The 144179-nt window shown below is 40.2% G+C and overlaps 3 protein-coding genes and 2 long non-coding RNA genes across 5 annotated transcripts; 1 reads left to right on the plus strand and 4 right to left on the minus strand.

Moving 5' to 3' along the window:
* Positions 1–4107: 4107 nt before the first annotated feature.
* LOC116328467 (neoverrucotoxin subunit alpha-like) lies at positions 4108–14142 on the minus strand. The gene is made up of 4 exons (XM_039616091.1): positions 14024–14142; positions 9917–10006; positions 6092–7534; positions 4108–5350 (listed from the first exon to the last, which is right to left on the minus strand). The coding sequence occupies exons 2-4, from the start codon at positions 9990–9992 to the stop codon at positions 4803–4805; spliced, it is 2067 nt and encodes a 688-aa protein (XP_039472025.1). The 5' UTR covers positions 9993–10006; positions 14024–14142; the 3' UTR covers positions 4108–4802.
* A 16155-nt stretch (positions 14143–30297) lies between these two features.
* LOC116328468 (microfibril-associated glycoprotein 4-like) lies at positions 30298–31640 on the minus strand. The gene is made up of 4 exons (XM_039616761.1): positions 31615–31640; positions 31088–31215; positions 30797–30964; positions 30298–30573 (listed from the first exon to the last, which is right to left on the minus strand). Exons 1-4 carry the CDS (start codon positions 31638–31640, stop codon positions 30320–30322), a joined length of 576 nt encoding a protein of 191 aa, XP_039472695.1. The 3' UTR covers positions 30298–30319.
* Positions 31641–44353: 12713 nt separating this feature from the next.
* On the minus strand, positions 44354–76854 carry LOC116315967 (neoverrucotoxin subunit alpha-like). The gene is made up of 3 exons (XM_039616054.1): positions 76764–76854; positions 56255–57730; positions 44354–44940 (listed from the first exon to the last, which is right to left on the minus strand). The coding sequence occupies exons 1-3, from the start codon at positions 76852–76854 to the stop codon at positions 44393–44395; spliced, it is 2115 nt and encodes a 704-aa protein (XP_039471988.1). The 3' UTR covers positions 44354–44392.
* Positions 69637–71744, plus strand: LOC120441372. Its single transcript, XR_005614027.1, has 3 exons — positions 69637–69696; positions 70953–71054; positions 71666–71744. It is a non-coding gene; the product is annotated as an uncharacterized LOC120441372 (long non-coding RNA).
* Positions 76855–92972: 16118 nt separating the features above from the next.
* LOC120441521 lies at positions 92973–98801 on the minus strand. Its single transcript, XR_005614145.1, has 3 exons — positions 98788–98801; positions 93713–93889; positions 92973–93041 (listed from the first exon to the last, which is right to left on the minus strand). It is a non-coding gene; the product is annotated as an uncharacterized LOC120441521 (long non-coding RNA).
* Positions 98802–144179: the final 45378 nt, after the last annotated feature.

Consider the following 144179-nt stretch of genomic DNA (forward strand, 5'->3'; position numbering starts at 1 on the left):
ATTTCCTTCAATGTCGCCTGCTCTGGCCCCTGGAAGACAATTGACTATGGTTGCCGGTGTCTCTAGCTTCACATGTCTGAGAACAGAATCACCAATTACCAGAGTTTGACCCCCGGCGGGGTGTGTCGCCGAGTGGGAAAAAACAGTTGAGACACATGAACAGGTTGGTGGTGTACCTGGGGCTTCTGTTTAAGACTATGCTTCCTCCTCACCGTCACCCAGCCGCCCTCTTTCCCCAGCTGCTTGGGTTCTGCCGGGGAACAGCTAGCGGGGCCTACGCTATCTTCGGCTGCACCAGCTACAGGGGCCTGGCTAGCTACGGGTGAATGAAGCTGAAGCTGCCTTCTCCAAGCTTAAAGAACTGTTCATGTCTGTGCCAGCATTGCTCCATCACGATCTCAGCATACCTGTGTTGTCTCAGTCTGTGGCCCAGCTGGAAAAGCTTCAACCTGCGCATTTTTTCCCGTCGCCTCTCCCCAACGGAGAGAATTTATGATATGGGGGATAGGGAATTGCTTGCAGTTAAGCTGGCGCTAGAGGAGTGGCGGCATTTTCTCAAGGGGGCAGAGCATCCATTCTTCATTTGGTCTGATCATAAAAACCCCACCTACCCAAAAGGCTGAACTCACATCAAGCCCGTTGGTCCATGTTCTTCAATCGATTTAACCTTTTGATTTCCTATCGACCAGGATCCCGCGATGTCAAACCGGAAGCCCTGTCCTGTCAGTTTGATCTGGCGAATGAGCCGCCTGATGCTCACAACATCCTGCCGCCCGGAGTCAGAGTTGGCCCAATCACCTGGGAGGTGGAGGAGGACATCCGCCATGCACTGGAGACGGAACTGGACCCTGGTACGGGTCCTTCTAACCGGCGCTTTGTTCCAACAGCGGCTCGTTCTAAGGTGATTGATTGGGTCCACAAAGGCAGAGTCGCCTGTCACCCAGGAGGCGGGAGGACCAGCTCATTCATTAAAAGGTATTTTTGGTGGGAATCTCTGGATAAAGATGTCAAGAAATATGTAGCCGCCTGCCCTATCTGCGCTCGTAATAAAGCAGACTCACGCCGCCCAGCTGGGTTCTTACAACCCCTCTCGATACCTTGTCACTCCTGGTCCCACATCTCCTTGGATTTCGTTACTTGTCTCCCTGTGTCTTCCCTTGACACAAGGGATTCCTGACTCTTCTTATTTGTCAAGGTCCAGTTTCAAAATATGCTGGAGTCAGTGCATTCATGTAACTCCAGGTGGAGTGGAGTGGGGCTGCTTTGACCTGTTTGTACTTGTTTGATATTCTATTTGTAATTATTATTAAATTATTTTTTTCAAATTATTAAAAAAGTACATGTGGAGGCTGTTTGTTCCCCTTTATGATTATTTTCAATTATAGTTTTGTTTTGCTCCTGTCGTTTGGAGTTTATCATGTATGAAAACATTTAGTTTCGCTTTACTTTTGAATCATTTCAATAATTAACCTAATTAACCTTTGATTTAATCCTGGTTAACTGCTCACCTTGTTAAAGGAGAAATGTACCTGAAGGTTGCTGAGTCACAGTGAAAGAATGAAACCAAGACATTTCCTGTTTATTCTTTCAAGATTTTAGTTTGGGTCAATGACAGTAATAACTAATAATAATTAATCATAACAGCTGTACAAACAATATATAAAATAATAATTATGTGGGAAGTTAAGGTTTCTATGAAATCTGAATACAATCTGAATCTGTCAGAAAAACAAAGAATTGTTTGGTAAGTTTGGACAGTTGACATTTACCTGGGATCAGTTTGTCTCTCCGAGCATCATAGAGCATCCCTAAGGTGAAAGGTCGTCCCAGAGCAGCCACTTACATGATATCTAAGGCCATCGCGCCTAAACCCAAAAACATGGGTTAAAGATGAGAATCAACTTTTTTTTTCTATTCTATTCTGAAATGGCAAAAATAGAAAAGTAGTTCTTTTTACTGCCGTCTGTTACTTTAATGACAGTACAAATGTATGTATTAGTCCTGATCTCTGTATCAGTTAATTCCTGTTTTATTTTGATAGATCATTGTCTCATGACACCATGTTTAGTTTTGCTAAACATGCTACAGCCAACAGTGTGGATTTGAGTCCAGGACCTTCATACTGTGATGCAATATCACTAGTCCCCTAATCCAAACTGTGCTGCAGTTTGGATTAGGTAATATTTTGATGCCCACACTAAGCATCCACTTTGCTGTTCTAGGGAATTATGGATACTTGCCAACCAGTGTAGCCAGCAATTTTATTAAAAGTGAATAATTAAATGACCAAAAACATCAAACCCAACCTTTCTCTATAGTAGTTCATATAAAAACCCTCACAGTTGTTGCTTTCCTGGCAAGGTGTGACACACAAGTCTGGGATTTATCAATATTATTATTCCTGAATTACACAAGGTTGTTGATTTCGGTAGTGATTACACTCTTTTGTGAAAATGGAAACTATATGGCCAAGCAGTCATTTCCACTAAACGTCTATGAAGTCCCTCATGTGTAGTTGGTGTACTGTAATGTAAATTCTCCGTAGAGGATCACAAAAAAGAAAAGGGACGTTTGAGTATAACCAAGACCACAAAATAACTGACTGTAATTCACTAACATATGCACAGTGCTGGAAAGAAAACTGGCCTGTATGCAAGTTTCAGGAATTTAACTTTTTAATAAGGCATTTTGAGCGCACATTTTAACTTTTTTCTCAAAATGATCCATAATATATATTTTTTTCTTAATGTGTCCCCAATAGTAGTATACTGAGTGCCTCTTCCTACCTACCCAGTACCCTAATTCTACCAGGAACATGATTGCAGCTTGTGATTTTTCTTTGCCCATATAAGTAAGCTTTCAGATAAATGTAGTGTTGCAAGATATAAATCGATATCAGATAGAAATTATTGCACCTTTAATGTTTACTCAAGCTCAGTATTTGAAACTGACTTAAATTTTACTTCTGCAATTTTTATTAAATTCATTTAATTTATTAATACAATGAACGTAATGTTAGACATGTTACATTTAATATGTCCAACCAAAGTGTAGATATTTCTATCATTTCTCTAATTTCACTGCAGGTGCAAACTTTGCATGTGACAAATAAAGGTTTGATTGATTTGTCTTATTTTGTTTATTAGTTTTATTAAAGTATTCTATCATTCTGCAGTGTAGAATATAGGAGTGGTACATGTCCCAAGGCAGGTTTTCAGTTCAGCATTGAATTGAGGTAACTGGGGTTTTGTATTAGACCACTTACACTTAGGAATGTAACATTTTCCAAATAAAATTTCAAAATATCAAAATAAAGGAATAAGTATTCTGGTTATTTTTACCTTTAAAAAAAAAAAAACCCTCCTTATATTGTAACTTCATTCTCATGCCACAGTATAGTTGAAATACATGTTGATTGATAAGTGGTGATAAAATACTTTTCATTGTAAGTCCATATCAGTGACCAATTAAAATTGGTGAAGTTACTGTTCCAAAAAACTCACAATATACTAATGCCATTTATGGGAACATCTTTTTTTCACAGGTACCTGTATGTTTAGTCCATTTCTGTCTTGTAGCAGCCTCACAAAACCAAAAACTGAAAACTGTTTATAAGGTAGCAAACCTGCAGTCAGCTGACACTGAAGAAGTCAACTGGATGATGATGAAATGTTTCTCCCACTGAAAACGCCCCGTCCAGATGAACAGAATCAAGTGTATTGAAGTTTATTGAAAAATCAGCTATAATTTCATATCTTGTGACAAAACATACATCTCCTGTACTGCACGAGTGTATAGCCATCAATATCCTTGCATCCATCCATTGACAGCCATTTCATTTCATACAGTCTGTCAGTCAGTCTGTCCCAAAGTACAGATTCTGATTCATCATGATGGTGAGAAAGGCCAGTGAAAATTTCAAGCTTTTGTCTCTGTAAATTTAGAACGTGTAAAACATGTAAACTGAATATTTTGGGATTTTTCCCTTTGGTGAAACAAAATGAAACACTAAGTTGCAGTGGACTCCAAGTTACTTTTCTATAAATGAGGTAAAATTTATCTAAAAAATGAGGGTATATGAAATAAATGCATTCATATGATTTGTTTAGTTTTTTTTAACTTTATTGAAATGAAATAGATTTACATGAGAATTCACCGTGCAAGTCAAATGTCTGAATATCAATCAAATTATCAATCAGACCATTTATTATGTGAAGAAATATGAAGTCAGCCACAACAATAAAAAATGGTTCAGATATAACAATGGAATAAATGTCTTCTAATTAATCAGCTGATCAAATGCAACAAGTTAAAATTAAAACATCAGACAAATTATTTTAACTTCCACTCATTCTAATCTCAGGAAGAAAATAATACAAAGAAAAAGCAGAATCCATCAAACCATCACAAAGAAAAAAAAGCTTGGATTAACAAATCATGAAATATTTAAAGGCTTTAATCAGGATTAAACTGCAGGATCAATGAAAGCATAAAGCACAAAAAAAAGAGAAAAAGATCACTTCAATCAATCTGAGGGTCAAACAACACAAATGCAGGAAACCATGGAAATGTGCAGGTGGATAAAAAAAACCCATTTCTATCTCTTAATGTGAGGCCCCATTTATGTGAACACAACTCTTTTAATTTCAGGAAAAGATGCTCTAAGTGTCCTTTAGCTGTGATCATTCAGGCTGATTGGCTGTCATATATTAAATAAACTAAATATGACTGACATGATGGGACTCTACACATTTAACACAGCTCTGGTGTAAAAAGCTGAACTGAATTATGTGGCATCAAGTTTACAGACAGAGCAACACGGAGCTGTTTTTAGTCCAGACCTTGAAGGCTGGAAAAACAGACTCAGAGAAATTGGTCCTGAAGGTGTGAATGTGACTCAGTTTATTAAATGAGACTGTGTAGTAGGACAGAGTCCCTGCAGGCCAATCCAGAAACACTCCCAGTCGGGGGCAGCCAGAAGGTGGAAGTGGGTGATTAGTGGTCTTCCCATCATGCTCTGCATAGAAAGTTGGGTCTGGTATCCATTTAAAGCCCAAAGACCAGGAGATGTTATTCCACCCGAACCCAGTCAATCTACCTTCTCCCTTTCTCTCTAATTTTCTGTAGCAAACAGCAGCAGCAGCATCTGCATCTTTGTTCATATTCAGCTCCACCTCCCAGTAATGGCGCCCAGTCAGAGCCTCTCTGCACAGAATGTGAGGCCAAACATCAAATCTCTCAGGATGGTCGGGATACGACTGCGACTCTCCGTTTGTCACCTTCTTGTTCCCTTCAGACAGGATGAGGTTGTTGTTTGCTGTGTTTGGATCCAGGGTGAGACCACAGGCATCTGATGGAAATAACGAGACCTGATCAAATTAATTATTCGTGATGATGTCACTGACTTAATCTGTCCACTGCAGATCTACAGTCTGTTTTTAACACGTCAGATCTCTGTCCTCAAACCTCAGCTTGTCTGAGTTTGATTATGATGATGGATTTTATCTGCATGTTTCTCTGATTCTGTGTTTCACACTGTGCTGCCTTTGAGACCTGATCAGAATCACAGTTCAGCCTAAACATTAAAAGACTTTATTAACAGAAAGTTACTGTTGTTAAAAAAATGCAACAACATGTTTAAGAACCTAAACCAATCGGACTGATCCACTGACAGCACTGCTTTAATAGCTTCTGTTCATACTGCTGAATCAGACATTAATAAAGTGATTTCAGTGACATGGATACAATCTGCAATTCATTGTTCTTCACCAAGATTATTTTTCTGCATTTAAAGAATTTTGTTTCTGAATGAAACATGCTGGACCCATATTTTTTATTCAAAGACAAATTTAACCTGAATAAGAGAAACCTGAAACATTTTAATTATTTTTGATGTGCACATCTTTATGGCCAGTTTTAAGAGGAAGAACAATTACAGCACCCAGTATGACTTAATGAAGGAAGTCATCCTGGTATCGATTCTACAGTGTTAAATTAAAATAAATGGGAATAATTTCACTTTAAACTGTTCAGATAATTTTAAGATGAAAGAGTATTTTATTATTATTATTATTATTTTGTTAGTACTTACACCACATTAGATCTCTTCTGTTTGTTACGTTTTCCACATCAGTGACATCAGGTCCTGAGAAACCATCAGTGACCAGGTTTGTGTTCCTGTAGTGGTAGATAGTTGCTCCTTTGTATTTGTCATTTTCTATGGCTGTTATAAACAGTCTGCTGCAGTTCTTCACAGCTTCTGCCTTTTCTTTCATTTTGGCTCTAACTTCATCTGAGCGATACCATTGGTCCTGGGCAGGTGGAGTGTTACCATCAGTACCTTCCAGCTTCTTTTTCTCCAAGTAGTCAGACATGTTCTGCAGATATGGGTCAGTGGATTTCAGGGAGGTGAAAACAAAGCAGAGAACTTCCTCTACTCCTGGATTAAACACCTCTCTGTCCAGCTCAGACTGATCTGAGATGATCTTTGTTCCCTCCATCATGTCTACAAAGTACCTGATGATGGTGACTTCTCTCTCTTCATCTTCCATCCACTTGGTTAATCTCTCCTGACTGAACGGTGACTTGTCTCTGTCATCAAACACTTTCACTAATTCCTGCTCATCTTCCTCACCTGCCCTGATGGAGGGAAGTTTCTTGGCCATTTGCTGCTGGATTGAAGATCTGTAATACTCACAGAGCTTCTTGAATCTGCTCAACTTTTCTTGTATCTGTGGAAAGCTTCTCACCACTCTGTCCTCCAGCAGATCATTGCAGCGTATGTCCAGGTTATCAAGCTCCTGTAAGGTATCTTCAGCCTTACTAATAATTCCACTGCTTATCATGTAAGCAGCTTTTGGATGTAATTTCTTCAGAGGCATCAGTGTGACCTTCAGTGGAACACAGTTTTCTTTGTTTTCTCTCAGTAGTTTTGGAAGTTGGATGTATGTCTTCACTGCATCTTCAAATGTTCCAGGGTTGCTTTCAAGAATGAAGTCTCCATAGAATTTGCAGGTGAATTTATCAGTCACAGTCTTTTCTTCATCACTCAGCTTGATGTCAACTTTCCCGTCAACATTAAATGAGGGGATCTTCTTTATCACTGCTTGCATGCTGCCCTCGATGACTTGAATGCTGCTATCATCTAACTTCTCACTGTCAAACACAAAGAAAGCATTTGCTCCATAAAGGATTCCTGTGACTACATGTGTCGCCAAACGTTTCACATCTTTTGCTTCTTGAGTGTTTTTGGTTTCATCAGGAGTCAACATCAGCTGTTTGAATTTGGTGGTAGCTTTGTACTGAAGGGTGACTCGACACTGATGATATGATTTCTTCTTATCATTCAGATACTTGGCTGATCCTTCAACTTCAATGAGTCCACCCAGGAAACTGGCCTTCAGTGAACCATCAACATCCAGCAGTGACGACTTTTTTTCAATGGAATCCATTGCATTGATGTGAAACTCACTGCTGTACTGATTATTCTCCACTGACTTCTTCTGCAGAGTTTTATTATTCCACAGTGTGACACCTTTAAGACATGACAGCCACAAAATGGAAAAAAAGTCTTTAGAAAGTTCAGAAACGAAATAGATTGAAATTGTATTTGAAATGTACCACAAAATGTAAAACTCAATTTCAAAACAGTTTTAGTGAAACTGTAACACTCATAAAGCTCTAGAGCAGGGGTCGGCAACCTTTCTGGTGATGAGTGCCATTTAAAATTTCCTCAGAAGTCAGTGTGCCATATGATTGCATTAGCAATAACTTTAATAACGCTCTATATTAACAGTTACACATTATATAGAACAACTTTATAGAATTATATTTGTTCGCAGATGTTGGCAGCTATCAGCGAATAGTTATCAGCTATTTTGAAACAAAAAAAGACTTTTTATCCATAACAGCAAATGAACTGTACAACAGAAAATACAAACGCTATTTATGGTCTCCTCACAACAATGATAAGAAAAATAAACTGGGCCAATATGGCATGTTTGTTAATACAGAGACACACATGTTAATGTGATCTCTGGTCTCCGAGTGTCCAGCATTCAGACAGCTACCTGAGGACACTCATGTGAGAGAAAATCTGCTCACACAGATATGTAGAGCCAAATACTGTCAATAAGGCCTCTGCAATGTTCTGAAGCTCCATGAACAGGTACAGCTATGGATTCCAGCTACTTCGATGTTATATGTATGATTTCTATACATTTTATGTCAGATAAAAAGTTTGGTTGTAAGCTTCAGATAATTATTTAATAACAGCCAGACATTTTAAATGAGAATAAGAAAGTATTTCTTTGTGCCCCCCCTTTCCCTGTTAATGCCCTACCTGGCCCCCCTGACAAAACTTTGCTAGACCCGCCCCTGCACAGTTACCAGCTGTCAGCTACGTAGAAAAGGATCCTGGTGTTATTTGTCTCTCAGAAACAGCTCATAACTTCCCTTCAACTCATTCATGTCACCTAAAAGGTAAACCTGTTTCTCCATCACCTGTTCAGCTCTGATGATTCAGTAAGGACATCTCCTGGTTTCATCTTCATGCTTCCCTCTCACCACATATCCAAACCGACATCATGACCAGCAGCTTTACAGCTGTGGCTCCAGCAAACATCAGCTGATACTAGAAATTAATATTAAATAAATTCTAACAACAGCTGATCAAGCTTAAACGTGCTGCTGTTGTTTAGCGCGACATCTGCTGGTTTCCTCTTTCTGGCGCAAAGTGGGCGATAAATAAACAAGAGAGAAAAGCCGATCAGCTGATCATTGATCAGTTTCATGATTGAAGTAGCAACAGGAGAGGGAGGGGAGAGAATGAGAGGAGAAGAAGAGGCAGCTGCAGCGTAAAGACAGAATAACTCCAGCTTTGTGTCTTTTTTTCATTGTAGCTAAAGTTCGGGACAAACTGTGTTCCTTTTCAGCTCAATACGAAACGCGTAATATTTTCTCTGAATACGAGACGATTCCGTCTTTTTACAGGCAACTCTACTAACTAACCTTATGAATAAAATACAGTTCACTATGGTATCACTAACATCACAGCACCCACCCAGCTGTATAGAAACTCCGTCATGCTAGCTAGCACGCAGTACGAGTTATTGTAACTGACGGTAAAAAGTCAGCATACCGAAAATAAACTCCACCTAAACTTGGTTTATATCTGACCCAGATAGACTGCAGGTCATAACTTCTTATCTGAAGTTCAGTTCACCTGACACTCGGCCGCCTCGGGTCTCTCCGACTCCTGCCTCCCCTTTCTCTCATCCACCTGCTGGCCTCCACCACTTGCTAATTTTACTGAATCTGAGGAAGTGCCGCCATAGCCACCACCACACAACTGAGTTATTTTCACACACCGACCAGCATCTGGACAAACCACCACCTTTCACTGTTTATACCGTTACAAAGAAAAAAAAAGTCACCGGGGCACCGAGCAAATGCCTGATGGCCAGTCCAGCATTGGTTATGCCATCAGTTAACCCTTCGCATGCCAACTGTGGCACGTGTGCCGAGGGTTGCCGACCCCTGCTCTAGAGAGTTAGAAATCTCATGGATTTTACTCAGCAAAAAACATGCTTCAAAGTTCTGATTCTGTTAATGTTTTTTTTTTGAGACAAAATCTATTCTGTTCTTTCAGACATTTCCAAATGAATTAATCTTAAGGTTTTCTGTTCTTTAAAGGGTTTTTTTTTGCTCCTTTTTTACTCACCCTTTTCATTTAAACTATTATTTTCTTCATACAGTATTTTCAGTAAATGGTCATCAGTATTTCTTTGCTGATATGATAAATATTTCTTTCATGCATCTACTTACCCTATAAGTAGATAGGTCATTTTAGAAACAAATTAGTGTGGGTTTTTGCTGGCCATACAGCTGACTGCTTGAACAACAAATCACATTTTACCTGGAATGAGTTTCCCTCTCCGGGCATCATAGAGCATCCCTAAACTGAAAGGTCGACCCAGAGCAGCCACCTCCATAACAGATGATGCACCTACATGAATAAAAACATGTGGTCATAAATACAATGTGACTCAGCTTCTTTCATGTGATCAAACATGTGATCAAACCCACTTTGAACACAGTCTGTATATAAAATGTGGATGTGAAATTATGTTGTTTGTAGGCTTTAACCCTCTAAAGCCTAACCTATCACTGCTGTCAGACAGCTGTTTTGTGATGTTCGCTGGGTGCCCTGGGGGGACTGTGTTGTCCTACTGGGAGACTTCAGTGTTCAAGTGGGCAATGACCATGAGACCTGGATGGGTATAATGGGGAGGAACGGCCTCCCGGATCTGAACCGAGCGATGTTTGAAGAGGTGCTCCATCACCCCACACAGTTGGTCTGCGCAGGACCTGAAGACCCTCGAGCTGATGCCATCTGGACCTGCTGCCGTCTTGGCTTTAATCCTCAGTTCCCTCCTAACCTGGGTGGTTGAGAGAGACAGGCTGGAGCCTTGTGTTGAGTGTGTATTGGATGCTGTTGTTGGGGGTGGGGAGGAGTGAGCAGGGTGAATAGAGGAGATGTGAAACGTATGAGGTGTCAGAGGTGGAACAGCAGCAGTGGGGGTGGTTGAGTCTGCAGCCGATGTTGGAGACTGCCTCATGGATGAATCAAATCTATTGAAGAAATGATTCAGTTCATTTGCCCACCTCACATCCCTCCCAGGCAGAGAGTTCTGATGTTTGTGGCCTGAGATGGTTCTGAGGCCTCTCCAGACTTCACCAACGTTATTTTGCTGAAGCTGGTTCTCCATCTTCTGCCTGTAGCTGTCCTTCCCATTCCTTATCAGTCCTCTCAGCTCTCTCTGCACCCTTTTCAACTCCTCTTTGTCTCTGGATTTGAAGGCCCTCCTCTTCTGCTTGAGGACAGCTTTAATTTCTGGGGTAATCCAGGGTTTGTTGTTGGAGAAACACCGTACAGTCCTGGTAGGTACGGTGTTATCCACACAGAAATTAATATAGTCAGTAATGCATGTAGTAAGGCTGTCGATGTCCTCTCCGTGGTCGTCACAGATCACCTCCCACACAGTCGACTCAAAACAATCCTTAAGAGCCTCCTCGCTCTCCTCCGACCATCTCTGCACTGTGCGGGTGGCTGGTGGCTCCCTGCGCACTAAGGGCTCATACACAGGGACAAGGTGCACCAGGTTATGATCAGATCTGCCCAGGGGAGGGAGAGGTGGTGAACTGTATGCCTCTTCTGTGTTGGTGTACAGGACACAGGACACAGAACAGAAACATACACAATTTTTCTTACATATTTACATTAAGGACAAAATTACTATAAACAGGTATTTTGAAGGTCTGTGTCCTATGTCAGTGTAGTCAGCTTTGCTTCCTTTGTCTCGTTCTGTTAGACTTGTGTCAGCTGTTTCCCCATGTGTTTTTACTTCTCCTAATCACCCTTGTGTGTATTTAGTCTGTGTGTTTCTGTTCATTCCTTGTCAGGTCGTCTGTTGTTCACGCCATGTTCTTTACACCATGTTTCTAGGTTTCATGTCCAGGTTTTTTCATATTGTTTGTTTAGATTTCCCAGTTTAGGTTTGTGTTAATTTTGCTTCAGTTTGCCTTGCCTTTTGTTTGTACCTTTTACCAGCCTCATTAAACGGCTCGCTTTTTGTTAACATTCAAGTTTTGTTCCCTGTTCCTTGGAGTCTGTGTTTTGGGTCCTTCTCATCAATTCATACAGTCTGCCCTCGCCAGACTGTGACAGTGGAATGTTGGTCCACTCCTCTTCAATAGCTGTGTGAAATCGCTGAATATTGGCAGGAACTGGAACACGCTGTCTTATACACTGATCGAGAGCATCCCAAACATGCTCAATGGGTGACATGTCTGGTGAGTATGCTGGCCATGCAAGAACTGGGATGTTTTCAGCTTCCAGGAATTGTCTACAGATCCTTGCAATATGGGGCTGTGCGTTATCATGCTGCAGCATGAGGTGATGGTCGTGCATGAATGGCTTAACAATGGGCCTCAGGATCTTGTCACGGTACCTCTGTGCATTCAAAATGCCATCAATAAAATACACCTGTGTTCGTTGTCCATAGCATACGCCTGCTCATACCAGAACCCCACCGCCACCATGTGCCACTCGATCCACAACGCTGACATCAGCAAACCACTCACGCACACGACGCCACACAGGCTGTCTGCCATCTGCCCTAAACAGTGAAAACCGGGACTCATCTGTGAACAGAACGCCTCTCCAACGTGCCAAACGCCATCGATGTGAGTGTTTGCCCGCTCAAGTCGGTTACGATGACAACCCTGATGAGGACGACGAGCATGCAGATGAGCTTCCCTGAGACGGTTTCTGACAGTTTGTGCAGAAATTCTTTGGTTATGCAAACCGATTGTTGCTGCAGCTGTCCGGGTGGCTGATACATATCTCCATTCTGAATTTTCACAACAGGCTCATTACTTTTGGTTTAATGCATTTGAGGGAAATTGTTAGTCACTAAACATATTCATATTCATATTCTAGACATCAAATCAATTTAAACCTAAATGGCAGGAAAAATAAAACATAAAACAAAATCCTGATTGTCTATCCATTTCCAGGGTTTATAACACACAGCAAAACAAAAAAAACAATGTATACAGCATTTATAGTGCAATAATCAGGGATTAAATGCAAATCCTGCAAAACTGTAATTTTTGAGCAGATGCCCATAACTTGTACAATATTTCAGCATAAAGCTAGTGGTACAGAAGAGAAGCAAGCATAAAGGAAGTAACTTTTTTAAAGTTACAGATAATTTGAAATTCAACAAATATTTCAAAACCTTTCTCAACAAATATCAGCAAACAAACAATCTGTTCAAAACAAAACAATTTGTGTTCAGATTGCTGCTGCTAGCTAAACGAACAGCTAGTGTGTTTTACAGGGAGAGAAAAGAATGAGAGAGAACTTCACTCAGAGATGGAGAAAGATAAGAAAGACAGAACAGAGAAATGTTATATTTTAAAGTTAAGGACTGCTCAGTGACATTTGATAAACCCCAAATTTAAAGCTTAAATATTAGGTCCTCATTCTTTTTAGAGTTTGTCAAACACTGGATCTGTACAAGATCTGAAGTTATTTTTTTCATATTGTGATACATCCTACAAAATAGATTGAACTATATTAACTTGCATGTTCTTCAAACGTTGTATAAAAAGGGAGCTTGGGGCATGTTGCACCAGTAAGTTTGGAGTACTGGACTGGTGCAGAGCAGCTGTGGTGCTCATGGTCAGTGTTAGGTTACATAAAGGGTATAAGACATGGAAATGAACCATGATAGCCAATGATAATTAGGTTTGGAGGCAGTTAGTGGCCTACAATGGACGCAATTTTTCTTTTAAAAAAAAGTGTTTTTCTCTCCTTGTTTTACAAATAAGATGTTTAAGTTGTGTCAATTCATTCAGTTTTTAAAAATGATGTTTATATTTCATTGTATTATTATTTTATTATAAATATAACATGAGGATTACTTAGCTTTTCAAAAAAAATAGCTGGTGGAAATGTCCCTGAAAAAACTTCCTTTAACTTTGAGTACATTTCAGAGTCTGTATTTCTTTTACCATTACTTGAGTAAAAATGATAAATCAGTACTAAAACTTTTAACATAATATTTTTTAAATGTCTGTACTTTCGGAACTTGGGAGAATTTCATCTTCCACAATTGGCACTTACAGTAGGTCAGGGCAATTTATCTCATAAAAATCAGTGTCGTATATATATCATAATTAATATTTTAATATTTGTCATCTGTCATATTTTAAAGAGACAATGTGATTAAGTAATCTTTTAAATGTAATGAGAGTGGAATATATTCACTTTTTTGTAACCCAATTATGCATGTCTTGGTTACATTAAATATATTACGATCAACCAGCCCTACATTTAAATTCAGTTTCAGCTACAGTTTATATTTATTTAGGACTCTGTCACATTTATCAAAAAGCACTTTATATTGTAAAGTAAAGTTTTAATAAAACTTAAATTATTAAGTTTTAGACTCACCTTTTCCTCTGCTTAGATTCTGTGTCTCACCTATGTCTGACAGGAGATCCTGGTTTGGGTCCCATTTGAACCTCTCACTTGTTACTTTTTCTTTCACTTACTGGTTTTGTTTACGTACAAAAAAACCTCAGCTTAGGAAAGATCATGGGTTCTGAGTAACCCTGCACAATGTAAAAGTTGGGAATGCCTGACTCACCTCCCCAATACAATATAACCTTCCCCCAAATCACATCTTCTGTCACTGAGCCTCCCCAATGGGAATAAAAATGGCCTGCTCTAAAGCTTTAGCTCATTACTGCAGTGCATGAGCCATTCATTTCTTTGTGTAATCACAAGTGTAGCTGAAACACTTGTACTTGAAAAGCTTTGTAGCCTTGAACAAGTCATTTTGGACTATGGTGACTGGAGGTCTTAACCACGTTAAAGTTTCATGTTGAAGTGATGCAAACTGGCTTCCACTTTTGAGTAAGCTGCCAACGTGGTAGAAACTGAAATTCAGGAAAACACAGACATGATTCATTTCCCTGTTTGCCAGCCATTGTGAAAGGTTGTGGCACATATCCTGTTAACAGATTAATTGTTCCAATTTAAAACTGAAGCATTAATTAATGGTACAATGTTTTTAACAGTCTTATAGGAATGGGATCTAATTGATGAAAGACTGAAGAAATTATTATATATGGTATGGTTTAATTTTAGGTCAGCTCTCTTAATACTACACTTCAGACTACTCTAGCTTTGTTAAAGTAGTGAGTTTGCTGAGAGAAATTACTTTAAATTGGGTTTAGGCAGTTCTGGCAAAAAAATTAAGCTGTAACCCATGCTTGTTTTCTCAAAGAGTTTAGGAGGTTTTTTGGCCAGCCCACAATTTCAGGATTTTTCACTTTGACTTTTGACACTAAAAAAAATGATCAGCAATGCTGCTTTACCAGGTGTAACAATTAAGTTAAGTAACATCCAGGCATCCATGAAAACACAATTTATTACATTTAAGGGAGTTAGAAGTTAGCAGGAAGTTAGCTCACTAGTTTCTACCTAAAGATAATATACCATATATATTGATATAATATAATATATAGCATGTTCTGTCCGAGAGGTTTCTGAAAGAATTCAAACGTACAGCTCTGCAATCACTTCCATCATAAATGAAGATAGAAAACTAAACAGCAGTGATGTTTGTAGGGTTACTGTAGTTGGGTTATGTTAGCATAGCATAAACACAGTGAAGCTGGAGGATGAACGCTAACTTTTTTCCACTCGATAAAAGTTAACGTGAGGGTTCCTGATGATTAGGGACAAATGCAATTGCATGGCAGGATGCTGTAAACGGACCAAACTTCAGTCAGGAGAACAACTGAGATAATCCATCCACAATACAAAGATAGTCATTAATATACTGCAACAACATGGGAATAGAGCAGCTGCAAGACGCTTTCAGCATTGATGAATCAATGGTACAGAAGTGGAGGAAGCAAGAAGAATGAGTTGAGTAAAGTTTGACTTATCTGACTGTTTTGTTTTGCATAATGTGCCTTGTAAACCAAAAAATACGGTATATGAGGAGAACAAAAACTCTCTCAACTCGGATCTTTGAGAGAAAACTATTTAAACAAAGTAACACTCTACAATACTGAGTAAAAGACAAAAAAGTAAGAAAAAAGTTTAAAGTATGGTTGATGCAAGTGCACGCTTTCCCACCAATGTTATTCCTGTTTGTGCTTTAAATGGAAGAGTAGTAGAGTGAGTAGTCAATCAATCTTAAGGCTGGTCGATTGATCCTTGGTTCCTCCATACTGCATGCCAAACTGAGCCCTGAGTTTCCCTCAATGCATCCATTGAAGTCTGGATGTTAGAAAGCGCTTAGGCATGGTTTAAAGTGCTGTACAAATGTGTGTTTGATTCGATGAATGAGACATGAGAAAGTGCTTTGATTCCTCAACACCAGTCCAGTCTCTAGGAACAGCCAAGCTTGTCATACAGCAAACCACATATGGAAAGCTTTCTGATATGCTTTAGGAGCTGAAGTGAGTCTGTCGTATGGCTGCCATCCTCAGATAACAGACAAACAGACTACTGGCCTTTAAACTTCAAACGAATCCTCTTTCAATTATCAGCCACCACTGATTCCTGTTTTCAAGGAATCAGTGGTGGCTGAATCCCTATGGAACGCCAGGACTGCCATAATGAATTAATTAAATACACCATTAAATAATTAATTAAATGTGTCAATAATTAATTAAAATTGGAATTAATTAATTAAATAGTTATGACACATGTAATTAATTAATTATTGACACATTTAATTAATTAATTATTGACACATTTAATTAATTATTTATGTATTTCACATTTTAATTAATTATTGACACATTTAATTAATTATTTAATGATATATTTATTTATTTCATTTTGGCAGTCCTGGCGCCTGGCTCTCACCATGAATTAATTTTATCTGTCAGCCTCACCCATCAAGGGGGCGGGGTTAACGCTGCCCATGCAGCTTCTCTAACATTTGATTGGTTGCCGTGCAAAGTAAGTCAAAACAGGTCGATCCTAGATAATCGATTGCTTCTGTAGACTTGAGGCAGCCAGGTATCCCAGAATACATCTCAAATCACAGGCAGCAATGGTGGTGGTGGTGTAGTTTTAAAATACCTCGTTTTTCTGTCACCAGCTACACTTTTAACAGTGTTTTAGCCGCGAATGTAGTGGCGTAATCTTCACGTCTGGTCAGGTTGTCAGCATAGAACATGTTTACAAAAGTGCTCAGATCTTTTCAGAGATTTCACTGCTCTGCTAACAGTCAGCATGCAGAGTGTACCAAGGGGGTTACGTTAACCGGTTTGTTTACATATTCCACATGTTGCATTCGCATATTCTCATTTTCACCGAACGATCGTCTCTTTCCGCCTGGTCTTGTGTCTCTGTGCTTCTGTAACATAAAGAACGAGCTGACATTTTTCTCACGAAACCAGCGATCAGCTCAACAGGTCCTCAGTTTACCTGCATGCATCCTCCTCCTCACCTGTCAGCCGTTTAACACCTGCTGCTAATTCAAGAAACACGCCCACGTTACCTGGTGATAGTCACAGTTTAACTGGGCAGCCGGTGCTCGATATAACGCAATGTCGGCGCATTTTTCTGCACAAGATAAGTAAATATAGTATTTTCCCCGAGCGCAGAGCTGCTGGAGCTTGTTTCCTTACAGAGCACTTTATAGGCGAACCAGCTTTATCAGCGGCCAACACAGCTTTGAAACCTCACCTGAGTTTTAGCTCTCAGTGGTTAAATGCTGGACTTAATTCACTCAGGTTCTGTCTGTCGGGTCACGTTTACTTCACTGTTTTATTTACAACTGAGCAAATCGGTTTGGCAGAGGTTAAAGTTACGTTTCATAACTGCATAGTTTTACTGACGTTTAATGGTTCACTGGCACATGTGTTAGACTGAACCATTCGCTTCTCTTTATCTGGTGTGTTTTGGATTTAACAGTTAATTTTGAGATTAAACTGACTTTTAAAATGTTTTATACAAAGAGGAAAGAGAAGGCGCATTTCCACCGAGAGGAGCAGAGTTTGCATCATGAAGACTGCAACCTGGACAGAAATATTATATCATCTGTTTTTTTTAATAGTTATTCAACTGTATTCTAAGCACCAGCTGTCTGTTAGAACTTTTAGAGTTTACTTAACTAAAAATAAATGAGGTTAACATATAATTTGTGTGATTTCTCTCTCTCTCTCTCTCTCTTTTTTTTGCTTTTTCGGTCATGTTATGTTTAACTGTCAAAGGTTTGTTACAAACTATGAAACACATTGTGCAGACTTCTGGATGTTAGAAGAAAACTAATACAGCTCATGAATGAGACTAAAGGCAGGAAGGTGTCCTTTAAAACTAAACATGTTAATAGGACCTCCCTATTTGTATCATAGTTTATGATATAGCACGTGTATTTCAGTAATAGCCTACTGATTTCAGTGTAGTGGTGAACAGTCACACAGCTCACGTGGGCGTTATCTGTGATACTCCTTAACTATAATTTATCCAAGTTAACGTCAGTTAACCATTCAGACAGTTCTTTTGCAATGAAAAACATAAACACCCATGCTGCGTATTGTTTACATTACAGCTGATTATGCAGTAACCATGGTAACCACGGACTCTGAGCGGCTGGATCGACGCAGGTCAGACAACAATTTTACATATATGATCTTAAAACAGGACACAGCCACTATCCGTGCTGGCCTCATATCAAATGTGACCGCAGACTGAGTCTGTTTGATGTTTGCTTTATATCTAATCTTCCTCTCAAACATTTAAACAGCAGCGAGTCTGCAGCTGAGGGAACACAAACTCAAATTGTCGGAACAGGTTCGATCGTGGATTCATTTGGTAATTTATTAAATGTATAACTGTTAGTCTAATCTGCTGCTGAGTCTCTTACACTGATGAAAATGCAGATAACACAGATCACGAACACCTGTTCAACCAATCACTTTCATTCCACTTTGATCTGCGACAAACTGACGGTTCATCTCTGTTACAGTGTTGCGTTAGACTGCTATATTTTTGTGTTCTTTATGCTGTAGATTTCCTCGTCTCTGGAATAGTTGGCAGTATTAAGGATGCTTTTCTGTAAAATCATATTGATATGACCCGTGACATATTCGTAGATGACAGTTAGTCAGCTGGGAAACTCAGTGTTAACTCAGAGAGCTGAAGATATCGTGGAGATGCTGACCTCGCTCCGTGGTGTACAGGGCTGTTTACCCTCATGATTAATATTCACAATAAAAATATTAGCCGAACATCATGAAGTCTGTATGTGTTTCATAGTGTCGAACAACCTTTGTACAGTTAAAGCCAGCAGTTACTACATGACGGAAACACCAACGTTTTCTCTTTTATGCGTTTATACGCAGGTCACGCTGATTACTGAACAAAAACCCAAAGATCAGCTGTTAATCGAATTTATTTGCTCTCTCTCCTCCTTAAACATGTTTTTAATGTTAGTTATAATTCAGAATTGGTAACTGAAACACGTAGGACACATAAGAACATCAGGAAATAAACCCCCGATATATATAACCTCAGTAAAATAAGTCAGTGTCAGCGGGGGTTATTACAGCTGTGTAACGGGGCCTGCGCTTTGTCGGCGGTAATAACAGCTCGATTGCTTGCGAGGCGAGCGGGTCTATCCCACGCTTTGTGAGACTGGGCAGACATCTCCGAAATCATCGAAGCACTTTTGCAAAGAGGCTGTATCTTGACAAACCGACCACACATATGAAGATTAAACCACTACATTCTCGGCTAAAAAATATTAAAACGGTATTTGGTGACACACAAACAGGGTTTTTTCAAAGTTCAGTTCTGTTAGTTTCCACATGCCGGTTGTTGTGTGCTAAAAACAATGGCCACCAGGCCAAAGCAATGGTTTTGACTCGATCAGCGTTAACCCCGCCCCCTGAGTTTGATGGGTGAGTCTGACAGATAAAATTAATTCATGGTGAGAGCCAGGCGCCAGGACTGCCAAAATGAAATAAATAAATATATCATTAAATAATTAATTAAATGTGTCAATAATTAATTAATTATATGTGTCATAACTATTTATTTAATTAATTAATTCCAATTTTAATTAATTATTGACACATTTAATTAATTATTTAATGGTGTATTTAATTAATTCATTATGGCAGTCCTGGCGTTCCATAGAATCCTGCCTTATCTTTATATTTTTACATACTTTAGTGCTATTTTTGGGAGCATTTCAAGTTGCTATCCATCAATACAACTGTTATAACCCAAATTTTAATAATACGTATGCATTAAGTCCATAGTAACTATATAAATTGCAAAAAAGTGCAATAAACTACAAAAAAAAAAGAAAAGAAAATTGTTGTAGTTTTTTATACATATACTTCTAGTTAGAGAAATTTAAGAGGTTTAACCCCTTAAAACTGTAAATACAAAAAAGTTGCACAAAATAGTTTCCCACCACAGGAAATTTATTTTGAGTGTCTTCGTAGTTTTATTTTTGAGATACACCAATTTTTATATACTGCAGGAAAAACGAAAATAAATATTTAAATGCAAATTTGGAAAAAAAAACAAAAAAACAAAAACAGCATGTGGATCAAAATAAACTATTTCCAGCAGTGCAATTTGAGTTCTAAGCATCCCAGAATCTATACAGAAAAGCCTAAAGTCAAACATGACTTTTAAAAACAGCAGTATAGGCTTATAAGGCCCTAAAAAAACCCTACATTTTCCGTGAAAATGGCGTCACTTTCGGTTTCGTGCAGGTAATGGGGTACATGCGATAGTTTGTCCTGACGTCTATTCCAACGTAGGAAGTGTTATGAACAGCTAATCTTAGGTTAAGAGTGGTTGAAGTATCTAGTTGTGTAATCTCACCATTCTTTTCCATTGTGTGCTGTGTTTGAGTCCTCAGTGTAAACATTGACAACATTAGATTGAATTCGTAACTACAGTACACCATGTATAAACAAACTGAATTCTGTGATTAGGTCTGTTCATTTCACTGCACATTCTGATTGTTAATATAAGTAAAGCATAAGATCAGAATTGATTTAATCTGATGTCCTCATCAGATTAAAAGTATTTTTCTTGGTAAGAGTTGTTCTGGGAACTTCCTTAAATCACTCTTAAACTGTGAGTCATTTTTTAGGTTGAGTCACAAGCTTCTTCTAACAAGGGCCCTGAGGTCTTGGTACGTCACTGACATTTTACTCAAAGTCACCACAGTTTCGTGTTTCTCTCTTTCCTCTAACATCATGGTATGTGGTTCGAGATTTTGCTGCAGTCAGCTGACCGTTGGTCATTTTACCAACTAAAAGAGGAACTAAGACAACAGAGTAACCCTAACCCTACTCAACATGTAACACGGATCTATAAACTTGGGCAAAAAGATGCAGGACGTGCAATAAGTATGATTTAAAACCTGAAAAGAAATGGGAACCTAAAAATCGTGGTTCATGTTGTGAAAAACTCACCAGTTGGTTCTGTCCAAACGTGTACTTTAGAATAGAAGAAATTTGCGATCCCCTCTACCATTTTTATAAGCCTTTTTTATAGCCACATTAAATATGAACTCTAAATATCAAGGATAACATTTAAATGTTTCAGTTAATGTTTTTACTGCTGTCTAATTTTTGTATATTAACCAATGTTGTCTAAGGAGCTTTGCAAGAAAGCGACTGGACTTCATTAAGTTTCTTGAAGACGGTTCACGTCTCATCCAAGAAGCTTCTTCAGTCCTAAACCACATTAATTAATGTTGTTTTATAAGGCACTGGCTGAACAGACAAAACAGAAACTCTGAAAGTTTTCATTTTAAAAGGTGCTTTACATAACTTTTCTCAACAACTATACTTAATAAATACAGTGTTGTGCTTGACTGATGGAGCTTATTCATCTGTGGCAAATAGAGAAAGGATTCATGTTTGTAAAATTCCCTGGATTGTGTGTTTTCTTGAATTTCTTGAGTTTCTTCTGGCAACATGTTCAAAATAAAGATTCAATCAAGATCAAGATCAATTCCACGTAGGCAGTTTAACCAAATATGAAAGCCAGTTTGTATAATTTCAATCCAACATGAAGCCATATTGTGGTTAAGACACCTTGTCATCATACACCAAAAAAATTGTTCAAAGCTACAAGATTATTTTCAAGTACAAACGTTCAATCTGAATGTTATTACACCAAGAAATGAAGGTCATAAACACTGGTGACAATGAATTAAAACTGCAGAGCAGTCTTACAGAGGGTTTTTTGCAGGCCAATCTCATGAGCCCCCGCATCCTCAGGACCTTCTATCGCTGTGCCATTGAGAGCATCCTCACTGGATGCATCACCACCTGGTACGGCAACAGCACCGCTTACAACCGCAAAGCTCTCCAGAGAGTGGTGCGGTGCTCTGAACGGATAATTGGAGGTGAGCTTCCCTCCCTCCAAGACATCTACAGGAAGCGGTGCCTGAGGAAAGCGGGGAGGATCATCAAGGACTCCAGTCACCCCAGCCATAAACTGTCCAGACTACTTCCATCAGGCAGGAGGTTCTGCAGCATCCGGTCCCGAACCAGCAGACAGAGCTTTTGCCATCAGGCCATCAGACTGCTGACCACTTCATAGACACCTCACCTTCACTTACCGGAACTTCAACATTATGCACTCCACACTGTACATAACTGCCACTTGTTTTGCACAATATCCAACTGCTGACCTCTGTATATTTTATATATTTATTTTATTTTTACTCTATTTAATTTGTAAAACATGTATATATACACACACACACACACACACACACGTAGATATACAGATTTAGTATGCACATTCAGTAACATGCATACACTCTTATATTGTACATATATTTATTCATATAATTCTCAGGTTTAGCCATTCTTATATTTTGCTTGTTCTTATGTTTTTGTATTTTGCACACCTCTGTTGCTTGTGAAGCTTGCACACAAGAATTTCACTCACATGTACTGTACCAGTGTACCTGCACATGTGATGTGACAATAAAAGTGATTTGATTTGATTTGATGGTGTGACTCAGTGACATACAAGTCCATTAGTACCTACTCGAATCATCTTGCGACGGTTACAAGGTTTTCCATTAGGTCATAATACCTGGTACCAGGTGATCGCTCCAAATGTTCCGAGATTGGCTGGTCAGTGGCGTCAACGATGAGTCATGAAAGTGCCTCATTCATGGAAATCAAAACCAAACTTTTTTAAACCAAGCAACGTGGGAAATCGCTAAAAAAACAAAGCTGTGGTCCCCGAGTCTGATTAAAAGCCACGGCAGGTTTATCATCGTGCTATGACGAGTCAATCAGAGTAGGTGCTAATGGAAAAGCGGCTAAGGTGTTATTTGGGGGCAGGTTATGGCATTGGTGATGTATGTGAGTGAGTGCTAAATGAAAGTAAAAAGAAACTGAATTTGATTGTAATGAGCACAGAACTGGATAGCAACATGTTTAATGTAATCACAATTGCATTACTAGATTACAAAAGTAAATATATTCCATTCTCTTTACAAATTAAAATATTAATTGATCACACCTGATTACTTATTTAACCCAGCTACAGCGGGGACACAAGCCTCGATAAATGAGGATTGGGATTGGGTCAGAAAGGGCGTCCAGTGTAAACATGCAGATCAGCACAAATGAGATCTCCATACTGGCGTGGTCGGGGCCTGGATTATCAACGACTGCATCCAGTGCTGTTTGCGAACAAGGTGCCAAAAGAAACTGAGAGGAATTATGAAGTAACTTGGATGAAGTGGTAGAGACAGTCCTTAGGCAGGAGAGAGTGGTGACTGACACAGACTTCAATGGACATATACTTGAAGGAACAGAGCTGATGAGGTGGTGTTGGGTAGGTCTGGTGTTAAGGAGAGAAATGCAGAAGGACGCATGGTAGTGGATTTTGTCATTGAAATGGCTGTGGTGAAGAGGGAGGACAGCCTGTGACTCAAAGATTGAATAATGCGACTCTTTTATGTCACATAATATTCAGTTGTACTCATCATTTCATTTAAATGAAATGTCTAAACTCCACAGTTTGTTAAAGTTTGTTAAAGTGACTAGACAGTGTTAAATGGTGGTTCGGAGGCAGTTTCCTTCAATTAAATCAAGACAAAACTGAAATAATGATCATTGCAAATGCATGTCTGGGAAAAAGGAGACACTTGGACCTCTTGGTTCTTTGGGAAAATCCTCTGTTAGGAATCTTGGCATAAATTGCGGGCAAGATGGCGCTTGTGTTTGACTGTACCTCTGCCTTTGTTCATGTGTTTGTTTACTTTACATGTTGTGTAAGTGTTTTTGCTACAATTTTGTTCAGCATCATCACCCTTCAGCTTTATGACTGTCATGCGTCTTTGGCGAACAAATCTGCCCTGGATAATTTTCAGAGTCAACAAAATGAGGCTGTTTCCCCACCACTGCTTGAGCGCGGCGCAGCAACCAGTATACCTTCATTCTTGCAGATCAGCTAATTTTTGCTTCAGAGGCCTCATCAGAGGAAGTGGGGGAAGAGAGCCAGCTTTCTTGTGCTGCTTCGTTGGATTCAAAGAGAAGTGGATCTTCAGGAGTTTCATTCCTGGGCTGCTGCCGGTAAGATTCACCTGAGACTTGGAGCTGGATTAATCCCCACCACCCCCATGTTTACCACCCAGGCTGTCATCTGAAAGCATGAAAAGCCACGGCTCATTGTGGCAGGAATCCTGATTTGCTGCTTACTCCATATTGGCTACTCTACACCTGTTTCTGTGGGTCGCCACATTAAAATGATGTTAATTAATGCCTGCTCAATTGCCAACAAGTCCTATATCTTAAATGTCTTGTTCTGTGCAGAAAAGCTTGACTTTATGTTTATGTCTGACACATGGCAGCGTAAAAATGAAGTCACACATCTTTTAGAGCTGTGTCCCGCAGACTGTTCATTTCTCGGAGCACCTCGGATATCTGGACGAGGAGGTGGAACAGCTGTAATTTTAAAAAAGACATTTTTATGATCTCTTTGAGCTGTTACAATTATTTTGAGATGATTATGATACAAAATAAAAATAAAATAAATAAAAATAAAAATATATCATACACAACATGATATAGAAAAACAAATGTGGATTTTGTTATAAGGGTTAATGAACATCTTGGTTCCAAAAAAATCGGAATTTTCTGGCTGTTTTTTTGATAGGTTCAGTCTTACATGCTGCTACTCACACTGCTGGGCATACTCTAGACTTGATCTTCACTTATGGTGTTTCCCTCGACCACTTGACCTTAAATTACGTTGTTTTTAGTGACCATAGGTCCGTCTCTTTACATGTGTCCATCAACTCAGAGTCTCTTCCCACTTAATATTTCTAAGTTTTCTTCTCATTTTAATTTCAAAACTTCTGATGATGTTGACCTCCTTATTAATTCTTTTATTGAACATTGTCTTGCCATTCTCAATCAGGTTGCTCCTTTCAAAACTAGGCATTGCTCTGTTAGCTCTCACACACCCTGGTTAAATAATTAAACTCATGGACTTCGACATTCCTGTCAAAAAGCAGAGCGTCTGTGGAAGTCCACTGGTCTGGGTGTCCATCGTGAACACTTCAGAGAACTTCTTCACTTATGTAATGAGTCAGTGAAACAGGCGAGATCCTCTTACTTCAATAATCTTTTAAATGATCATGAGAATCATCCAAGGGTATTAATTTCACGTCTGCGATGGCAGACGTGTAGTGGTGAGACAAAGGACCCAAGTGAGGTGACTGACTTACAAGTGAGAGCTTTATTTACAGTAGGTGGTGAAATACAAACAAAACTAAGAAAGACTGACATGGAGCTAACAGAACCTAAACTGGGTAAAGCTAGGAATAAAAAAAATAACCTGAAGATGGCAAGCAGAGGTGACACAGGGAATAGGCAGGAGAAACACAGAGGTAACACCAGTGTTGGGTAAGTTACTTTAAATTAGTAAGTTACATTACTAGTTACTTCTCTAAAAAAGTAACTCAGTTACTTCAAGTTACTCGTTACTTTCAAAGTAACTAGTTACTAGGGAAAGTAACTTTGGTTTTACTCAGAATTCTCTTGTTAATGTGTTGCTTCCGTAACTGGATACCCAGCCAGACTGCCAGTCTTCTAGCTTGCTTACTTGCCACATGTGCACTGTGCCACCTACCAATAGAAAGGAAAAATAATGTGCACATTTCCACGAGAGAAATCACGCCTGGACCGTCGTTGACCGCCGCCATGATTCTAGCCTGCTTTTACATCCAACACAAAAACTGCAGTCGTGGTGCTTTTGATTGTACTCAGAACTTGGAAATTCTGCCTTCTGAATAGGAAGATGTAGGTAACACCAGACTGCAGATGAGCTGCATACAGAGCTGGACTGGGACAAAAAAATCGTCCCGGGCATTTTGACTAGAGACCGGCCCACCATTATAGGAAAAATCATAAAGCCTTTGAATGAAAATAAACACTGTTGTGACAGTGATGTACACTGTTCTGATGGTATATATGTATCAATCTATCAATTGTTTGTTGTAAGACTCAGATAATTATTTTTTTAAAAGTTAGACATTTTAAATGAGAATAATAAAGAAAAGTATTTCCTTGTCCCCCCCCTTTCCCTGTTAATGCCCTATCGGCCCCCCTGGCAACACTTTGCTAGACCCGCCCCTGCACAGTTACCAGCTGTCAGCTACGTAGAAAAGGATCCTGGTGTTATTTGTCTCTCAGAAACAGTTCATAACTTCCTTCAACTCATTCATGTCACCTAAAAGGTAAACCTGTTTCTCCATCAGCTGTTCAGCTCTGATGATTCAGTAAGGACATCTCCTGGTTTCATCTGCATGTTCCCTCTCACCAGATAACCAAACCGATATCATGACCAGCAGCTTTACAGCTGTGGCTCCAGCAAACATCAGCTGATACTAGAAATTAATATTAAATACATTCTAACAACAGCTGATCAAGCTTAAACGTGCTGCTGTTGTTTAGTGCGACATCCGCTGGTTTCCTCTTTCTGGCGCAAAGTGGGCGATAAATAAACAAGAGAGAAAAGCCGATCAGCTGATCATTGATCAGTTTCATGATTTAAGTAGAAACAGGAGAGAATGAGAGAAGAAGAGGCAGCTGTGCAGCTTCAGCTTTGTGTCTTTTTCATTGTAGCTGAAGTCCGGGACAAACTGTGTTCCTTTTCACCTCAGTACGAAACACATAATATTTTCTCTGAATACCAGACGATTCTGTTTTTTACGGGACGGTTGGAAACTCTAATAATTAACCGTATGAACAAAATAAAGTTCAACATCAGTAACATAGCACCCACCCAGCTGTATAGAAACTCCGTCATGCTAGCTAGCACGCAGTACGAAAATGTCAGCATACCGAAAATAAACTCCACTTAAACTTCGTTTATATCTGACTCCGATAGACTGCAGGTCATAACTTCTTACCTGAAGTTCAGTTCACCTGACACGCGGACCGGCGGCCGCTTCGGGTCTCTCCTCTTGCCTCCACTTTCCCTCATCCACCTGCTGGCTTCCACCACTTGCTAATGTTATTGAATCTGTGGAAGCTCGCGATATCCACCCACGAAGTAATCTAGTAACGAGCCTATCTAAATCCCAGTAACGAGTAACGCGTTCCTGGTTTTGGCATAATAACTAGTTACCGTGCTCGTTACCACAATAATAACGTAGTTACTGTAACGCGTTACTTAATAACGCGTTAGTCCCAACACTGGGTAACACAGGGGATGACAAGCAGACGGTCGAAAGGGGACAGAGAGAAGCACACTATAAATACACAGAGGGAAACAAGGGAATGGCACACAGGAGGGAGACACAGCTGAACCTCATTAAACATGAAGAGACAGGAAGGAAGCAAAACAGAATACATTGACATAAGACACAGACCTTCAAAGTACAACAGGAAGCACCACAATTCACAAAGACAAGACTAGACAAGGGGACACAGCTGACAGGGGAGGCATAAAAGCAGTGCTCCACAAGATATAACAGGAATTTAACCAAAACAAAAGACATTAATAATCAAAACATAAACAATGAATTATGCGACTCAGAACCACAACACTATTTGAAACTATCAACAGCATTGTTTCTCCAACATTTCAATATGCTGTTTGTAAATATGGTGATGAACGTGCGATCCAAAATCTCCTCAAGTGCTTCCCCTTATGAAGATGTCCCCGTGTTTCTTGGGTCATTTACTTCTTTTTCTCCAATCACACTCAATGACTTAACTACAGTAATAAGTCAAATGAAATCCTCATCATGCTTTTTACTGCCTCCCTCTGTCCTGTCTGGGACTCTCACCGGTATTGGTCCCACATTGCTATCCATCATCAACAGTTCAGATACAAGGCTTTTTTTCTGTCCCATTTTACACATGCAGAGGTAACTCCTCTATTGAAAAAACAGAATCTAGATCTTAGCTGTACTAGTGATTATCGGCCTATTTCAAAATGGCCATTTATAAGCAAATTATAAATTGTAGAAAATCAGTTCAGGTCCTTACTCTGCAGATTACAGATTTTTGACCCTTTTCAATCTGGCTTTCAAAAGCAGGACTCCACTGAGACCGCTCTCTTAAGGCTCTATAATGATTTATTAATGGCTTCTGATGCAGGAAATTGTTCTGTGATCATTCATCATCAAATCCTACTCAACAGGTTGAAGGTTTTGGCAGGTATATCTGGTGCTGCCTTAGACTGGTTTTCTTCGTACTTATCAGACAGGACAGACAGGTTCACCTCTAACATTGCCTGTGTGGGGTTCCACAGGGCTCAGTTTTGCGTCTATTATTGTTTGCATTTACATGCTTCCTTTAGCTGGCATTCAATCCTTGAGTGACATTTCTATCATTTCTATGCAGATGATATTTAGCTGCATATGTCCTTTAAGCCTCATCAGCTGGATAGGCTGTCCACCCTAGTCCAGTGCTTAACTCTGATTGGTTTCCTAGCAACTACCTTGTTTTAAACACAAACAAAACTAGGACCATGATCATGGCTCCTCCTGGACTACGTTCTAAAATCAGTCAGGTTCTTGCCTCTTTCTGTCCTTCTGCTAAGTCAAACATTCAAAATCTTGGAGTAGTATTTGATTCTTCTCTGGCTCTGGACTCAAATGTAAAATCTTTGTCAGATTCTTGTTTCTTTCATTAAAAGAACATTTCTAAACTGCGACATATGGTCTCCTCAGCTGAACTGGAAAAATTGTTCATGCATTTGTGTCATCGTGGTTAGATTATTGTAATGCTGTTTACCAGCTTGGATAAATCATCTCTTTCTCACCTCCAAGCTATACAAAATGCAGCAGCCAGACTACTAACACATTCTAGCAAGCATGCTCACATTACTCCTATTTTATATTCTTCACATTGGCTCCCGATAGATTTTAGAATTCATTTTAAAATTCTTGTTTTAACATACAGAGCCCTAAATGACCAGGCCCCAGATTATTTATCCCAGCTTCTTATTTAATATACCGGTGCTTGTTGTCTCTGCTCACAGAGAGAGGCTGACAGAGCCTTTCAGTCTGTGGCACCAAACTTTTCTGTTTAAACAAGTCTTCTGTGATTAACGCTTTAAAAAGAAATATTTACAATTAACCTTTCGTATTGTCCATATTGTCTGTTTTGTTACTTAACTGTTTGTTAAGTTTATTTTAACCTTTGTGTACAGCGCTTTGTGATTGCCTGTCTATGAAGAGCGCTTCATAAATAAACTTACTTACTCACCTGGAGATGCACCTTGGCAGAATCTAATTGATGAGACAGGGGAAACAAAATTAAATATTACACACACGAGATGAGGGACTGTCAAAGTAAAACAGGAAGTCACCACCACTGAACCAAAATTCAAAATAAATAGTTTTTCTCAAAAATGACTTCCGGCAAGAAAGTGTCAGTACTGATAAATGATCATAATTATAATGTTTCAGACTGTCTGAGCCAAAACTGAATCGAATCGGAATCCAGTCGATTATATAAATCAGTGACGAGACCCAGCCCTAGTGCCGAGGTAGGTCTCCCCAACAGAATTTGTTTCCCCTGCCTCAGGAGCAGCGCTGGGCTCTCCAAATCACGGGCAAACAGTATCCCACATTCTTAATTTGTGGTTCACAAACACTTCTTATGACTAAATGCACCTGAAATTTTGGAGATGTTAGCTCTTTATACAGTAAAGTTACAGTGGGATACAAATAATATCAGGCTGATCCTGCCACGATTTGTTCCCCTGGTTCAAGTCATGGACAAACAGCATCCCACAGTTGTTTATGTTTTTGAACCCATTTTGCACAGAGAGGCATTTTTTTTGAAAAATGTATTGACAGCAATGTTGAATATTATGACACAGGAGAAAAAAACAACAACTACATATAAAATAATTACATAATAAAGATGGTTTGTTTTTCTGTTATTTCAGAGATGTAGTAGTGTTTTTATTGCAACCTGTAATTTATTGCAGTTTACTTTTACTTTTAAAAGGCTTGAGGTGTGAAATAACCTGCAATGAAGTTGGAAAACAAAATATGGGTGTGCTGACCTCATCAACATGTCCTGAAGTTCTCCAGAGGCTGGTAATGAACTAATCATGTGATTCAGGTGTGCTGACTCAGGGTGCGATCTAAAACCTGCAGGGCACCAGCACTCAAGGACTGGAGTTGTCTACCTCTGCCTTAGACCTTGTTGTAAATATTCATGTCACAGATTTGTTTGTTCTGCAGATTTACTGCAGAGGGCGGATCTTCATGCTGATGGTCTTCAGAGAGTAATCATGACCCTTCCACTGGTGCCAGGCCACACCAACAGCAAAGATAGTACCATCAGCCCCCCAACGATAAACCCCGTTAGGATTTGCATGGTGACAGCTGCTGTACCAGAACGGCCCCAGATATGTTTTTGCACAGTTCACTGACGAGCTGTCCTGGTCTCTGTCAAACGTAGAGAACTTTTGTCGATTGTGAGAATTCAGGGCATCTCCTGCAGAGACACAGATGAACAATCCCAACATTACCTTTAATCCCAGTCAGACTGATCAGCAGGTGTACTGGGAGTGTTCTCAGTGGACTACTTTTGGACCAGCCTCCTGTATTTGAGCTCCTTTCCCCAGGCACTGATTCATGACCTGCTGTTCCTACAGACTCTCCACAAGAATCCAGCACAAAATGTCACTTTAAACTTAGTTAAATATGTATTCACCCACCTGCCCCTCCATCAGTGAATCCAGACACATTCAGCCTGTAGCCGTCAGACTCTCCGTTGATGGAGAACGAGGAGTAACGAGCAAACACTTTGTTTCCATCAAAATCTTCCATGTTGACCATCAGCTCGTACCTTTTTCTCTGCGTCAGGTAGAAAACATTTTCCAAACCTGGAGAGAATCATAAACATTTTAAACTCGTTGATCAAGTCTTTATGCTTATACCACTACCCCTGAAGGTTCTACTTTATGAAGAGAGAACTTAATGACTGATAAACAGCACCCAGTCCTCACCGAGCCAGTACTCTCCAGCAGCGTTACCAAAGCCCGTCTTGTACTGATCCCAGGGTCTGTAGAAGTTCACCGAGCCGTCCAACCTCCTCTGGAACACCTGGGGAGGAGGCAGGAAGGTGGTTAGTAAACTCTAAAGAATGATCCATGAGGTTAGTAAGGAAAATATTAAGTGTGTTTTTAACATTAAAACTGTGGTTTTCTACAGGTTTTAAATTGGTGGATGTTGATGTTTAAGCCAAAGGGCGAGTTCACTTTGAGGATACAATTGCTTAACTAATCAAAGGTAATTCTGTAGAGGTGGGCGGATCGATCCAAATACCGACAGTATTGATACCAATACAGGTGTTAGTATCGGATTGATACCAGTGCAACAGAACCGATGGTTTGTTTCTATTCTCTTAGTTCAGTTTGTAGCCCAGTGCACTCTGTTAAATTAATAATTTCTTTTGGGGGGGGGGAGAAAATATTTGTCAAACATGGGCTATGAAAATTGTCACGCACAGCACATGTAAACATCAGCTGTTTACCCAAAGTTCTTCAGAGACGGGCACATCCTGGGTCTGTGTTTGGGTTTAGACGGTTGGGCCATCTGAAAACAATTTAGCTGCAGTTCTAACAACTGCTTATTTATGCGCATGCTTACTTATTTATTTCTTGTTTGCTTGCTTGTTTTTTTTTTTAAACACCATAGTTAAAAAGGTTTGAAATTTTCTTTCAGTGTTGTTTGCCTTAAAATTTGGCATTGTGAAAAAAGAAAAACAAAAGAAAAAGCCACGACTGTGCAGTTTTTCTGGTAGCATTTATTTTCTTACACATAATAAAAAAACCAAGTCCTGTCTTTTAAATGTCCATGTTGCTCTTTACATAAACAAATCTCCACAGGAGCAAAATAATTTGAGCACATTGTCATTAAATACAAACAAACAAACAAGGAACTGTGTTGTTTTTTAAAACTGTCTTTTAAAATATAATATTTATGGGACATGTGCCTCTCACAAATGATCAGTTTATTATTTGGTTAAAGATGTGAACGTACTAGAATACATGAAGCCATCAGTGTGCTTTTGCTTAACAGCAGCTTTTCAGAGTGTGAACTTCTTTCTGTCCTCTGCATTAATAATGTTTTAGTTTCTGGCTCAAGGACAACTTGTTGGTAAAAGCCTGCAAGTATTTGTGTCACGGTCCTGGGTCGGTGACCCAGTGTTTTTGGTTTTGTACTTTTTCTGTTGATTTTATTATGAAGTATGGCTGTCTGTTTTGGTTCTGTCCTAGTATTTCAGCTTCCTAGTTTGGCAGTGCTTCCTGAGTTCTTGTTTTTAGGTTGTGTTATTTGGTTTCCCGGTGTTTATTCTGTGCTCCCTCTTCTCTGTGTTCCTTCTGTCTGTCCGTGGTGTTATTTTGTCTGCTCATGAGTCTGCGTCTGTTTGTTCCGTGTCTCGTCTGGATCTCTCTGTCTGTCGCGTACTTGTTTTGCTTTGTAGGTCTGTGCCTTATGTCTGTGCGTTCAGCTTTGTGCTCTCCCTGTCTCATCAGTGTAATCAGCGTCAGCCGTGTCTCCCAGCTGTTTCCTCTTAGCTCTGTTCACCTCTTGTATTGAGTGTCTGCGTCTTCCCCTGCTCGTTGTCGCGTCATACCCTCACTTCTGCTGTGTGTTCTGTTTGCCAGCCTGGCAACCTGTTTAGTTTGTTCCATTCTCCTAGTTTATTGAACATTGCTTTTGCAAGAAACAATATTAATATAAAAATGGAATTGCTATGTGTAATTTATTGTAACTACATTTTAAAAAGTTACTAACAATAATATTTATGTAACAATGTGCATGGACAGTTTTTAGTAGGAAAAAATATTAGAAACATTAGAATAACTTAAATTTAAATAATTTAATCACTTAATATCACTAAAAACTTTTCACTGAACTTACGTTATTTGGCCTTAATTAAGCTTTTAGAGGAAAAAGTAAATCATGTTGTTTGCAGCAGAGTAATTGAGTTGGGCTAATTATAAAAATGTCTCATTGGATTTACTCAGTCGTGGCTGAGTTGGAATTACTGAAAAACATCAATGCAAACTGTTACCTTTGTTTTTTGATGAAGTTTAGCCGATGTATATTTATAGTGTAGTGGGGTTAGGGTTAAAAACATCAATTAAAAAGACTGAATCAGTAAATATTTAGTATGAAATGAGAGACTGAAGGCGTGATGGAGTGGTCATTAGGACTGTCGCCTCACAGCAAGACGGTCCTGGTTTTAATCCATGTTCTTCACTTTCTCTCCAGCTACTCCGGCTTCATCCCAGACTCCAAACACTGTGCACAGGTAAGTAGTAGAGAGGGCATGATACCACTTTTTTATGTCCGATACCGATATCTTAAATTTGGATATCTGCTGATACCGATATGAATTCAATATAATCTATGTTATAATCAATAAAACAGTTTTTTAATATCTCGCTGCATTCTGTATACGCTCACACTCCAGGGCTCGCAAAATCGCTAGCCCGACGTCCCGGGGCTAGCGAATTTTCCAGTCGGGCTACCAAAATCTATCTCAGCCCTGCCCGTCGGGCTATCACAGGAAGGGAAAATATATGTCAATGCTTTTGCATTCTTTTGAAAATGTAGCTGAGTAATTATGTCATTGGCATCGATGAGCCACTGCCAATATGTGACACATTGAAATCGCGTTTGAATTTGTGCTTGTTTTTCGCTTTCACTTTCACTTTGCGATCGCACGAACGGTGTGTAGAGAGCGGCAGTACTGATTGGTGAGTGACGATTAATTGCGCACCAATTCCTCTGACATCGTCTTATCACTCATTAGCTACTATTCAAACGTGACAAGTGAAATCTCCCACAGCAAGCTTAAACATGTGAGAGGTTGATTGCGCAGAGAATCGCTGACCGTTATGTGAGTACGTGTGTAAAAGCAGCAGGATTTACGCCGGTATTTTAGTTCTGCTGAGCCAAATAAGACAGGTCAGGGTGACGAAGGGGCAGCCAAATAAAAGCCTACCACAAAACGGAAAACTTATGACAAATCAGACTGAGGCAAAAAGAAAGCTCAGCTTTTTTGGTTTCATGGACAAAAGAATTTCTGTGGCTGGAATATGACGAGCTAAATAACATGATGTTCTGCCGGGTGTGTTGTGAGTTTCATTTCATTTGAGTCGACAAGCGCCTTTGTAACTGGGACCAGTAATTTTAAGAAAGACCCCATCAGAACCCATGAGAAATGCAAGAAATGCATTATTGCTCAGTCTGCAATATCTTTCCCAGAACAAACAGCAATTGCAACAAACATACTAAAAATAAACCAAGCAGAAGTCCTGAAAAATCTTTCAAAAGCGTACTATGTTGCAAAGAGTGAACTACCATTGTCAAAATTTAGCAGTCTTTGCAAACTTCAAAAAGCAAATGGCCTCGATCTTGGTTCCCCTTGCCTCTTACCCGTGACTTCAGTGGAAATTTCAGATTCAGGATCTGACACAGATTCATGTTCTACACAGTTCTTACAAGTTCATAGAAATTTCTGTTCAATTAGAATCAAGTATTTGAGTTGATGACTGTGATTTTTATACAGTTGTTGTGATTTGTATTTTAACAACTTTCTGATTAATTTTTGTTTCCGTTACAATATTATACTTTAATGTATAATATTGTAAAGGAAGCAAAACATTAAAAAATTGCTCTCTTTTTTATTCGGGCTACTTAAATTTATTTTGGGCTACCAAAAACTGAAGAGTGCCTGCCCGAAGGGCTACCAGGGATTTTGAAATTTTGCGAGCCCTGCACTCAAATTTAGAAAACAAAACACCAAAGCTTTTCTATTATACTTGTATGCAAAAAATACAATAAATCCAAAATATTTTGCAGTTCAGCAATACTGATGTTTTTATTTAAACTTTAAGCGGAAATCTAAGTTTGTAAGTAATATTCAAAAAGTAAATTAAAATGCAGTTTTATGCAGATTTCAAAAACTCTTTGGTTCTGAAAAAAGGAAATGCAGTATCAGCACAAAATAATGTTTATATTCAACAACTTAAAAAAACAGGTTGCAACATGGACCCTTTTATACTTAAAGCTTGACATAAACAGACATCCAGAGTGGAAAGCAGTGCAAATTAATGCAAACACGGCTTCACGACACTTACCTTTTATCAAGATGGATGTCAGTGTGAGCTGTTTCTGTCACATTTAACCTGACAACCGGGCAACTGACTGCACTCAGACCAAAGGGGGCTGAACAATTATGCACACCCCACTTTGCAGTTATTTATTTGTAAAAAATGTTTGGAATCATGTATGATTTTCGTTCCACTTCTCACGTGTACACCACTTTGTATTGGTCTTTCACCTGGAATTCCAATAAAATTGATTCATGTTTGTGGCTGTAATGTGACAAAATGTGGAAAAGTTCAAGGGGGCCGAATACTTTTGCAAGCCACTGTATATGATTATAGAGGTAGATCAGACAGGCACGGACACCATCATAAAGACAGTACTCCATAACTCAAAGGCCCAGGTGCAGCCCGTAGCAAATAGTACACCAAATGACAAAACTACTACGCCGCCATTGGTCACATTGTCAAGACAGTTGGTTACATATATATATATATATATATATATATATATATCCTCCCCAGAGGATGTCATGCAGATAGAAACCGGTTATACAGATAAAAACACATGGCTGGATTGGATAGCTTACACAGCCAAGTCTAATAACATGTCAGAGTGTGTGGCCTGCTCTGCAGCATGACCCACACTGTTCACAGTGCCTGCCCCTTAATTGCTCTGGGAGGAGAGGCTGTGTTTTGACTGCATGTTACGGCTCCACTTGAAGGAACAGGTAAATCACCACTGCACCACTTTGAATACATCCATCCCATTAGTTAGGGGGGTGTTACTCCTCCCGTGTTTTCCCCAAGGGATGGCAACTACACCAGCTTAACCAAGGTAAGTGCAACTCTAATAAGAACTCCAGATGATTCATGGTGCAGTAAAATGGTAAATGTCACAGAATGGACAAACATGAGCAGCATTAGTGTTGCTCGCACTGACCTGTTCTGGTGGTGTGGTGATAAAATCCAGAGAAATACCCTGCCTAGTGGCTGCTCAGGAACTTACGCCATTGTTAAATTAGCACTCCCTACAGTGTTATTGTGATCTCATGCTACCGCAGAGACCTGTGCTAGTAGAACCTGTAAGGCCACTTCATAGGACTAAAAACTCCCCAACCTACATAGATGCTATAGATGTCCCTAGAGGTGTTCCTGATGAGTCTAAATTAGTTAACCAAGTCACGGGAGGGTTTGAATCCATTTTCGTATGGATAACCTCTAATACGAACTAGAGATGGCACGATACCACTTTTTTATGTCCGATACCGATATCATAAATTTGGATATCTGCCAATACCGATATGAATCCGATATAGTGTGTTTTTTAATCAATAAAACTTTTTTAAAAATATCTTGCTGCATTTTGTATAAGTTCATAATCAAATTTAAAAACAAACAAACACTAAAGCTATTCTGTTACACCTGTATGCAAAAAATACTCTCAACCCAAAATATTTCATAGTTCACCAATACTGACAAAAGAATTTCCCTCGGGATAAATAAAGTTCTTCTTATCTTATCTTACTGCTCAATCTAATAAAGTTAAACCTGCACCATCCTCCCTATTCTGGTATTTTAAAGAGTACTTAGCAGAAATATTAAGCAACCTAACTGATAGGGTTGTCAACTCCCAGCAAAAAGAAATAGGGAACCACCCCCCACCCTCTGCCTCGCGATGCTTAATCGACGTAATCAACTTTAATTTAATGTACATGTAAAAAAAAAAATGCACAGAAATCAGTTATTTCTCTACAATAATTAAATAGATTCAACATCCTTCTTCAACAGAATTGCAGACTGCACAGATGGTACCTTCCCAAAGGAAAAAATACTATAGCTTACTAGGGTATATTAGACTTAATAGTTACTATATACAGTAATGGAGTTCTATACATTTTACATCAGATTAAAACTTTGGGTGTAAGATTCACAAGTTTTGTGAGGTGCTTTTTTGATATTTAATGGATCGGATTACATTTGTTATTTCTCTCCGATATCCGAGCCAGTAATTTAGGTCAGTATCGGACCGATACCGAAACGTAATATTGGATCGGTCCATCTCTAATACGTGAATGTGCTGCACTTTCATTCCGAACAATACAGCTCAGATGGCTGTGTAACCAGGGCCTAGGAAGGACACTGTCCTCCCAAATGGCAGAGGACTCTGGCATAAATAATCCCCTAAAGCAGGGGTCGGCAACCTTTCTGATGACGAGTGCCATTTAAAATTTCCTCAGAAGTCAATGTGCCATATAATTGCATTAGCAATAAATTTAATAACACTATATTAACAGCTACACACTATATAGAACAACTTTATAGAATTATATTTGTTCGCAGATGTTGGCAGCTATCAGCGAATAGTTATCAGATATTTTGAAAGAAAAAAGACTTTTTATCCATAACAGCAAATGAACTGTACAACAGAAAATGCAAATGCTCTTTATGGTCTCCTCACAACAGTGATAAGAAAAATAAACTGGGCCAATATGACATGTTTGTTAATACAGAGACACACATGTTAATGTGATCTCTGGTCTCCGAGTGTCCAGCATTCAGACGGCTACCTGAGGACACTCATGTGAGAGAAAATCTGCTCACACAGATATGTAGAGCCAAATACTGTCAATAAGGCCTCTGCAATGTTCTGAAGACAGTTAAACTTGTCAGGTAGTGATGTCCAGCAGGTGAAAATGCAGCTCCATGAACACGCACAGCTGTAGATTCCAGCTTCTTCGATGTTATATGTATGATTTCTATTCATTTTACGTCAGATAAAAACTTTGGTTGTAAGCTTCAGATAATTATTTAATAACAGCGAGACATTTTAAATGAGAATTAAAGCTGCAAGCAGCGTTATGAGGGCCCTCGCACCCCATCGCGTCGTGCCACGCCCAACACCTACAACCAGCACCTCCAATCAAATGTCACATTGATGGAATTCATGCATTTAACCACCAGCTAAAATTTCATCTCATTCAATGATGATTATAGTCGTCCCACTAGGTGGCGCTCTAACCATTACTGACAAATGGCATAACAAACATTTCCAAGCTCGAGTCTCATCATAACTGCGACCTCTGGGAGAGATTGGACATTGTGTTTTTGAGTGACAGCAGATTACTGCTTTTTGGTGAGGGATTGAAACTCCACGTGCCGCCATGGCCACCCCGTTTCCCTGAACATAAAAAGCTTCGCAATTTAACATCACAAAGGTCTTTGGATTCCATGCACTGGAGATCGCGTCAATCTGATGAAATCCCTTGGAGGAGTTCGTCAAAGTATGAGGCCTGAAAAGAGGCGAAAAAGTGGCTAAAATTACACCTTAATTTTAAAATGGCTGACTTCTGTAGAATTATAGGAATTTTTTTTGGGTTACTGTTCATAACCATCATCTTTATCATTGCATTAATTATCATTTCATCCAAGCATTTATTGAAGTGCTGGCATTAGGTTATAATTTGTATTACAGGGGTTATCATAATCAAATATTAACATGTTTATTACAGGTTGTTCTAAAATTTAAAGGTTTTCGAATGTTTTATATTCTTATACTACTGAAGTCTTCAGTGGGGAGAAGCTGACTGCAGGGACAGGAAGTTACATGCTTTTGCAGAAGTGAAACCGAAAGCAGAGTGAGTGCAAGCGAAGAGCAGGGTGTTTATTATGCATACTGCGGATTAAGCCTTAAGTAGTTGTGGTAGACTGAAACAGTTGTTATATATTTTACATATAAGTCAAGATCATTACACACAGGATGGCCTGAGCCTGGTTGGTTGCTTAAGTTGAGGTCAACTAAGGTTCAGAAAGCAGATGCAAACTCTGCACGCACAGACAGACAAATAGTGAGAGGTCATGACACGTCACGCAGCACACAGCATGCAGCGCCCCCTCCGCACGTGTACGCACAGACACACACACACACACACTGTTGGGGTGTAGGTGAAAGTTGACTGATGAAGCAGTAGATGCACGATGCGAGAGCTGAGCTGGCTTACGGAAACCACCGGGAGAAGATGGAAGCCAGTGTACTTTTTAATTGTGCCTTAAGTTGCACTAAATTAGAGCCAAAATGTCACCTTCACTTCCAAACACTCTGTTGGACCAATCCACAGATTTTTTGTTGTCTTGTCAAATAGAACATTTGTGGTTTTGAAGCTGATGTATGTGATGACGCAATGAGGGGCGTCACTAAATATACTCTGATGCATATAAAACTGTATTTTGATGTTAGGAGGATGAGATTGTGGGGCTGTCTGCTTACAGGGTCCGCTCATTCTCCCACGCTTTCAATGAAAAAATGTCATTTCATTAAAATCATCGTCTTTACCCTTTGGACCAGTGTGGTTACTTGCATTCCTCCTGTGTTTCCTTCCCGATATTTTTGAACCTTAACACTTCCTGTTGGATTTGGGATATTGCTCCAAGAGACTTTTTTGTACATCTTGATATCCTCCATAAGCTTACCAGGTTTCAGACTTATAAATAAAACACAGAGCAGGGGCTGATGTTTTGAAATTTTGTAGGGGGCGCTGTGGAGCCATTTTGCACTATTCAAGGAAAATGATCACATAACAAGAAAGCCCTCATCACATTGGAGGTTTGGGCCAAATTCCAAGACTTTTTAAAATTTCCAAGCCCCTGAAACCACTTTCGTCTTTCATGGTGAACGCGTTGCCACCAGGGTGCGCCGTTCAGTTTAAAGTCACAATTTTCGCACAGAAGCATCATGAAGGACTGATGGTGATACTCACCGCTTTTGAGGTGGCCACGATGAACCTGTGAAAATCAGTACAACAAAATGAAAGACATGACATTTCCTGTTCCCACTAGGTGGCGCTCTACGTATTCCTGACAATGGGCATATCAATCTGTTCAGGGCGGGTCTGACATCATCCCTGTAAAATCTGGTACTGATCAGACTGGATTTCATTGAGTTATACTAATTTGTTTCTTCATGGCGAGACCTCAATGTTCGCCATGCTGCTGGGGTCACACCCTTCAGCGAAAACTCACAGTTTTCACTGTAACCCAAGACAAACTCCTTAAGGCTTTCCTGGAGAAATTTGAGGCTGCAGATGTCACCCATTACAATACTGTACCCCAAAGTGTAAAACATGACATTTCCTGTTGCCACTAGGCAAACATGACACACTAAGATATGGCATGGCGCTGTCCCTGATGTCAAATATGGCACTTGAAATATGTTCAGGGTGGAGCCTTATCATATGTGTCCACTTTGGTTAAGGTGGGACAATGTATGACAGAACGAGAGGCAATAAGATTTTCATGGCGAGTCATCGAAATTCGCCGTGGCGCCACAGCCTCACCGTATCCCGAAAACTCAAAAGCTCCGCAATTTAACATGGCCCAGGTGTGTAGTTGACACTGACCAAATATGAAGCTTGTAACGATGAAATTCCAAGGAGGAGTTCGCAAAAGTTCGAGGCATGGAAATGGCAAAATTAGAGCCAAAATGTCACCTTCACTTCCAAATGGCGGACTTCCTGTTGGGTTTGCGTCAATGGGCCCACAGACTTTTTGTTCGTCTTGGCATAATACACATGTGTGCCAAATTTCATACATGTAGCTAAAATGATGTGTTCAGTAGGGCTGCATTTAACAAGGCATAGGTGGCGCTACAGAGCCATTTCCCAGTGCTCATATGTAAAACCATTAAAATACAAAATTTTCACCAGACCTGGCATGTGTGCAAAATTTCATGAGTTTTGAGCATGTTAAAGCCCTCAAAAAGGCAATTCATTTCAATAATAATAATAATAATAATAATAATAATAATAATAATAATAATAATAATAATAATAATAATAATAATAAACAGAGCACTTTTGTGCTCGGCTCCCTAATAATAATAATAATAATAATAATAGATATAATAGACTTCAAATGGCACTCTCGGTGCTCGGGCCCTAATAAGAAAGTATTTCTTTGTCCCCCCCTTTCCCTGTTAATGCCCTACCTGCCCCCTGGCAACACTTTTTGCTAGACCCGCCCCTGCACAGTTACCAGCTGTCAGCTACGTAGAAAAGGATCCTGGTGTTATTTGTCTCTCAGAAACAGTTCATAACTTCCCTTCAACTCATTCATGTCACCTAAAAGGTAAACCTGTTTCTCCATCACCTGTTCAGCTCTGATGATTCAGTAAGGACATCTCCTGGTTTCATCTGCATGTTTCCCTCTCACCAGATATACAAACCATCATGACCAGCAGCTTTACAGCTGTGGCTCCAGCAAACATCAGCTGATACTAGAAAGTAATATTAAATAAATTCTAACAACAGCTGATCAAGCTTAAACGTGCTGCTGTTGTTTAGCGCGACATCCGCTGGTTTCCTCTTTCTGGCACAAAGTGGGCGATAAATAAACAAGAGAGAAAAGCCGATCAGCTGATCATTGATCAGTTTCATGATTGAAGTACCAACAGGAGAGGGAGGGGAAAGAATGAGAGGAGAAGAGGCAGCTGTGCAGCGTAACGACAGAATAAATCCAGCTTTATGTCTTTTTCCATTGTAGCTGAAGTTCGGGACAAACTGTTCCTTTTCACCTCAACACGAAACGCGTAATATTTTCTCTCAATGAGGGACGATTCTGTCTTTTTATGGGACGGTTGGCAACTCTACAAACTAACCTTATGAATAAAATAAAGTTCAACATCAGTAACATCACAGCACCCACCCAGCTGTATAGAAACTCCGTCATGCTAGCTAGTACGCAGTGCAAGTTATTGTAACTGACTGTAAAAAGTCAGCACAACGAAAATAAACTCCACCTAAACTTGGTTTATATCTGACCCAGATAGACTGCAGGTCATAACTTACCTGAAGTTCAGCTCACCTGACACTCGGACCGGCGGCCGCCTCGGGTCTCTCCTCCTCCTGCCTCCCCTTCCCTCATCCACCTGCTGGCCTCTGTGGAAGCTCCGCCTTAGCCACCACCAAACAACTGAGTTATTTTTACACATCGGCCAGCATCTGGCCAATCCACCGCCTTTCATTGTTTATACCGTTACAAAGAAAAAAAGAAAGTCACCGGCCCACCGAGCAAATGCCCGGTATGTCTGATGGCCAGCTATGGTCGTGGCATCAGTTAACCCACAGCTGGCACGCGTGCTTAGGGTTGCCGACCCCTGCCCTAGAGGAATGGTTTAGCAGTAATTTTGGTAAGTATAAAGCCATAATAGTGTCTCTGTTGATGTCCATGGCCATCAACAGAGTTGATGTCTGTTGCCATACTCAGATGCTGTGGTTGATTTATCCCATTCCTCCACACCTTAGTGAGTAAGTTAATCACAACCATGCTGACAAAAGAAGATGAATCCCCTAATCTGCAGTTACGCTTATTACAGGCTGAGGATGATACTGATGATAGGGATGGTGATGAGAACAGTGATGGTGAAAGTGGTAACGGTGCATAAAGACCTACAAATGTTGACTGTGTTGTTTAGGTTGGCACCTCAGAATGACGCACATTGTGAACTCTCTGAGGATGCAATGTTGTTGATGTTGTTAGAAAATAATTTTTTGTATTTGATGTTTTGATTTGATTTACAGGCAAATTGTCATGTTCCTGGGTCGGTGACCAAGTGCTTTGAGTTTCTTGTGTCTCAGGGTTTTTGTTTTATGATCTTAGTTGTCTTTGTTGCCCCAGTTTATTCTATAGTCTAGTGTCTTAGTTTGGGTTTCTTGTATTCTATTTAGTTTTCTGAGTATTTAGTAGCTGCCCTCTGTGTCTCCTTTTTGTTGGTCTCTGTGTTTCTTAGTTGCGCTGTCTCCCCTAGTCAAGTCCGCATCTGTGTTACATTTCCTGTTTTACTTTGAAGGTCTGTGTCCTACGTGAATGTGCTGAGTTTCGCTTCCCTTGGGTCTCGTTATGTCCGATTTCTCCCAGCTGTGCTCCCCTGCTGTGTCCCATTCCCCTCATTATTTCCCAGTGTATTTAAGCCCTGTGTTTCTCTGAGTGAGTGCTGTGATGTCCCTCATGCTGTGTTTCTCCCTGTGTTTGTTTTGTTGGATTCTTCCCAGTTTAGGTTTTGTAGTGTTTTCTGTTCAGCAATAAAAGCTGACGTTTTGAGTTCAGTCCTGTTTCCAGTTAGTTTGTGTTTGGGTCCAATTCCTGCCTGCACACAGCCGAAACATGACACAAATGGGTGGAAATGTGATGGAAATTTCTTTATTTTATGTATTGATCACATGTTTTAATAATATCACTTTTGTGTCCCTTAGTGATATGCACATAGGATAGTATCACATATGTGTTTCACACTTTAATCACACACAGTTACGTATTGTAGGTTAGACTGGTACTCCCAGGCACCTAATAAAGTTTAAAAAAAAAAATAGGATTACCGAGTGGACAGTTATACTGATTGCCATAGTGTTCCACTATCAAAGTAAATCAGTTTGCATGTTTTGGCTTTTAGACAATAATACTGACTGCTACACAGTTGGACAGTATAGGGAAAAAAAGTAAAATAAAAAAATAACATGTTTTTATCATAACAGATTACCCCATTATTAACACTTTACATGTACAAATAATTATGGGTGCTTCACACCATCTGTGCAGGAATAAAATGTAAATAGTAAGACACATCAGTAATCAATTTCTGACAGGTCAGATTAACTGAATTTTGATTTCCCGTCGTCTGGAAGAATATAACAAAGCAAAAGTGAAATCTCATGAAATCATCAAGAGGTTTAACAGGATTAAACTGCACGATAAATGAGGGCACAAATGGCAAAAAGAGGCAGAAAGGTTTCGACAAACCAGCAGAGGCAAAAAAAAAAGTACTATAATGTTCTACAGCATTATTATATGGAAAAAACATTAATACTTTTGGAACTTTGCATGTATATGCTGCTTATAAAATTCTGTTTTTATATTGATCCATTACTGTCAAGCTATTAAACAGCAGTTTAAGCTACACACATCTAAATATCAAAACTTGTCTTCATTTGTAAAGTCAGCCGCTCTGCTGCAGTACACCTGTGCATGTTTGTGATTGGTCAGATGTTGCTAATACTCCTTGTGTCATGTGAACACACTTAGGCTAAATTGATAAACCCTGAATCACTTATAGTATTGATAGTGTTAGGGTAAGTTCAAGCGGAAAAAAGAAAGATATCCTAGATATGTTGACCCTGCTTCATAAAGCACAGCCTGGGATTACAGACACAGTGATATGTGGCAATTTTTATTTAAGTAGAATCCTGGGTAAACAGGCTCAGAGAATTTGGTTTTGAAGGTGTGAATGTGTCTCAGTTTGTCAGCTGACACTTCATAGTAGGACAGAGTGCCTGCGGGCCAGTCCAGAAACACTCCCAGTCGAGAGCAGCCAGGAATTGGACTAGGAATTGGGTTTCTGTAATGACGCTGATCTTGTGTATAGTAAGTAGGGTTTGAATCCCACAGGAATCCGAAGCACCAGGACATGTCATTCCATCCAAACCCACAGTTATCACCTTGCCCGATTCGCTCTAATCTTTTGTAGCAAACAGCAGAAGCAGGATTTAGACCTTTCTTTATGCTCCACTCCATCTCCCAGTAGCAGCGCCCATATAGAGCCTCTTTACACAGAACCTGAGGCAAAGTATCAAATCTCTCAGGATGGTCAGGATATGACTGCGCCCATCCGTACGTTGCCTTCTTGTTTCCTTCAGACAGAACGACATTGTAGTGCACTGTGTTTGGATCCAGGGTGAGATCGCAGGCATCTGATGGAGAGAACAAGACCTGATCATAATTACAATTCATGATGATGTCACTGATTCCTTCTTAATCTGTCCACTGCAGATCTACAGTCTGTGTTTAACACATTTCAGATCTAAATCACAATCTTATTTTATGGATTTTGCCTTTGAATCCCGATTCATGCATAGTGGTCACTACAGTGGGTGGCTGTAGCTCAGGAGGTAGAGCAGGTCACCTACTGATCGGAAGGTTGGTGGTTCGATCCCTGGCTCCTCCAGTCTGCATGTCAAGTATCCTTGGGCAAGATACTAACCCCAACTTGCTCTCCGATGCGTCCATCGGAGTATGAATGTGTGCGAATGTACTTAGTAAGCACTACGTATAGATAAAGTGCTTGTGAGAATGGGTGTGATTGGGTGAATGAGGCATGTTGTATACAGCGCTTTGAGTACTCCGTGAGAGTAGAAAAGTGCTATATAAGAATCAGTCCATTTACCATTTACAGTGGACAGCTATTCAAAGGCTGTTTTCTTGTATTTGTGGCAGTGTTGATGGTATACTTGCAAATAAACCACTACATTGGACACTGGTGTGTCTTTCCATGCCCTGCCACCCACTGGTCAGCCAGTGAGTGGCAAGGTTATATTTGTTGCATTTATGACATATTCTAAACAGCTTTGAAAGAGAAGCACCTGGACTTCTTTAAGTGTCTTGAAGACGTTTCACCTCTCATTCAAGAAGCTTCTTCAGTTCTAAGGTCAAATGGTGGAGAGTCCCAGATTTAAGTCGTAGGGAAGTGTCCCCCAAGGGGGTCATGAACCCCCTGTTGATTCTCTACCTAATCACATGGGCCAAGGTGTGAAAGTGGGTGTAGGTCACAATCAGCCAGGGTTTCGGGTGAGCTCATTGTGAAACCTGGCCCCACCCTATCATGTGATTTCCTGAGGTCAGATGGCCCAGGATGTGAGTGGGCGTTAAGGCGTCTGGGGAGGGAACTCAAAACTGGATTATAGATGGCAGACAGTTGGTGTCGTAAACCACCGCCTCTGTTCAAAGATGGTCGCTCACAGTGGACATAGATGGCTTCTTTCACTCCTCTTTCAAACCATCTGTCCTCTCTGTCCAAAATGTGAACATTGGCATCCTCGAAAGAGTGACCTTTGACCTTTAGATGCAGATGGACTGCTGAGTCTTGTCCTGTGGAGGTGGCTCTTCTATGTTGTGCCATACGCTTGTGAAGTGGCTGTTTGGTCTCTCCAATGTAGAGGTCCGGGCATTCCTCGCTGCACTGTACAGCATACACCACGTTGTTCAGTCTGTGTTTAGGAGTTTTGTCTTTGGGATGAACCAGTTTCTGTCTGAGTGTGTTGCTGGGTCTGAAGTACACTGGGATGCCGTGCTTGGAGAAAACTCTCCTGAGTTTCTCTGATACACCGGCTACATAGGGGATGACAACGTTGTTGCGTCTGTCTTTCTAATCCTCCCTCGCTGGTGTCTGATCTTCTTTTCTGTGCCTCTTTGCTGACTTTATGAACGCCCAGTTAGGATAACCACATGTTTTGAGGGCTTCCTTTACGTGTGTGTGTTCCTTCTTTTTTCCCTTCAGGCTTAGAGGGAACATGTTCTGCCCGGTGGTGTAGGGTCCTGATTACTCCAAGTTTGTGTTCCAGAGGGTGATGGGAGTCAAAGAGGAGGTACTGGTCCGTGTGTGTGGGCTTCCGGTAAACTTCAATGTTGAGGTTTTGTGGAATAAGGAATATTTTACTGCTACTTATACTTATTATTGGCATTATCATTGTATTAATTAACATTGCATTAAACCACATAACAAGCATTTGTAATAATACATATAATCAAGAAGCAGGCTTGAGTGAAGGCCTGAATGTATTCAGCTTCTTGTTGCATTTGAGTTTGCCTAGCAACAGGTGACGCAAAGAGGAGGACAAGTCCATGGGGACCTCAAAGGCCTGAGATCATCACCATATTTGGATGGATGCCAGAAAGGGGAACTTCTGTGTCTGCATTTATCTCTTAAAATTGCTCATTGTCTGTAAAATATGCAAATTATGTGTTTGTAAACGCATGAGGGCGCGTCATAATACCCTGATGTTATAAAAGCAATCTGAAGTGTATTTTTGGGTGGGGATTTACAACTGATGGTTTCCAGTGTACGTCTCCCCACGCTGCGTGTATTCATTAAAATCAATTGTTTGATCGACCTCTTCTGGACCATCATTGTTTTACTCTCGTCCTCAATTTCGAACCCGTAACATTTGGTGCATTGGCCGAGGGTTGAGGAGAGAGAGTTGGAGATTGAGACCGAGAGGGTCCGAGGCGCTCGAACGGACAGACACGAGTCAGTGGTCGAAGTGAGTGGACATAAGCCGGCTTATTCAAAGGTAAGGCACTACCTGTTGAATTATTTCCAAAATGTGCCAATTGGATATTACAAAATTAAAAGTTTACTCACTGAAATTACTGGTAAATGTCTGTTTTGATTTTGGTGAAAATCTCATGAGAATTGAAGTTGAAGTAATGATAATGAAACGTTGAAAATAAGTAAAGAGTAAAGAGAATAAGAGAAAATAAGTAAAGAGTAAAGAGAATAAGTGTATTTAAAGCAGTTGGACTGCAGAGTGAATTTAGAGTTATAGGTTATTGGCGAAGAGTTTGTGACAGTTAAGTCCTAATTGAATATAAAGCCAGGCTTGGACATCAATAACATTGCTTGTGTAATTTTATGGGGTGTCTTCAAAAGTAATTAAATTTTTGTAGTACGGGATTCTGGGAATTCTGAGAAGTGCATTGTTCGGAGGTGACGCTCCAAACTTCCTGGCGACGGTCAGGATTTTCCTTGGGAAGGGATAGTCCGATTGGCAATCGTGGGCAACTGGGGACGGCCCAAAATAGCTACTGACTAGGTCAGTTTACCGTCCGGGGCGGTGGTTTGCACTTTTTTGGTCAGTAGAAACCGGGTTTCGGGCGTGTAACTTTAACTTAAAACTTCGGGGAAGCCTGGGATGTGAAATGCCCCAAAATAGAGCTTCTCGGCAGGGGTTGAGTTGGTTGACGCTTTTAAATTGTGTTAGGGCATTAGATATGTGACCACGGCCCGGGGCCGAGACTGGTTAATTGATGACAAAAAACTCAGGGAGTTTATCGGTTGGACCGTTAATTTAAATTTGTCGAAATTGTGTAGGTTTTGAAATGTCAGGCCTAATACTGCAGTTGTAATTATAAAGACGTCTGGGTAAAATTGTGTGTCAGAGGAGTCTGTGAGTCAGGCTGGTATTATTTTTAGACTGTGTGTGTGTGTGTGAAAATGCAAATAAGGCAGCTGCAAGGTCCCTAGAGTTTGAGGAAGTTCATAGAGACTGTTACACATTGCTGAACGCCTGTATTTAAGACGCTGGTTTTGTTTATTACAATACTGTAAGTAAAGTTTTATTTCTTGCCATGACTGTATGACTTTTTGCTGGGTTTTGAGATAGGGTACATAAACTGTTGATACTTAGGACCGTTATTTGGGGTCTGAAAACTGAAATTGACTTTGAAATAATTTCATTAATAAATATGTCTGTAAGTGATGTCTCTTTTGGGGTGTCCAAGTAAGATGTTTTAGGATTTTTAGATGGGTTTTGTTTCAGTTTGAGATAATATATACAGTTACATTTGGTGTTTCTCAGGTATAGACGTAGACTTTGAGTGATAGATATAGGTGTAAGTTGTTTGATGTTTGCTGGGCTAAGGAGGGGTTTAGCACATTGTAAGTGGTTTTTCTTCCAGTTCCATCATAGATAAGTAGTTAGATTTGACAGACTTGTTTACATTTTGGCTTTATGTTAAGATAGGTTGCAACGGGCACAGAGGAAATACAGCACAACATCTTAAGGGTTTAAAATAATAATAAATAAATGAATGAAGTTAAATGAATGAAGTTTCTTATGGGTTTTTGTGTGTGTTTTTAGGGGGAGTGTGTGTTTGTGGTGTTTGTGTGTGTCAAACGGAGATAACATGAAAACAGAGGAATTAGAGACTAGAATGTCCTAGAAGTCAATAAAATGCAAATTAAGAAGCTGTGAACTGCTTAAACCACAGTTGGTTTCACAAGTACTGCTGCAAACATTGTTGAATGCGTGTGTTTAAGACGCCATTTATGTTTATTAGAGGGTTATAAATAAAGTTTTGAGTTGCTGTAGTGGAGGTATAGTAATTGACTGAGTTTTGAGTTATATATATATATATATATACGGAGTGCATTGTATATACTTAAGACTAACATAGTACTTTCAGTAGTAACCTCTCTTCAGAAATAAAGGCTGTAGTGTTTCATTTTTCCAGTTATGCGTGTGCTGTGGGAAGGATTTGAGGTTTCAATTGTTCTTATTTCATTTGCTCTTTCTGAGTTTGAAAAGCATGCCTGTAAAATACTCTTAGGAAAGCGTATTTTGAGTGATTTTAACTGTGTGAATGATGTCACAAAAACTGACAAATGCAAAAACTTAGTATATTTAAAAGTGTGTGTGTGAGAAAAGGGTGTATTGTTTTTAGACCAAGACTTAGTAAAACTAAAGAGGGTTTATAGACTGTAAATATGAAAAAAACAAGGGTTTGATTAATTTGTAGAAACAGGAAAGAGAAACAGGAAATACTGTGCTGCTGTGTGTGTGACTGATGATGTCAGGGGAGCACCCAGAGAAATAGGCAGACGAGTTAAATTCTAAGAAGATGAAGCGAATGCATGTTTTAAGAAAAGTAATAAAGTAATAAAATTATATTAATTACAGGGTTTAGAAAAGAGACAGACCGAGAGAAATAAATACATGAACTAACAATTACATTAATGAATTGAAAACGCACGTACACAAACTGTTACATGTGAAATTATTGTTGGAAAGTTTAATACACACATGAAATAAAGAAAGCAGTTTACACTCCTTTAATTTCCAGAACCAGTGTGTCCCTAGACCTGATAACACCCTTGCCCAGTTGGCCCCGTAACAGGAGAGCATGGAAGGCTGGACAGCCCATGACGGTAAGATCCCACCTCGAAACCCTGGGACAACCTAAGGCAAGGCGCAGTCACGATTGCTTGAACCTAAGTCCCGGAGTGACCTTGGAGTCACTGGAGGAGACGGGACTTCAAGGGTACAGCCGCTGGGCACAGGCGAAGGGGAAATGCCACTAACAATGACCAGTGATGAGCCAGAGAGAGAAAACACACCTTGTCAAAAGGAGTCTGAAACACTGCAAAAGAAACATTTACAAGATCACAAAGATCATAAAGAAACATTTATAAAAATCACACATACAAACAGAAAATGCACTAACCTTACAGAGATAAGCTCATGAAGATTAATGCATAAGATAGTGATTAAAACCTGGCTAAGAACACAAACATACGTAATTAAATCAGCCTGCTAATTTCATGAGTGTCAAAATGGTGTGAATATTGAAGAAAATACACTTAAAACACACTTGGATAAGAGTTGTTGTGGAATAACTCAAACGAAGCTGTATGACAAGGGAGTGAGTTATGGAAAAACAAAAAACAAAAGAGAAGTGATTAAAGTAGTTTAAAAGGGTGACTTAGGAGTGCTCTTGAACTGATTGACCAAAGCAAGTGATTAGTATAGAAAGAAAATAAAAATAATTGAATAATGTGATAAGGTTTAAACATGTATTTCTCTTCCCAAGTTTACTTGTGGAGATATGAGTCAGTATGCAAATTAGCTCGAGTGAGTGAAGACAGAGGAGCTTGCTGTGTGTGTGATTGAGGCCTTGAGGAAAGGAAGCAAAGTAGACAGTTCAGAGGTGCAGATTTGGACAAATTTATAATTTAGTGTTGACACATTGTTATAACGTGTTTATATTTTAGGCTGAATCTAAGTATGGTGAAGTGTCAAAGGAGACATGGTTGTGTGTAAAACGGCGCAGCTTTGACGAGGTGTTCAGTGCGTTGAATGGGTGAAATTTAAGATTGTTTAAGATTTTTTGGGGCTGTTGTTTTTCATTTTAATAGGGGGAGTTTTGATAAACATGGACATGTCTAAAAGGGCCCATAGTTTTTGTAACAGTGCACTTAAAAGAACCTGTCAGGTGATTTTGTTTTGTACTTTGATGAGCTAATAATCAGCTCTCTCTTTTTCTCATTTTTGTTCTAAGCAGGCCTGGAAGAAAGTGAACTAACAGCGCTGACAAAATTTCCGGACAAACAAATATGAGGTGACTTTTCCAGATTTCAATGGGTGGAGGAAAGGCTACCGGTGGGGACCTGATCAGATTGAAAGTCCCTGTCTAAAAGATTGCCGCGAGCCAATCCAGACAAAACCATAAAGAACTATTTTCTAAAAAAGAGAAAACAAAATAAAACAAATGAATGAGCTCATGTTGCTGAGAGTGAAGACTCTGATTATTTGCGAGGGAGTCCACACTATCAGCAAGACCTGATGTTAATGCATGTGAGTGAGTGTGTGACTGGACCAAGGTGGGGATGAATAAAATGTTGACAAACAGGAGGAGTGGAAGACTTAATTCTGGGGATGCTGATGTTTGCTTGGAGGGAATTTTTGTTTTATTTACTGGGGTTGGATTATGTTATTACATTATAAAATGCTAAATGCTAAAAGGGAAACATTTTTTGATATAACTCATGTTACCATTAACTGAAGAAACACATGATTGATAACTGCTCTGTTTTAAGTTTAGTCTTTGTTGTAACACAGATTGGATCATAAAGGGGGAGAGTTGAGTATGAAATGTAAAGTATAGGTGTTGTTTCCAGGAAATTCCAAGGATCCAGACTTTTGCATGGAGCAAGGAGTTTGAGAAGATTTGACATGATGATTAAATTGATTTTATTCCTTAAACACAGGCTTACAGGGCTGGAGCAGATCTACCGGAGAGGAGGATTGCTGAGGTGTTTGGAGAGATGATATGACTAACCGTTTTCCTTTAATTTCTTAAGCCCGGGTGATGCATTTTGAGTTTTTTGAGTTTTTATTTATTTGGACACATTTGGTGTGTAATTTGAAATGAGTTCTAGGATCATGTTATGACTTTTGGGGTTGTTGATAATTTAGATATGGTAAAACTGAGGCAGAAATTGTCATTTTTAAATAGAGTTATTTTTAAAGTAAAATGAAACTCCCTTGCTTTATTTAAAATAGGCGAGGCCAAAGGCCTGTAGCTTTTAACTGTATAGCTCTTAACTTGCAGGGATGGCGTGGAGTGTAATGAATGAATGCAAAACATGCTTACAGACACAAACATGACATAGATTTATTTTATAGGGCAAAGGTGGAACACATGGTGCTTTGTTTCTGCTTAGCAACTAGTGAGGCAGACGGTGTTAAAGATAAGTATGTAATAAGTGAACAGGAAACATGTGAGGCTGAGACGGGTGAAACAAAATGTTGTAAATAATGGAAACTTGTCTAACTGGCATTAACAGTAATTTTTGCATGTTAGGTATATGCTTGAAGCAAAAAGAGGCGTAAATCCTGATAGAAAGTTTGAAGTGTGCTTTCCAGCGCAGATTTAGGCTGACATGGGGATGGTGTATATTTTACCCGGGGTGTGTTTAATAGAACTAAAAGCGTTGCTCACACACATAAAGAGCATTGAGATTAAGTAAAGTTAATAAAAAGGATAAAGCCCAGAACATGATATTGTGAACCAAGTTTGAATAATTAAAGGAACATTGGATGAACACAGTAGATTAGTGAGGTGTAGCAGAGAGAGGCTGTTTGTTTTCTATCTTTTACAGGAGAAGATTTCAGGACCACAGCGAACGGAATCAACCAGAGAAAGGAGAAAAACAGAGCACAAATACACCTAGTTGTTTATATTACAAAGAAGATCAAAAGCTTGTTAGACACAGGTTATAATGGAAGCATAAAAGGGATGAGAGGAACTTTACATAACATAGAAATCCTGCAACAATTAAGTAAATTGCCCAAACACAGTGTTCAGACCGGATATGCGCTACCCGTTAAAGGCGAAGAAATCAGGCCTAAGTTTGAAAAATGAAATGGGTTAACTCGATAGAGGATGTTTCCAAAGGTTGAGAAAATAATGTAGGACCTTTTACCAGGAGAAAGCTAATTGTATCTTTTACACTTTATAGTGTGCACTGAGGGAGGTGTCAGGTAAAGGTGATGAGTGTCTCAGCATGAATAATGGCATAGAGTTGAATTATGGTAAAGGGTCTACCAGCTCATTCACATTTGATTTGTGTGACGTCATTAAGTGTACAGGAGCTAGTAGTAGCTGGAGAGCGTATGATGTACGGGTCTGCAATCACCCCATGATATGCTTAGGGTAAATTTAGTTGATGCAAAGTCTAAGCCGCTCGCAGAAAGCTTAATCACCATTCTGACTGATCAGATGGTAACTTCGGGAACAGTAGCTCAAAAGGAACAGGAACCAAAAGGGAGAGTACTTCTGACAACAGATTACTTTAGACTGAAGCCTAAGGAGTTGATAAAGCGCGCCACGGGTTTCAAGGACAGTAACCTCTGGCTTGATTGGGTGGCTCAAGATGCTAGAGAACAACATGTATCTGACTGTGTTGCCTGTGCTTCAGCTAGGTCACGGTTGTTTACAGAGCCCGCACCATTGCATTAGAGGATGAGTGGGGCTATGATTGTATGTTACAGTTAACTAGAAGTGCAGTGACTACTGGCAACTGTACTTTGTTGTCCAGACTTTTCCCTAGCATTTCAAAGCAGACAGCAGTGGGACCATTTATGCTAAAATAAGATAATTACATGTTTCAAGTTTTCTACAGATAATGAAAAGTACAAGGTGGGAGAGATCGACCCAACTAGGTGTGCTGTCACACTCACGGGACGAGCCACCAACAATGTAAGTGACCCTACCACGGTAATTGGAACATGGGCAAGAAGTGGGCTCTATTATTACTGTGGGGAAAATACTCGTGTTCCTATGGGAAGCGTAGGGACATGTGCGATGGTGCGATTGGGAGCTCCGCTCATGCTTATTGGAAACCAGGTAAAGGCTATTCCACAACATAACACGTGAACTTTAGCTGCCATACGTAAGAGATACATTTTGGCCAAAAGAGGGACCCAGACTACCCATGCATATGATCCTCGTTTGAACTCGCCGACCTGGATAGACTCCATAGGAGTGCCCAGGGGAGTTCCTAATGAGTACAAGCTGGTAAGTCAGGTAGTTGCAGGATTGGAGAGTATATTTCTTTGGGTAACGCCTAAGAAAAATGTTGGCCGCATTATGTTCATTACAACCTGCTGAGACTCTCTAACCAAACCAGGGACGCCATGATGGGGTTCGCAGAACAATTGGGTCCGAGTTCACTGACGGGAGAGCAAAATCGAATTATCTAAAACCATGCATGAGCACTCAGGTATCGAAAATCTGCTGGCGTCCTGGATGACATCTGTGTTTGGACAATGGAAAGGTGTGGCTATGTCAGTGATGTTTTCTTTGACTGTACTTTTGGGAATACGGGTCATCGCTAGTTGTTGTATCATTCCTTGTGTCAGAGGATTGTTGGTAAAGATAATGGCAAGGGTTACGAACCCTGGCTGGGTTGAGGGCATCTATTAGATGAACTTAGAACTGTGGGGATTCAGAAATTCTTTTATATAATCTGCATTATTATGATTGCATTAAGAACATGTTTTACAGCATTGTTTATCAGTAATATTGTTTACAGGGTTCATATTGCATTGAATATGTTTGTCATCACATTCATTCTATTCACAGGTTTAGTTCATTTTATACACATTGCATAACTGTGCTTGTTTAGAGTTGATGTTCTATCCAAGAGGGTTTTAAGCTTCACTGGTGAGAGTGTCCAGGTGATACATGTTGAGGGAGGATGAGAACATAGCAGGTTAATTGCATGCATGCTTACAATACACATAAATCTAGTAGCAGGCCTGAGCGAGGGCCCAAGTGTCTTCTGCTTCTTATTTGAGACCTGCGCCAATTCAGTTTACTTAGTGATTGATGACGAGGGTCCATTCCACTAGATTTCCACTAGAGAGGGACCCAGGAAAGGAGCAGAGACCACTTAAGCATGAAGTGTTTTCAAGTGGGAGCTGGTGTTTTGTTACTGGACCACCTAGATGACATGAGGTTATTGTCTGATTTGCTGAGTCAGGGGACGGCTAGAGAGGGTCAGAGCGAAGGCAGTGGACCTGGGAATGGTGGTTTCGGGGCCCATGATGCCATTAATGGATCCAGAGGTGGCAGAGTGGGTTGAAGAGTGACTCAACGGAGTGTGGTGACCCTGTTTGTGAACAGGGTCAAAAGAGGGAGTGTGGAATAAGGAATATTTTACTGCTACTTATACTTATTATTGGCATTATCATTGTATTAATTAACATTGCATTAAACCACATAACAAGCATTTGTAATAATACATATAATCAAGAAGCAGGCTTGAGTGAAGGCCTGAATGTATTCAGCTTCTTGTTGCATTTGAGTTTGCCTAGCAACAGGTGACGCAAAGAGGAGGACAAGTCCATGGGGACCTCAAAGGCCTGAGATCATCACCATATTTGGATGGATGCCAGAAAGGGGAACTTCTGTGTCTGCATTTATCTCTTAAAATTGCTCATTGTCTGTAAAATATGCAAATTATGTGTTTGTAAACGCATGAGGGGGCGTCATAATACCCTGATGTTATAAAAGCAATCTGAAGTGTATTTTTGGGTGGGGATTTACAACTGATGGTTTCCAGTGTACGTCTCCCCATGCTGCGTGTATTCATTAAAATCAATTGTTTGATCGACCTCTTCTGGACCATCATTGTTTTACTCTCGTCCTCAATTTCGAACCCGTAACAGTTTCCATTGTCTTCAGTGCACTCGGTACAGTCCAGGAAAGGCAAACGGTTATCATTTGTGTCTTCCCTGGTGAACTTTATGTTCTCCTTGGCTCATGTGATTAGGAAGAGGATCAACAGGGGATTCATGACCCCCTTGGGGGACACTCCCCTAGGACTTCAATCTGGGACTCGCTACCATTTGGCCTTAGAACTGAGAAAGCTTCTTGGATGAGAGATGAAACTTCTTCAAGCAACTTAAAGAAGTGCAGACGCTTTTCTTTCTAAGCTCTTTAGACTACCATGACCTGGATGACTGAGAACCTCCACAGACAATTGTTACATATATATTGTTATTTTGTTATAAAATATATTTAAAATTTCTAAAAAATATGTTATTTGTAAAAAAATAAAATTTGTTATTTATTTTCTAACATATCCAAGTTACAAAATGAAAACAAATCAGTTATTGCAGGTGTAACATCCTTATGTGATTTATTTATGTAAAAAGTACTTACACCAGATCAGATCTCGTCTGTCCGTCGCCTTTTCCACATCTGTGACACTAGGTCTTGAGAAATCATCAGTAACCAGGAAGTTCTTCCTGTAGTGGTAGATACTTCCTCCTTTGTATTTGTCATTTGCAATGGCTGCTACCAAGAAAGAGAATCGGTTGTCATTCTTCAGAGCTTTGGCAAGGTCATGGACAACTTTGGCCTTTTCTGTCATCTTCTTTATCACTTCATCTGAGAAGTACCATTGGTCCTGGGTAGGTGGAGTGTTACCATCAGTACCTTCCAGCTTCTTTTTCTCCAAGTAGTCAGACATGTTCTGCAGATATGGGTCAGTGGATTTCAGGAAGGTGAAAACAAAGCAGAGAACTTCCTCTACTCCTGGATTAAACACCTCTCTGTCCAGCTCAGACTCTGAGATGATCTTTGTTCCCTCCATCATGTCTACAAAGTACCTGATGATGGTGACTTCTCTCTCTTCATCTTTGATCCACTTGGTTAATCTCTCCTGACTGAACGGGGACTTGTCTCTGTCATCAAACACTTTCACTAATTCCTGCTCATCTTCCTCACCTGCCCTGATGGAGGGAAGTTTCTCAGCCATTGTTTTCTGGAGTGAAGATCTGAAATACTCACAGAGCTTCTTGAATCTGATCAACTTTTCTTGTATCTGTGGAAAGCTTCTCCCCACTCTGTCCTCCAGCAGATCATTGCAGCTTATTTCCATATTATAGAGGTCCTTCAGAGCATCTTGAGCCTTTATAACAAGTCCAACACTGATACCAGTCATCATCTCAGCAGCTTCTGGATTTAAAATCTTCAGAGGCATCAGTGTGACCTTCAGTGGAACACAGTTTTCTCTGTTTTCTCCCAGTAGTTTTGGAAGTTGGATGTATGTCTTCACTGCATCTTGAAATGTTACAGGGTTGCTTTCAAGAATGAAGTCTCCATAGAATTTGCAGGTAAATTTATCAGTCACAGCTTTTTCTTCATCACTCAGCTTGATGTCAACTTTCCCGTCAATATTAAATGAGGGGATCTTCTTTATCACTGCTTGCATGCTGCCCTGGATGTTCTCAGTGCTGCTATCATCTAACTTCTCACTGTCAAACACAAAGAAAGCGTTTGCCCCATAAAGGATTCCTGTGACTACATGTGTCGCCAAAGTCTTCACATTTTCTGCTTCTTGAGTGTTCTTGGTTTCATCAGGAGTCAACATCAGCTGTTTGAATTTGGTGGTAGCTTTGTACTGAAGCGTGACTCGACTCTGATGGTGAGATTTCTTCTTATCATTCAGATACTTGGCTGATCCTTCAACTTCAATGAGTCCAGTCATGAAACTGGCCTTCAAGGAAGCATTAACATCCAGCAGAGAGGATTTTTTTTCAATGGAATCAGTTGCACTGACTTCAAACTCACTGCTGTGCTGATCATTCTCCACTGACTTCTCCTTCAAAGTTTTATTATCCCACAGTGTGACACCTTTAAGACATGAGATTCACAAAATGGTTTCAGTGGGGAAAAAATGAGTCCTTAGAAACATCAGCACCAGAGTATACACTGTGTTTTAATTTTACTTAATGCATACATTTTATTTACATATATACACTGGAAAAAATGGCCCTCCAAAAACAAGAAAAAAAAACTTAATATAAGATATTTTTTGCTTGAAATAAGTGAAAAAATCTGCCAATGGAACAAGTGAAAATTCTCTTGACAAGATTTCTTGAAATAAGACAGTTTAATAAGCCTTGCAAGATCTTGAAATTAGCCGGAAAAACTCATTCTTAGCTATATTTTACTAGTGTTGTGAAGTTTGTGTGTCTCATAATAAGTTTGTGACACTCAAAAGTAGCATTTTCCCCTCAAAAGTAGCTTCTTTTTTTTTTAAACCTTCCAACATCACACTCTTTGTTTTAAGTGTATATATCTTATTTTGAGTTCTAAAATGTGACACTGTTCTAGATTTAAGTACAACACCTTACTTAAAATAAGATTAGAAACTGGCATTTTGAGACAAAATTTATGTAAGTTAGCATTTTTTACTAGTATTTTTGTAATAATTCTCCATTTCTAGTGCATTTACCTTTCTATACAGCAGTAATACTGTTCTAGATTCAAGACATTTACCTACTACTTATAAGACAAAAAAACATGAAAACTATAGATTTGCAGAGCAGCAACTTTATTGGTAAAGCCCCATAAACAGAGAGGACTGCATTAAAGAAGTCATTTTGCAGTGACTTTTTGTTCTGCCCAATCTGGCCCTTAATACACTGCTAAAATCTGTGCATTGCACAGGCACAATTCAAAGCACAGACAAACACACTGCTAGGCATACTAAAACTGCTCAACCTGTAACATTTGTTATTAATACAAAGTGTTTTTATCATTTAAATTAAAGGTCCTGGGCTATATTAACATGGACATTTGACAACATTCTTCAAACAATACCATTGTAAAATTATCATTAAGGATGCACGGAGCCTATCCGCTGAATACACTGTAGCCTAAACTCAACATTAAAAGAAAAACAAAAAAAACCCTTTAAAATCAACTAAAAGCTAGGCAGTCTGCACTGCACAAACCAAACATAAAATGTCGGCATGTTCGCTGATATTATCGTGCATCCTTAATTATAAAACTGGGCTAACCTGGCCAATTTCCAAACAAAAATCAATCGCAACCAACATGGACTGTAGTAGCCTTGGAAGGAGAGAAGAAGCGCTTTCCTATAGTCCACATCTTAACCACACTGGCTCTACTGGCCAATAAAAGCATTCCAGTCAGCCATGCTCTTCTTGTAAGATGATGTGAGATCTCGCTCATTGATTTTGTCCAAGAGAACCTCCGTCTGTATGACGGAAAGCAGAGTGGCTACACACTTTGGGTATGTAAGGTGTAGGGGTATAATAGTAGGCCATAAGGTATAAAGCACCCTCCGTAACCTCGTCTTTTGGAAACGTGGTTATTGGCACATCTCCTACCGCTAGGATGCAGTTGGACGGACTCACGATCAGGACTGGGCAGGAGAGAGGACGTTTCATCAAATAGGTATTAGGGTCTTCTTGGTCCTTTAACACAGACAAACTTTTGTAAGGATTATGCGCTTTTGTTTCAAACACATAACTAAAGCTAAATTACAACAAAAGTTGAGGTTCTGAGAAAACACATCTGAAATTGCTACTTTTTAATTATTCTCGATGGAATTACTGTTCACATATGTCTAGCCTTCCTGAAAAACAGAAAACCAAGGCTACATTAAATTAGGTATCATTGAGGTGATAAAAATGTGCTACCACGTAATGCATACATGTTTGTATTTACTGGTCACAGAGATCGAACCTGTGAGAAACCTCATTCCAAAAATGTGTTTTAGGTGCCTTTGAAGGCTTAGAACATATAGTATGTGAATATAAAATACTTTGGCACTCATCAGAAGAAGCATTTTTTTAATACTGTTGTCCCAAAAAGAACAAAAACAAAAAACAACTGCTACATTTTACACAACTCACCTCAAGGACATGCACCAGAGCCTCACTCGCATCCCGTGCCCTCTTTGGAGGAGCAGAGGTGGATGGGAACAGTGATGGCAGCACACGCAGGATCTCAAGAGCCTATTCAGCTGTACAGAAAAAAGAATCATCTCATTACCACACTTAAACAAAATCCTCAAGATAAAAAAACAAACAAAACAACAACAACAACAAATATTTGGCCAGTGATAACCGTCATGGATTGAAAAGGTGAACAACAAGACACTAGCACATGAAAGTTAAAGCTGTAATCCACAGTTTAAGCTTGTCACAGTAACCTAATAAATTGCTAAATTGTGTAGATAATTGTTGTATACTGTGTTTATAGTAGGCTAATATGACTTATGCTTAAATGCTAACTATGCCTACATTGACCTACATTGCATTAATGTCAGTCTGTAAAACTTAATGCTGAGGAGGGGAGGGAGGGGGAACAAAAAGGGATTTATCTTACATTTTATGTTGTGTAGGCTCACTGATTAGTGAGCCTACACAACAATCTTTCCCTAAACTGGCCTGTTGGTTTTTATTTTTAGCCTTTTGTAGCGTTGAGTCTGTTTTCCCTGCGCATAACTAGTAAAGGTGCGGCTTTCAGCTCCTTCAAGAAGGAGAGGGGGAGTGGGGGATTAGGCCTTTAAAATTTCAAATTCTCCTCCTCCTGTCCTCAGTGGCATCACTTTATGGACCGCTGCTTTAACATGCTTAAAGATCCAAACTATACTCTGATGACTAGTAACACCAAAACATCATTGCTTACCTTTATCCATTCCCATTGGGGGCTTCAGCGTCTTTTTCCATACACCAAAAAACTGCACCTTCTGGCAGAAATCTTGCCATCTTCCCTTCAGTTCATTGACGAAGTTGCCATTATCTTTATCCAAAATGCGATGAAGCTCCTCCATCACCTATAAAATATTCAGCATACCAATACAAACATGTCAATGCATCACTGAGGAGCAAGAAGTTGGTATGATATGGTTTGAATCACGTGGATTCAACAATGACTTACATGGCCAATGTCCTTGAAGCAAGGATATGCTTCTAGAACCTTTTTGTGTCTGTCCTCCTCGCGAATAGTATTTGAATCAATGAATGCTCTTCTGGCTGAAAATTCCAAATCCAGGAGCTGAGAGACATCCTGGTGGTTTGGGTTTTTTATATTAAACAAAGTTTGTAGGGTATTGTAGTGTTTGGCCAAGGTTGCTGGACAGTGGGTGTCTGGACTGTCGATATCTGCAGGCTTGTTTGCTGCAAGACACAAAATTACATAAATAATGTCTCTCACTTAAAAAAAAAAAAATCTTATGTCATTAAAATGACAAATGTCAGAAATATAAAACATAAGTCCTTTTAATCTGTTTAAAAATAAAATTTGCATACATTACCCTTTAAAACCGACACTGTGACCTCATCCAGTCCTTCCATGCTGTTAGCCTACTTAGCACACTAGTTAGCTTTTTTGTCGTTAGCTTGCTTCGTCCAGTCACTGTTCGGCTGCAACGTTACACAATATAAACACACCAAAACATTTAGAACTTTCGAAAGGAGTGTAATATGTACAAAGAAAATGAGCACTGTATAATACATTTTAACTTACTTCCAATGAAACACGGATGCAAAGAACTCTCGGACAGTAGTGGCAGGCACGTGTCTGCATGAACTTAAGATGTCCACCAGATCATTCACGACAGCCAGAAAGCGAAGTTCGTCTTCAATTTGCCTGACATTTCTTTTGGCCAAAAATCCTAAAAGGATGATTCATTGGTTTTAAACCAAACAACTGTCTCTGTGCATTGCAAAATAACGTTAATTATTATAGGTTAAAAAAAAAAATAATTTAGTTTATCCCCACATTTACGACAATTTAGCAGGCGCGTGTAACCATGGTAACGAGTTATTTTACGGCACAAATGCAGCCCGCGCTACCGAATGAAACATACTAGCTTCCAACATGATTTGGCGTTGCTTTATATGCTACGTGTTTGTAGCATTGAGTCTGAGACAACGTTTGAGTCTGTTAAGGTTCAAAAATATAGGGAAGGAAACACAGGAGGAATGCAAGTAACCACACTGGTCCAAAGGGTAAAGACGATGATTTTAATGAAATGACACGCGTGGGAGAATGAGCGGACTCTGTAAGCAGACAGCCCCACAATCTCAATCTCCTAACATCAAAATACAGTTTTATATGCATCAGAGTATATTTAGTGACGCCCCCTCATTGCGTCATCACATACATCAGCTTCAAAACCACAAATGTTCTATTTGACAACTTAAGGCACAATTAAAAGTACACTGGCTTCCATCTTCTCCCGGTGGTTTCCGTAAGCCAGCTCAGCTCTCGCATCGTGCATCTACTGCTTCATCAGTCAACTTTCACCTACACCCCTAACAGTGTGTGTGTGTATGTGTGTGTATGTCTGTCTGTGCGTGCACAGACTGTGCATCTGCTCTCTGAACCTTAGTTGACCCCAACTTAGGCAACCAGGCTGAGGGCATCCTGTGTTGTGATGATCTTAACTTCTATGTAAAATGTATAAAACAACTGTTTCAGTCTACCACAACTACTTAAGGCTTAATCCGCAATAAATGCATAATAAACACCCTGCTCTTAACTTGCACTCACTCTGCTTTCGGTTTCACTTCTGCAAAAGCATGTAACTTCCTGTCCCTGCAGTCAGCTTCTCCCCACTGAAGACTTCAGTGTAAGAATATAAAACATTCGAAAACCTTTAAATTATAGATTCAACTCCACAGTTTAAAGTGGTTATAACAACCTGTAATAAACATGTTAATATTAGATTATGATAACCCCTGTAATACAAATTATAACCTAATGCCAGCAACTTCAATAAATGCTTGGATGAAATGATAATTAATGCAATGATAAAGATGATGGTTATGAACAGTAACCCTAAAATAATTCCTATAATTCTACAATTCCCTCTCTTGACGTCTCTTCCAGAGGCGTCACTCCTGACCCACTCTGTCTCCTCTAGATCCATTAATGGCATCATGGGCCCCGAAACCACCATTCCCAGGTCTACTACCTTCGCTCTGACCCTCTCTAGCCGTCCCCTGACTCAGCAAACCAGACAATAACCTCACGTCATCTAGGTGGTCCAGTAATAAAACGCCAGCTCCCACTTGAGAACACTTCATGCTTAAGTGGTCTCTGCTCCTCTTCTGGGTCCCTCTCTCGTGGAAATCTTCTTCTGTAAAGGATAGAAAACACTTTCTCCCCACTACGGCTCCCCTACCTTATGTCCCTCAATTGTTCCCTTTATTCAAAAGCCTGAACCTAATTATGTTTTGACTTTCTGACTTTTGTTCCTATATAATCTTAAACATCACTCATCTCAATCTACAGCTTTTTAACAGTCTTACAGCACTGCTGTCATATGTTTCCTGTTGTTCACTCTATTCAACATCCTGTACTGTCACAGCTCTGGCCTAAAATCACCTTTCACAAGAAAAATCATCATAAACACTTATTCTACACAAGGATCAAAGAAAAACAATCATTTTAATCAACTAAGTGTAAACACATATAATCAATTACTCCTAAATAACTTTCATCATAGCTAAAAGCTCCCTAGGAACAACTTCTGTGTGTTGACACTAACTTCATTTTAAAACTCACAGTTCCTGTGTTATAACCTGTTTTAATATATCACTTTATTTCATTTTGCTGCTCTTAATGTAATGATTCGCTCTAATTTATACTTTATCAGACTTAACCAAACTATATAAGCTTTTTTCCTTTGCTTCTGTTTTAAACAAAAACTTAGTCACTTCAACCAGCATCTGTTATTCTGTAACTGCATTTTATATAAGAGGACTAATTTAGAGCTGCATATGTTATCTCAATATTTTACCTATCACACAGTTTAGTCACAAACAAACTCCTATTCAGTTCCTCTTGTCTGTCACTTATTACAGGGCCAACTCAAATTCAGTTAAAAGCTAAAGGAATTTCAGGCCCTAGGCCTCAAATCTATACCGTCATGTGTGTTAAGAACTCCATATGTCTGTAAGCGTGTGCAATCCTTCAATAACTCAGGTCCTTCTCACAGTAGATTGGCTAATCATAACGTTAACCAAAAGTTTGTGACCCTCAAGAGACGACTCTCTGAGCCACAACTCCGTTAAAGGCACAAAAATGCAATGTGTATGAAAAATCATTTCTACATATATAATCTCCAATATTATTCATTTGAGTCAGCGAGACTTTTAACATCCTCATAAAAGCTCTCCTCTACCCTAGAAATAAATCTATTTACTATCTGTTTCTAAAGCCTACATTATAACAACATTCTAACATTATGTCACTGTGACAACTTATCCTAAAAATCAAAAAGAAATCCCACATTTTCTACTCATCAAATCTTCACTATTTTCCCCAAAGCATATCCTTTATTCCCACAGTTTCCCTCTAAGTTTGGTGTACAACTTCTTATTAACACCAGCAATTTATCTTCTAAACAGAATTCAGTTCATTTTACTCCTTTCTTTAGAATTAACAATCTCTGCCTCAGTTTTACCATCTCTAAATTATCAAACAACCCCAATAGTTATAAAATCATACTAAAACCCATTTCAAATTAACAAATTAAATCTTAAACCCCTCTCTTTTTTGACACATCTCATGTGGCAAAAAACTCAACATGCTTCACCCAAGCTTAACCAATTAAAAGGAAAAAAGGTTAGTCATTTCATTTCTCAGAACAGCTCAGCAATTCTCCTCTCCGGTATTTTGCTCCAGCCCTGAAAACCTGTGTTTAAGGAATTAGATCAATTTAATCATCATGTCAAAACTTCTCAAACTCCTGCTCCATCGAACTCTGGATCCTTGGAATTTCCTGGAAACACAACCTGTACTTTACATTTCATACTCAACTCCCCCTTTATGATCCAGTCTGTGTCATGACAAAAAATAAACTTAAACAGAACAGTTATTAATCATGAGTTACCTCAGTTAATGGTAACTTGAGTTACATCAAAAATGTTTCCCTTTTAGCATTTTATAATGTAATAACATGGTCTAACCCAAATCAACAAAACAGAAATTCACTCAAAGGAAACATCAGCATCCCCAGAATTAAGTCTTCCACTTGTCCTGTTTGTCAACCTTTTATTTATTTCCCCCCTTGGTCCAATCACATGCATTCACTCACATGCATTCACACATGATATTTTTTGCTGATACTGCAGCCTTCTGCGCACGTCATCAGATGCTCCACATCAGCAAAATGAGCTCAATCATTTGTTTTATTTCGTTTTCCTTTTTAGGAAAATAGTTCTCTATACTTTTGACTGGATTGAATCGATCAATCCATTTTTAGACAGAGACTTGCCGCCAATCAGTCTCTGATTGTAATCAATTATAATTCTGTAAAGCCCACCTGATTTTCGTACTTGGTAATTTTGTCAACGCCGTCCGTTCACTGTCTTCCAGGCCTGCTTAGAACAAAAATGAAAAAAGAGAGAGCTGATTATTAGCTCATCAAAGTACAAAACAAAATCACCTGACAGGTTTTTTCCTGAGTGCACTACTACAAAAAATTTCTTCTCTGGGCCCCTCTCAGACCTGACCACCGTAATCAAATATCCTGATACTTTACCATTATATATTTCGCCAAATAATCTTCAACAGCCACCGCTCTCTCTCTTGAACTGAAAGCCTCCGACACACACGCACACAGGAAGTGTCTCTGCTCCAGCTAATTTGCATAAACTCACAGCTCAACAGCCAACTTGACAAGAGAAATACATGTTTAAACCTTATCACATTATTGAATTATTTTCATTTTCTTTCTATACTAATCACTTGTTGTGATCAATCAGTGCACGAGCACTCCTAAGTAATCACTCCTCTTTTGTTTTTGTTTTTTTTCCATAACTCACTCCCTTGTCATACAGCTTCGTTTGAGTTATTCCACAACAACTCTATTTTATCCAAGTGTGTTTTAAATGTATTTTCTTCAACATTCACACCATTTTAACCCTCATGAAATTAGCAGGCTGATTTAATTACGTATGTTTGTGTTCTTAGCCAGGTTTTAAATCAATATCTGTTCATTACTCTTCATGAGCTTATCTCTGTAAGGTTAGTGCATTTTCTGTTTGTATGTGTGATTTTATAAATGTTTCTTTATGATCTTTGTGATCTTGTAAATGTTTCTTTTGCAGTGTTTCAAACTCCTTTGACAGGGTGTATTTTCTCTCTCTGGCTCATCACTGGTCATTGTTAATGACATTTCCCCTTCGTCTGTGCCCAGTGGCCTTACCTGTTAAATCCCGTCTCCTCCAGTGACTCCAAGGTCACTCCGGGACTTAGGTTCAAGCAATCGTGACTGCGCCTTGCCTTAGGTTGTCCCAGGGTTTCGAGATGGGATCTTACCCGTCATGGGCTGTCCAGCCTTCCATGCTTGCCTACTACAGGGGCCAACTGGGCAAGAGTGTTATCAGGTCTAGGGGACACACTGGTTCTGGAAATTAAAGGAGTGTAAACTGCTTTCTTTATTTCATGTATGTATTAACTTTCCAACAATAATTTCACATGTAACAGTTTGTGTACGTGCGTTTTCAATTCATTAATGTAATTGTTAGTTCATGTATTTATTTCTCTCGGTCTGTCTCTTTTCTAAACCCTGTAATTAATATAATTTTATTACTTTATTACTTTTTCTTAAAACATGCATTCGCTTCAGCTTCTTAGAATTTAACTCTGTCTATTTCTCTGGGTGCTCCCCTGACATCATCAGTCACACATACACCCCTTCCTGTTTCTGCAGGCAACAGGCAGACTCTGTCTCCCTTTAAATTTCACAGTCTACAAACAATCAGTAATTCTACTAAATCTTGATCCAAAAACAATACACTTTCATTTCATTCACACACATTTAAATAGAGCTCTTTCAAACATCAGGACAATTAACACTTCTTCCCACACATAGGTCAGTTTTGTAGCATCAGTCACACAATAATTTCTTAAGTGGGTTTTCCTAGTGTATATACTTATGTGTTTTTGAACTGAGAGAAAAAGAAACTCAACCTCTCATACCATCACTCATGCATTTCTTGAATTAAAAGCACTTTCAAACTTTAAACATCCTATTTTACATCACAAAAGAAATATATTTCACACTCCTTTATTTCATACACCCCTTTTAAATGCTCTAACCTCTTTCAGACGCCATGAATCGTCTCACACACTGCCTTTTCTCTCAAACTTCCATTTTCCACTCACTCAGACAAATCATGCAGAGTCACTCAAATCAAATACTGACAGCATTCACACGGTTAAAATCACACAAAATACACTTTCATACGAGTATTTTGGACATGCCTTCCATGATCAGAAAGAGCAAGTCAAAAAGAAAAAGAAAACTGAAACCTCTCATCATCTCGCAGCTTCTCCCCACACACACATAACTGAAAAATACAACACACCAACATTTATGGCTCACGAAATATACATCTATCAAAATTCAGTCATTTACTATACATCCACACTAATATATTCAAACTGTATTTACACTCTCATAATAAGCAAAACCAACCTCTTATATACAGGCATTTAGCAAAAAGCTCAATTCTGTCGACATTGAAACCACCCTCTCTGCGCGTCACCGCTCCTCATTTGCATTTACACACACCATCAGTGCACATCCGGCTGTGCATTGCTGACACAGAGACTAATCTTACGCATAGATCTCATATTTTATATTACAGACGTCTTATTAATTACAACTGCACAGATTTCTTAGGCCTCTTAAAACACCTACCGAATTTCGACAAATTTAATAATAACCGCCCTGCGGAAAACTCCCTGAGTTTTTTGCGACCAATTTACCATTTATCGGTCCCGGACCGCGGCCTTATCTCTAGTGCCCTAACACAATTTATAAGCATGAACCAACCCAAACTCTGCCTGAAGCTCTATTTTTTGGGCATTTCACATCCCAGGCTTCCCCGAAGTTTTAAGTTAAAGTTACACGCCCGAAACCCGGTTTCTACTGACCAAAAAAAGCGCAATGTACTATCCCGGACAGTAAAAAGTGACCCAATCACTTTAGCGTATTTTGGGATGCCCCGTACCCCACAGATTGCCAAACTGGACTAACCCTATTCATTGATAGGTCAGGGTCAAGCGTCCTTGACCAGGAGAGACCGTCACATCTGAGCTGTGCGCTTCCTAAGACTATCCCATAGTCCCGTCCTAAGATAATTTAATTACTTTGAAAACACCCCATAAAATCACACAAGCAATTATATTGATGTTCAAGCCCGGCTTTATATTCAATTAAGACTTAACTGTCACAAACTCTTCGCCAATAACCTATAACTCTAAATTCACTCTGCAGTCCAACTGCTTTAAATACACTTATTCTCTTTACTCTTTACTTATTTTCTCTTATTCTCTTTACTCTTTACTTATTTTCAACGTTTCATTATCTTTACTTCAACTTATACTTTAGTTCTCATGAGATTTTCACCAAAATCAAAACAGACATATACCAGTAATTTCAGTGAGTAGACTTTAATTTCTCATGTCCAACCTGGCACACTTAGAAATTCAACAGGTGGTGCCTACCTTTTGTTATATGCCGGTTTGTCACTCACTTTGACCACTGACCAATGCCTGAGCGCCTGACGCCTCGGACCTTTCTCCGTCCTGTCTCACTTCCCCCCTCGGACGAAGCCCCCAAATGTTAAGGTTCAAAAATATAGGGAAGGAAACACAGGAGGAATGCAAGTAACCACACTGGTCCAAAGGGTAAAGACGATGATTTTAATGAAATGACACGCGTGGGAGAATGAGCGGACTCCGTAAGCAGACAGCCCCACAATCTCAATCTCCTAACATCAAAATACAGTTTTATATGCATCAGAGTATATTTAGTGACGCCCCCTCATTGCGTCATCACATACATCAGCTTCAAAACCACAAATGTTCTATTTGACAACTTAAGGCACAATTAAAAGTACACTGGCTTCCATCTTCTCCCCGGTGGTTTCCCGTAAGCCAGCTCAGCTCTCGCATCGTGCATCTACTGCTTCATCAGTCAACTTTCACCTACACCCTAACAGTGTGTGTGTGTATGTGTGTGTATGTCTGTCTGTGCGTGCACAGACTGTGCATCTGCTCTCTGAACCTTAGTTGACCCCAACTTAGGCAACCAGGCTGAGGGCATCCTGTGTTGTGATGATCTTAACTTCTATGTAAAATGTATAAAACAACTGTTTCAGTCTACCACAACTACTTAAGGCTTAATCCGCAATAAATGCATAATAAACACCCTGCTCTTAACTTGCACTCACTCTGCTTTCGGTTTCACTTCTGCAAAAGCATGTAACTTCCTGTCCCTGCAGTCAGCTTCTCCCCCACTGAAGACTTCAGTGTAAGAATATAAAAACATTCGAAAACCTTTAAATTATAGATTCAACTCCACAGTTTAAAGTGGTTATAACAACCTGTAATAAACATGTTAATATTAGATTATGATAACCCCTGTAATACAAATTATAACATAATGCCAGCAACTTCAATAAATGCTTGGATGAAATGATAATTAATGCAATGATAAAGATGATGGTTATGAACAGTAACCCTAAAATAATTCCTATAATTCTACAAGTCACATTAATACCATGCACAGCCGCAGCCCTGACTTTCGCGTGGTGTGTGGAATTGATGGCTGTCCGAGTGAGTACAGAGTGTATAACTCCTTCTACTATCACGTAAAGCGGACACACGCGCGTCACCTTCTCGGAGTGGAAGCGGATGAGGAGGAAGGATCAACCCGCCACGGTTTACCTGGAGCAGGTGAAAGGACGGACCCAGTCAACCAAACTAACGCCAGTTCTTCAGTAACTGACGAGGGCTCAAGCATCCCCACACTAACGGTAAGTTATTTTAACAAAAGCCGGAGAAACGAGCTGCAGAAGCTGTAACATAATGTTAGCATTTACTTTGGCTGATCCAAGTACGTCCATTAAATGTGTTGTTTTTGACAGACTCATGTTGTACTTTTATTTTAACAGTGATGAGTGTCGAACTAGTTGCTTCGCTAAATTAAGTAACTCACCTGAAAGCGTAAATGAGAGCTGTGGCAGAAAGCATAAAGCTGCAGTCTTGTCAGACAGTGTTTTTTTCAGTCATCCGTTCGCTCCGGTGAATGCATCCAAACTTTGCAGAAAGTCCTATTAGTTTTAAAGAAAAGTTGATATATTGTTGAAATATGTGTTGAAATCAGCTGGTAAAAGCCAGTCAGCTAACTGAACCTATGTAAATAGGTTTACATAGGTTGCTATCATGTTTACATATAATGTGTTCAAGGTCCACTTAGAGAATGACTATTAGGCAAAGCAAACCAAAATGAAATGATTTGTTCAGAGTTACTGTCCAAAAAAATTTAAGCACAAAAAAATACTCATCTTCACATTAATAAAAGCATTAAAGTCAATATTACTTTTATTGTCAGTATTGCTTATTTTTTTTAAAGGTGAAACAACTAAATATAACATATTTCAAATTGTCAGCAACTTGTCCGACAGTAAATAACTGACATAAGTAATTACTTTCATACAAACCAATCAGTAAGTTATTTTGTATATTTTTTAAATGAGTAATCAGTTATAAATAACTATTTACATTTCCGAAGTAACAGCAAGACTACTAACAACATTAACTGTTACTTTTATTTCTAAAACTATCTTTTGTTTTTCTTTTCTTTACCTTTTCTTCTTAGTAACTCTGGAGGTTGTGTTTTTGGTGGCATTTGTCTGACTGTTAGCAAAATAACTCAAAGTTATGGACAGATTTTAAATTTAAAGGAAATGTCACAAATGGGCCAATGAACAAGTAATTCAATTTTGGTTGTGATCAGGCATGATCGAGGAATTTAAGCTATACTGTACTGAACTCTCCATGTGCTTTGGTAGTCTTATTAATCTATTATCAAGTACTGCTTTGTTTGTCATTTTAGTTGTCATTTTAAAAGTTCAAATTAAAGACATCAGTCAGTAAAAATACATCTACCTTGTACCTTATGGGCATGAATCTAGCTAACTAATGAATGCAATATTGTTTGGTGATTGCTACCTATCAATGCAATTATTTATTTCTGTTTTAATAGATATGTTTTGTTATTCTGTTTCAGAGTGGATTTCAAGAAGATGGAGAGGGTCACCTGAATCTTGACTTTTATAAACATGCAACTGCATTTCTTCTTCAAGCCAAGGAAACTCATCGACTGACACAGGTAATTTATGCCATTAATTTTCCATTGAATTGTATTTCATTGTTAGAGAACCTAAAAGCAATTTGCTTAACTTATGCTTAACAGTGCTCAAGCTATAACTTGGGCACTGTTCAGACCTGGCATCCTGAATGATCTGATCATAAATGGACAGCTTTAGGTATGTGAGTGAAACACCTGACATTAGAATGTGTCTCCATGTACTTCATGGGTGACCACTCAGATCTCACTCCCCCACTATATATGGAAATAGACATGTATGTTGCATCCAAAATGTGCCTATCACTATATTTCCTTAGCATGAGCTAAGAATAGAAACAACATAATACACACAACACAAATTTTCAATTTGCATTTCCACCTATGATCCGATTCCTCAAAATGCATTATAATTAAGTGAAAACAAGGTCTTAACGTTGCATAAGGCATTATTATTCTTTACAACAAAAAAATTGGGTGGTGGAGGTAACTTATTTTGCTCATTGCATCTCACTAACTTTATGTAACTGAAGGGTTCCATTTTCAAAATTGTGTCTCTGTGAGTTTGCACGTTGACTGTGTTTTCATATGAATTTTGTAATTAAGGATTTTCCTTTGTTTTTCCTCTTCCACAGAGAGCTGTTAACCACATCGTGAGTGGAATCCAGCAATATCAGGCCGTATTATTGGAGCACCTAAAACAAGAAATGAGTGACACAATTGAGAGACATTTTGGGGACCTGGATCAACTAAAGAGTGACACAATGGGGGTATTTGACCAGTTTGTTGACCCTTTCACTCAAATTGCTTCCACCCATTTGCAGGACAAGACCATCAAAGAACTGTTAAAACCAGTTGAACCAGAGATTATTGTCACAAAACTAACAGTCTGTTATTCGAAGCATGGAGACTCCAGAGTTCTTGCCATTAAGGACCATTGTTTTCATTACATACCGTTGGTGAAAAAATTTTGGAGCAGCTGCTATCACATCCAAGAATGCTTGCAATGATTGATGAGAGGCCAAAGCCATGCAAGGATGGCCAAGTTGTCACTGCAAGTGGTGAGAGGACAATTCATGGGGCACTCATATCTGTGTGTGGAGACACTCTAGCTCAGCATGAAGTGGCTGGATTTAAGGAAGGAGTGGGTTTTGCCTACAGTAAATGCAGGCACTGCAACTGCCACTTCGAAGACATGCAGGAAAAATTTAATGAAGATTTGTTTGTTAAAAGGACCATGGCCAGTCATAACAGGCAATGTAATGACATTGAGAAAGCAAGTACTGACTTTCTGAAAGACAATCTAAAAATAACGTATGGTATAAAGAGGAAAAGCAAGTTAACAGAATCTCCTCACGTTGATATAATCAATCAAACCCCACAAGACATCATGCATGTTATTCTTGAAGGCGTTGCCCCATATAAAATCAAATGTGTTTTAAAGAATCTTGTGCTTTCAGGGCAAATGAACTTGGATTCATTCAATAGTGCAATTCTGTGTTTCTCTTATTCTCCTGTTGATGTGAGGATAAGCCTTGCCTCATATCTGTCAGTGCGCTGTCATCAAATGACAATAAATTGAAACAGTCAGCTGGGCAGATGCTGGTTTTCTTAAAGATCCTTCCATTTCTTATGGACAAAATTGGAGAAAATCATTACACACAAATGCTACGTAACATGTTAGAGATCATAAAAATTCTGTTTTCACCTATTATTACTGTCTCAACTCTCTCCAGACTGAAGCTTTTAATAGAGCTGCATTTAAAACATTTCAAACAACTGTTTCAGATGAAAATATTATACCTAAACAGCATTATTTACTGCATCTTCCTTCTCAGATTAAGGCTCTTGGTCCTACAGTGAGGCATATGTGTATGCGCTTTGAGTCAAAACATTGTTTCTTCAAGCAGTGGGCTCTGAAAAGTAGTTTTAAGAATATTTGTAAATCTCTTGTGAAGCACAACCAGCTTTATGAATGTAGTCAGAACGTGCATGAGAAACATCCCATTTTTTTTCAAGTGAAGTCGACATGGGTCCAGCCTCTGAGGTGAAAAATGTTCATTATGTAGAAGGCAAGATAAAAGACTTCATTGAGCAAGTTGAACATGTAGTTTCTGTACAGTGGATTATGCTACATGGAAATAAACATTCATGTGAAAAATCTTTGGTTATTTCTGATGTCATAAATGATGCTCCAGAGTTTGCACTTGTTAAAACATCTATATTGTAAATGCATCTGTGTATTGTTTTGAATGCCAGCCTCTCTCTACAGTTGGGTGGAATGATCAATATTTAGCTTATGAGGTAGAAGTTCCCTGTCTAGCTCAGGCAAATATTTTTGTGGATGCAGGAAATCTTGTTGATTATACAGCATACCACTATGTAAACTTTAATAACAGCAAGTACATTCCAGTGAAGTATGATCTCACTGACATCATCAAACATCATTCTTGAGTCTTTTGTGAATATGTGGGCTGAAATAATGTTTTTAAACACTGGCAAAAAATTTATTGTTCTATTGACTTTTTATTTTACTTTTGGCGCAATCTGTTCAGTGCAACACAACTGAGAGGGAAACAATTTCAGTGTTTTGCCTCTTTCAATGTCACATTGATATGGTTTGACTGGTATGTAAGAAAAATAAATACACTGTGCTTAAGATACTAAGACTCATAATAATGCAATGTTGGGCATGTTGTTAATCTGCAGTTCTCAATAAAGTAGATTGGATGTCCTGATTCAAGTTAGGTCTATTTCTTGAAACAAGATGATACATCTTTTACAAATAACACAGCAGCTTAAAACGTTTATGAAATGCCAAAAAAGCTTGTTTCGTGTGATATATGACTCAAAACAATATGTTTTCAAGAGTTTTTCACTTAACAAGATATCCAAGATGCACTGTCTAAAAACAAGTTCCCATATCTCACTGATCAGCTAAACGTTACTCTTTAGCTGATTATGGCTTATTTTAAGTGTGATTAGATATTTTGACTTGAAATAAGACAAATATACTTGGTAAGATTTTGCGTTTTTGCAGTGTACTCATATTTTTTCATTAAGATGCGTCCACTACAGCCAGAAGAAGTTATTTGGTTTATATTGAATGTAGCATCCTTTATACTTCAGTTTTGATTGAAATACTACAACTGCTACTAATAATAATAACTATAATTCTAAACTAACAAAGCAAAGCAGAATTTTAAATGCCAGTAAACTGTTAAAAGTAGAATCCAGCTGACTCTGTCTTGTATTTTAAAGAGTTACTGCAGCTGCTGAAAGATTGATGAAAGAGTTTCTCCCTCTTGTAGGAATGCAGCTGAATAACATTTTAGGAAATTAGAAAAGGATCCTGGTGTTATTTGTCTCTCAGAAACAGTTCATAACTTCCCTTCAACTCATTCATGTCACCTAAAAAGTAAACCTGTTTCTCCATCAGCTGTTCAGCTCTGATGATTCAGTAAGGACATCTCCTGGTTTCATCTGCATGTTTCCCTCTCACCAGATAACCAAACCGATATCATGACCAGCAGCTTTACAGCTGTGGCTCCAGCAAACATCAGCTGATACTAGAAATTAATATTAAATACATTCTAACAACAGCTGATCAAGCTTAAACGTGCTGCTGTTGTTTAGTGCGACATCCGCTGGTTTCCTCTTTCTGGCGCAAAGTGGGCGATAAATAAACAAGAGAGAAAAGCTGATCAGCTGATCATTGATCAGTTTCATGATTGAAGTAGCAACAGGAGAGAATGAGAGAAGAAGAAGATGCAGCTGTGCAGCAAAGACACAATAACTCCAGCTTTGTGTCTTTTTCCATTGTAGCTGAAGTTCGGGACAAACTGTGTTTCTTTTCACCTCAATACGAAATGCGTAATATTTTCTCTGAATGCGGGACGGTTCCGTTTTTTACGGGACGGTTGGCAACTCTACTAACTAACCTTATGAATAAAATAAAGTTCACTATCAGTAACATCATAGCACCCACCCAGCTGTGTAGAAACTCCGTCATGCTAGCTAGCACGCAGTACGAGTTATTGTAACTGACTGTAAAAAGTCAGCACAACGAAAATAAACTCCACCTAAACTTGGTTTATATCTGACCCAGATAGACTGCAGGTCAGAACTTCTTACCTGAAGTTCAGTTCACCTGACGCTCGGACCGGCGGCTGCCTCGGGTCTCTCCTCCTCCTGCCTCCCCTTCCCTCATCCACCTGCTGGCCTCTGTGGAAGCTCCGCCTTAGCCACCACCAAATAACTGAGTTATTTTTACAATCATCGGCCCATAAAAACGAAAAATCACCATCGGCCCACCAGGCAAATGCCCGATATGCATGTCCAGCTATGTCTGCACGGCATCTACAATCAGGCCTCGCCAGCTTGAAACCTGTGCTCTGCTTGTGTTGTTTTTGTTGGTGGTGATGTGCACGGCTGGCAGCAGGAGAGCTGCAGCCGTTTAATGTACTGTTACAGCAACTGCGTGATTATCATCAGGTCTGCCGTGGTGGTTTACAGTTATCAAATTTATTTTTCTTAAAAAAATGTTAAAGTGCACACAAATCAGTAAACAAATTATAACAAACAAGTACTGTTGAGAAACTATATTACAAAAATTACAATTAAAATTCTCAACAACAAAAACAACTACTGAAAATATAATATGTAAACAACTAAACAACCCTCAAAGCGTCTAAGTCACGTGACTTGACAGCCCGAGCGCCGAGTCTGGCGACCTGGCTCTTTTCTCTTTGCCGCAAGCACAGCATTGCAAACAAGAGCGGAACTTAAAGTAAAGAATAGATCTCACCAGGCTTGTATCGAACCGATACCGACTTGGTATCGATAGAATCAATATTTGGATTGATCCGCCCACCGCTAGTCTACAGTCCAGAGCGATCAATTTTGTGAGAGAATATATCAGTTTGTCCAATGCTGACTTATTAATTTTGGTCCTGAAGCCAGTCATTTCATCAAGTTTGGGCTGCCAACACGTTTTGTTGTTACTGGGACTGCTAGCGCTAACAGCTCCCACAGTTTCTGTGCTCACTGCAACATGTTTTGCATTTGGATGGTACTGTACGGTGCTTTTATCAAGGCTTCCGTCGGTTAGTCTTTTGAAATAAAGTTTGCCTCCGATCAGTCCTAGCAACGTGCTTTCTGATTCTTCCATTTTTGTAGTTCTGTGCATCAGAATAATCGATATACCAGGAAATCATGCATTGACAAAAGTTCCCCTTTGCTTGGATTGCAAAGGGTGATTAAATGTGTACATTTTTTTTAACGCATTTTTAAAAGATTAATTAATTGCGATTAATGCGTTAAATTCCCACCCCCAATTTTATGAAGTTCAATCAGAATTTTTGCTTTTCACTTTTACAACGGTTCAATAAACACATTGTCCTGATATTTTGGAGAACAAACTGTACCTACCTGTGCTCCACCTTTGAATTCACATACAGTATGATTACAATTCACAACCAAAAATGGAAACCAGATGTTATTGTGGATGTTTGAAGTAATTGAATGTCTGGAAATTTCTCTCAGGTCAAACTAATCAAAACAAAAATTACACTTCAATAAACCTGGTATTTTTTCCAATGTCAGATGTGAAAGTAAAAGAAGTAAAAGAAGACACGTCTTTGATAAAAATGTGAGATTTTGCTGTCCAGATGTTCTAAAATCAGTGTGGATACAGTGGATATAGACTGAGAATCTAAACATGTCACACGTTACCTGGGATGAGTTTATCGCGCCGGGCATCATAGAGCATCCCTAAGGTGAAAGGTCGACCCAGAGCAGCCACCTCCATTATTTTTGAGTTCATGTTTCCTACATAAATAAAAACATACAGACAGTTTTGTGGAAGGCACAGCAAAGTTAATCCTACTGTAAACGATAAAGTGCAAATTAATCAATTTGAAAATAAAACAAGTAAAAAAAAACAGACTAAGACCACCAGGTACCAGAACAGCTTCTTACAGCCGTCAGACTCCTGAACTCTGCCTCCTGACATCTGACCCACATTAAGCTCATGGACTGAACACACACACACAACCACCTACAACTGAACTCACACAATAGACAAAACAAACAAATGGCCGGCTGTACCCTCATACACACAACAATAACATGGACTGAACCACCACTTACAACCACTAGAACTTCATATAACCACTGTAGTTAGCCACATATCTGACTGATCTAAACTGCACTACTGTAAGTACGTAAAGTAAGTAACATTTTATTTATATGGCACCTTTCGAGATAAAATCACAAAGTGCTTCACATAAGCTAGAACATAAAACAACATCAACCAAAGGCAAGTTGAAAAAGATGGGTTTTTAACTGTTTTTTAAAAGAACTGACAGAGTCTCAAACTCAATGGTAGAGAGTTCCAAAGTCTGGGAGCCACAGAAACAAAGGCTCTGTCACCTTTTGTTTTTAATCTAGTGTGCTGGACAACCAGCAAACCCTGGTCACAAGACCTCAGGGACCTGCTGGGAATCCCACCGACTCTATGGGAACATTACACAGACACTGATACCTGTTAATAAAGTGTGATGGAAGTTTTTAAATAAACTGCAAACACTTGATGAGCATCTTCTGATCTGGCTTAATACTATGCTGCAGCAGAGAGAGCACTCTGGTCAAACGCCACACTGGTCTCTGACCATGGGCGCTGGCTTGTGGCTTATATACACAGTGAAAACATACACAGTCAAACAACATTCCACAGCTCTTACACACAGAGAGAAAGAGAGAGTTACGACCTTGTTATTCTCTTGACCGTCACCTATTTACTTCCTGAATCCTTCCCCCTCCTCCGAATGATAAGCCAACACGTTCTCACTTCCAAAGCATAACATACTACGCTATGTGACAAATCGTCGGTATGTTACACTTTCGGCCACCCAACATGTCTGTATGTTATGCGTTCGGAAACATGAGAACCGTTTGGACTGAATCTACACATTTATTTTACTTTAATCGCTTTGGAAAACACTATCTAACATGATTAAAGTTGTGGTTAAGGTTAGGGTTAGGGCTGGAATACATGGCTGGAACGTGTGTTACCGCCGGGAACGTCACTATATTGGATTCCATCCACAATCCGGCACATATCATAGGGACGCGGAAGGTTACCTTTCGCATCCCTATGGGACGCCTTGGGACATGACAAATCGTCGGTATGTTACGCGGTGGGAATGAGAACGGTCTCAATAAGGAGAAGCAGTCTCACTATCTACCTAATCTGTGATCCTATTCTATATGTATATAACTAAGTGACACAGAAGTGATATTACTATTACTAAAGTGATATTGTTATAACATGTGATCAATACATACAATAAAGACATGTCCATCACAAAAGAGTAATATTCAGGTAAGATCCTTTAATTTCACTCAGCAAACCTGGAGCTCAGCCTTCTCAGAGAGTCTGTTAGTGCAGTAAGCTCACAGCAGCCATATTATCGGTCAGATGATGTCATTAACATGCTTTCTCTCTTCTATTATAACTTTTTAAAATCAATTAAACTGAAAAAAGTGCGCCTCATGATCTTTATTTGGTTTGGGACAATGACTTTAGTACACTGCAAAGTGTTACTTCCTTCAGCCACTAGGGACGGCGGGTAGCTCTACATGTTTGATTCAGCAAAGGTTTACACTGGATGCTCTTCTTCTGACTCCAACTGGAATCAAGCCAGCAACCTTTCAGTTCCCAAGTGAACGTGTAAATCACCATGCTGTGAAGCCACTCAAAATTTTGGTTGAAAATGTATATGCTAAAAAATGTAATGTTGCCTTTAGATTGTGAGTTTAATGAAACTTTGTAGCAGTTCACAGAACTGCTGCCTGAAAGACTATCACTAAAAAATGGCTAAGTGTAAAAATACCATCAATAAATGATTGGCATGAGGTTGTCTATGGGTTGTTTTAAATGGAAAAAATTACATTCCTTAACACATTTCAATGTGGCACATTTGTTGAGATCTGGGACAAATGGAAACATTACATTTTGCTACAGCGTCCTGAATTTGTATGAACCTCTGTAATCCTGTATCTTTCATTTTTGAAATGTTTTATATATATGTTAACTAGTAGGTACACCCCTCGCTTTTTGTTCATTTTTGTTCATACGTGTTGTGTTTTATTTTATTTTCTCTATGGAAAAAATGTTTGTTTTTGTTTTTGGTAAAATATATTTTTTAATAAAAGAAATTCAACAAGTGCATGCAGAACTAACAGCAGCACTTTACACAGAGGGACAGAAGATAACTCTCTTTTTCTAAAACTTTCAACTATATCATCAAACTTTTTGTGATCATCAAAAATATGCAAATTTATAATTTTATACTCTGGTGGCCATTTTTTCATTAATTAAACTTGACATATGCAGCAAAAAACCAAGTAGAGCTACATAAGGTTTGAGCTATTTACTCAGCCTACTGGCCAGCAAAGCATTCACTTTCTAAGTGAAAGAGTCTTATTGAAGGAAGTTATTTCAAGTCACGGTTGTTATGATGCAGGTAATAATTTTGTGTATTGTGTTCACTTCCCCACACCTGTTGGTGGCGTTTTTCATTTTCTCTGCTGTGATTTTGCTTATGTATGTTACAAGAGACAAAATGGCAAAGATGAAGAAAGTGGAAGAAGATCTGGAGGAGATTAAGTATTCACTTAACTCGCTGATGTCTGAAATTGAAAAAGTAAATAAGCAACAAGGAATACTAATGTCGATGATGGACCAAATCAAAGAACTAAAAAACCTGATTAAGGAGAAAGACAAGACAATTCAGTTTTTGGAAAGGAAGGTGGACGATCTAGAACAGCAGGCTCGACTTGAGGAAGTGATTATTACCGGTCTGGAAACTAAACACAGGAGTTATGCCAGAGTCACCGAGTCTGGGACCGGCGCAAAAAGAGGAGAAGACGAGCCCCCGACGGAGGAGCTACAGTCGTTGGAACGGCAGGTTGTGGAATTCTTTTCGAATAAAAAACTTCCCCTGCATAGTAATAATATATCTGCATGCTATACCCTTCCTAGAAGGCACACTAATGCTCCTCCAGCAATTGTAGTGAGATTTGTAAACCGTAAACACAAAGTTGACTTGCTGAGGCGGTCCAGCCTTTTGAGAGGAAGCGGAGTACATTTAAATGGACATCTTACAAAAAGAAATGCAGATATTGCTAGACAAGCTCGCATATTACGGAAGGAGAAAAAGATTCAAGCAACCTGGACCAGGAACTGTAAAGTGATGATTAAACTTAATGGAACACCAGAAGAAGCCAAGGTTATAACGATTAAGGATCTTGAGGAATTGGACATTTATACGAGATAACATTATCAAGATAGGCAGACGGTTACGACCTATCATGGCTATGAGCTTAAAATCAATGAGTTAATCCTTTACAAGAACAGATGCTACTTCGGGTGGAAAAGGACAAGAGGAAGTTGTAAAATGGACATGGAAGAAGATAAGATCAACGGACTTTAAAATATGTTGATAAATGTGCGATTGTTAAGGATCCCTTTCTTTTTTGAGGTCAATAGATATTCTTAGAATAATTATGCATAATGCTCAACGACTCAGATTATAAACCATATGATTTTGAAACAGGTATTGACCCTGAAAGGAATGTGCTTAATACAATTAATGTCACATGTGAATATTATACAGAGGAGCAATTCAGGGATACGGTTGAAATAACTAATACATTTTCATTAATTCATATTAATTGCAGAAGTCTTTATAGAAGTTTTGCTTCGATTAAAGATTTTCTGTATAGTTTGAGAGGCAGGTTTCAAATAATTGCTCTGTCTGAAACATGGTTAGATGAGAAGAGGGGTTGTCATTTCTGTATCGAAGGGTACGATTTATACTTTGTAAATAGAATTAAGAAGAAGGCAGGAGGGGTGGCACTTTTTGTTAATTGTGGCTATAGACGATTTAATGGAGTCTGTGACAGTGGAATTGGACTTAGAAAGAAGAAGGAATATAATTGTAACGTGTATATATGGGAAACCGGGGTCACAGATTGAGTTATTTACAGAGGTAGTAGAAGACTTATTGAATGAAGCTAAGGGAAATAAGACTTTATGTTTGTGTGGCGATTACAATATTGATCTTTGTAAAGAGGCAAATGATACGGCTGCGTCAGATTTTTTTGAATTATTATTTGGAAAAGGATTTTATCCTTTAATTATAAAGCCGAGTAGAATAACAGATAAATCAGAAACACTAATTGATCATATTTTCATTAATAGCTTGGAGAGTAATATTATGAGTGGCCTCATCATAAATGATATAAGTGATCATTTACCAGTCTTTTTTACTTTTGATTTAAATATGAAAAGAAAGGAAGAAGTTCGTTTCGTGAGTCATAGAAGGTTAAGAAATAACGAGGCAATTAACAAGTTTAGACAAGATCTCATGGAAGTGGACTGGAAGGAGGTTCATGTTAATGAGGCCAACGTTGCATATGGAGCTTTTTTAAATACTTACTTGGCCTTGTATGATAAACATTGTCCATTGGTATCATTTAAGTATAAGAAAAAGAATAAGAATATGAAACCTTGGATAACTAAGGGTCTTGCAAATGCGTGTAAAAAGACAAATAATTTATATAGGGATTATATAACACAGAGAACTAAGAATGCGGAAATGAAATATAAAGTTTATAAAAATAAGTTGGTATTAATATTGAGGAAAGCCAAGAAAGACTATTATAATAAACTTTTTCAGGAAAACAAGAATAATATTAAGGGCATTTGGAATATTTTTAAAGAAGTATTCAGTAACAAGAACACACCCTTAGATCGGCCTATTTATTTCATTAAGAATAATCAAGTTGTCGATGACAAGACTGAAGTAGCAAACGAATTCAATTCCTTTTTTGTAAATGTTGGACCCACTTTAGCAAATTTAATTAGAAAAAATGACGACCCAGAATATGAGGAAGTCTGGAAAGGAGAAAGTAGAGTGGTTAATTCTATATTCTTGGCTGATATTACCATAAAAGAAATAGTAGCAATTGTAGAAAACTTTAACCTCTTCCATGACATGCATTTTTAATTTCTCTTTGATATTTGGGCTGATTGGGGCCCGATGAATGTAAAAAGAAAGAATTTCCAGATTTTTTTTTTTTTAACCTTATTTTTGTTTTTAAGAAAAATTAGAGCCACAAATGAGGATATTCATTTGAAATTTTGATAGAACAGTAGCAGTATAATGTCCTCGTAAGTGGATATCAGGCCCATGTAGAGCAAAATTGAGTATTTTGGTCAAAATAACCAAAAATGTGATGTCCACATATGTGGACGGCAGGTCCTAGGAGGTTAAAAATAAAAAATCTACTGACTGTGATGGTATAGATATGGTCATAATTAAAAAGACTTTAGATTGTATAAGTATTCCTCTATGCTATATTTTTAATCTCTCGTTACAATCAGGAGTATTTCCTGATCGAATGAAAGTGGTAAAAGTGATACCCTTATATAAATCAGGAGATAAGTGTATGAGTGTGTCATACATAAATCTGGGATTGATCCTGAGGTTGATCCAAGGTTGTTGATTTCATGCTTGATTATGCTCTTTTGTGAAAATGGAAACATGTTGGCCGAGCAGTCATTCCCACTATACTTCTATGAAGTCCCTCATGTGTAGCTGATATACTGAAATGTAAAGCAAAGGGACGTCTGAGTATAACCAAGGCCACAAAATGACTGACTCTAATTCACTAACATATGCACAGTGCTGGAAAGAAAACTGGCCTGTATGCAAGTTTCAGGAATTGGACTTTTTCCATCCATTGACAGCCATTTCCTTTTCTACACATCCAGCCAGCTCTTCCAGGTTTGTGTGTTTTTTACTTACCTTTCTGCACCATCTCTTCAGTGTCCTCATACTGATCACCACACAGTGTTTGTGTGCTAACAGAGAAATAATTGCCTTCTAACTAAAACTGATTCTGAAGTTTGATATCACTAACTCGTATTCATGGCATTTTGAGCGCACATTTTAACTTTATTCCCAAAATGATCCATAATATATATAATTTTTCTTAATGTGTCCTTAATAGTAGTATATTGCATGCCTCTCCCCACCCAGATCTTACTGGGTCCAGCCAGTAATCTACACAGGCACATCTATTTAATAATCCGTGTGTTTCTCCTCACCACTGACACAAACAGCTTACAGTGTAAGTTTTAAGGGGAGCCAAGTTGTAGTGATTTACTAGATCAGCAGTGGAAGAGGAGGGGTACATGATGAGGAGTTGAGATGCTCTGGAATTTCAGAGCATAAAAATTAAAAGATGAAACAGCACTAAATCTGGGATGTGGCCTTTACTGTTGGTGGGAAAGTCAATTAAATAAGAAAGATCAAATATATCCAGGATGGAAAGAAAATCCTGTGCAAAAATTTTAAAAGCTCAATGTGAGCTCTCTCTATATTTATCAAAATAGATAACTAGCTGACATCTGCCTTTGAGAATCACCTGTTAATATGGATCTGTGTCGTAAATCAATAATGGGTGTTTATCAGCGGGATATTGGGACTTTACATTTATATCACACAGACACACGAAAGGTTTTTAACTTCTCTAATTTGTGCCTGTCCATCTCTTTCGTTGTCTTAACTGTGATTTGAAAATCATTTTTACTGCTCCATATTGAAGGATTTATCAGCAACCAAAAACCATCTAGAGGATAGAGGAGACTGCAGCAGAAGATATAATCAGGGATAAACTGGTTTGTCTTTTAGAAGTCATTACTTGTATTATTTAAAATAAGTGTTGCCAATGAAAATGATGAATCTGACCTCTGGAAGCCAGAGAATGGAATATTTAAGATCACCAGTTAACATAATGACATAATTATGCAGCAGTGCTACATCCACATAGAATCTGTAATATATGAGCATGTGTCTGTCCTGCAGTGAGTCTTCTATGGAGACACATGATATAAGTGCTGAGTGTCTTTATATCATGTTACTCTGAGCCCACTCTGTGCTGCAGAGCCACACCCTGTTTAATGACTCAGCCTTCCCATAAACACTATGTCATCACATTAGGAACCATCAATTCACTCTCTAATGCTGCTATTCCAAAGATTTCTTACCTTCAGGCAGCGAGGAACAGCAGCTGGTTCAGTCTTTGAGCAGAAACAAAGAGATTATTTCAGTCTTGTAATAAAGCTCGAGTACAGCTGATGGTAGGAAAACAGATCCTGCTTCTTCCTGAGTGTCTGCTGGGATGGAGTGGTGGAAAAGCTCAGAGAGAGAGGAGGGGCTTGTGAAAGTGAAAGTAAGCTCTTTTGGTCCGTCTTTATCAACATTACAGCCCATAAACAGGTTTAAAGTAAAAAAAAAAAAAAAAAAGATAAATAATCTCTCTCTCTCTCTACCTAGTAATCAAAGCCACCCTTTGCTTTGATTCCTGCTTTGCACACTCTGCATTCTCTCAATGAGCTTCATGAGGTCGTCGCCTGAAATGATTTTCCAGCAGTCTTGAAGGAGTTCCCAGAGATGCTGAGCACCTGTTAGACCTTTTACCTTCACTCAGCGGTCCCTCTCATCCCAACCCATCTCCATCGGGTTTAGGTCAGGTGACTTTGGAGGCCAGAGCATCAGGTGCACCACTCCATCACCGTCCTTCTTGGTCAAACAGCCCTTACACAGCCTGGAGGTGTGTTTGGGGTCATTGTGCTGTTGGAAAATAAATGATGGTCCAACTAAACACAAACCAGATGGGATGGCATGTCACTGCAGGATGCTGTGGTGGCCATGCTGGTTCAATGTGCATTCAGTTTTGAATAAATCCCCAACAGTGTCACCTGCAAAGCACCCCCACACCACCACACCTCCTCCTCCATGCTTCAAGGTTGGAACCTTTTCAAACCTTTTCTGGACAAAGACAGGGCAGGTGGAACCAAAGATCTCAAATGTGGACTCATCAGACCACAGCACAGATTTCCACTGGTCTAATGTCCACTCCTTGTGTTTCTTGGCCCAAACAAATCTCTTCTGCTTGTTGCTTTTCCTTAGTCGTAGTTTCTTAGCAGCTATTTGACCATAAAGGCCTGATTCACGCAGTCTCCTGCAGTTCTGATAGCTGGTGGGGAGTCCCAGTTATTTAACTTTAGGTGGTCCTAAAAGTCGAAATTGTTATGTTCACATAGACTGTGGGGTCCTTTTAAAAAACACTGTCTATGCGTACTCAGAAAGACCATTCCCGAACAAAGGTGGTGTCCTATGGCGACACCTATCAGCCACTCTAACACAGTGCTGGTGTGCCCTTCCAGGCAGTTCAACCCCTGCTCACACCTTGACCCATGTGACTACGCTGATTCACATAATGGTTTATTTATATTTGATGTCTCTTTCTACTGCACCATTTGACCAACCATTTTACTTTGATTCTTAGTTCAGCCTCAGTCTCAGTTTTGGGTCAAGCTTTTTGCCCTGGGATTAAATTCTGTATATTTGTCTCATTAATACATTATACAAACATCACATTGGGGAGACAGGTCAGAACAGGTAGCTTTGAAGAAAAACCATGAAATGTTTGTCGCCCGGATGGGAATTTGGGAGTAGATACTCGGAATTCCCATGGACTTAAATGCCACAGTCACATAAGGTGTTCACAGTTAATGTGATTCAAATGTAACCTGTTACGGAATAAAGATATATTCTTTGTACTTATTTTCTGTTTATGTTGTTTTAGATAGATCAGTGTATTAAAAACGCCACTTTGAGTTATAATGTGTACTGTGTAAAGACAGGAAACTCTGCAGAAGGAGATGCTTTGTGCCCGGCTGCAGAGTACAGGAAGTGAAACTAGGCAGAGTGCACTGCAGAGTTGTTTTGATCGAAACTATGTGTGACGTATAAGAGATATTATTATACGCATTTGGCTTGTAATGCTTTAGACCTGTTGATGCTTGCTAGCGTCTGCAGCTCTCCTTTTCCGGAAATGTAGAATAAAGATGGCTTTTGAGCTCTGACCACTCCTGAGTCGGGTTTTCTCTGTTCAGTACAGGGGATAAAAGAATCGGGTTGAATAAACCTGAATGTATTTTGCCCTGTAATATGTCACAAGGTAAATACAGGTAATTAGAGCAATGAAACTATTATGTTAATCATAAAGTATTATTTTATGGTATGTAACTCCGAAGGGAAAAAAGTGCCTCCAGTATCTTCACCGTTTGAGGTTAGCAGGTCCAAGGGTCTGTTTACATTCTGCCACAGTGAGATAACATGACTACAGAAACAAGTGCTGTACTCACTCTCTGTGGGTTGTGATTTTAACCAGTCCAGGAATGTTATGGCCAAGTACCATCAATAAAATGTGTCAGTGAAATTTGCACTAAGGGACAATAACCTCTGTTTAGGGTCAGACAGTTTAACTACTTGGTGTGTTAATACTGTTTAGTACCTGTAGTAGTTTTAATGTGTTGCTTACTGTCCTCCTCTGTTACAGACTCCTGTTGGAAAACGTACTGCTGAAGTCTGAGGAGACTGAAACCTCTGGAAGGAAAAAAAACTTGAGCCTTTGAAAATTATCCATCATTTGAATTTTAAAGTTTTAATTCATGGCCAGTACTTGATTGCTGAGCTTATCCAAGTTGAATATTAAAATCTATTAAACCTGCCACCGAGCCTCATGGATGTGAAACCTTCATTTAAGAAGTGGTCAGAGGGATTACGACTAGGAAAGAGAGTCGTTTCAAAGCCAACCATGAAAGATTACACAGGTTAGAGAATACGCGACTGGGGCAGATTGGCTCCAAGAGTAACATACGTTTAACAGCATTTGTTATAAAAGTTGACTGTGGCGTGGCCTATCCTGTAGCAGTGAGCCAGACAAAAAAAGGCTCCAACTAGTGATTTTACTCCCTGACCAGTCTATGTGAGGGCTGTGTTTCTCCAGCCAGGGGTAGCCCAAAGTGAGAGGTGAATCAGAAGAGGAGAAAGTGAACAGAGTGAAGGCTTCGCGGTGGTGCTGTTGAGGATACTGTATTGTTCATAAAGACCTGGATGGTCGCTAACTTTCTGCTTCTTAATTCAGATCAAACTGAGGTTATTGTACTCGGCCCTGAAAATCTTAGAAATATGGTATCTAAGCAGATTCTTACTCTGGATGGCATTACCTTGGCCTCCAGTAACACTGTGAGGAACCTTGGAGTCATTTTTGACCAGGACATGTCCTTCAATGCACATATTAAACAAATATGTAAGACTGCTTTCTTCCATTTGTGCAACATCTCTAAAGTTAGAAATATCCTGTCTCAGAGTGATGCTGAAAAACTACTTCATGCATTTATTACTTCCAGGCTGGACTACTGTAATTCTTTATTATCAGGATGTCCTAAAAACTCTCTGAAAAGTCTTCAGCTGATCCAAAATGCTGCAGCAAGAGTCCTGACAGGGACTAGAAAGAGAGAGCAGATTTCTCCTGTTTTGGCTTCCTGTTAAATCCAGAATTCAAAATCCTGCTTGAGTTTTCATCCTCGTGCTTTGCTTTTGTTTCCCTCGTCTTGTTTGCTGTGATTTAGTTCACCTGTGTCTTGTTCTCCCACCTGTCTCCACTTCCCCTTATTGCCCTGCTGTCCATCAGTTATCAGTTTTCTAAGTTCCTGCTCTCTGAATTCAAACTGCAGCATAAGAAAGCAGGCAGCAAAACTTTATTTAAACAGGCAGAAGCACAACGTGCTGCTCAAAGCAGAAGCACAGAGGAGAGTTTAAACCTCAGTAAACACTGATCATGTGATTCAATAGGTTATTCCAGCATTACAGGTAGAAACAGCTTCAGTTATATTGGTGGAAACTGACGCTGGTCCCAGATAACCTGAGCTGTTGCTCTTCAACCTGTAGATGTGGTTCAGCATTAATGGAGCTTCACATATTTCCTGGTTTGTGCACTAATAATTACTGAGGTCCCAGACTCTGCTTCAGTCCATCCAATGTCCTGCTCAGCATCTAATCAGAGTCCAGGTTTTAACGAGAGGCACTTTCAGAACTAAAGTGCAGTTTAAAAACACGTCACATGAAGATCACAGTGACTCTGTCAGTGGTCTTTGAGATTGATGGTCACAGCTCCACAGACTCTTTCCAAGTCTGTCTTCATCCAGGTTCAGCTCTGTGCAAAGGCATCGATCCTCCTCACAGAGCAGCGGTCAGCAGTGAGCTGGCTTCACTTCCTCGTGTCCATCACGTCTCGTGCTTCATCTGCTGTGATCTGACTGATCTCCTGATCATTGATAACACGCTGCTGCAGGAGTTTATCCAGACGTTGGTTTAAAACAGGTTCAGACACTCTTTCAATAAACTGTGAGCGAACTGTGAGCAGCCTCTCAGCTGCTGGGACTCGGGCCTCAGCTGGGACACTCCTCATTAAGGTTTCTGTTCTTGGTGCTGAAGGAACAAAGATAACAGACATGTAACAGGACGCTGACCTGCAGATGAAAAGAGACTGAAGTATGATTTCATTTGAACTTTTATGAAAGAACCAGATGTTTGCAGGGTCATTTCTGCTCTGGCATCTGGCAGCAACCTTACCTGCAGGTAAACAGATGATTTCCAGGTTTCTGTCCCCTCTTGGTCTTTGACCATCAGAGTCACAATCTCTGGATTTGTAGTCAGGAAAACTTGAAATGTTGGATGGTAATTTGGGCCAAACTTTAAGTGAAATTGTGTTTGCTAAAAACCAACAGAAAGGTGCCGTTTTCATGACCAGTGGGTTATCCAGCTGCTCCTTATACCAGACAATAATAAAAGCATCATTATTAGACACTGGAGCTCGTATCATAGCTGACACCACATGTAGAGTTTAAGTTCACAGAGACGATGACATTTTTCTAAAACCAGCAAACAATAAACAAGAAATGTAACAAGAGTTCCATAAGAAGCTGTTTTACAGAGAAATGATTCCCCTGAAGACAAAATTATTATCATCCTTTATTTCTCCAGCTGAAAATTTCATTAAGATTAAAAATGTTGTTTTCAAGAGAGACCTGGCATCATGGCAGAAAGAGTCCAAAATGTACCACATGAGTACATAATAATTCAAACAAATACAAAATAGGAACCAAATCCTACAGAAACTTCGTAAAGTTTCATTAACAGACAGAACAATGACTTCAAACTTCCCCCCAAAACAACAGAAACACATTTGAAGATAATGAATGACATTTATTCCTCTAAAGAATGACTCAGACTACGATTTAATATGAACGAGAACATGTTCATAAATGGATGAAAGCAAAGATTTCATCAATCCCTGATTAAGAGACAACAGAACATTTGGTTTGATTTCACAAGATAAGAATGACGACTGAGTGGGAAGATTGTTTTATGTTTAGTCAAATCTTTCATACACAAAAGTAGGATTACAAAATCATCCCCTAAGTTTGGTGTTTTATTCAAGGAATTCAAATTATAGATGAAATGACTTTCAGAAAACAAACCAGAAAAACTCTGTAATACTCTAAAGCAGGGGTAGGCAACCTTTCTGATGGCGAGTGCCATTTAAAATTTCCTCAGAAGTCAGTGTGCCATATGATTGCATTAGCAATAAATTTGATAACGCTCTATATGAACAGTTACACATTATATAGAACAACTTTATAGAATTATATTTGTTCGCAGATGTTGGCAGCTATCAGCGAATAGTTATCAGATATTTTGAAACAAAAAAAGACTTTTTATCCATAACAGCAAATGAACTGTACAACAGAAAATACAAATGCTATTTATGGTCTCCTCACAACAATGATAAGAAAAATAAACTGGGCCAATATGGCATGTTTGTTAATACAGAGACACACATGTTAATGTGATCTCTGGTCTCCGAGTGTCCAGCATTCAGACGGCTACCTGAGGACACTCATGTGAGAGAAAATCTGCTCACACAGATATGTAGAGCCAAATACTGTCAATAAGGCCTCTGCAATGTTCTGAAGACAGTTAAACTTGTCAGGTAGTGATGTCCAGCAGGTGAAAATGCAGCTCCATGAACACGCACAGCTGTGGATTCCAGCTGCATTTCGATGTTGCATTAACTGGCATTAACTCAGCCAGTTAATGCGAGACAAATCTAGCTGCTCATTAAAGATTTCTGGTTTGATCAGAAAATAAAACATTGGTCCACCTGAAAGTCCCAAAAATGCATTGTGTCTCGAGTCTACAGATGCATTTTGACTAAAGACCGGCCCCCCAGATATTAAAGCCATAAAGCCTTTGAATGAAAACAAACGCTGTTGTGACAGTGATGTACACTGTCTTGTTGGTATATGTATGATTTCTATTCATTTTACGTCAGATAAAAACTTTGGTTGTAAGATTCAGATAATTATTTAATAACAGCCAGACATTTTAAATGAGAATAAGAAAGTATATCTTTGTGCCCCCCTTTCCCTGTTAATGCCCTGCCTGGGCCCCTGGCAAAGCTTTGCTAGACCCGCCCCTGCACAGTTACCAGCTGTGTAGAAAAGGATCCTGGTGTTATTTGTCTCTCAGAAACAGTTCATAACTTCCCTTCAACTCATTCATGTCACCTAAAAGGTAAACCTGTTTCTCCATCACCTGTTCAGCTCTGATGATTCAGTAAGGACATCTCCTGGTTTCATCTGCATGTTTCCCTCTCACCAGATAACCAAACCGATATCATGACCAGCAGTTTTTACAGCTGTGGCTCCAGCAAACATCAGCTGATACTAGAAATTAATATTAAATACATTCTAACAACAGCTGATCAAGCTTAAACGTGCTGCTGTTGTTTAGTGCGACATCCGCTGGTTTCCTCTTTCTGGCGCAAAGTGAGCGATAAATAAACGAGAGAGAAAAGCCGATCAGCTGATCATTGATCACTTTCATGATTGAAATAACAACAGGAGAGAATGAGAGGAGAAGATGCAGCTGTGCAGCAAAGACACAATAACTCCAGCTTTGTGTCTTTTTCCATCCTGGCTGAAGTTCGGGACAAACTGTGTTCCTTCTCAGCTCAACACGAAACGCGTAATAATTTCTCTGAATGCAGGACGATTCTGTTTGTACAGGACGGTTGGAAACTCTACTAACTGTCAAAGGAAAATTGTATATATGTGATCAGCTACATGAAATGTATCCTTTCATTAAGCACATGTCTACGTGACTTTTCACCTAGTAACTTGTGATGAACCTATGCAGATACTAACCGCTTCCTGTTTTTAAAGAACATTTAGATGTAGAGAAGTGAAACCTCAGCTGTTTTTACAAGAACACACACACACACACACACACACACACACACAGAACAATCTTGTATAAATAAAGAACGCAGACGGTGACAAAGCGCGAGTCCATGAGTGTCTCCTGTGCGAGCGCTCTGTGACCGTCCTCGCGAGTGAAAGAACTGCAGTGTTTGTGTTTTCTAACTCAGGTGTCTCAGCTGAACAAAGAACGGCAGGGTGATTTAAAGAAATCCCCTGTCACTAACCTTATGAATAAAATAAAGTTCACTATCAGTAACATCACAGCACCCACCCAGCAGTATATAAACTCCATCATGCTAGCTAGCACGCAGTACGAGTTATTGTAACTGACTGTAAAAAGTCAGCACAACGAAAATAAACTCCACCTAAACTTGGTTTATATCTGACCCAGATAGACTGCAGGTCATAACTTCTTACCTGAAGTTCAGTTCACCTGACGCTCCGACCGGCGGCTGCCTCGGGTCTCTCCTCCTCCTGCCTCCCCTTCCCTCATCCACCTGCTGGCCTCCACCACTTGTTAATTTTACTGAATCTGTGGAAGCTCCGCCATAGCCACCACCAAACAACTGAGTTATTTTTACACACCGACCAGCGTCTGGTCAGTCCACCACCAAAAAAACATAAAAAATAAAATAAATCATCGGGCCACCGAGCAAATGTCCGGTATGCCCGATGGCCAGTCCAGCTATGGTCGTGCGTGCCATCAGTTAACCCTTCGCATGCCAGCTGTGACACGCGTGCCCAGGGTTGCCGACCCCTGCTCTAAAGCATCTGATTTGGATTCCTGAGATCAAATATATCTCCCCTTGGGTTTGTTTTCCTCCCATTTGTGGCATTAATTTAGTGTTACATCCTGTTTGTTTGCTTCCATCTGTATCACGTCCATATTCACTATTGTGTTTCTATTCTTACATTGCTGTGTAATCACTGTTCCCTCTGCTAACTGATGTGACCTTTTGTATCTTACAATGATACCTGTCATATTTGTATCTGCGCCTAAAAGATAAGAATAAACAAGTTTTCCATGCTAAAACACAGCTCCACCTACTGCAGTTCTCCCTCTGAACCACTAGATGTCTCTGTTATCTAAATGAAGACGTGCAGCACAGCAACCACAGCAGCGCTCAGATCACACGTGTCCTGTTATTATGTATAAAAGCATGAAACAGGTGAGACAGGTGGGATCAATATTAATGTTGTGGAAATATATGAAAAAGCAACAGAAGAGTGAAAACATTTGGTGTTTCTAGAAAGATCTTTCAGCTCATAGCTGCTCACAGACTGTATTTACAAGTGACAAACTGCAACTCTACAGTACATCTACAGTATATATCAAATATATTCAGCCATGTTTGAAAGCCTTTCCAGGTGAGTTTGATCCAGGAGGGTCTGAAGCCAGAGTCAGACAGAGACTGTGCAGAGACTGTAGAAGGACAGAGCAGCAGCAGAGCAGTCCAGATACACTGATGATCCTCTGTCAGATCCAGAGGGACACACAGGGATGATGCTGGACTCTACATTGTGTCTGACAGTGGAGCTGTTCTCAGAGCAGTTCACTCTGCAGCACTGACAGTCATCTGCACTTCATTCCTCTGTCAGTCACTGCTGGATGAAGCTCTCCTCTCCACCTCCCAGTAACATGGCCCAGTCAGAGCGTCTCTACACACAAGCTGCTGCTGCTTCAACCTCTCTGGATCATCAGGACACAGCTGCTCCTCTCTCAGCACACACACCGTCCTGTTTACCATCATCACCTCCACCTGCAGAGAGAAGGAGGAAGAGCAGAGGAGATAAACGAGTGTTTCCAGAGACTCTTCATCAGCTGTCAGTCAGTGATGCAGCACATCCAGTATAAAGAGCAGCAGGGACTTCAGTGCTGGGACTGTACTAGGACTCATTGTTGCTCCACTTTTTCTAATCTTTGGATTTTTATTGAAGTTGATGAAAATGTTTTTCCCTCCTAGTTTGAGTTTGGACTTTCATTCATTAGAAGAAGCTTGGTGTGTCCACTCTGAGCTCTGTAGGAACCCCAACAACAAGCCCAACAATCCAGATGGTTCCAGCTGTTAACTGGAGGAATTCCATCCAAACATCTGCTCTCACTAAAGTCTTCCTCACCTACAGACTGTGTTCTTCACTGCTTTAAACCTGGAAATGAATGCAGTCATTGGTCTGCATGCTGCTTTGTTCAGAGAGCTGATTGGCTGTTGACAGCGTTTGATCAGAGCGTGTCAGCCGTTACTATGGTGACCATAAAGGTGAGAAACAGGAAGTGTTTGTGTCCAATCCTGAAGCCTGTCACCATTCTCCTCTCACAGCTTCACTGAGAAGCTGCAGCTTTACAGGAAACACTGGATCTTTGTTTCATACTGACTGTGTTTAGTACAATACTGCTGACAGCACCACCCACTCACTCCATCACTCTACTTACAGCAGTTTCTCCAGTCTGTAGTCTGGACTCTGCTGAAGATCAGACAGATGCTTCATATCTGGATCCTGCAGCTTGTTGTTGTTACTCAGGTCCAGCTCTCTCAGATGGGAGGGGTTGGACTTCAGTGCTGCTGCCAGATAATCAAGGCCAATATCTGACAAACCACAGCTCCTCAATCTGTATAAAGAATGAAAGATGTAAGTTTATTAGACAAAGTGCTTGAAATCATTCAGTGTTTCATCATCTGTTCAGAGCTGAAGAAGGTTCAGAATGTAGAAGTTTAGAAAATGGAAACTCCAAACAGCTGAAGCCAACAGGAAGCAGCTTCAAACAGGAAACTGTGCAGAGTTTCAGACTATATGTCCTGATGCAGCCAGTTGGATTTTGGAGATTTGAATCTCTGTTCTGTGACTAAGTCCTTGAATCATTTCTTCCAGTTGGTCCAACAAGACAGACTAAGTATTGGACATGTGTTGTGGCTCCATTAGGGGAGCTTCTACATGTGATGTGATGGCCCCTCTGGGTCTGTCAGGTCACAGCACTGAAGAGAGCTCAAACTAGGCACACAGTGGTTCCAGTCTGGACCAAAGACTCTATACTGGGACTGAGGGACTGCTTTGACTGCTCCCACTGGGACTTTTTAAAGGCTCGTTCTCACTTAGATCATCGATTTCTACTGACATTTCTTTCTGGGAAAAATGGGGATTACTTTGGAAACAGGAAGTATTTTCCCCAATAAGCAGCCCTGGATTAGTTAATCACTCCAACATGTTCTCAGGCAGAAGAAGCTGTCTTGTTATGAGGGAGAGAAGAAAAAGATTGAGGCACAGAAACTTGTTGAAAGAGAGATAAAGCAGCTAAAATCAGGTGTCAAAGTAAAGCAGAGGATGAGCTGAATAAAGGACACTCAAGGCTGGCTTGGAAAGGAATGAAGTCCATGGTGGGGATGCAGAACAAGGAGCGAAGATGAATGTGATGCTGAATCAGCAGAAGACTTGGACTCATTGGATTCCAGCTTTGATCTCATTGATTTCAATGAAGAGCTTTGTGATTGTAGCAAAGGGCTGGTAGCTCTGAGAGTCCCACTGATGAGGTGTTTGTGTGGAAATCTCTTAGTGGGACCAAGAGAGAAAAAGCCCTGGTCCTGATGCTGTGGGAGGAAATGATTGAAGTGTGCTGTGAGGAACTGACTGGGAGATTTTCACACATTTTCCAGTCCTCCTTGGAACAACAGGAAGTTCCCAGCATATGGAAACAAAGGTTAAGTGTCCTATGGCACTCAGTGATGATGGTGCTGTGGCCCCACCACCTCCACCTCTTTGTAAAGGAACTAACTGTAATCTGAAGCTTCAAATGGAACTAAGACTTCCTCCACTAGGTGGCAGTGTCTGAGGAGAAAGTGTTAGTGGAGCTGGCCTGGAGTCAGAAACAGGAAGATGCAGGATTTGGGCTGAAATGGGGAAAAGTGGTTGGCACTAGTGCCTTAAAGCAAGAAGGTTGTAGGTTGAAGCTTGTTGGCCTTTCTGTGGAGGTTGGATGTTCTCCCACAGTCCAATGAAATGCTGCTTAGGTTCATTGGTGCTTCTAAATTGGCTGTAGGTGTGGATGTGAGAGAGTGCTTCTCTGTCTCTCTCTGTTGGCCCTGTGATGGACTGCTCACCTGTGCAGGTGGACCACGCCTCTTGCCCTATGACAGCTAGGGCACAGGCTGCAGCCCTGTGAGCCTAAGCTGAATAAACAGTTAGCAAAAATGATCCATAGATGGCCTGAAATCCCCAGTTAGCAGTTTGGTAGATAGCTATGACATGCTAATCCCATCCAGCAGCTGTATTCTACCTGTAAGCTGATCCCTGCTGAGCCAAAGCACTTTTTCACATACAAATTACAACCTTTAATAGAAACCTATTGGTCAGCATCTTATTAGCCTGCTGTTAGCTTCATTCCACAGAAAACTGAGAGAAACTAACAGAGTTGATAAAGAATAAAGAGAAATGTGCTGATTTAAAGCCTTTGAAGTGCTTCAGATGATCTGTGTCCACTTCTGTCCACTCATTCATTCATGTAAGCTTCTAATGCAGCTTTGATCTTCACAGTCTGCTTCATCAAACTCATTCTAACCCTGAATGTCAGAGTCTTCCTCCTTCTCTTTCCCATCATTCATGCTGGCAGTGGAGGAGATTTGGATGTTGGACTGTGTTTGATGATGTGTGTGTATGTTTGTGTTGGACTGCTGTCTGTAAAGCAAACGCACATTTTGCTTTGGATTTCAGTGTCACACAGACTTTAAGGTGGAATGAAGAGTTGGAGAGTTTCACAGTGAATCATCCAGTGGAGGATTTTTCTTCTTCTTTGAAGGTTTGAAATGTGAACATTGTTCTGCTGCAGTCAATGGACTAAACCAGAGAAGAAGAAAACAGACTTTACCATGAAGATCCTCAGTGTGGATCAGTATAATATCAGCCTGATGTCTGCAGTTTAGTGTCAGCACAACTTTCACATCATATTCATCTCAGCACAACTAAAACATGCTGACTGACCTCAGAGTTTCAAGTTTACATCCTGGACTCTCCAGGAAACCACACAGATGCTTCACTCCTGGATCCTGCAGGTTGTTGTTGGAGCTCAGGTTCAGCTCTCTCAGATGGGAGGGGTTGGACTTCAGTGCTGCTGCCAGATAATCACAGCTGATCTCTGACAAACCACAGTCCTTCAATCTGTATAAAGAATGAAAGATGTAAGTTTATTAGACAAAGTGCTTGAAATCATTCAGTGTTTCATCATCTGTTCAGAGCTGAAGAAGGTTCAGAATGTAGAAGTTTAGAAAATGGAAACTCCAAACAGCTGAAGCCAACAGGAAGCAGCTTCAAACAGGAAACTGTGCAGAGTTTCAGACTATATGTCCTGATGCAGCCAGTTGGATTTTGGAGATTTGAATCTCTGTTCTGTGACTAAGTCCTTGAATCATTTCTTCCAGTTGGTCCAACAAGACAGACTAAGTATTGGACATGTGTTGTGGCTCCATTAGGGGAGCTTCTACATGTGATGTGATGGCCCCTCTGGGTCTGTCAGGTCACAGCACTGAAGAGAGCTCAAACTGGGCACACAGTTGTTCCAGTCTGGACCAGAGACTCTATACTGGGACTGAGGGACTGCTTTGACTGCTCCCACTGGGACTTTTAAAGGCTCATGTTCTCACTTAGATCATCGATTTCTACTGACATTTCTTTCTGGGAAAATGGGGATTACTTTGGAAACAGGAAGTATTTTCCCAATAAGCAGCCCTGGATTAGTAAATCACTCCAACATGTTCTCAGGCAGAAGAAGCTGTCTTGTTATGAGGGAGAGAAGAAGAAAAGATTGAGGCACAGAAACTTGTTGAAAGAGAGATAAAGCAGCTAAAATCAGGTGTAAAAGTAAAGCAGAGGATGAGCTGAATAAAGGACACTCAAGGCTGGCTTGGAAAGGAATGAAGTCCATGGTGGGGATGCAGAACAAGGAGCAAAGATGAATGTGATGCTGAATCAGCAGAAGACTTGGACTCATTGGATTCCAGCTTTGATCTCATTGATTTCAATGAAGAGCTTTGTGATTGTAGCAAAGGGCTGGTAGCTCTGAGAGTCCCACTGATGAGGTGTTTGTGTGGAAATCTCTTAGTGGGACCAAAAGAGAAAAAGCCCTGGTCCTGATGCTGTGGGAGGAAATGATTGAAGTGTGCTGTGAGGAACTGACTGGGAGATTTTCACACATTTTCCAGTCCTCCTTGGAACAACAGGAAGTTCCCAGCATATGGAAACAAAGGTTAAGTGTCCTATGGCACTCAGTGATGATGGTGCTGTGGCCCCACCACCTCCACCTCTTTGTAAAGGAACTAACTGGAATCTGAAGCTTCAAATGGAACTAAGACTTCCTCCACTAGGTGGCAGTGTCTGAGGAGAAAGTGTTAGTGGAGCTGGCCTGGAGTCAGAAACAGGAAGATGCAGGATTTGGGCTGAAATGGGGAAAAGTGGTTGGCACTAGTGCCTTAAAGCAAGAAGGTTGTAGGTTGAAGCTTGTTGGCCTTTCTGTGGAGGTTGGATGTTCTCCCACAGTCCAATGAAATGCTGCTTAGGTTCATTGGTGCTTCTAAATTGGCTGTAGGTGTGGATGTGAGAGAGTGCTTCTCTGTCTCTCTCTGTTGGCCCTGTGATGGACTGCTCACCTGTGCAGGTGGACCACGCCTCTTGCCCTATGACAGCTAGGGCACAGGCTGCAGCCCTGTGAGCCTAAGCTGAATAAACAGTTAGCAAAAATGATCCATAGATGGCCTGAAATCCCCAGTTAGCAGTTTGGTAGATAGCTATGACATGCTAATCCCATCCAGCAGCTGTATTCTACCTGTAAGCTGATCCCTGCTGAGCCAAAGCACTTTTTCACATACAAATTACAACCTTTAATAGAAACCTATTGGTCAGCATCTTATTAGCCTGCTGTTAGCTTCATTCCACAGAAAACTGAGAGAAACTAACAGAGTTGATAAAGAATAAAGAGAAATGTGCTGATTTAAAGCCTTTGAAGTGCTTCAGATGATCTGTGTCCACTTCTGTCCACTCATTCATTCATGTAAGCTTCTAATGCAGCTTTGATCTTCACCGTCTGCTTCATGAAACTCATTCTAACCCTGAATGTCAGAGTCTTCCTCCTTCTCTTTCCCATCATTCATGCTGGCAGTGGAGGAGATTTGGATGTTGGACTGTGTTTTGGATGATGTGTGTATGTTTGTGTTGGACTGCTGTCTGTAAAGCAAACGCACATTTTGCTTTGGATTTCAGTGTCACACAGACTTTAAGGTGGAATGAAGAGTTGGAGAGTTTCACAGTGAATTATCCAGTGGAGGATTTTTCTTCTTCTTTGAAGGTTTGAAATGTGAACATTGTTCTGCTGCAGTCAATGGACTAAACCAGAGAAGAAGAAAACAGACTTTACCATGAAGATCCTCAGTGTGGATCAGTATAATATCAGCCTGATGTCTGCAGTTTAGTGTCAGCACAACTTTCACATCATATTCATCTCAGCACAACTAAAACATGCTGACTGACCTCAGAGTTTCAAGTTTACATCCTGGACTCTCCAGGAAACCACACAGATGCTTCACTCCTGGATCCTGCAGGTTGTTGTTGGAGCTCAGGTTCAGCTGTCTCAGATGGGAGGGGTTGGACTTCAGTGCTGCTGCCAGATAATCACAGCTGATCTCTGACAAACCACAGTCCCACAATCTGTATAAAGAATGAAAGATGTAAGTTTATTAGACAAAGTGCTTGAAATCATTCAGTGTTTCATCATCTGTTCAGAGCTGAAGAAGGTTCAGAATGTAGAAGTTTAGAAAATGGAAACTCCAAACAGCTGAAGCCAACAGGAAGCAGCTTCAAACAGGAAACTGTGCAGAGTTTCAGACTATATGTCCTGATGCAGCCAGTTGGATTTTGGAGATTTGAATCTCTGTTCTGTGACTAAGTCCTTGAATCATTTCTTCCAGTTGGTCCAACAAGACAGACTAAGTATTGGACATGTGTTGTGGCTCCATTAGGGGAGCTTCTACATGTGATGTGATGGCCCCTCTGGGTCTGTCAGGTCACAGCACTGAAGAGAGCTCAAACTGGGCACACAGTGGTTCCAGTCTGGACCAAAGACTCTATACTGGGACTGAGGGACTGCTTTGATGGACCCACTGGGACTGTTTAAAGGCTCATGTTCTCACTTAGATCATCAATTTCTACTAACATTTCTTTCTGGGAAAAATGGGGATTACTTTGGAAACAGGAAGTATTTTCCCCAATAAGCAGCCCTGGATTAGTAAATCACTCCAACATGTTCTCAGGCAGAAGAAGCTGTCTTGTTATGAGGGAGAGAAGAAAAAGATTGAGGCACAGAAACTTGTTGAAAGAGAGATAAAGCAGCTAAAATCAGGTGTAAAAGTAAAGCAGAGGATGAGCTGAATAAAGGACACTCAAGGCTGGCTTGGAAAGGAATGAAGTCCATGGTGGGGATGCAGAACAAGGAGCAAAGATGAATGTGATGCTGAATCAGCAGAAGACTTGGACTCATTGGATTCCAGCTTTGATCTCATTGATTTCAATGAAGAGCTTTGTGATTGTAGCAAAGGGCTGGTAGCTCTGAGAGTCCCACTGATGAGGTGTTTGTGTGGAAATCTCTTAGTGGGACCAAAGAGAGAAAAAGCCCTGGTCCTGATGCTGTGGGAGGGAAATGATTGAAGTGTGCTGTGAGGAACTGACTGGGAGATTTTCACACATTTTCCAGTCCTCCTTGGAACAACAGGAAGTTCCCAGCATATGGAAACAAAGGTTAAGTGTCCTATGGCACTCAGTGATGATGGTGCTGTGGCCCCACCACCTCCACCTCTTTGTAAAGGAACTAACTGGAATCTGAAGCTTCAAATGGAACTAAGACTTCCTCCACTAGGTGGCAGTGTCTGAGGAGAAAGTGTTAGTGGAGCTGGCCTGGAGTCAGAAACAGGAAGATGCAGGATTTGGGCTGAAATGGGGAAAAGTGGTTGGCACTAGTGCCTTAAAGCAAGAAGGTTGTAGGTTGAAGCTTGTTGGCCTTTCTGTGGAGGTTGGATGTTCTCCCACAGTCCAATGAAATGCTGCTTAGGTTCATTGGTGCTTCTAAATTGGCTGTAGGTGTGGATGTGAGAGAGTGCTTCTCTGTCTCTCTCTGTTGGCCCTGTGATGGACTGCTCACCTGTGCAGGTGGACCACGCCTCTTGCCCTATGACAGCTAGGGCACAGGCTGCAGCCCTGTGAGCCTCAGCTGAATAAACAGTTAGCAAAAATGATCCATAGATGGCCTGAAATCCCCAGTTAGCAGTTTGGTAGATAGCTATGACATGCTAATCCCATCCAGCAGCTGTATTCTACCTGTAAGCTGATCCCTGCTGAGCCAAAGCACTTTTTCACATACAAATTACAACCTTTAATAGAAACCTATTGGTCAGCATCTTATTAGCCTGCTGTTAGCTTCATTCCACAGAAACCTGAGAGAAACTAACAGAGTTGATAAAGAATAAAGAGAAATGTGCTGATTTAAAGCCTTTGAAGTGCTTCAGATGATCTGTGTCCACTTCTGTCCACTCATTCATTCATGTAAGCTTCTAATGCAGCTTTGATCTTCACAGTCTGCTTCATCAAACTCATTCTAACCCTGAATGTCAGAGTCTTCCTCCTTCTCTTTCCCATCATTCATGCTGGCAGTGGAGGAGATTTGGATGTTGGACTGTGTTTTGGATGATGTGTGTATGTTTGTGTTGGACTGCTGTCTGTAAAGCAAACGCACATTTTGCTTTGGATTTCAGTGTCACACAGACTTTAAGGTGGAATGAAGAGTTGGAGAGTTTCACAGTGAATTATCCAGTGGAGGATTTTTCTTCTTCTTTGAAGGTTTGAAATGTGAACATTGTTCTGCTGCAGTCAATGGACTAAACCAGAGAAGAAGAAAACAGACTTTACCATGAAGATCCTCAGTGTGGATCAGTATAATATCAGCCTGATGTCTGCAGTTTAGTGTCAGCACAACTTTCACATCATATTCATCTCAGCACAACTAAAACATGCTGACTGACCTCAGAGTTTCAAGTTTACATCCTGGACTCTCCAGGAAACCACACAGATGCTTCACTCCTGAATCCTGCAGGTTGTTGTTGTTACTCAGGTCCAGCTCTCTCAGATGGGAGGGGTTGGACTTCAGTGCTGCTGCCAGATAATCACAGCTGATCTCTGACAAACCACAGTCCTTCAATCTGTATAAAGAATGAAAGATGTAAGTTTATTAGACAAAGTGCTTGAAATCATTCAGTGTTTCATCATCTGTTCAGAGCTGAAGAAGGTTCAGAATGTAGAAGTTTAGAAAATGGAAACTCCAAACAGCTGAAGCCAACAGGAAGCAGCTTCAAACAGGAAACTGTGCAGAGTTTCAGACTATATGTCCTGATGCAGCCAGTTGGATTTTGGAGATTTGAATCTCTGTTCTGTGACTAAGTCCTTGAATCATTTCTTCCAGTTGGTCCAACAAGACAGACTAAGTATTGGACATGTGTTGTGGCTCCATGAGGGGAGCTTCTAAATGTGATGTGATGGCCCCTCTGGGTCTGTCAGGTCACAGCACTGAAGAGAGCTCAAACTGGGCACACAGTGGTTCCAGTCTGGACCAGAGACTCTATACTGGGACTGAGGGACTGCTTTGACTGCACCCACTGGGACTTTTTAAAGGCTCATGTTCTCACTTAGATCATCGATTTCTACTTACATTTCTTTCTGGGAAAAATGGGGATTACTTTGCAAACAGGAAGTATTTTCCCCAATAAGCAGCCCTGGATTAGTAAATCACTCCAACATGTTCTCAGGCAGAAGAAGCTGTCTTGTTATGAGGGAGAGAAGAAAAGATTGAGGCACAGAAACTTGTTGAAAGAGAGATAAAGCAGCTAAAATCAGGTGTAAAAGTAAAGCAGAGGATGAGCTGAATAAAGGACACTCAAGGCTGGCTTGGAAAGGAATGAAGTCCATGGTGGGGATGCAGAACAAGGAGCAAAGATGAATGTGATGCTGAATCAGCAGAAGACTTGGACTCATTGGATTCCAGCTTTGATCTCATTGATTTCAATGAAGAGCTTTGTGATTGTAGCAAAGGGCTGGTAGCTCTGAGAGTCCCACTGATGAGGTGTTTGTGTGGAAATGTCTTAGTGGGACCAAAAGAGAAAAAGCCCTGGTCCTGATGCTGTGGGAGGAAATGATTGAAGTGTGCTGTGAGGAACTGACTGGGAGATTTTCACACATTTTCCAGTCCTCCTTGGAACAACAGGAAGTTCCCAGCATATGGAAACAAAGGTTAAGTGTCCTATGGCACTCAGTGATGATGGTGCTGTGGCCCCACCACCTCCACCTCTTTGTAAAGGAACTAACTGTAATCTGAAGCTTCAAATGGAACTAAGACTTCCTCCACTAGGTGGCAGTGTCTGAGGAGAAAGTGTTAGTGGAGCTGGCCTGGAGTCAGAAACAGGAAGATGCAGGATTTGGGCTGAAATGGGGAAAAGTGGTTGGCACTAGTGCCTTAAAGCAAGAAGGTTGTAGGTTGAAGCTTGTTGGCCTTTCTGTGGAGGTTGGATGTTCTCCCACAGTCCAATGAAATGCTGCTTAGGTTCATTGGTGCTTCTAAATTGGCTGTAGGTGTGGATGTGAGAGAGTGCTTCTCTGTCTCTCTCTGTTGGCCCTGTGATGGACTGCTCACCTGTGCAGGTGGACCACGCCTCTTGCCCTATGACAGCTAGGGCACAGGCTGCAGCCCTGTGAGCCTAAGCTGAATAAACAGTTAGCAAAAATGATCCATAGATGGCCTGAAATCCCCAGTTAGCAGTTTGGTAGATAGCTATGACATGCTAATCCCATCCAGCAGCTGTATTCTACCTGTAAGCTGATCCCTGCTGAGCCAAAGCACTTTTTCACATACAAATTACAACCTTTAATAGAAACCTATTGGTCAGCATCTTATTAGCCTGCTGTTAGCTTCATTCCACAGAAAACTGAGAGAAACTAACAGAGTTGATAAAGAATAAAGAGAAATGTGCTGATTTAAAGCCTTTGAAGTGCTTCAGATGATCTGTGTCCACTTCTGTCCACTCATTCATTCATGTAAGCTTCTAATGCAGCTTTGATCTTCACAGTCTGCTTCATCAAACTCATTCTAACCCTGAATGTCAGAGTCTTCCTCCTTCTCTTTCCCATCATTCATGCTGGCAGTGGAGGTGATTTGGATGTTGGACTGTGTTTGGATGATGTGTGTATGTTTGTGTTGGACTGCTGTCTGTAAAGCAAACGCACATTTTGCTTTGGATTTCAGTGTCACACAGACTTTAAGGTGGAATGAAGAGTTGGAGAGTTTCACAGTGAATCATCCAGTGGAGGATTTTTCTTCTTCTTTGAAGGTTTGAAATGTGAACATTGTTCTGCTGCAGTCAATGGACTAAACCAGAGAAGAAGAAAACAGACTTTACCATGAAGATCCTCAGTGTGGATCAGTATAATATCAGCCTGATGTCTGCAGTTTAGTGTCAGCACAACTTTCACATCAGATTCATCTCAGCACAACTAAAACATGCTGACTGACCTCAGAGTTTCAAGTTTACATCCTGGACTCTCCAGGAAACCACACAGATGCTTCACTCCTGGATCCTGCAGCTTGTTGTTGTACAGGTCCAGCTCTCTCAGATGGGAGGGGTTGGACTTCAGTGCTGCTGCCAGATAATCACAGCTGATCTCTGACAAACCACAGTCCTTCAATCTGTATAAAGAATGAAAGATGTAAGTTTATTAGACAAAGTGCTTGAAATCATTCAGTGTTTCATCATCTGTTCAGAGCTGAAGAAGGTTCAGAATGTAGAAGTTTAGAAAATGGAAACTCCAAACAGCTGAAGCCAACAGGAAGCAGCTTCAAACAAACACAACAAGAGAAAAACTCTGAATGTTTCACATTAAAGTCGTACATTTCTCATAAAAACAGGACAAAGACTTGAAAAAGTCGTGTTTTTCCTTCCAGGAACCACATGGCTTCACTTTTAAAGGTGAAGTGTGAAAGAAACGGACATATTTGAAGTCCAACACCTTTTTCCAGTCACATGATTAAAGCAGACAAACTACAAGCTCATTTTCATTCCAACAAGTCATCTTCTGACCTGGACTAACAACACTGGTCTCTATGTGCAGCTGGCTGTGAGACCAGTGCTCAGGGAGCGTCTACAAAGTGCAACACTGAAAGAACATCATACACTCATTTGCTTCCAGCACACAAACATCTACTGTCATTATTCATGTTCCTGCTCCTCTGGATTCACACGGAGCCTCTGCTCTCTTTTTACTCGTTGCCATGGTAAATCGTAGTCTCCATAACTCAGACTGAGCATGCTCAGAGATGGTTGGCCTGACTCTGATCAGCTGATCTAGAAGAGAAAACTCTGCTATATGTACATTATTACATCTACACCTGAATCCCAACACTCACACAAATATATCAACTGTGTTTATTATTTTGGCACGTAGATCATTTCTTCTTACATTTTACCACCAACATGTTTCAAAAGGAGCAGCTTTTACTTTGAAGGCCAGCTGTCTCTGTTTCCTGTTTTCATTGTTGATAATGGAACAAGTCGATGCTTCAGTGCCTTGAATTGTGTTACACAAAAATAATCAAAGTGTTCAGGTTGTTCAGGCAGAATCGAGCGTTGAAGAATGAATTCACACGTCAATAAACATTTTCATCAGCACAAGCAGGACAATGAAAGCAGGAAATACCCCAAACTGCCATTTCTCATTCTACAACTTCAACAACTGCACATGAATTATACTTCATACACAGACCCACAGTCTCTGACTGCTCTGAAATCTCACTGACAGCCAATAGAAATAAAAAAAAGTCCAGACTGACAGTCTCTGTGGGGTTGGGCAGTGAACTGCTCACGCTGTGTTCAAGTGCATCACAAACTATTGGAATTGGATCCAACTTTGTGAAGCAGATTTCTTCTCAGCTGCTGTTTTGAACATTTCCTCATGAACTGCATTAAACTCTGTAAATGAACTGTTAAAAGAAAATTGTACATAATGTGATCAGCTACATGAAATGTGCTCTTTTTATGGATCACTAAGCAAACCACATGTCTATATGACTTTTCACCTAATAACTTGTGTGATGAACTTATTCAGCTACTAACCGCTTCCTGTTTTCAGAGAACATTCAGATGTAGAAAAGGGAAAAACCCGCTGCTCTGAGTGACGTTGTTATCTTTGTACACACACACACACACACACACACACAGACAATCTTGTATAAATAAAGGACGCAGACAGTCATGGGGCGCAGGTCGTGCGTCCATGACTGCCCTCGCGAGTGAAAGACAACTGCAGTGTTTGTGTTTTCTAACTCAGGGGTCTTAGCTGAAGAACTACGGGGTGATTTAAAGAAATCCCCTGTCATGAACTGAGAACTATTTCTACATTTGAAACTATGGATTCATTTTCCCGTTCACATCTGTACGTTAGTGTATAAATGAATGTCAGACTGGGCTCCATGGAAACACTGGGACTGGTCTCAGCTGCCTTCTTTCTGTAGTCAGTCCAACAGAGTCCTTTCTCTTCTCCAGCTTCTGTTTGAAATCCTCTCACAGAGCCTGAATCCTGCTTTGTTGTCATGTTTGGGCCTGTGTTCCTCTGCTCTAACACACACCTCACCACAGCAGCTGTGTGGGTCGTCTCTGTAGCAGCCAGATCAGCTTATGATACATGAACATCGTCACAGCTCCTAACTTCACCTTTATTAGCTTTTACATTCATGTCTCTCTTTCTCTCTCTGTTTCCACACAAGCTCAAAGTCTCTGCAGCCTGAAATATAGAGAAACAACAACAGCTGCAGTCAGTGAACTCACCTCAGAGTCTCCAGTCGACAGTTTGGACTCTCCAGTCCAGCACACAGAAGCTTCACTGCTGAATCCTGCAGGTCGTTGTTACACATGTCCAGCTCTGTCAGGTGGGAGGGGTTGGACTTCAGAGCTGAGGCCACAACTTCACAGTGAGTCTCTGAGAGTCCACAGTCAGCCAGTCTGTGATTATAGAAAATGTGTTATTATAAAAGCAGAAATCTTATATATACTGTATCTTATTATAAACACAGACTGAATGTATATGAAGACAAAACAGAGTGAGGTCATAATCTGATGAACATCTGCTCTTCACATCTGTGCTTCAGCTCCTCTTACTGTGTTTGACATGACACAACGATTGAGTCTCTCTCAGACCTGCAGACTTTTAATGAGAATCTTTGTTTGGCTTTAATCTGCAGATGAAGGAGGAAGATGGTGTCACATTTAGGCTTCCATAATGTCCACAGTCTGTCACTGAGATCTGATCCAGAGTCAGAGTGAAGACACACATTTGGACTGTTTCCTGTGTTGAATCCAGAACATTTTGAATGAGTTCAGCTCAGTGAAGAGTTCCAGCTGGAAAGATGATCTCTGTTTGCTACCTGCTGCTGTCAGGTACGACTGTTCACGTCCACACGCAGGAAAAACCTGCTGACTGTCACCAAACGGAGCAGAAATCTCATCACTGGACAATAATGATGAATGAACTCAGAGCTGCTGATATCAGATCTGATTTCAGGGGAACTAAACTAAAAAGGAACAAATAGAAACAACCATCATGACTCTGTTTGACCTTTAGATTAGAAACTATGGTTCAGAACAGCAGCAGGATTTCAGGCACCGTCACATCCTCAACATCCATATTCCAAACACTCTTCCTGACAGGACACTCTTTGTTCCCACTCAGGGAGTTTCCACGTGTAGAAATCATTTCTGAATCTCAGTAGACTGGGAGGTTTTTCCATCTCATGAATCTCTTTCCTAACATCAAACTAGATCAATCAAACAAAGGAACTGGAGTCTAATTTCTGACCCCAGTAAAGCTTGTACTGGGATACCCCGACATACTCTCTCTCCATCTGCTCCCACAGCCTCATAGTCACAGCTGTCCCTTCTCTCAGCATCCACACTCAGGGTGGGGGCGGGGTCAACACCAGTCAAAACCATTGCTTTGGCCTTATGGCCATTTTATTAGTGGGCGTTGCTGAGTAACAAGCAGGCCTACGCACAGGTGTTTGGACTTGTGTGGACCCGACCTATACTTAAAGTTTTTAAATCCCCTGTTTCTGTGTCACCAGCTACACTTTTAATATTTTCTTTAGGGGAGAATGTAGCAGCGTAAGTTTAAAATATCGATTTGTTAAGATGGAGTATTCACGCCGACATTGTTGGAGAGCGGTCAGAGCTCGTACACGGCACACAAACATGTCTCCCAGCACACAGCTGACTGTCAACTCTCTGAGATTGGATATGATTCATTTAGATTATATCTGCAAGGTGAAGTTTATCTCAGTGTTTATTTGTTCCTGAGGAAGTCAGCTCGGCTCAGATTAAAGTTTAATAACTGAACCATTTTAATGAACCTTAACGCCTCCATATATGGAACTGAATCAGTCACTTTTCTTTATTTCCTGATGTTCAGATGTGAAATACATGTTTTAACCATTAATTTGGAATTAAACTGACATTTAATATATTTTAAGGAGGAAAGAGAAAATTCACCAGAGGATGTTGATGCTGTTCATGGAGACTGAAGACAGAATGATTTATCGGTCTTAATATTTCTGCTGCTCTTTCCTCTGGTGTAAAAATATTTTAACTGTTGGTTTTAATTCAAAATCAATGGTTAAAATGTTGAAATACCAACAAACTTGTGGTTTTAGTGTTGATATTCTGTGAGTTATTTAAAGAGATCACACAGGTACAGGACATATTTATGTTTAGGTTTATGCATGTCTGTGGTGTGATGTGCATGTAGTGGGCTGTTGTGTTGTAAACTGTGTGGATGTGTTTGGGAACAGAAAGATTATTTTACTGCATAAAACGGCGCTGATCACATCAGCTGTTTCTGCCGCTGACACACTCGGCCGGTGAACCACCTGACTCACACAGGCTCCTCCTCCTCCACAGTCCTCGTTTATGAAGAGCTTTACAAACACAACATCAGGCTAACAGCTGGATTCTCCCGTTTCAGTGCCAAACAGCCACTTCCTGCTACAGACAGTAAAGTGGACAGTTTGGCGCTAAACATGTTTTAAAAACTTTAAGCTCTTATTTGTTAAAGCCAGCTTCACACACAGATCTGTGTCAGTGTTTTAGAGCAGGGCTCAGTGGTGTAAATGAGCCTTTATATGCGTTTCATCTCCATTTTTACATTAAACTGAACCAAAACACTGAAAACTTGACCTGATATGTCTGTGGAGGTTCTCATCATACAGTCATGGTAATCTAACGAGCCTGGAAAGAAAAGTGACTTCTTTAAGTTTCTTGAAGATGTTTCATCTCTCGAAACCTCAGCTGATAATCACCCACACCCTTTTTCACACTTTGGCTCATGTGATGAGCCACATGATCAATAGTTGGACAACGACGCTCTTACGGGGTTCATGTTGGTCCTGTTTTTCTCTCCACTAAAACCTCTCTAACGTCACATGTAACAGAACACAGACACATCTGATTATCACGACCCACATCTTTGTCTCACTATGTTTATAAGAAGAGACTGAAAATAATGATTCTCCCAACACATCACCAACACTTTTATGGCAAACAGATAATAGTGAGTGACAAGAGGTGAACTGTTTCACATGCAGTTCACAGGGTAAATACATTTAAACCAAAGACACTGGAAGACAAAATGAAAGGAACTGAAGGTTCAATTCAAGAAGCTCAACAGAACTCAAATGTAACATGATCAAGATTCCCTGTTAAAAACAGATATAGTATAATAGTATACCAGGGCTCTAGAGTGCGACCACATTTTTCAGTGGTGCGACTAAAAAAAAAAGATATTTGGTAGCACCGGTGCGACCAACTGTTCGGGTAACAAAAAAATAAATAAAAAATCTCTGCAACTCTCCGTGTGGCCAACAACAGACACACATTATGCCCCTATCATGGACTAAACCAATCAGAGATAGTCAGGGGCGGGACCTCTCTGATTGGCCGTGGTCCAGTTGAAAGTGCAGGTGGAAGAGGGAGGTGAGTAGCTTGAATAAGGCGATATCAATTCATTAAATCCTGAATTGACTTTTAAATATAACCGTGTTTTGCCAGAAACGCCAGATTCTCAGATTAAAGCTCACAAAACTATTTCAACAACCAACAAACAGCAAATGAGAGCAGGCACACGGATTCTGCACAAAGACGTAAACACAGACCTGACACATCAGAATCAGCTTTGTCTTTCTCGGCTTTCTCACCCGACAGCCCGAACACGGACACGCTGTCGGAGCTCAGCGATTCTGATGCGTCGGGTCCGCGCTGTGTTTACGTCTTTTTGCGCCGATTCTGAGCTGCAGGTTTTGTCTCTCCAACCAAAATTAGCTGAGCCAGCAGCAAAAGAAGCAGCAAACTACGCTTCACATTTGATCAATGTCATCATGAATTCACTCTGACTTTTGCTGTTTTGCTTCCACCACGATAAAAATCACACTTCATACACAGCTCTCTCTCTCTCTCTCTCTCTGTACTTCAAGAACAGTTTCCCGTCTCAAATCTCTGTTTTCTGCATTATCCATTTGCTTATTACCCACCAGTCTACGTTGTTTACACCGCTGTCTTTTTCTTTTTTCACTTAAATGACCTCGGACAAGAAAGCCTAATTTCTGCTGTTCAATACTGAAGAAATTTAAACTTCCTAAAATTATGCAAAATTGCAGAATATAGTCAGAATTTCTGACTGTTTCAGGCTAAATTGAATCGAATCAGGACTTTGAGAACCGGAATCGAATGGATTATAGAAATCAGTGATGATACCCAGCACTAGTGAGCAGCCTAGGCCTGACAGAAGTGGATGTAGCTGTGGGTAATAAGAAAAGATGAAAAGAACTATTGATAACTTTTGTGTTAAGTTAAGGACTGATCCGTCTGAAATTCATAGCCAGCTCTGACACGGTGCCATCAATCTTTGAATGCTGAAAAAACAGCAGTGTATCCAGGAAACACATTATATGCTGCAATAAATGCACTGCCCAAGTGTCCCCTCTCCCCACGGCCTTTCAGCAGCAGGCAGCAGCAAACAGGTCGTCAGAGGAGCCAAGATGATGATTAAGTTTAACATTTTCTACAATATTGACAAAGCAATTTAAGCACAAGTTTGTTAGTTAATAATTTAGAAATGAATATTGTCTGTATGGACTTCCCCCCCCAAAGAAAGTGCACATGTAAAACTGCGGTGTTAAGCGATGCGGTTGAAAAATTTGAGCGCGCCTAACTTTTTAAAGTTAGGCATAGTGGTGCACCCATGTCAAAAAGTTAGTCTAGAGCCCTGTATACTATACTAATAATAGTGTATAGTGTAGTAGTTTACTATACTAATAAATAGAGATGGGTACCGGTGTCCGGTTCTGACATAAACGGTAGTAACCAGACTGAAAAGCAGCGCACATTTCGGTGCTTTTTTTTCCTGAGCTGTGATACACTTTAGATTCTAGCCAATCATTTTACGTTTCCGAGGATAGTAGGCGGGCCCAGGTACGTACGTTCTTTTAGAGCAGAGCTACAGATTGAAAATGCCCAAGGCGAAGCGGCCAAAAGTCTGGCTGTACTTCACAACAAAAGATGCAAACTCAGCAGCCTGCAACAAGTGCTTTAAGCTGATACTGTGATACTGTCAAAGGAGGTAACACCTCAAATCTGATGAAACACCTGGCGACGCATAGCGTTTTTTTTAAAAGCCGAGAAATGCGCCGTGTTTGATAGCTTGCTGCGAGACCTCACACCGAGCACATCTACTGCAGGTGTGGTGCCTGTTAGTTAGCAACATCCCCCAAAAAACCCAAGAGGAGAGTCCTGGCCCCTAGCCCTGCCAGCGTAGCAGAAATGATGACGGATGATGATGATGGCAGCAGCAGCAGCCGTTCTCCTCTGTGTGAGTAGCTTCATGTTGTTCGTGTGTAATTAACGTTGAGTAGGCTAACCACATTATTACATTAATGCACTCTGAGACAGGATATTTCTAACTTTAGAGATGTTGCACAAATGGAAGAAAGCAGTCTTACATATTTGTTTAATATGTGCGCTGAAGGACATGTCCTGGTCAAAAATGACTCCAAGGTTCCTCACAGCATTACTGGAGGCCAAGGTAATGCCATCCAGAGTAAGAATCTGCTTAGATACCATATTTCTAAGATTCTCAGGGCCGAGTACAATAACCTCAGTTTGATCTGAATTAAGAAGCAGAAAGTTAGCGGCCATCCAGGTCTTTATGTCTTTAAGACATTCCTGCAGTTTAACTAATTGGTGTGTGTTACCTGGCTTCATGGATAGATAGAGCTGCGTGTCATCTGCATAGCAGTGAAAATTTATGCTATGTCTTCTAATGATGCTGCCTAAGGGAAGCATGTATAATGTAAACAGAATTGGTCCTAGCACTGAACCCTGTGGAACACCATAGTTGACCTCAGTGTGTGAAGAGGACTCTCCATTTACATGAACAAATTGGAGTCTATTAGATAGATATGATACAAACCACTGCAGCACAGTACCTGTAATACCTACAGCATGTTCTAATCGCTCTAATAGGATATTATGATCAACAGTATCGAACGCAGCACTGAGGTCTAGCAGGACAAGCACAGAGATGAGTCCACTGTCAGAGGCCATAAGAAGATCATTTGTAACCTTCACTAAAGCTGTTTCTGTGCTGTGATGAGCTCTGAAACCTGACTGAAACTCTTCAAATAAGCCGTTCCAATTCATTGCATGTGTTTTACATTAAGAATGGAGGATAAACCGTCCACTTTCACTCTGTCTGTAGCAGCAAGTGGCTCTTTGTTGTTTGGCTAGCTGCACTGAAACAGGAGAATCCAGATGTTAGCTGTAATGTTGGTGTTTGTAAAGCATTTAATAACCAAGGAATGTGTTTTTTTCCCCTAAATTTAACTATTAACCTGCACTGATCAATGATGTTAATGATCACATCTGGACTCACCGAGCCTTTCTGCAGTTCCTCACAGCTGGAATCAGTCTCAGTCGTCCCTCCTTTGAAGCTTTGTACTTCTGCAGGTCCAACTCATCCAGAACCTCCTCTGACATCTGCAGCATGAAGGCCAGAGCTGAGCAGTGGATCTCAGAGAGTTTCTTTGACCTTTTCTTTGACTTCAGGAACTTTTGGATCTCCTGATGTACTGAGAGGTCGTTCATCTCCATCAGACAGTGGAAGATGTTGATGCTTCTGTCAGGAGAGGATTTTGTCTTCCTTTCTTTTAGATTGTTGATGACTCTCTGGATGGTTTCTGGACTGTTCTCTGTCTGACCCAGCAGACCTACTAAGAGTCTCTGGTTGGACTCCAGACAGAGGCCATGAAGGAAGCGAACAAACAGGTCCAGGTGGCCATTTTTACTCCTGAAGGATTTTATTAGTGTTTCCATCAAAAATTTATCCAGAGAGGACTTTTTGTATTTTTTTCCCAGGAACTTCTTCAGCACCTTTGTCTTCCTGTTGGTGTGACAGTGGAACATGTAGACTGCAGCCAGAAACTCCTGAATGCTCAGATGAACAAAGCAGTAAACTGGTTTCTGGAAGATCACACACTCTCTTTTGAAGATCTCTGTACAAACTCCTGAGTACACCGAGGCCTCTGTCACATCCAGACCACACTGCTCCAGGTCTTCTTGGTAGAACATGATGTTTCCTTTCTCCAGATGTTCAAACGCCAGCCTCCCCAGCTTCAGAAGAACTTCCCTGTCAGCCTCCGTCAGCTCCTGTGGACTCGTCTCATGTCCCTCATGGTACTTGTTCTTCTTCCTCTTTGTCTGAACCAGCAGGAAGTGTGAGTACATGTCAGTCAGGGTCTTGGGCAGCTCTCCTCTCTGCTCTGTAGTCAACATGTGCTCCAGAACTGTAGCAGTGATCCAGCAGAAGACTGGGATTCTACACATGATGTGGAGGCTCCTGGATGTCTTCATGTGGGAGATGATTCTGCTGGACAGCTCTTCATCACTGAATCTCCTCCTGAAGTACTCCTCCTTCTGGGCGTCAGTGAAGCCTCGTACTTCTGTTAGCCTGTCGACACATGTAGGAGGGATCTGATTGGCTGCTGCAGGTCGGGAAGTTATCCAGACGCGAGCCGAGGGAAGCAGATTCCCCTGGATGAGGTTTGTCAGCAGCTGGCTGACTGATGACTTCTGTGTGACATCAGACAGCAGCTTCCTGTTGGTGAAATCCAATGAAAGTCTGCTTTCATCCAGGCCGTCAAAGATGAACAAAAGCTGAGAGACAGCCAGCTTCTCTGCTGTGACCTTCTGTAATGTTGGATGGAAAACATGGAGCAGCTCCAGAAGACTGTACTGCTCATCTCTGATCAGGTTCAGCTCCTGAATGAAAGCAGAACCACCACACTGACATGTTGGTTCTCCAAGCCCTCTGCCCAGTCCAGAGTGAACTTCTGCACTGAGAAGGTTTTTCCAACACCAGCCACGCCGTTGGTCAGAACCACTCTGATGGCTCTCTGTTGGTCAGGTAAAGCTTTAAAGATGTCCTGGCACCTGATTGGAGCGTCATGGAGGGCGTCCATCTTGGAAGCTGTCTCCAGCTGCCTCACCTCATGTTGGGTATGAACCTCTTCACTCTGTCCCTCTGTGATGTAGAGCTCAGTGTAGATCCTGTTGAGGAGGGTTCTACTTCCTGTTTCATCACTTCCTTCAGTCACACGTTCACATCTCCTCCTCAGACTGATCTATGTTCATCTAAAACCTCCTGGAGACCAACATCTGCTGAAAGAAAGAAAAACAGAAAGAAAACTCTTCAATGTCTGAACAACAACAAGAAGTCCAGTTTTCAGAAACGAGTCCATCAGCAGACAGATGTTCAGTCTTACTTTGTACACAGCTGCTCTGACTGGCTGTCTGCAGTCCAGCTCTGCTTCTGGATCTTTCTCCACACTGGGGACAGGACGAGTCTCCTGATGAAGCAGACTGGTCCCAGTATGAGGAGATGCACTGTCTGCAGAACCAGTGTCCACAGCTGGTAGAGACTGGATCCTTCAGGACGTCCTGACACAAAGCACAGCAGGACAGCTGCTCCTCCTCACAAACACCGCTCCTCTTCCTCTTCCTCCCTCTGTGAACACATTTCTTTATCAGTAAAATCATTGACTGTCAGTGACAAACATCCAGATTTGATGACACTGTGCAGAAGCTCTGATGGTCACAGAGAAAAGTCAAAGTGGAGAAACTTGTGTTTGAGTTCAGAATCCAAGTTTCCTTTGCTGTTCCTGTCTTATTAAACACAGAGTGATCAGCCTACAAACTCCACAGTAAAAGCCTTCATCACACAGCTGATTATGTCCTTCACTGGATGTACTGGAAGTTTGGGATCCATTACTTTGAACTGACCTTTGACCTCCTCTAAAAACTGTGGTGGAGCAGCGGTGTCACATTCAGAGCTTTCAGCTTTATTTTGAAAGAGTTCCGTCAGCAGGAAGTGAACTTCTGGGTTCTGATTTTCTTTCTCTTATTTTACAGAAGTGAAGAAGAAGAACTAAAAGCTTTGAAATGATCTGAGTGATATTTTTGAACATTACAAACTGAGTTCAGCCTCCAGCAGTAACTTTGTTTCATGATGCCTCCTGATGATGTGATGTTTGATTACAAACCTGTTTATGTGTCAGACATTCATCACATGAACACAGGCAGAAAAAAGCAGCCAATGAAACAAATGACAGAAACGTCTTCATTCACTGCCATCATCCATGTTTTCTATGTGCAGATGTTTGTAAAGAACACGTGTGCAGCGCTTTGTTCTGAGTATCTGCTGTCAGCACACAGAGCAGCAATAACTACAACCACACGTTTCTGTAGATGCTGAACATCAGCCTGGAGGAATCTGACCTCAGGTCTGCACACAGAGCAGCTTCACCTTTGGGATGATGCTGCTTCAGCTCCTTCTACAATCAGGCAGAAGCTTCTGCTCCATCAGGACACAAACAGAGAGGAGCTTCTATCCTCAGACCATCAAGTCCTAAATCAGAACGTGCTCCCCTCATAGCAGCACCATCAGGGTTTAAACAGGACCTCACATCATGTTCTTGTCTCACTGTCATATTTCAGATCATATCTGATTCATTATGACGTCACAGCTGCTGCACTGATCCTGCTGCTTCATTACTGCTGATATCACTCTGCTCACTCTGCTCAGTTACTCTGTTTACATCACTTTGCTCATCTGCTCTGCTCTGTCAGTACATGCTGTGCTAATGTGGCACAAAGCACGTTAACATTACATCTGCACAATGTTTCATTATTGCATTTAATGATTGTTTCTAATGTTTTGTCCAGTCACAGGAGCAGCTCAGCACATTTCACTGTGTTGGACGTGTTTGACGATGCCTGTGACAAATAAGGAGCCTCGGACTCTTCAATCTTCTTCTTTCTTTGGAGATCAGCTCAGTGGCCTGTTGAGACCATCTTTCTGTTTCTGATGACTCAGTTCAGATAATTATCCTGATACTTTCTTTTAAAATGTGATGGAATCATTTATCTGACCTTCTGGCATAAATACACCAAAACAGTCCCAAACACCATAAACCACCACGTTACACACAGAGCTGTTCTGTTCCTCGTCACTAAATTCAAAGCTGATGTTGGTCGTATCTGTTCTGGGCTGTCAGAGACAGAAAGATGACTCTCACAGACTGATGCTACAGATTTGTGTCACATCCTCACAAGTCTGTTTGATTCATGCACACACACACACACACACACACACACACACACACACACACACACACACGTTCTCATAAAAATACAAGAAACTAAAAAAACACTTTTTAAATATTAAAAGTAGACTTTATATCAGATCAACTTAGAAAGTGCAACTTTTACTTTGAAGGGGAACAGTCTGGGTCTCCGGTTGTGTCACGCTTTTTCTAAGAAAACTAATAACCAATTCCAATATTCTTCTCTCGTTTGTGTAACTGGGTCATCTTTGTATCATTTATATTTTAGATCACATTTATGCAGAAATATATATTTTTAAAAAATCATAATAAAGTGGTCACAAAATTTCAAACAACCATAAATGAGTCAGCAGATCTCTCACATGGTCAGCTGAGCTCCATGATTGAAGAACATTGTTGCTGCAGGTTCATCACTGAAGACTGGAGGTTTGTGTTTGGATGCATCACTCCTCACAGACACACAGCTGGATGCTGCAGATGCTGCTCCGTCCTCTTCCTCCATCTTCTTGATGTCAGGGTGGAGTTAGTCTGAGAGGTAAACACACACACTCAGAGGTGCTGTTGTACTGGAAGCATCACACTGACGGGTTTCTAATGTTGGAGCTTTGGCCCTAAAGCCCAAACCAGGAAACTACTGTCAGGCTCAAAATGACTTCAGATTATTCATCACAGAGTTTATAGATCACAGGACACGTTACAGTTTTACTGTCGATGTTTTAGTTTAAAAAAAATGCTGTGATAAGGTCTTACTGTGAATCTGCGCGCTCATTGGCTAATAACTTGAGATTGACAGGTGGTTATCCAATCAGCGTGCGGCCTCACACGGACATAAAACTTTTTACTTAAAGTTTGTTTCTGAAGGGATTTTCAGATCAGACCTGATGTTTCTGCCACAGCCTGTTTACCGATATAATCAATATCAGATATCAGAGCAACAGAAACCTCGGTGATCAGGACGCCGGGACTGAGAACAGGAAGTGGCTCAAACGTCACAGTTTCATAAAGTCAGCCTGACTCACCGAGTTTCTGTCGCCATTTTAGTTTTTAAAAATGCCGTGATGGGGGGGGGGCCTTACTGTGAATCCGCACGCTCATTGGCTAATAACTTGAGACTGACAAGTCGTTATCCAATGAGCGCGCGGCCTCTCCCGACATAAAGTTGTTTCCTTTGAAAAACCAAAGTCTGATTAGTCAAAGGAGTTTGCAAAGTCTGATTATTTTTGCCTCCGCTGACGGAGCCTGTTGTTCCCGCCACAGAGACACAGTAATGTCAGAGCGGTGTTAACACTCACCTGCCGCAGCTCCACCTTCCTCCTCCTGCTGCTCTGAACAGGATCAACACTTTCACTTTCACTGCTCCTCCCTAAACACAGAGGATCCTGGGATTTTTAGTTTTTATCCTTCGTTCACCCTTCTTTAGTCATCCAGGACACGCACTGCATTTTGGGACAGTTACTGACCCCATATCTGGGGCTCTTCTCAGCTCTTTCCGGGGGTGGGGTGCCCTCGGACCTCGGGCCTCTGGGACTGGGGTTTGGTCTGCTCTGGCGCGACTGGCTGCCGGCAGGCTCGTCATCGCAGCCCCCTGCGCCCTCTGTACCTTGGCTACTGGGTGACTCCAAGTGACTCCTTCAAATTACAAACATATATATTGTTTATTAATAAGCAAATATTATGCAAAAAAACAAAAATGCTCAGAAGTTTGCCAGAGAGATTTAAAGCTTAGAAATGTCATGGTCTGTGTGCGGCAGGCAGGAATGGAGGACCTGATATGCAGACTCACGGAGGCAAAAGTGAACTCAAACTCAGGTTTATTGCTGGACATGAGGAAAACTAACTAAACTGAGGAACACCAACCAAACTAGACAGGCAAGGCAGGCGGACAGAACACACAGTGTGGTATGAGGAAGAACACGATGACATGCAGAGGAAGACACTGACACTAAATACAAGAGAGGAACAGGCAGACCAGAAAATAACAGACATGAAACATAACTGAGACAAGGAGACAAGGACACAGGGAAGGCATCGTAACAAAACTAAAAACTACACATCAGGAAACCTTAACATGAGTAGTGGAGCAAGGAATACTAAAACTAAATAAATACAAAATAAAAACTATAGACACATATCATAACCAAAGCCACTGGGTCACCAGACCCAGGTAAACTAACACCAAAAAGTTGCCTGGTACAAGGAAAAGTCACTGCTTTATTGAGAGAGGAAGAGAAGGATGTTCAGGTTGTGTTTATGCATCCATCCGGCCCTGCTGCAGGTTTCATCTGGCCGACAAAGGAAGAGAACTGCTCAGAGTTATTGATGCACACAGAAAGTCACTGAAAATGTCTGAACTAAACACTCTTATATGGAGAAAATTTTAAGCTTTAATCTTTAATAGTTTTGAGATATTCATGTTCAAACATTCCTCAGATTTCAGTGTGCAAAAAAATGGCCTGGAAGTGGCTCAGTGGACCATTTTATCTTCCAAAGTATTTAAAATATGAAGGTTCACAGCAATCACCATATATGTTCAAACTTTGCATTATAACATTTCTGGAGAAATCAGAGATAGAAAATAAAAGTTCCTTTTTGAGATGGAATGACTTTTGTTTTGTTCTTTCACACTAAAAGGTTGAACGACTGAACACTTTCACTTTCATTGCCCTTCCCCATTTACAAGAAATCAGCTGAGATTTGGTGTGTGTGTGTGTGTGTGTGTGTGTGTGTGTGTGTGTGTGTGTGTGTTGTAAACCACCAGAAGTAGTGTATAGTGCTTTATCACACACATGCAGGCGCAAAGTTGACATAGCTGATGTGTCATAGTTGGCACATCTGTTAGTCGACTGTAACTAATCACATAATCAAATATTAAAAATGACTTAATTAATAAAATCATGTCGAGTTCATGAGCCTCTCCCTGTCTGATCATCTTCAACAATTGAAAGAGACATTTTCTCTTTTCTGTGTTGTTGTATTTCACATTTGGACACTAGGGGGCGATAACATTTAAACAAGGCATTCATTGGCTGTGCCAACAGTGTGTAGCAGTGTCCTCTACAGGCCTCGAGGGTCGGTGTCCTGCAGGCTTTAGATGTGACCTTGATCCAACACAGCTGATTTAAATCACTAAATGACCTCCTCCACATATCTTGTAGTTCTCCAGAAGCCTGGTAATAAACTAATCATTTGATTCAGGGGTGCTGACCCAGGGTGTTATCTAAAAACTGCAGGACACCGGCCCTCGAGGCCTGGAGTTCTCCACCCCTGCTCTACAGGTTTGTCAGCACTGACCCAGTTAGGCTGGGCTGTCTCTGTGTAAGTGAAACTGAAACTCAATGTTTGTACAAAAGGCCCGGTTGTTATGGTTTTATTCTGTTCAGTTGTTAGTTTCTCCGGTAGTTTTTTTAGAGTTGTCAGTAGAGGATACCTCACCGCTTTGTATGTGAGAGACAATGGGCAGGGAGGAACCTGGGCGTGGCACCTGAGCTTTTCTGCTTAGTTTATTCCCAACCTGTGTTTATGTTGATGTACTCTTGAGTTGTTGATGTGAACACCTTAGTAATTGAGGATTTTCTTTCTGTTCCTTTCAGAGACCACACCCACACACACCTAAACCTGTATACTGTGCTAACTAGAAGTTTTTCATTATTAAGTGGACTGAATATTTAAAAGAACACAAAGCAAACAAGAGAAAAGAGAAAACCAAAGAAGAGCCGATTACCTGTTTAATTCAGCTGGCTGTATCAAACTAGTATTAAAATGTAAATGTGATTTCTCTCCTGATGAAATAATATTGATGATTTTTGTCAGGAAGCACTCACAGCAGGTTATTAGCTTACAAACAGAACTTCTCCCCCACAGTTATTTCAGTGGGAAAAGCTTTTTATCCCATAATGTCAGAAATGATGGAATCCTCTGTAATAATTATGTGTGCCTATGCCAAGAGGCACACATATTACTATTCGTCGGATTTATTATTCTTATTATTATGTGTGCCTATATTATTATTATTATTATTATTATTATTCTCCATCCGCCTAAATTTCGCACGTATCACGCCCGCAGTTTTGAGAAAAGCTTCATATATGTTACCTCATTTTGTGCGGCTGGATCTGGAATGGTGTGCTATGACTTTTGGTGTTTATGACTTTTATAGTTTTTAAATATTAATATTTTTAGTGAAAATTTTCCCGCAGCTCCTCTGCCAAACAGTTTTGACAATAGGATTACATATGTTACATCATTTTGTGCGCCTGGAGCTGGACTATTATGTTGTGACTTTTGGTGTTTATGACTTTTATAGTTTTTAAATATTAATATTTTAGTACAAATTTAGGCCAATTTTCATCTGCTTTTGGCACCAAATAAACAGACTTCATTTGTGGTGTGTTGGCTCTCTCTAGTGGTATACCGGGAGTAGTACGGCCTAAAGGGATTTATCCTTGTGTTGAAAACTCCATATCCCACAATTCATAGCACGCCTCTACAGAGTCAAACAATGGCGGACACCACTGCTTTTATATGTCTTTTATTCGTTTTATATGTCTTTTATTAGGTGTTTCTAGGTCAAATATTCGCTTTATCAAGACAATAAACAATTCTCTTAAGTTTAAGATATTTTAGCTAAGCAGGCGCTAGAATGTAGGTGTGTAAACTTCAAATATCTGATCGCTTGTCTGTGTTTATCAAGACTTATTTTTCCCATATTTGATGCTGGTCGACAGTTGTGCTCTGCAGCTATCACACCGTGTGACAGGTCCTGCCTGACAGCAAGGCGGTGAGGCCTAGCGATCGTCCGCTGTTTGCTAACGCAGAGGTCAATCGTGGATGAAGGCAATGGATGAACTGAATTTCAGGTAAGGACCTCTCTATTTCAGATATGTCGTTTATTTCAACAGTTCTCTTATGTGTTGCTGATCTCGCAAATGCTAGCGCACAGAATCGGAGTTACAGCTGGATGTGTGAAAAAAAATAACTAAAAGTTGTTTGGTGGTGTCTGTATAGCTGGACTTAGTTTACAACGATGATGCTGGCATGTGGCTAATAACTGAGTTGTTTGTGGTGACACAAAAGGACTATGTGTGTGACAGAAAGGACACGCCGCGATCGAGACATAAAGGCGGTGCTACCACCGCGACCGGTGTTTGCTAACGGAGGTCAATCGTGGATCAGGGAAAGCGAAGGCAGGAGCGTGAGGTGAACTGAATTTCAGGTAAGAAGTTATGACCTGCACTCTATTTGGGTCAGATATAAACCGAGTTTAGGTGTAGTTTATTTAGCAGCAGTTCTCTTATGTGTTGCTGATAGCCGGCTAGCTAGCTAGCGCCGCTAGCATAGTTAGCTAGCACCGCTAGCGACCCTTCGTGAAAAAGCACCCAGGCTTGGCTTATATTGAGGCGGGTGAAACTCGTGTCAGCACCGGTCGCTCGCCGACAGTATGTGTTTTAGCTGGACTTATTTTTCGTTTATATGGACCGATGATTTATTTATTTATTCATTTTAGTAACGGTATAAACAGTGAAAGGTGGTGGATTGGCCAGATGTAAACTTCAAATATCTGCTCGTGTTACCAAGACATCCCATATTAGCTCTGATGTTTTCGGTGCCTGCAAAGAGCTAGACAGGTAGCTAGCTAACCCGAGCTGGCTGTCTTTTGACTCAGGGTCATAGCTGGACTTATTTTTCGTTTTTATGAGCCGATGAGGGTTTTTTTTAGTAACGGTACAAACAGTGAAAGGCGGTGGATTGTCCAGATGCTGGTCGATGTGGAAAAAATAACTGAGTTGTTTGGTAGTCGCTGACGCGAGCTACAACCGAGGGCAGCTATCCACCGTGTGTGTCAGAAAGAACATGCGGGGGAGCGAGGCGGCGGGCGACCGCCGATCGACGGTGGTAGATCGTGGATCAGGGAAACCGAAGGCAGGAGAAGCAGGCGGCTGCCGGTCGGAGCGTGAGGTGAACTGAATTTCAGGTAAGAAGTTATGACCTGCACTCTATTTGGGTCAGATATAAACCGAGTTTAGGTGTAGTTTATTTTCGTTGTGCTGACTTTTTACAATCAGTTATAATAACTCGTACTGCGTGGTAGCTAGCACGATGGAGTTTCTATACAGCTGTGTGCGCTAAGTTACTGATGTTGAACTTTATGACAGCCTCCCTGTCATTCTCTCGCCTGTTCAAACTTCAGTCATGAAACTGATCAATGATCGGCTTTTCTCTCTTGTTTGTTTATCGCGCTAAACAACAGCAGCACGTTTAAGCTTGATCAGCTGTTGTTAGAATTCATTTGATTTTAATTTCTAGTATCAGCTGATGTTTGCTGGAGCCACAGCTGTAGAAGCGGCTGGTCGAAACCAGGAGATGACCTTACTGAATCATCAGAGCTGAACTGGTGATGGAGAAACAGGTTTACCTTTTTTTAGGTGACATGAATGAGTTGAAGGAAGTTATGAACTGTTTCTGAGAGAAATAAACACCAAGCTCCTTTTTATTTAGCTGACAGCTGGTAACTGTGCAGGGGCGGATCTAGCAAAGCTTTTGCCAGGGGCCAGGTAGGGCATTAACAGAGAAAGGTGGACACAAAGATATACTTTTCTTTCTTACTCTCATACAGGGAGTGCAGAATTATTAGGCAAGTTGTATTTTTGAGGAATAATTTTATTATTGAACAACAACCATGTTCTCAATGAACCCAAAAACACATTAATATCAAAGCTGAATGTTTTCGGAAGTAGTTTTTAGTTTGTGTTTAGTTTTAGCTATTTTAGGGGATATCTGTGTGTGCAGGTGACTATTACTGTGCATAATTATTAGGCAACTTAACAAAAAACAAATATATACCCATTTCAATTATTTATTTTACCAGTGAAACCAATATAACATCTCCACATTCACAAATATACATTTCTGACATTCAAAACAAAACAAAAACAAATCAGCGACCAATATAGCCACCTTTCTTTGCAAGGACACTCAAAAGCCTGCCATCCATGGATTCTGTCAGTGTTTTGATCTGTTCACCATCAACATTGCGTGCAGCAGCAACCACAGCCTCCCAGACACTGTTCAGAGAGGTGTACTGTTTTCCTCCTTGTAAATCTCACATTTGATGATGGACCACAGGTTCTCAATGGGGTTCAGATCAGGTGAACAAGGAGGCCATGTCATTAGTTTTTCTTCTTTTAAACCCTTTCTTGCCAGCCACGCTGTGGAGTACTTGGACGCGTGTGATGGAGCATTGTCCTGCATGAAAATCATGTTTTTCTTGAAGGATGCAGACTTCTTCCTGTACCACTGCTTGAAGAAGGTGTCTTCCAGAAACTTGCAGTAGGACTGGGAGTTGAGCTTGACGCCATCCTCAACCCGAAAAGGCCCCACAAGCTCACCTTTGATGATACCAGCCCAAACCAGTACTCCACCTCCACCTTGCTGGCGTCTGAGTGGGACTGGAGCTCTCTGCCCTTTACCAATCCAGCCACGGGCCCATCCATCTGGCCCATCAAGACTCACTCTCATTTCATCAGTCCATAAAACCTTAGAAAATCAGTCTTGAGATATTTCTTGGCCCAGTCTTGACGTTTCAGCTTGTGTGTCTTGTTCAGTGGTGGTCGTCTTTCAGCCTTTCTTACCTTGGCCATGTCTCTGAGTATTGCACACCTTGTGCTTTTGGGCACTCAGTGATGTTGCAGCTCTGAAATATGGCCAAACTGGTGGCAAGTGGCATCTTGGCAGCTGCACGCTTGACTTTTCTCAGTTCATGGGCAGTTATTTTGCCCCTTGGTTTTCCACACGCTTCTTGCGACCCTGTTGACTATTTTGAATGAAACGCTTGATTGTTCGATGATCATGCTTCAGAAGCTTTGCAATTTTAAGACTGCTGCATGCCTCTGCAAGATATCTCACTATTTTTGACTTTTCTGAGCCTGTCAAGTCCTTCTTTTGACCCATTTTGCCAAAGGAAAGGAAGTTGCCTAATAATTATGCACACCTGATATAGGGTGTTGATGTCATTAGACCATACCCCTTCTCATTACAGAGATGCACATCACCTAATATGCTTAATTGGTAGTAGGCTTTCGAGCCTATACAGCTTGGAGTAAGACAACATGCATGAAGGGGATGATGTGGACAAAATACTCATTTGCCTAATAATTCTGCACTCCCTGTATAAAATATTTAGCTTTTATTAAATAGTTATCTGAATCTTACAACCAAAGTTTGTATAATAATACACAAGATTGGCTGTAGACCATTGTTCATCATTCAGAACACTGTGTAAAAATAACAAAAACAAAAAGTGAATGCAAAAGTGCATAAATATTTATTTTACGTGTTTGATATGTGTGGCGGGCGTGGTCTGCAGTGCCGCTGCAGGGGAGGTGGACCCACCTGAGGGGCATCTGCAATCACACCTCTCGGGCGTAGTCTGTGCTCTCTCGGCTGTTTTTGGGTGTGTGTCGGGCTGTGAGTTGAAAAGCTACAGCTGGCTGGGAGGGTACATCAACCATGTGTGAAAAGTGGTCCATAACGTACTGGTTCAAAGTGTGTTCGTGCAAACATTGTCGGGGTCTGCCGTGGTACAGAGGACTTCTGCTTATGAACCTGTGTGCACAGCGTCTGCAAATCGGGGGGCTGTACAAAGTGACCTCATCTTTACCCAAAACTGTAAGCTGTCATCTGTGAGGGTAGCGAGCGGTGTTTGTTTTACCATAATTCATGGTGGAGAATGGCTGCTCTTCTGAGTTTTGCTGTCTGTAGCCGTATGAATGGAAAACTACACAGATTAGCAGCGGCATAGGCACACATAAAATTTCTTCTGAAATTTTCGCTTTCTAGTAATAATACTAATACTACTACTACTACTACTAATAATAATAATACTTATTATTATTATTGTTATTATTGTTATTATTGAATACATGGAACGGTCCCAACGCAGGTTTGTCTTTAATCCAAAGTGACTTGAGAGCAGATCCACTCTGCAGTCTGCTGCTATCTGTGTAACCAACATCGGCTCCATCATAAACGGATCCAATTCTGCAGGTTTTATGGCTCCTACATTTTGTCCTGTCAGGTTCCAGCTGAATCGTTAGACTTCAAATGAGGATCCATCTTCCTGTGGTCAAAGGTCAAGTTGGGTAAATGATGACAGCAGACACAAAAAAGAGAGCACGCTGATGAAAATGACTCTTCTTCCTCCTAGTTTTTACCCCATCAATGTAGGATTTAGAAATTCATACCATATACGAGGAGGCTGAGGGGCACCGCGGGCTGCCAGCAGTGTTTGATATCACGCTCAGCACTGACATGTCTTCATATTTATGCTCCTCTGGATTCAAACGCTGCTCTTTATTTACCTGTTGCCATGGTGAATCGTAGTAACTCAGAGCTGAGTTTAAACTGGAACCAGAAACTCAGGCTTAACCCTGAAGTTAGCTGGATAAGATGGAGCCTCAGCTTCACCTGCAGACTGGCCGACACGATGACCACAACTCTGCACTGTGCTGATGAAAGCTCCTCTACAAATGATCACTGAATACATCCAAGCAGAGCAGCTGTGGAGTCTTTTTCTTTCTAATGCTGAGCACACAGGACAGTAAACGTCTCTGTGAACAGCAAACAAAACACAAACTAACAGGACATGAAGCAGCGGCTAGTTCAACACAGCCGGGCTTTCTCTGTGTGAGAGAGAAACATGAAGATGAAACCAGGAGATGTCCTTACTGAATCATCAGAGCTGAACAGGTGATGGAGAAACAGGTTTACCTTTTAGGTGACATGAATGAGTTGAAGTTATGAACTGTTTCTGAGAGACAAATAACACCAGGATCCTTTTCTAAGTAGCTGACAGCTGGTAACTGTGCAGGGGCGGGTCTAGCAAAGCTTTGCCAGGGGGCCAGGTAGGGCATTAACAGGGAAAGGGGGGCACAAAGAAATACTTTTTCTTTCTTATTATGTGTGCCTATGGAAAGAGGCACACATATTACTATTCGTCGGATTTATTATTCTTATTATTATTATGTGTGCCTATGCCAAGAGGCACACATATTACTATTCGTCGGATTTATTATTCTTATTATTATTATTCTCCATCTTCCGCCTAAATTTTCGCACGTATCACGCCCGCAGTTTTGAGACAAGCTTCATATATGTTACCTCATTTTGTGCGGCCGGATCTGGAATGGTGTGCTATGACTTTTGGTGTTTATGAATTTTATAGTTTTTAAATATTAATATTTTAGTGAAAATTTTCCCGCTCCTCTGCCAAACAGTTTTGACATTAGGATTACATATGTTAGATCATTTTGTGCGGCTGGAGCTGGACTATTATGTTGTGACTTTTGGTGTTTATGACTTTTATAGTTTTTTAAATATTAATATTTTAGTACAAATTTAGGCCAATTCATCTTTGGCGCCAAATAAACAGACTTCATTTGTGGTGTCTTGGCTCTCTCTAGTGGTATACCGGGAGTAGTACAGCCGAAAAGATTTATCCTTGTGTTGAAAACTCCATATCCCACAATTCATAGCACGCCTCTACAGAGTGAACAATGGCGGCCACCACTTGCGTTTTATATGTCTTTTATTCGTGTTTCTAGGTCACAAAATAAACTTTTAAGATATTTTCAGGCGAGAATGTAGGTGTGTAAACTTCAAATATCTGCTTGTTTTATCAAGACATCCCATATTTAGCGACAGTGCTCTGACGACGTCGGTCCTGCCTGACAGCTAGCCCGGCTACCTAGCTAGCTGCCGCACTTGGCTGCAAATGGATAGCGAGGGACTCTCTCTGTCGTTTCACCTCCCGGTCTCGCAAATGCTCGCACAGAATCGGAGTTACAGCTGGATGTGGAAAAAATAACTGAGTTGTTTGGTGGTGCTATAACGCGGAGCTACAACAGTGGGCAGCTATCCACGGTGTATGACAGAAAGGACATGCCAAACATCACCGATCGACCGGTGTTTGCTAACGCGGAGGTCAATCGTGGATCAGGGAAAGCGAAGGCAGGAGCGTGAGGTGAACTGAATTTCAGGTAAGAAGTTATGACCTGCACTCTATTTGGGTCAGATATAAACCGAGTTTAGGTGTAGTTTATTTAGCAGCAGTTCTCTTATGTGTTGCTGATAGTCGGCTAGCTAGCTAGCGCCGCTTAGCATAGTTAGCTAGCACCGCTTAGCGACCCTGTGAAAAAGCACCCAGGCTTGGCTTATATTGAGGCGGGTGAAACTCGTGTCAGCACCGGTCGTCGCCGACAGTATGTGTTTTAGCTGGACTTATTTTTCGTTTATATGGACCGATGATTTATTTATTTATTCATTTTAGTAACGGTATAAACAGTGAAAGGTGGTGGATTGGCCAGATGTAAACTTCAAATATCTGCTCGTGTTACCAAGACATCCCATATTAGCTCTGATGTTTTCGGTGCCTGCAAAGAGCTAGACAGGTAGCTAGCTAACCCGAGCTGGCTGTCTTTTGACTCAGGGTCATAGCTGGACTTATTTTTCGTTTTTATGAGCCGATGAGGGTTTTTTTTAGTAACGGTACAAACAGTGAAAGGCGGTGGATTGTCCAGATGCTGGTCGATGTGGAAAAAATAACTGAGTTGTTTGGTGATCGCTGACGGAGCTACAACCGAGGGCAGCTATCCACGGTGTGTGTCAGAAAGAACATGCGGGAGCAGGCGGCGGCGACCGCCGATCGACCGGTGGTAGATCGTGGATCAGGGAAACCGAAGGCAGGAGAAGCAGGCGGCTGCCGGTCGGAGCGTGAGGTGAACTGAATTTCAGGTAAGAAGTTATGACCTGCACTCTATTTGGGTCAGATATAAACCGAGTTTAGGTGTAGTTTATTTTCGTTGTGATGACTTTTTACAATCAGTTATAATAACTCGTACTGCGTGGTAGCTAGCACGATGGAGTTTCTATACAGCTGTGTGCGCGCTAAGTTACTGATGTTGAACTTTATGACAGCCTCCCCTGTCATTCTCTCGCCTGTTCAAACTTCAGTCATGAAACTGATCAATGATCGGCTTTTCTCTCTTGTTTGTTTATCGCGCTAAACAACAGCAGCACGTTTAAGCTTGATCAGCTGTTGTTAGAATTCATTTGATTTTAATTTCTAGTATCAGCTGATGTTTGCTGGAGCCACAGCTGTAGAAGCGGCTGGTCGAAACCAGGAGATGACCTTACTGAATCATCAGAGCTGAACTGGTGATGGAGAAACAGGTTTACCTTTTTTTAGGTGACATGAATGAGTTGAAGGGAGGTTATGAACTGTTTCTGAGAGAAATAAACACCAAGCTCCTTTTTTTATTTAGCTGACAGCTGGTAACTGTGCAGGGGCGGATCTAGCAAAGCTTTTGCCAGGGGCCAGGTAGGGCATTAACAGAGAAAGGTGGACACAAAGATATACTTTTCTTTCTTACTCTCATACAGGGAGTGCAGAATTATTAGGCAAGTTGTATTTTTGAGGAATAATTTTATTATTGAACAACAACCATGTTCTCAATGAACCCAAAAACACATTAATATCAAAGCTGAATGTTTTCGGAAGTAGTTTTTAGTTTGTGTTTAGTTTTAGCTATTTTAGGGGGATATCTGTGTGTGCAGGTGACTATTACTGTGCATAATTATTAGGCAACTTAACAAAAAAAAAATATATACCCATTTCAATTATTTATTTTTACCAGTGAAACCAATATAACATCTCCACATTCACAAATATACATTTCTGACATTCAAAAACAAAACAAAAACAAATCAGCGACCAATATAGCCACCTTTCTTTGCAAGGACACTCAAAAGCCTGCCATCCATGGATTCTGTCAGTGTTTTGATCTGTTCACCATCAACATTGCGTGCAGCAGCAACCATAGCCTCCCAGACACTGTTCAGAGAGGTGTACTGTTTTCCCTCCTTGTAAATCTCACATTTGATGATGGACCACAGGTTCTCAATGGGGTTCAGATCAGGTGAACAAGGAGGCCATGTCATTAGTTTTTCTTCTTTTAAACCCTTTCTTGCCAGCCACGCTGTGGAGTACTTGGACGCGTGTGATGGAGCATTGTCCTGCATGAAAATCATGTTTTCTTGAAGGATGCAGACTTCTTCCTGTACCACTGCTTGAAGAAGGTGTCTTCCAGAAACTGGCAGTAGGACTGGGAGTTGAGCTTGACTCCATCCTCAACCCGAAAAGGCCCCACAAGCTCATCTTTGATGATACCAGCCCAAACCAGTACTCCACCTCCACCTTGCTGGCGTCTGAGTGGGACTGGAGCTCTCTGCCCTTTACCAATCCAGCCACGGGCCCATCCATCTGGCCCATCAAGACTCACTCTCATTTCATCAGTCCATAAAACCTTAGAAAAATCAGTCTTGAGATATTTCTTGGCCCAGTCTTGACGTTTCAGCTTGTGTGTCTTGTTCAGTGGTGGTCGTCTTTTAGCCTTTCTTACCTTGGCCATGTCTCTGAGTATTGCACACCTTGTGCTTTTGGGCACTCCAGTGATGTTGCAGCTCTGAAATATGGCCAAACTGGTGGCAAGTGGCATCTTGGCAGCTGCACGCTTGACTTTTCTCAGTTCATGGGCAGTTATTTTGCGCCTTGGTTTTTCCACACGCTTCTTGCGACCCTGTTGACTATTTTGAATGAAACGCTTGATTGTTCGATGATCACGCTTCAGAAGCTTTGCAATTTTAAGACTGCTGCATGCCTCTGCAAGATATCTCACTATTTTTGACTTTTCTGAGCCTGTCAAGTCCTTCTTTTGACCCATTTTGCCAAAGGAAAGGAAGTTGCCTAATAATTATGCACACCTGATATAGGGTGTTGATGTCATTAGACCATACCCTTCTCATTACAGAGATGCACATCACCTAATATGCTTAATTGGTAGTAGGCTTTCGAGCCTATACAGCTTGGAGTAAGACAACATGCATGAAGGGGATGATGTGGACAAAATACTCATTTGCCTAATAATTCTGCACTCCTGTATAAAATATTTAGCTTTTATTAAATAGTTATCTGAATCTTACAACCAAAGTTTGTATAATAATACACAAGATTGGCTGTAGACCATTGTTCATCATTCAGAACACTGTGTAAAAATAACAAAAACAAAAAGTGAATGCAAAAGTGCATAAATATTTATTTTACGTGTTTGATATGTGTGGCGGGCGTGGTCTGCAGTGCCGCTGCAGGGGAGGTGGACCCACCTGAGGGGCATCTGCAATCACACCTCTCGGGCGTAGTCTGTGCTCTCTCGGCTGTTTTTGGGTGTGTGTCGGGCTGTGAGTTGAAAAGCTACAGCTGGCTGGGAGGGTACACCAACCATGTGTGAAAAGTGGTCCATAACGCATACTGGTTCAAAGTGTGTTCGTGCAAACATTGTCGGGGTCTGCCGTGGTACAGAGGGACTTCTGCTTATGAACCTGTGTGCACAGCGTCTGCAAATCGGGGCTGTACAAAGTGACCTCATCTTTACCCAAAACTGTAAGCTGTCATCTGTGAGGCGCGAGCGGTGTTTGTTTTTACCATAATTCATGGTGGAAAATGGCTGCTCTTCTGAGTTTTGCTGTCTGTAGCCGTATGAATGGAAAACTACACAGATTAGCAGCGGCATAGGCACACATAAAATTTCTTCTGAAATTTTCCCTTTCTAGTTATTATTGTGTGGATGCTTTATGCATCCACACTATTGAGTTCCTGTTTCTCTTTATTCTTTATTATTATTATCCTACTTTATTGTGTGGATGCCCTAAAAGGGCTTCCACACTATTGAGTTCCTGTTTCTCTTTATTCTTTATTTTTCTTTTTCAAGTTGCTTCCGTACGTTTTTTGGACTTTATCTACTCCCTCAGTTTTCAGCCGATTTTCTCCGTTCAAACTCTATACTGTTCTGCTCTTTCTGGAGATGGGTGCTATGACTTTTGGTGTTTATTACTGTTATACTTTTTAAAATATTACACTTTTTTCCTTTAATTTGTCCCATTGAAATGAATGGGAAACTTCCACAATTCTGCTAAAACTTGCTTGTTTTTGAAACTTATCTACTTTGTCATACTTTCACCTAGAAACTCCATTCAAACTTTAAAATGTTCTCAGATTATTGGGCTATTTCTGTGTGATTCAGCTGTTTCAGATCTTCTACCGTTTTAATTTTATGCCTCTTTAAGTTTTCAGTTGCAAAATTGTGATTTTCAGAAAATACATGCGTTGCTATGGTTGCTATGCAATTAACTCAGAGTGAGGGCTGGTCTGTTCGGAATTTTCTCTTCATGTCTGAACAACTTCTTGCTACTCGCTCAATTTCCACTCAACCCCACAAATTATACATCAAAACGTAGGTATTTTTGCTGGCTTTCAGAAAATGTCACTATCGTTCTTGTGGGATTTACAGATTTTTGCAAATCTCCTCAGAGCAACACAAGGTCTTAAAACTCTCCATAGAAAGTCAATGGAGAGCTTGTTCAAAATCACCGCTGAATTTTTCTAATGAGAGGCATTTTCAAATCGTCATATCTCCTTAACGAAACAAAGTTGAGACATGACGCTTGTGCCAATATATCTTCAGACTCTCCTGATGCTCACAATTCAAGAGTATTTTCCTCACCTATTACCGTTTGGCCATGAATTACATTTGTTTGAGGATAGGAAATTTGTCTCTCACTCAGATCTCTTCAGATTTCAAACTGTGGAAATGAGGCACTTTTTTCTCTCGTCATATCTTTTTGATGGATTTCAACAGAGCCCTGAAAATTTCCATGACTGTTCACCAAAGCCTGCTGTTTCTTATGGTGAAAGAATGATTTTGAGGCTCCATAGAGATCTAGAGTTACACAACGTTGTTTGAGGGCAAGTCAAGGCAGTTTTGCTTCGCCTCTTCTCAGTTGCAGTGTGTTACAAGTCATATAGCTTTAATAATTTATATTTTATCTCTGAATTATGAAGACCTGGAGATTTCCCCATCTCTTCTGAACAAAAGCGGTGTCAGAATGAGCGTTCTAGCCCCTACGGTTAGGAAATTATGGCCATTTGTTCGAGGGGAATCCTGAATGTGAGAAATACACTAAAGAAAACTCAGAGCTCTCTCTGTGTCTGTGTGTGTAAGTGCTGATTACAGCAGGTGCAGCTAATTTAGCTGACCTAGATATACCAAGCCCAGACTCTTAACATCCACTGTTCCCTTTGCGCTGTGTGTGTGTGTATCAGTATTTCTCCCATGTTAAAGTATTACTCCTCCATAATAGTATTTCTGCTAAATCAAAGTACTTCTACTACATCTTAGTACTTCTGCTCAATCATAGTAATTTGGGAAATCATAGTATTTATCCCAAATCATAGTATTTATGCAAAATTACAGTATTTCTGCTAAAAAGCAGAAATAGTACCTTTAGCAGAAATTTCTGTCAAAAGATATTATTTATGTTAAAACATACTATTTCTGCTAAATCATAGTATTTGTGCCAAATCATAGTATTTGTAATTTGCGCCAAATCATGGTATTTTTGCCAAATCATGTTATTTCTGCCCAATTAAAATTTCTGTTATGTTATAGTATTACTACTAAGTCGTAGAATTTCTGTTATGTTATAGTATATCTGCTGATTATAGTATATGTGCCAAATCATAGTATTTATAGCAAATCATAGTATTTGTGCCCAAACATAGTATTTCTTGCCAAATTGTAGTATTTGTGCAAAAACATACTATGTCTGCAAAATCATAGTATATCTGTTATGTTATAGTATTACTACTAAGGCATAGTATTTCTACCAAATCAAAGTATTCCTTCAAAATCATAGTATTACTGCAATTTCATAGTATTTGAGTGAAATCGTAGTATCTGTGCAAAAACATACTATGTCTGCTAAATCACAGTATATCTGTTATGTTAAAGTATTAGTACTAAGTCACAGTATTTCTGCCAATTCGTAGTATTTGTACTAAATCATGGTACTTGTGCCAAATCATAGTATTTTTGCAAATCATAGTATTCGAACCAAAACATAGTAGTATTTGTGCGAAGTAATAGTATTTCTTCTAAATCATAGTATTTCACTCAAATCTCAGTAGTTGTGCTGAAACGCAGTATTATTGCCAAATCATAGTATTTGTACTGAAACATAGTATTTGTGCCAATAAGAGTATTTCTACTAAATCATAGGACTTGTGCCAATTCATAGTATTTCTGCCACATTGTGCTAGTTGTGCAAAAACATAGACTGTCTGCAAAATCATAGTATATCTATTATGTTATAGTATTACTACTAAGTCGTAGACTCTCTATTTTGTTAAATTATATCTGCTGAATACAGTATATGTGCCAAACCATAGTATTTATAGCAAACCATAGTATTTGTGCTAAAACATAGTATTTCTGCCAAATTGTAGTATTTGTGCAAAAACATAGAATGTCTGCAAAATCACAGTATATCTGTTATGTTGTAGTATTACTACTAAGGCATAGTATTTCTACCAAATCATAGTATTCCTTCAAAATCATAGTATTACTGCAGTTTCATAGTATTTGAGCAAAATCGTAGTATTTGTGCAAAAACATACTATGTCTGCAAAATCACAGTGTATCTGCTATGTTATAGTATTACTACTAAGGCATAGTATTTCTACCAAATCATAGTATTCCTTCAAAATCATAGTATTACTGCAATTTCATAGTATTTGAGCGAAATCGTAGTATTTGTACTAAATCATGGTACTTGTGTCAAATCATAGTATTTTTTGCAAATCATATTATTTGAACCAAAACATTGTATTTGTCTGAAGTCATAGTATTTCTTCTAAATCATAGTATTTCACCCAAATCTCAGTAGTTGTGCTAAAACCCAGTATTATTGCCAAATTGTAATATTTGTACTGAAACATAGTATTTCTGCCAATACGAGTATTTGTACTAAATCATAGTACTTGTGCCAAATCATAGTATTTCTGCCATATTGTGCTAGTTGTGCAAAAACATATACTATGATTTTGCAGAGTCTGTCTATTATGTTATAGTATTACTACTAAGTCGTAGACTTTCTGTTTTGTTATAGTATATCTGCTGAATATAGTATATGTGCCAAATCATAGTATTTGTGCTGAAACATAGTATACTGCCACATTATAGTATTTGTGTAAAACCAGAATGTCTGCAAAATCATCATATATCTGTGATGTTATAGTATTACTACTAAGGCATAGTATTTCTGCAAAATCATAGTATTTTTGCAGAAACATAGTACTTCTGGTAAATCATAGTATTTCTACTAAATAATAGTATTTCTGCCAGATCATATTATTTGTTTCAAATCATAGCATTCGAACCAAATCATAGTATTTGTGCCAAAATATTGTATTTGTACAAAGTCATAATATTTCTTCTAAATCATAGTATTTCAATCAAATCTCAGGAGTTGTGCTAAAACGCAGTATTATTGCCAAATCATTGTATTTGTACCCAAACATATCAGTTCAACTTATTTAACTCTTCTCAACAGCCCAACACCTCTTCTTCACCCCGTTTCAGCAGAATTGTGAGTGTTTTCACCCCTTTTCAGCACAAATCCCAGCTTTTTCAGGTGTTTTCAACAGAAATCTCTTTTTAGCAGACATTCTGCTGATTCACCTGTTTTCAGTGCAACGTTCTACTTCTTTACCTCTTTTCAGTAGAAATTCTGCTGATTCACCTATTTTAAGCAGAATTTTCAGCCTTTCACCTCTTATCAATACAAATCTCAGTATCTTCTGCTCATTTCAGAGGAAACCTTTTCACCTCTCCTCTTTTCAGTAGAAATTTGAACTTCTGTACCCCTTTGAAGCAGAATCTTTGCCTTTTCACCTCTTTTCAGCAAAAGTTTCTGTTTTTTCACTTGTTTTCAACATAATTTTTCAGTTTCTTTACTGCCATACAATTTTTGCAGCAGACAGCTTCAGCGTTCCGGCATCCACACAGCATTTTCGCAGGAAATGCAAATTTTTCTAGTTATTATTATTTGCCACTTTTTGCACGTTTTTTTGCACTTTAACTACTTCCACAATTTTCAGCCGATTTTCACCGTTCAAATTTTAAACTATTCTGCTATTTCTGCTAAAGTGTGCTATGACTTTTGGTATTTTTTAACTCTTATACTTTTTAAAATATTAAGCTTTTTTCCTTTAATTTGTCCCATTGAAATGAATGGGAAACTTCCATAATTCTGCTAAAACTTACTTTTTTTGAAACTTAACTACTTTTTCCTACTTTCACCTAGAACAACCATTCAAATTTTAAAATGTTCACAAATTATTGGGCTATTCATGAATGATTCAGCTTTTTCATATCTGTTACCGTTTTCATCTTTTATCCCTCTTTAAGTTTTGAGTTTCATCTTTGTGATTTTTCAGAAAATACATGCGTTGTTATGGTTGCTATGCAGTTGGCTTCCAGTGTGCCACTGTAGGTTTGGCATGATCTTCTCTTCATGTCCGAACAACTTCTTGCTACTTGCTCAATTTTCACTCAACCCCACAAATTATACATCAAAACGTAGGTATTTTTGCTGGCTTTCAGAAAATGTCACTATCATTGTTGTGAGATTTATAGAATTTTGGCAAATCTCCTCAGACCAACACAAAGTCAGAAAACTCTCCATAGAAAGTCAATGGAGAGTTTGTTCAAAATCATCGCTTGATTTCTGTAATGAGAGGCATATTCGAATCGTCATATCTCCTTAACGAAGCGAAGTTAAGACATGAGGCTTGTCCCAGTATATCTTCAGACACTCCTGACGCTCACAATTCAAGAATTTTTTTCTCACCTATTACCGTTCTGAAATGAGTTAGACTTGTTTGAGGGTAGGAAATTCGTCCTTCGCTCAGATTTCTTCAGATTTCAAACTCTGAAATGAACAACTTTTTTCTCTTGTCATATTTTTTTTTGATTTCCACAGAGACCTGAAAATTTCCATGATTGTTCACCAAAGCCTGCTGTCTCTTACGGTGAAAGAATGATATTGATACTCCAAATAGATTTAGAGTTAGAAAGCGTTGTTTGAGGGCAAGTCAAGGCAGTTTTGCTTTCCCTCTACTCAGTTATGGTGCATTAGAAGTCAAATATCTTTAATAATTCATATTTTAATGATAAATTGTCAACACTTTAAGATTCCCCATCTCTTCTGAACAAAACGTTGTAAGAATGACCATTCTAGCCCCTACGGTTAGGAAATTATGGTCATTTGTTTGAGGGGAGTCGTCATTATGAGAAATAGACTGCAAAAATCCTGTGTCTCTCTGTGCTGCGTGCACCTGTTTTGGCGGGAAAAAGTGCACAGGCTCTCTGATTGGTGGATTCAAATTCAGCAGCTCCCAGGCTGCTTGACTGAGCTAGAAACTTACTTCTCTCTCCTGTGTGTGTGTGTGTGTGTGTGTGTGTGTGTGTGTGTGTGTGTGTGTGTGTGTGTGTGTGTGTGTGTGACAGAGAGAGAGAGAGAGAGAGAGAGAGAGAGGCTTGTTATGGGATGATCTCATTGTAAGATTTAAATTCAATATATTTAGACTGGTTGACTGAATTGGATCTTGTGTGTGTGTGTGTGTGTGAGAGAGAGAGAGAGAGAGAGAGAGAGAGAGAGAAAGCCTTTTATGGGATGATCTCATTGTAAGATTCAAAATCAATATATTTAGACTGGTTGACTGAATTGGATCTTGTGTGTGTGTGTGTGTGTGTGTGTGTGTGTGTGTGTGTGTGTGAGAGAGAGAGAGAGAGAGAGAGAGAAAGCCTTTTATGGGATGATCTCATTGTAAGATTCAAAATCAATATATTTAGACTGGTTGACTGAATTGGATCTTGTGTGTGTGTGTGTGTGTGTGTGTGTGTGTGTGTGTGTGTGTGTGTGTGAGAGAGAGAGAGAGAGAGAGAAAGCCTCTTTATGGGATGATCTCATTGTAAGATTCAAAATCAATATATTTAGACTGGTTGACTGAATTGGATCTTGTGTGTGTGTGTGTGTGTGTGTGTGTGTGTGTGTGTGTGTGTGTGTGTGTGTGTGTGTGTGTGTGTGTGTGTGTGACAGAGAGAGAGAGAGAGAGAGAGAGAGAGAGAGAGAGAGAGAAAGCCTTTTATGGGATGATCTCATTGTAAGATTTAAATTCAATATATTTAGACTGGTTGACTGAATTGGATCTTGTGTGTGTGTGTGTGTGTGTGTGTGTGTGTGTGTGTGATTTAAATTCAATATAGTTAGACTGGTTGACTGAATTTGATCCTGTGTGTGTCTGTCTGTGCACGTGTGTTACCATATGTGTACATATATGTGTGTGTGTGTGACTGTTATACTGTTTTTGTGCTGGTTTTTTTCTCATTTAACAATTACATTTGAGGGACCCTTAGCATGTTCAGCATTTTTCAGCTGTCCATTTTGCTTTTCCAATTTTTCTATTTAGGTTATTACTATTGTGCTAAGTCATAGCATTTCTGCTGCTTTCAGTATTTGTGCTAAATACAGCATTTCTGCTAAATCATACTATTTCTTCTATTTCATCAGATTTGTGCTAAATATAGTGTTTCTGCTACAGCATAGTATTTCTGCCAAATATAGTATTTTTGATTAATTATAGTTTTTCTACCAAATCATAGTACAGTTTTACTGCTTTTATATGGCTTCTAAGACAACCAATCATATCCGAGGGCTTGCACATTCAAATTTGCATATTGTTGCCTTCATGGCTTCCCAGCCAGCCAATCATATCTTAGGCCTTGCACATTCAAATTTGCATATTGGGGCAATCATGGCTTCTAAGACAACCAATCATCTATGTCCTATATCTATGATGTTTCATATTTTTATTTTAAATGGTCAACATTTCAAGATTCTCCCATGTCTTCTGAAGACAACGGTCTAAGATTGACCGTTGTAGCCCCTACGGTTAGGAATTTATGGCTGTTTGTTTGAGGGGAGTCCTCACTATGACAAATAGACTGCAAAAATCCTGTCTCTCTCTGTGCTGTAAAAGCCTGCACTTGGTGCACCAGTTTTGGCAGGAAAAAGCACACAGCCCCTCTGATTGGTGGATTCAAATTGAGAATCTCACAGCTGTTTGACTGACCTAGAAACATGCTGTTAACAGCCCTTGTTCACTTGCTGATGCTATGTGTGTGTGTGTGTGTGCGCGCATGTGTGTGTCAGCCTGAGTGTGTGTGTGTGTGTGTGTGTGTGTGTGTGTGTGTGAGAGAGAGAGAGAGAGAGAGAGAGAGACACACACAAAGCAAACTTTTTTAGGGCAGCATCTCATTGTTGGATAAAAATATAATATATTCAGACTGGTTGACTGGCATAGACCTTGTGTGTGTGTCTCTCTCTGTACATTTGTGTATCCATATTTGATTTTGTGTGTATTTGTTGATTTGTTTGTATCCATATTTAATTTTTGTGTGTAACTGTTGGCTGTTCTTATTTGTATTTCTAAATGTATTTATTTCATTATTTCACTATAGGTGAACAAAATTAGTTTTGAGCAAACATAACCATGGTCCTATTTTATTCAGCTTGTCATTTTACCTTTCCAATATTTTCACTTAAGTTATTACTATTCTGCTCAATCATAGTATCTGTTCTAAATCATTGTTATTGAGCTATATTGTAGGATTTCTGCTAAATCATAGTATTTATTTCTACTATATTATATTTTCTTTCTAAATATATCATTTCTGCTATAGAGTAGTATTTCTGTAATGTTTAAGAATGTTTGGCTAAATATATTCTTTCTGTTATCTTATACTATTTCTCTGAAATTCTTGTATTTTTGGGAAGTTATCGTGTTTTTGGTAAGTTACAATATTTCTGCTAAGTTCTGCTATGCTATTGTATTTCTGCCAAGTATTATGTTTCCTCTAAGATATTGCAGTTCTGCTAAGTTACTACATTTTAGCAACGTTCCTTTGCTTCTGCAAAGTTTTTACAAATTCTGCAACTTTTCAGCTTTTTCAGCTAGTTTCAGCTGACAGCTTCAGCGTTCCAGCATCCACACTGCATTTTCGCAGGAAATGCAAATTTTTCTAGTTATTATTATTCTCCATCTTCCGCCTAAATTTTGCAGCACGTATCACGCCCGCAGTTTTGAGACAAGCTTCATATATGTTACCTCATTTTGTGCGGCCGGATCTGGAATGGTGTGCTATGACTTTTGGTGTTTATGAATTTTATAGTTTTTAAATATTAATATTTTAGTGAAAATTTTCCCGCGCTCCTCTGCCGAACAGTTTTGACATTAGGGTTACATATGTTAGATCATTTTGTGCGGCTGGAGCTGGACTATTATGTCATGACTTTTGGTGTTTATGACTTTTATAGTTTTTAAATATTAATATTTTAGTGCAAATTTAGGCCAATTCATCTTTTGGCGCCAAATAAACAGACTTCATTTGTGGTGTGTTGGCGCCATCTTTTTGGTCCCATTGAAACAAATTTCAAACTTCATTTGTGGTGTGTTGGCTCTCTCTAGTGGTATGCCGGGAGTGGTACAGCCTGTCTACCCTTATTTGGATACCGTAATGACGACAATATCAATGGCTTGTGCACCCTCGCTGCTTTCAGGAACCATTGGAGGTTTTAAGGTTGCGCGAACCATTGAATAGTTACGGTAAACACAATGGCTTCTATGCTTGGTGGAAAACTCCATATCCCACAATTCATAGCACACCTCTGCCGAGTTAAACAATGGCGGCCACCACTTCGTTTTATATGTCTTTTATTAGTGTTTCTAGGTCACAAAATAAACTTTTAAGATATTTTCAGGCGAGAATGTAGGTGTGTAAACTTCAAATATGTGCTTGTTTTATCAAGACATCCCATATTAGCGACAATGCTCTGACGACCTCGGTCCTGCCTGACAGCTAGCCCGGCTACCTAGCTAGCTGCCGCGACTTGGCTGCAAATGGACAGCGAGGGACTCTCTCTCCTTTCACCTCCCGGTCTCTCGCAAATGCTCGCACAGAATCGGAGTTACAGCTGGATGTGGAAAAATAACTGAGTTGTTTGGTGGTGCTATAATGCGGAGCTACAACAGTGGGCAGCTATCCACGGTGTATGACAGAAAGGACATGCCGCGACCGCTGATCGACCAGTGTTTGCTAACGCGGAGGTCAATCGTGGATCAGGGAAAGCGAAGGCAGGGCGTGAGGTGAACTGAATTTCAGGTAAGAAGTTATGACCTGCACTCTATTTGGGTCAGATATAAACCGAGTTTAGGTGTAGTTTATTTAGCAGCAGTTCTCTTATGTGTTGCTGATAGTCGGCTAGCTAGCTAGCGCCGCTAGCATAGTTAGCTAGCACCGCTAGCGACCCTTCGTGAAAAAGCACCCAGGCTTGGCTTATATTGAGGCGGGTGAAACTCGTGTCAGCACCGGTCGCTCGCCGACAGTATGTGTTTTAGCTGGACTTATTTTTCGTTTATATGGACCGATGATTTATTTATTTATTCATTTTAGTAACGGTATAAACAGTGAAAGGTGGTGGATTGGCCAGATGTAAACTTCAAATATCTGCTCGTGTTACCAAGACATCCCATATTAGCTCTGATGTTTTCGGTGCCTGCAAAGAGCTAGACAGGTAGCTAGCTAACCCGAGCTGGCTGTCTTTTGACTCAGGGTCATAGCTGGACTTATTTTTCGTTTTTATGAGCCGATGAGGGTTTTTTTTTTAGTAACGGTACAAACAGTGAAAGGCGGTGGATTGTCCAGATGCTGGTCGATGTGGAAAAATAACTGAGTTGTTTGGTGAGTCGCTGACGCGGAGCTACAACCGAGGGCAGCTATCCACGGTGTGTGTCAGAAAGAACATGCGGGAACGAGGCGGCGAGGCGACCGCCGATCGACCGGTGGTAGATCGTGGATCAGGGAAACCGAAGGCAGGAGAAGCAGGCGGCTGCCGGTCGGAGCGTGAGGTGAACTGAATTTCAGGTAAGAAGTTATGACCTGTACTCTATTTGGGTCAGATATAAACCGAGTTTAGGTGTAGTTTATTTTCGTTTTTACAATCAGTTATAATAACTCAATCTGCGTGGTAGCTAGCACGATGGAGTTTCTATACAGCTGTGTGCGCGCTAAGTTACTGATGTTGAACTTTATGACAGCCTCCCCTGTCATTCTCTCGCCTGTTCAAACTTCAGTCATGAAACTGATCAATGATCGGCTTTTCTCTCTTGTTTGTTTATCGCGCTAAACAACAGCAGCACGTTTAAGCTTGATCAGCTGTTGATAGAATTCATTTGATTTTAATTTCTAGTATCAGCTGATGTTTGCTGGAGCCACAGCTGTAGAAGCGGCTGGTCGAAACCAGGAGATGACCTTACTGAATCATCAGAGCTGAACTGGTGATGGAGAAACAGGTTTACCTTTTTTTTCGGTGGCATGAATGAGTTGAAGGAAGTTATGAACTGTTTCTGAGAGAAATAAACACCAAGCTCCTTTTTTATTTAGCTGACAGCTGGTAACTGTGCAGGGGCGGATCTAGCAAAGCTTTTGCCAGGGGCCAGGTAGGGCATTAACAGAGAAAGGTGGACACAAAGATATACTTTTCTTTCTTACTCTCATACAGGGAGTGCAGAATTATTAGGCAAGTTGTATTTTTGAGGAATAATTTTATTATTGAACAACAACCATGTTCTCAATGAACCCAAAAAACACATTAATATCAAAGCTGAATGTTTTTGGAAGTAGTTTTTAGTTTGTGTTTAGTTTTAGCTATTTTAGGGGGATATCTGTGTGTGCAGGTGACTATTACTGTGCATAATTATTAGGCAACTTAACAAAAACAAATATATACCCATTTCAATTATTTATTTTACCAGTGAAACCAATATAACATCTCCACATTCACAAATATACATTTCTGACATTCAAAACAAAACAAAAACAAATCAGCGACCAATATAGCCACCTTTCTTTGCAAGGACACTCAAAAGCCTGCCATCCATGGATTCTGTCAGTGTTTTGATCTGTTCACCATCAACATTGCGTGCAGCAGCAACCACAGCCTCCCAGACACTGTTCAGAGAGGTGTACTGTTTTCCTCCTTGTAAATCTCACATTTGATGATGGACCACAGGTTCTCAATGGGGTTCAGATCAGGTGAACAAGGAGGCCATGTCATTAGTTTTTCTTTCTTTTAAACCCTTTCTTGCCAGCCACGCTGTGGAGTACTTGGACGCGTGTGATGGAGCATCGTCCTGCATGAAAATCATGTTTTCTTGAAGGATGCAGACTTCTTCCTGTACCACTGCTTGAAGAAGGTGTCTTCCAGAAACTTGCAGTAGGACTGGGAGTTGAGCTTGATGCCATCCTCAACCCGAAAAGGCCCCACAAGCTCACCTTTGATGATACCAGCCCAAACCAGTACTCCACCTCCACCTTGCTGGCGTCTGAGTGGGACTGGAGCTCTCTGCCCTTTACCAATCCAGCCACGGGCCCATCCATCTGGCCCATCAAGACTCACTCTCATTTCATCAGTCCATAAAACCTTAGAAAAATCAGTCTTGAGATATTTCTTGGCCCAGTCTTGACGTTTCAGCTTGTGTGTCTTGTTCAGTGGTGGTCGTCTTTCAGCCTTTCTTACCTTGGCCGTGTCTCTGAGTATTGCACACCTTGTGCTTTTGGGCACTCCAGTGATGTTGCAGCTCTGAAATATGGCCAAACTGGTGGCAAGTGGCATCTTGGCAGCTGCACGCTTGACTTTTCTCAGTTCATGGGCAGTTATTTTGCGCCTTGGTTTTTCCACACGCTTCTTGCGACCCTGTTGACTATTTTGAATGAAACGCTTGATTGTTCGATGATCACGCTTCAGAAGCTTTGCAATTTTAAGACTGCTGCATGCCTCTGCAAGATATCTCACTATTTTTGACTTTTCTGAGCCTGTCAAGTCCTTCTTTTGACCCATTTTGCCAAAGGAAAGGAAGTTGCCTAATAATTATGCACACCTGATATAGGGTGTTGATGTCATTAGACCATACCCCTTCTCATTACAGAGATGCACATCACCTAATATGCTTAATTGGTAGTAGGCTTTCGAGCCTATACAGCTTGGAGTAAGACAACATGCATGAAGGGGATGATGTGGACAAAATACTCATTTGCCTAATAATTCTGCACTCCCTGTATAAAATATTTAGCTTTTATTAAATAGTTATCTGAATCTTACAACCAAAGTTTGTATAATAATACACAAGATTGGCTGTAGACCATTGTTCATCATTCAGAACACTGTGTAAAATAACAAAAACAAAAAGTGAATGCAAAAGTGCATAAATATTTATTTTACGTGTTTGATATGTGTGGCGGGCGTGGTCTGCAGTGCCGCTGCAGGGAGGTGGACCCACCTGAGGGGCATCTGCAATCACACCTCTCGGGCGTAGTCTGTGCTCTCTCGGCTGTTTTTGGGTGTGTGTCGGGCTGTGAGTTGAAAAGCTACAGCTGGCTGGGAGGGTACACCAACCATGTGTGAAAAGTGGTCCATAACGTACTGGTTCAAAGTGTGTTCGTGCAAACATTGTCGGGTCTGCCGTGGTACAGAGGGACTTCTGCTTATGAACCTGTGTGCACAGTGTCTGCAAATCGGGGCTGTACAAAGTGACCTCATCTTTACCCAAAACTGTAAGCTGTCATCTGTGAGGCGCGAGCGGTGTTTGTTTTTACCATAATTCATGGTGGAGAATGGCTGCTCTTCTGAGTTTTGCTGTCTGTAGCCGTATGAATGGAAAACTACACAGATTAGCAGCGGCATAGGCACACATAAAATTTCTTCTGAAATTTTCGCTTTCTAGTTCTCATTTAAAATGTCTAGCTTTTAAAAAATAATTATTATAATAATAATTATATAAATAATAATTATCTGAATCTTACAACAAACGATTGATAGATTGATGCATATATACCATCAGAACAGTGTACATCACTGTCACAACAGCGTTTGTTTTCATTCAAAGGCTTTATGGTTTTTCCTATAATGGTGGGCCGGTCTCTAGTCAAAATGCCCGGGACGATTTTTTTGTCCCAGTCCAGCTCTGTATGCAGCTCATCTGCAGTCTGGTGTTACCTACATCTTCCTATTCGTAAGGCAGAATTTCCGAGTTCTGAGTACAATC

This window comes from Oreochromis aureus, linkage group 8 (genome assembly GCF_013358895.1).
Source record: "Oreochromis aureus strain Israel breed Guangdong linkage group 8, ZZ_aureus, whole genome shotgun sequence".
Classification (NCBI taxonomy): Eukaryota; Metazoa; Chordata; class Actinopteri; order Cichliformes; family Cichlidae; genus Oreochromis; species Oreochromis aureus.

What these genes read in the sequence shown, in the direction of transcription:
- LOC116328468 (XM_039616761.1), bottom strand. Translation starts at nt 31,640, where the DNA reads ATGTGCCCGTCTCTGAAGAACTTTGG. An exon ending in TGCTGGAGAGTACTGGCTCG is followed by an intron (nt 30,965 to 31,087) that starts GTGAGGACTGGG and finishes GATTCTCTCCAG; the next exon opens with GTTTGGAAAATGTTTTCTAC. An exon ending in ATTCACTGATGGAGGGGCAG is followed by an intron (nt 30,574 to 30,796) that starts GTGGGTGAATAC and finishes GTGTCTCTGCAG; the next exon opens with GAGATGCCCTGAATTCTCAC.
- LOC116328467 (XM_039616091.1), bottom strand. Translation starts at nt 9,992, where the DNA reads ATGGAGGTGGCTGCTCTGGGTCGACCTTTCAGTTTAGGGATGCTCTAT. An exon ending in GAGAGGGAAACTCATTCCAG is followed by an intron (nt 7,535 to 9,916) that starts GTAAAATGTGAT and finishes CATGTCTTAAAG; the next exon opens with GTGTCACACTGTGGAATAAT. An exon ending in CAGAAGAGATCTAATGTGGT is followed by an intron (nt 5,351 to 6,091) that starts GTAAGTACTAAC and finishes TATTTCCATCAG; the next exon opens with ATGCCTGTGGTCTCACCCTG.
- LOC116315967 (XM_039616054.1), bottom strand. Translation starts at nt 76,854, where the DNA reads ATGAACTCAAAAATAATGGAGGTGGCTGCTCTGGGTCGACCTTTCACC. An exon ending in GCGCGATAAACTCATCCCAG is followed by an intron (nt 57,731 to 76,763) that starts GTAACGTGTGAC and finishes CATGTCTTAAAG; the next exon opens with GTGTCACACTGTGGGATAAT. An exon ending in CAGACGAGATCTGATCTGGT is followed by an intron (nt 44,941 to 56,254) that starts GTAAGTACTTTT and finishes TCTCTCCATCAG; the next exon opens with ATGCCTGCGATCTCACCCTG.